Source organism: Trachemys scripta, chromosome 2, assembly GCF_013100865.1.
Source record: "Trachemys scripta elegans isolate TJP31775 chromosome 2, CAS_Tse_1.0, whole genome shotgun sequence".
Taxonomy (NCBI): Eukaryota; Metazoa; Chordata; order Testudines; family Emydidae; genus Trachemys; species Trachemys scripta.
The window spans coordinates 262,598,979-262,716,244 of NC_048299.1; the positions used below are offsets into that span (position 1 = coordinate 262,598,979).

The 117,266-nt window shown below is 42.1% G+C and overlaps 2 protein-coding genes across 2 annotated transcripts; both read left to right on the forward strand.

Annotated features, from left to right (window-relative positions):
- Positions 1–13,368: 13,368 nt before the first annotated feature.
- Positions 13,369–90,666, forward strand: LOC117873809 (E3 SUMO-protein ligase NSE2-like). The gene is made up of 4 exons (XM_034763611.1): positions 13,369–13,579; positions 83,508–83,611; positions 84,504–84,610; positions 90,292–90,666. The coding sequence occupies exons 1-4, from the start codon at positions 13,384–13,386 to the stop codon at positions 90,404–90,406; spliced, it is 522 nt and encodes a 173-aa protein (XP_034619502.1). The 5' UTR covers positions 13,369–13,383; the 3' UTR covers positions 90,407–90,666.
- A 13,771-nt stretch (positions 90,667–104,437) lies between these two features.
- Positions 104,438–111,720, forward strand: TRIB1 (tribbles pseudokinase 1). The gene is made up of 3 exons (XM_034763613.1): positions 104,438–105,247; positions 106,733–107,025; positions 109,440–111,720. The coding sequence occupies exons 1-3, from the start codon at positions 104,912–104,914 to the stop codon at positions 109,906–109,908; spliced, it is 1,098 nt and encodes a 365-aa protein (XP_034619504.1). The 5' UTR covers positions 104,438–104,911; the 3' UTR covers positions 109,909–111,720.
- Positions 111,721–117,266: the final 5,546 nt, after the last annotated feature.

Here is a 117,266-nt window from a genome sequence, read left to right on the forward strand (position 1 = left end):
GGGGGGGGGTTTGGGGGGGGGGGGGGGGGGGGGGGGGGGGGGGGGGGGGGGGTTGGGGGCGGGGCCGGGGCCCCGTGGAGTGTCCTCTTTTTGGACACTCAAAATATGGTAACCCTAGTTTTGGACTAGTTGGTCTATCATGGGAGGTAGAGTAAGGTTGGCTCAAGTGAAATGTTGTGTCTCTCCCTTCCACTTTTAGATATGGAACCTTTTGGTCTGTCTATCCCTGTTTGCGATTGGCTGGGGCAATAATCACACGGCACAGTGTTAAAAAATGAAAGAAAAAAATCGAAGTCTCTCTTTTTGGATTCTCAAAATGCTTTTCCTATGGTTGGGACAGTGTGCCTCTCACTCCTCATACAAAAAAGAAGAACAGGAGTACTTGTGGCACCTTAGAGACTAACAAATTTATTAGAGCATAAGCTTTCGTGGACTACAGCCCACTTCTTCGGATGCATACGCCACTGTGACAATGTGGTTCTGGTGGAATCCAACTGAGAGTGCCAACTCAGGACAAATTGCTCAAACAGGGCAGTTACAGCCCAAGGCTGGGGTTTTTTCCACCTCTAAGGCAAACCAAACCAGCCAGACTAGGAGGACTTCGGTCTCACCCCCTGGCTAACCGCAAGTCTCACAAGCAATCTCCTTAGACACCCCAGTTTCCCAGTATTACCACCAGTGCCACTCGTTATGGGGACAAATGGTTATGAAAACCAATACCCCAGTAAAAGAAAAAGGTTCTCCTGATCCCAAAGGACCAAGCCCCAGACCCAGGTCAATATACAAATCAGATCTTACCCACAAATCACGCTGCTGCCAATTCTTTAGAATCTAAAATCTAAAGGTTTATTCATAAAAGGAAAAAGATAGAGATGAGAGTTAGAATTGGTTAAATGGAATCAATTACATACAGTAATGGCAAAGTTCTTGGTTCAGGCTTGCAGCAGCGATGGAATAAACTGCAGGTTCAAATCAAGTCTCTGGAATACATCCCCCGCTGGGATGGGTCCTCAGTCCTTTGTTCAAAGCTTCAGCTTGTAGCAAAGTTCCTCCAGACGTATGAAGCAGGATTGAAGACCAGATGGAGATGAGGCATCAGCCTTATATAGTCTTTTCCAGGTGTAAGAACACCTTTGTTCTTACCGTGGAAAATTACAGCAAAATGGAGTCTGGAGTCACATGGGCCAGTCCCTGCATACTTTGCTGAGTTACAAGGCGTATCTGCCTTCTCTCAATGGGTCCATTGTATAGCTGATGGTCCTTAATGGGCCAACAAGCAGGCTAGGCAGAGCTCACACCATGTTGTCTGGGATGTCACCCAGCAGTATAGCCTAAGTTTGAAATGCAGATAGTATAGAGCCAATATTCCTAACTTCAACTACAAAATTGATACATACATATAGATAGCATAATTATAACCAGCAAACCATAACCTTGTCTTAGACACCCCATTTGACCCCCTTTACACAAGATCTGGGTGCCACTACAGGACCTTGGTTGCAACAATGATCTATATGGTCCCAGAGTATATCAATAACGTCACACCCCCAACGCAAAATTGATGCAGGAAGGGATGTCACAAACATCACTGACTGCATCCTAAGAGCTCTCCACTCTGGACAATGCATCAGCTACAATATTTTCCTTTCCCCTTATGTGGACTATATCCATTTCATACTCCTGAAGGGCTAAACTCCAATGCAGCAACCTGGAGTTGTTGCCCTTGGCCCTGTGCAGCCAGACCAGAGGGGCATGATCACTCAACACAGTGAATTTTTTATTGTACAAATAGGGCTTAAGTTGCTTGACAGCCCAGACAATGGCATAACATTCCTTTTCAATGGTAGCGTAATTTTGCTCAGTGGGGGACAATTTCTTACTTAGATATGCCACGGGATGTCTCTTCCCTCCTTCCCCCTCTTGCATTAGCACTGCCCCCAGCCCAATATTGGAAGCATCTGTACATAATAAAAAGGGCTTTTCAAAATCTGGGCTGGCCAAAACAGGCTCTTTGGCCAAAGCGCTCTTTATGCTTTGAAAACCCTGCTCACAGGCCTCCATCCATAGCACCCGGTCTTGTTTTTCCTTTTTCGTCAGGTCTGTGATGGGAGCAACAATGTCGCTGAATCCCTGCACAAATCTCCTGTAATAGTTGGCCAGACCAATGAAGGATTGGACCTGCTTTTTAGTTCTAGGGGTTGGCCAGTTTTTAATGGCCTCTACCTTTACAGGCTCTGGGCGCAGTTGCCCATTGCCCACCCTGTGCCCCAGGTAGGTCACCTCAGCAGCTCCCATTCTGCATTTAGAAACCTTAACCGTTAGATTGGCCTCCCTAGTCCACGAAAGCTTATGCTCTAATAAATCTGTTAGTCTCTAAGGTGCCACAAGTACTCCTGTTCTTCTTTTTGCGGATACAGACTAACACGGCTGCTACTCTGAAACTCCTCATACCGTGAGTTCCCTCACTTGAAGCCTCCAAAATTCTCTTCTTCCATCATGCCACATGCAAATACTCTGAAGGGTAAAGATCACGACTCTTTGCCAGCCTGCAAAGCACATTGTTCACTGTTGGTGCTATGCAAATAAATAAGAAGCTGTGTTTCCTTATATATTCGTTTTTTGTATTATTTTATTTGGTACTGTGCCTATTCATGATTGCAAGCTCCTCAGCAGAGCTGGTTGGAAAATGCTAGGAAAACATAGACAAAAATTTTCATGAAATTTCATCTCCATTTTTTGTAGAAATTTCATTGTTTGGGAAATTTTCCAGCCAGCTCTTTGGGGACAGGGACTTATTCTTTGGTGAATTTCACATATCTTAAGTCTGGCCTAGTGGATAGAACACTGGATTGGGGCTCAGGAGACCTGGTTATATTCCTGATTTTGGCTTACTCAGAGACTTTGGGGAAATCCCTTCACCTCTGTTTCTCAAATTCCCAATCTGTAAAGTGGTGATAATGGTACTTACCTCATTTGTAAAATGCTATATAAGAGCTAGATAGTAATAGTAGTAAGGTGTGTTTGCACGCAACATTACCCTGGGTGCCATTAAAAACTTTACACTTAGAGTTGTTTAGTATGAGATATGCAGTTTTCTCTATTCTGAGTAGAGGGAATGCTGTCTGTACAACAGCACAGGTAAATGTCTCTGTGCATTCATTGTCTAGATTTTAATGGTGACCATTGGATATATAAATAATTGCCATGGGGTTATGGTTCCAGATTGTTATAGTCTTTGGTTTAATGGGAGACTGGAGAAGATCTCGTTAAATTCATATTATTGCACCTACTCTCTTTGCTTTGGGTTGGGGGACTATGTTATAGCGAGTAACAAAGTTGCATTTATTTTTCTTTTCAGATAAAACGAGACAAACCAGAAAATATACCAGATCTAAAAGATTTAGTAAAAAAAAAATTCACTGCATTGGAAAGCAAAAACGATGACTCAGATTTGAAAAGAAATGAAAAATATATACATTTTATGGAACAGCTTAAAAGAATGAGAAAACAGTGTAAGTCTTCATTTTTTAAAATAATGGTTTCCTGGAAATATAATATGGTTCTATATACGTATATTATATGTTGGTTTATTACTAAAATGTTTTAAAATACAAACCAGCCACAGAGCGCTTAAACGGGGGAGGGATAGCTTAGTGGTTTGAGCATTGGCCTGCTAAACCCAGGGTTGTGAGTTCAATCTTTGAGGGGGCCACTTAGGGATCTGGGGCAAAAATCAGTACTTGGTCCTGCTAGTGAAGACAGGGGGCTGGACTTGATGACCTTTTGAGGTCCCCCAGTTCTATGAGATAGGTATAGCTCCATATATTATTTATGTGCATTCCTCATACAGGACTTATTTAAATTTATCATTCACATAGTTAAGTAAACAGCACAGTAAGTAACAATCTTATGATTTTATTTAATCTGTCATAGTGCTTGTCTTATTTGCATACATATGCAATATAAAGCTTCTTTCATATCCCTTTTTTTGGTTTGAAGATTTTTTTTTCTTTTAGAGATACTCTTTTCTCTTAATTGGTAGGATCTCCCAAAAGGAGATCCTAGGTAAGCTGTTTTCATTTGTCGTTTTAACAAATTGCCCCTATTTCACAACTTAGGATATGTTGCAACCCTAAAAAGACCTTTGCTTTAATCGTAGAACTATATTGCTGGAAAATGCTTACTGTGTGTGTTCTCAGGTTTACTGCTTCTACACACGCACTGTGTAACTGTGTAGCTTATTAAAATCTGTCTGGCTTAATTCATGTTGATTCACCAAGTGGTAAAATTGTAAGTTATTGTTCTCGAGCTGTCAGAGAAGTTAGGAAGTTAGCAGTTCTATGTTTATACAAGACAACAAAATTGTGTGTTTGTTTTTTTTATTGCACAGTGACTGTAATAGCTATTAAAAAATCATTCTGAGCAGCTATGCTGGGAAAATTCATGGGTCCTAAAATCATATGTATTGTTCTCACCCTGTCCAATCATGATTACACTTTAGAATCACATTGTTCCGCTTTCCATCCCTTGACCCCTGTCCCTGTGTCATTCTCCCACAACACACACACATTTGGATTTCAACATAAACTGATAGCTCATGTATTGCGGGAATCATAGATTAATGATTTACACAATTGGAAGCTGAAATGCTGGGTGCTTTCATAAAGCAGTGTTTTTTTACTTGCAATCTTGGTCGCTGATCCAAAGCCCGCTGAAATCAGTGGAAAGACTCTCCTATTGACTTCTATGGGCTTTGGGTCAGTCCTCTAGAAAGACTCCTGGAGTGAGAGGATAATGATACTGATTTTTAGGTCTGATGCCTCAAGACTTGTCAGTAGAGATGAATGCTGTGCATCATTTGAAAATTGAGAACCCAAGTTCTCCAGTGGTGTGTGGCATTTGTTTCCCATCCTTTATGGTTTACAAGATACTGAGCTTCAGAATGATCATTGGTCTATCAGCCTAACTGTGTTCTTGGGACTGAATATAGCAAGATGAAGACCACAACCAGTATAACCTTCAGTTCCTGCATAGTCATAAAATTATTGCTGCCAATCATTATGTTGTAATTCCAGATTTCTAGGTGTTCGTTTCTGAATTACAAAGAGCTTGATAACAGAAACTGGATTTGTTTCCCACCCTGTACTTGGCTGTAGATTGCCTGCCCTAAATATATTTTATCTATGGCCAAGTGACCAAGTATTAACCAGTAGAATTATTAAACATCACCCAAATTAATCAAGCATAATAGGAATGACTGGGGTTTTTTTTATAGGAGGGGAGTATTTTATTGTTGCTGATGCCTGAAACCCAGCTGATATTGCTCTTAATAGCCATTAGGATTTTTGTTTTGGTTGTTCCCTGAAGACAAATTGAGAGGGTGCCAGCAGAATGCGGATGGTGATGTTGGATGGACCAGTATGCTCTGTACATGGACTATTGATCAGTTGTGCTAGTTTGGGAGCAGTCACACACATGTTTTTGATCCGGTGTTCCATCACGTTTGAGCCTATCACAATGCTTAGAATAATCCGAAAGGTTGAACGGAAAAACATTAGATGAACTTTACAAGCAAACTTGAGTACACTCTAATAATCCTACATTAAAATAAACACACTGGAACCTCTCTCTTGCTTGCGCGCTCTCTCTCTCTCTCTGTTATCAAAAGGAAAACGAAATGCCTCTTTATGGCTGAGAATATAAATGTATCAGAGATGGGAAATGCAAGTTATACTCCACAAAGCAACCACAACTCTGCTGCCTTGTGCACTTGTCCATACCATGCATATATCCATGCCATCTCTTGTTCATGAACACCCTCCCTGAAATGAACTGTAAAGCCAATATTCCTTCTTGCTTCAGTGTCTCCTTTAGAACCACTTTTACCATGAAGCCTACAGGACGTTGCCAAATGATAATGGTTAGGTAGAGAGCTACCAGGGATTGTTCATATTCAATTGATATATAGAATGTATATAATTTAATTTAATAATGATTTGGAACCATCAAACTGTGCACTAGCTAACTGTGTAGCCATGCAATCTTATTCCTGATACCCTTGTCCTTCACACTCCTTCTCTTCTATTGTTTGTTAGCCTCACATGTCACTTATCTTAACCCTCCCTCCCCCCCAAAAAAACCCCTGAATCTGCAAGCACATGAGTTGAACTCATTGAGACTACTCATGTGCTTAAAGTTACGCACATGTCTAGGTTTTTGTAGGGTCAGAGGCTAAAAGTGTAAGCTCTTTGAGGCAGAGACTGTGTTTGCCTATGTGTTTGTACAGTACCTAGCACAATCAGGTCTTGATCCTGATAGGGCCTCTGGGCACGACTGGATTATAATCAATAAATGTTAATAGTATGCTAAGACATAAGATTGAACACTTATAGAATAGTATCAGAATCTACCTAAGTGAAGGTACCTGTGCACTGGTACCTAAGCCAGTGTGTCTAGAGAAGGAATGAGCAGAGGGATGGGAGTCAAGAAATTCTGTAAAAACAACGAGGAGTCCTTGTGGCACCTTAGAGACTAACAAATGTATTTGGGCATAAGCTTTCGTGGGCTAAAACCCACTTCATCAGATGCATGGAGTGGAAAATACAGTAGAGAGGTATAAATACACAGCATATAAAAAGATGGGAGTTGCCTTACCAAGTGGGGGGTCAGTGCTAACGAGTCAATTCAATCAAGGTGGAAATGGGTTATATAATCCCAGCTCTGCTGCCCATTTGGGGCCTAATTCAAAAATCACTGAATTGAGTGGCAACACTCCCATTGATTTCACTAGGACGTTAGATCAGGCCCATTGAGCACCATGGACATATTAAGTATTGTTGTTAGAATTCTTTGAGGGGGTCAACAAGCATGTGGACAAGGGGGATCCAGTGTATATAGTGTACTTAGATTTTCAGAAACCCTTTGACAAGGTTCTTCACCAAAGGCTCTTAAGCAAAGTAAGCTTCATGGGATAAGAGGGAAGGTCCTTTCATAGATTGGTAACTGGTTAAAAGATAGGAAATGGTAAGAATAAATAGTCAGTTTTCAGAATGGAGCGAGGCAAATAGTGGTGTCCCCCCTCAAGGATCTGTACGGGGACCAGTCCTATTCAACATATTCATAAATGATCTGGAAAAAGGAGGTGGCAAAATTTGCAGATGATACAAAACTACTCAAGCTCAGACTGCGAAGAGCTACAAAAGGATCCCTCAAAACTGGGTGACTAGGCAACCAAATGGCAGATGAAATTCAATGTTGATAAATGCAAAGTAATGCACATTGGAAAACATAATGCCAACTATACATATTGTGACAGACCCAGACCAGTGGGGTACAGGAGTCTGGAAGAGGGCAAATATACTGGTCACTGGATGAGTAGTTTTCTGTTCCCTGAGTGACCAGAGAAGGGGCTGCACTAGAGTAATCAGGAACCTGCTAGAATCAGTTAAGGCAGGCAGGCTAATTAGGACACCTGGAGCCAATTAAGAAGAAGCTTCTAGAATCAATTAAGGCAGGCTAATCAGGGCACCTGGGTTTTAAAAGGAGCTCACTTTAGTCTGTGGTGCAAGAGTGAGGAGCTGGGAACAAGAGGCGCAAGGAGCTGAGGGAGAGGGTGTGCTGCTGGAGGACTGAGGAGCATAAGCGTTATCAGACACCAGGAGGAAGGTCCTGTGGTGAGAATAAGGAAGGTGTTTGGAGGAGGCCATGGGGAAGTAGCCCAGGGAGTTGCAGCTGTTACAGGAGGCACTATAGACAGCTGCAGTCCACAGGGCCCTGGGCTGGAACCTGGAGTAGAGGGTGGGCCCGGGTTCCCCCCAAACCTCCCAATTGACTTGGACTGTGGGTTCTTCCAGAGGGGAAGGTCTCTGGGCTGTTCTCCAACCCATATGGTGAATCTCTGAGGCAAGAAAATCCGCCAATAAGCGCAGGACCCACCAAGATAGAAGAGGAACTTTGTCACAATATAAAATGATTGGGTCTAAATTAGCTGTTATCACTTAAGAAAGATCTTTGAGTCATTGTGGATAGTTCTCTGAAAACATTCACTCAATGTGCAGCGGCAGTCAAAATTTTTGGCTTCATTAAGAAAGGGATAGATAGTAAGACAGAAAATATCATATTGCCTCTATATAAATCCATGGTACACCCACATCTTGAATACAGCATGCAGATGTGGTTGCCCCATCTCAAAAAAGATATATTGGAATTGGAAAACGTTCAGAAAAGGGCAACAAAAATGATTAGGGGTATGGAATGGCTGCTACATGAGGAGAGATTAATAAGACTGGGACTTTTCAGCTTGGAAAAGAGACAAATAAGGGGAGATATGATAGAGGTCTATAAAATCATAACTAGTGTGGAGAAAGTAAATAAGGAAGTATTATTTATTCCTTCTCAAAACACAAGAACTAGGGGTCACCAAATGAAATTAATAGGCAGCAGGTTTAAAACAAACAGAAGGAAGTATTTCTTCACACAACGCACAGTCAACCTGTGGAACTCTTTGCCAGAGGATGCCGTGAAGGCCAAGACTATAATAGGGTTCAAAAAAGAACTAAATAAATTCATGGAGGATAGGTCCATCAGTGGCTATTAGCCAGGATTGGAGGAATGGTGTCCCTAGCCTCTATTTGCCAGAAGCTGGGAATGAGCAAGAGGGAATAGATCAAGTATCAGAGGGGTAGCCGTGTTAGTCTGGATCTGTAAAAAGCAACAGAGAGTCCTGTGGCACCTTTAAGACTAACAGCTGTATTGGAGCATAAGCTTTCGTGGGTGAATGCCCACTTCGTCGGATGCATGTAATGGAAATTTCCAGGGGCAGGTATAAATATGCTGGCAAGAATCAGTCTGGAGATAACGAGGATCACTTGATGAGTACCTGTTCTGTTCATTCCCTCTGGGGCACCTCACTTTGGCCACTGTCGGAAGACAGGATACTGGGCTAGATGGACCTTTGGTCTGACCAGGTATGGCCATTCTTATGCTTTTATGTTAATTTAGCTACAAAATAGAAGATCTGGTGAATTCTCTCTTGTTCTAAGGTATGATCTGATACTGAATCTGTAGTACAATGTGTAAGCATTCTTTAACGTGTACTTGTAATATAAATGACTACAAATGACTTTGCATTTGCAAAAGGGTAGTGTTAAGGTTGTACATGCATCCTGAACTGCAGCTTCACTGCTGATTGCTTAGCCATGCAACTTGTTCAACACTTTCAATACAGCTTTTGGTATGGAATTTCCTGGATTATAAAAAAGAAAGAAAGAAGAAAGCAAGAAAAGCATAAAAAGGAGATAATTTCTGTTGGGTTTTCAAAAACTCCAGAACTATTTGGCTAGGCATCACTGGACCACAATGTACCATGCACTTCAGAAAATTCTGCAAGAAAGAGACCCTCTCCTGTGAACCTTTGGAGCTGATCAGATGGGTAAAACATAATACACCCCTCACAGCAGCAGAGGTGATAGGATGCCCCAGAGCAGGGTTCCTTCCTGCATATCTTTCAGACTGCAGGTATTCTCCCTCAACCCCTTGTTCAGCACTGTGCAGCTAAGTTAGGCGTGATGAACAGGTGCACAAGGATGCATTCCGTAGCTGCACGTTGCATAAGCTTAATGAAAAAACTGTGCAAAATATACTGTGCATGCATGACAAGTGATTTTCAAAGACACCTAAGTCCCATTTTCAAAATTGACTTAGATTCTTAAGAGAGACAAAGGTAGATATGGACCACCTTCTGATGGTTTAAGGAATAAACTTTTGAGCTACACCGAGCTCTTCCTTAGGTCCCTTAGATTCTTAAGTCACTCAATCATGACTTAGTCTCCTAAGTCACTTATGCATTTTTGAAAAATGCACCTGAAGTTAAATCCAAATCAATTGTAATTGGAGCACTGCTAAGCACTTCCATCACTGAAGACTATTTTGTCTTTCTATTCATAGCTGCTTAGGTTGTTGAGCAGTTTAAGAAGTGCAATTATTTCTTGTATTATGGCAAAATTACATTTTTTACTATTCCCTCCTCTTCCCCCCCCCCCCCCCCCGCCGCTCTCAAAAATGGCTGAGCTGTCAGTGATCAAATGTTTAAAAGAAGTCACTTTTTGGACACAGATGAATTGTGGAAAATGTACTAATAAAGTGTGGAAATTTCAGGAGGTTCTAAATGACTGCAAATGGGGTTAGAAAGGAAACTGCTCTACAACCTTAACTATAGATATGGCTGACACTCCCACTATAATGCATAAGGGTCTCAGTTCTTCAAAGTGCTGAGTGGGTGATCTGTCCCTGATTCAGTGAAATGCTTAAGCACATGCTTAACTTTAAGCACACGAGTAGACACCTTGAAATAAATGGGATTACGCATGTGCTTAAATGTTTTGCTTGTTTGTGATGTGAGCTCAGCAGGATTGAGCCCAAGGAGGTTATGTCATGGTTACTTTGGAATCATAACTTTGCATTTTATGTCTCTTGTATGTTCTTAAAATCTCAACTGCTGTATAATATTGCACTAAAAAAGCCTTTTCATTTGATGCCAGTGTATATCAAAGGCACCCTCTGGAATGCTATATGCGATTTTACCTTCCTTTAAGGAAGATAAAAATGAAGACCTTATTTAATTGAGAGGGTTAGTGTAATTCTGATAGTTCCTAGAAGGGCTAATCAGGAGGTACAATCTCTACCTCTGTGACCTATGTTACTCGTGTTATTAACTTTTATCGATCTAAGGTTATTTAGTGTGCCATTTAATGTTCAAAACAGGGCCGGCTCTATGCACCAGCAAAGCAAGCAGGTGCTTGCGGTGGCATATTTGCAGGGGCGGCTTTCAGGCCATCCTTTTTTTGTTGGTTTTTTTGTTTGTTTGTTTGGGGGCCGGCCCTGCGGGCGCTCACCCAGATAGATCCTGTTCCGGCCTCCAAGCTGACGTCGAAGTCCAGGTGGAAGAGCTGCAGCGGGTGGCCAAAGCTGGCTCTGAGACTAGGGTCCAGCAGCAGCAGCAGCGCGTCGCGCGCGGGAGGTGTCCTGGGGCTGCTGTGGTTTGTGCTGCTGGGCTGGGCGGGCCATCCAGCGGGCTCCGACACGTGAAGCATGGGACACTTGGGCTGGGGGCCGCCCCGTGGGGCACACGGAGCCACCTGCAAGTGCCGCAGGGCGGCCGCCCCCCAGCACTACAGCTGGGGCTGGGCGAAGCAGCCTGAGCTGCCCAGGGGCTGCGGCAGGGCGGTCAGGAGCAGCAGTGGGGCGATAGAGGGCACTGCCATGCAGGGCCCACTTCCTGCTCTCCAGGGCGCTGTTCCCCACTGGCCACTCCCTCTGAGGCTGCCCTGCCCCGGCTCCTCAGCCCTCTGCCAGGGCGGTCCCCCCGGCTCTGCCCTCCCAATTCCCGGCCAGTCCTGGAGGCAGGAGTCCCGGCTGGAGGGACCCTGGGCTGAGGCGTGTCCCGGGAGCCCCGCTGCTTACCCCGACCCTGCCGGTGCCAGACCGGCTGGAGGCGAGGGGGGAGCGGGCGGAGTCAGAGCCCCCCTGGGCACCAGGAAGGAGTCGGGCGGATGCAGCCTCTGCCCCTGCTAGTGTCATGAGCGGGATGCTGATGACCCGCCCTGGGAGAGAGTTACCAGTGACCCAGGGCTGGGGCAGCAGGAGGGTGCAGGTGCGGGGGAGAGCCCAGGGCTGGAGTGGCAGGGGGTGCGGATGGGGTGAGTGAGAGCCCAGGGCTGGGGCGGCAGAGGGATGCGGGGGGGGGGGAGGGCACTGGTGGGGTGGAACCCAGAGCTGGGGCAGCAGGGGGCACGGGTGTGGGGGGAAGAGCCCAGGACTGGGGCAGCAGGAGGGTGCAGGGGGAAGCCCAGGGCTGGGGTGGGGGGCAGCCAAAATTTTTTTTTGCTTGGGGCAGCAAAAAACCTAGAGCTGGCCCTGGTTCAAAAGATGCCAAGTTTCATAGGTGTTTTATAGTAGCTGGTAGCATGCACTTTGGAATTCTAGCCACAACATTTCACACTCGCACAAAACAAAAACAAAACTTCCGTACTCATTTTGTAGAAAACATTAAGACTGAAGTGAATGACAAAATACTGCTGGAGCTGCCAGCCAATTTAAGGAGTGCATTTGGAAGGATGGGAGAGATAAAATGTTGTTGATAGGGTAACAAATCATTTTTAGATACACTATTGGTTTTGGCATTCTTTTCTCCTAGCAAAATAAGCAATGGGATATAGTCTGGAATGCAGCAACATAGCATTTGTAATGAACCTCCCTGCCCTCTCCACAGGCAGAAATCTGCTTCGGAAGCTTTGGAAGGAAAGAGTTGATATCAGAGTTGACATTTTGCTAAGATAGACTCATGACCAATATAAACAAGGAGGCATTTAGTTTTAATTGTAGCTGTTCAAATAAAGTTGCCAAGAAATAAAGTTGTCTGATGTTCTTATTTCCAAATCCTGCATTTAGCAGGATTTGTAATTTAAATTTTTTTCTTTTAAATTCAATTTTGGATAGTAAAATAATGCTATGTACGGAACTCCCTTTAGATTAATAAAACAGGAAGTAAATGGATTTGCCTCTCATCTGATAAGGAAACAAGCACTAACATGATATACTGCAGATTGACAAATATCGTCTAAATAATCCTCACAACACTCTAGTGGGATAGGTAGATAACTATTATTATCTCAATGTAGCCAATGAGAGACTTGAAGCACATGGGTGAAGCTGCTTGCCCAAAGCCATACAACTCCTCACTGGCAGACCTGGGATTGCATTTTGGCAGTTCTTAACTTCCAGACCTGTGCTTATTTCTCTTCTTTTTAGTCTCAGCCATCTTGGCATTAAAGCGGTTCAAAAAGAAGGTTGCAATCTTTTTTTAAAAAAAATGTTTATTCTTATAATGGGGAAAGTATCATTTTAATTAATTACACGGAGACCAATTATGGGAAGTTTCAGCTCAAAAGGTGAAAGTTATGAGTGGTTGAAAATGGGCTTAGAATGGATACTGCTATGACAGTCAGTACTGTATGTGACCTGAGTTTTTGGTCTCAGTAAAATTCCTAGTGGCAGGTCATCATAATATATCAAAGAGAGAAAGAATGGTGTAGTGGTTAGAGAGCTAGCCTGAGACACCCAGATTCAATTGCTTGCTCTGCCACAGACCTCTTGTATGACTTCGGGTAAGTCATTTAGTCTTTCAGTGCCTCAGTTCCCCATCTGTAAAATGGGGATAATAGTACTTCTTACCTCACAGGGTTGTTGTTGGGGTAAATACATTAAAGATTATGAGATGCTCAGATACTATAGTAACAGGGGCATGGAGATATCTAAGATACCTGAATCACAAAATTATCATCATAGTTGGCAATCTCAGCTGAAAGGCCAAAGACAGAATAAACTATGGACTCTGAACTCTCCTGCTACCCTCTGAGGTGGTCCTTCCAGGTCACAGCTGAAGTACATTGGCAGGATATCTCAGGAAAGCTTTCAGTGAGTTTACCCATACTCTGCATACTTGGTGGATTAACAGAAAACTTCAGTCTCAGGATTGTCAAACCAGCACTGAATACATATGAAGAGGAAAAAGAGCATTTGAGTGAGTAGGTGTTTTGTACTGAGAATAAATGGTTCAGCCTTAAATGTAAAATAAAAATGTCATGTTTATGAAGTTCTTGGAAGCTTTTCTGTCCTTTGTGGGCCTTAGCTTTTCTTTAGAAGTTAGGTAACTGCTGGTGACCATCGTGGCATTAAACCAGGGGTGGGCAAACTTTTTGGCCCAAGGGCCACATCTGGGAATTAGAAAATGTATGACAGGGCATGAATGCTCACAAAATAGGGATTGTGGGCTCTGGTTGGGGGTGCAGGCTCCAGGGTGGGTCCAGAAATGAGTTCAGGGTGTGGGAGGGGGCTCTGGGCTGGGGCATGGGAGTGGGGTGAGGGGAAGGGCTTCAGCTGGGGGTGTGGGCTCTGGGGTGGGGCTGGAGATGAGGAGTTTGGGGTGTAGGAGGGTGCTCTGGGCTGGGATTGAGGGGTTCGGAGGGCGGGAGGGGGATTGGGGCAGGGGGTTGGGGTGTGGGAAGGGGTGCGGGCTCTGGGATGGGGCTGGGGATGAGCGGTTTGGGGTGCATGAGGGTGCTCCGGGCTGGGATCAAGGGGTTCAGAGGGCGGGATCAGGGCTGGGGCAGGGAGTTGGAGCGTGGGGAAGGCTCAGGGACGCAGACTCCAGGCGGCGCTTACCTCAATCGGCTCCTGGAAGCAGCGGCATGTCCCTTCTCTAGCTCCTATGTGGAGGCATGGCTAGGTGGCTCTACACACTGCCCCGTACACAGGCACCGCCCCTGCAGCTCCCATTGGAGCTCCAGAGGGGCCATTGGAGCAGGGCCATAGGAGTGCATAGGAGCTGGAGGGAGGCCATGCCACGGCTCCCAGGAGCTGCGTGGAGCGGCCCTAGGGTGACCAGATGTCCTGATTTTATAGGGACAGTCCCGATTTTTGGGTCTTTTTCTTATATAGGTTCCTATTTCCCCCGTCCCGATTTTTCACATTTGCTGTCTGCTCACCCTAAGCAGCTCCCGACCCTACTCCCCGGTTGGAGCACCGGAACAGGGCAAGCCTCAGACCCCATTCCCCAGCGGGAGCTTGAGGGCTGGCTTAAAAGGCCGGCGGGCTGAATGTGGCCTGCGGCCCATAGTTTGCTCACCCCTGCATTAAACAGTATTTTTGCTCATCATTTCGATCTGTTCTCCTATTTCTTGACGATACAGTAATCCATGTAAGCAACTCATAGAATTACAAAAATCACATCATTTCTTATAAATTTCAGATAAGTAATATACATAGAAATGATCACTGCAGTTTACATCTAAATTTTTGAAAACTTTAGGACATTGCAAAGACTGACCATTTGGGTAATATCATGTTTCACATAAAGCACAAGGAACATGTGATTTCTGGTCCTCAAAAGCATGACAAACTATATCAAAAAGATTTTCTGTTCACTCTTGAGGTGTTTGGGGGTTTTTTACTCTTTTTCTGGAGAATTAAACATTTTCATTTTGATCAAATTCAAAGTCGTTGATGAAAATATTTTGGCCCTTTCTGCCTAATCAGTATAATTTTGTATTCCAATCTCAAAGGCAGAGAGAAAGAGAAATGGGGGGCCTTGATGATAGCAAAGGGAGAGAGAGGTTGAGATGCACAGAGGTAAAAAAAAAGAAGAGAAAATAGTAGAAGGGAGAGAAAACGAGAGAAGAGGAGAAGTGAGTGACTGATAGAAATAACCAGTTTAATATTAATTATTTTGTAGCGCTCAAAAGTGTGCTAGAGGCTTCACAGCAAATTTAGAATGATGCATTCCCTACCTAAAGAACTTACAGTCTAAATTTTAGACATGATGAAATGTACATGGGTGACAAACTGTAAGGAGAGAATGGGCCAGAGAAGAATAGCGACACAATACCCCAGTCATGTTTTACTCAGTTTAGATGTGCACTTCTTAGCAGTTCAGATAAGGGACTAAAGAAGTTGACGACGATGGTGGAAAATCAGGAAAACATCCATGCAGCTGTAGGGTTAATGAACTTTTATTTATTTATTTCATTTCTTTGGCTGCTTGGAGAGATGCCTCTCTTCCCGGAAGGGGTCTTGGCTTTCTTTTTACCCCTCTTATGGCTGTGTGATCACTTTGACACCTTACGTTTTGGGGCTCTCTGCTCCCAATCTGGCAAGGGAGTGTGAAGAAGATGCAGGAGCTCCATTGCAGCCAAGCATTTGTGTTGAGCATCAAGACCCAGGTTTTATCAGCCAGAACGGGGAAGTGAATCTAAGGCCAAGCAGAGCAAACGATGATCCATCGGCATGTGTCAGCAGCACTCCCTGTGGCAATTTCACAGAAACTGAGTTTACTGAAAGGAAAATATGTATATACTTACGGTACATTAAACATACACTCTGGTCTATAAGGAAGATACTATCTTTCAGAACAATTCCAAGCTGTTCAGCCAATGCACGTTGGGCCCGATGCTCAGCTAGTGTAAATTGGTGTAGTTCCACTGAAGTCACTGGAACTTCACTGATTTACGCCAGCTAAAGATCTGGCCCACTATATTTAGAACACACCGTAAGCTTAATAAATGTCCTTTAATTCCTTATGAGAAATAGTTACCCTGCATTTGCATTGGCCATTTAATGCCGTTCTTAATATTTCAGTGGTTTCATTTCCTTCTTGAAAGTGTCAGAAATGAGTAAAATATAGTAAAGAATGCTTTCTTTCCAACTTAATATTTTATCAAGGGTGAAATGCATCTAAGCTCAGTGAAGTTATTTTTCTTTGCTATAATTTGGTTAGTTTTTTTCTCTTAATATATGATTAAATATGCCTCTCCTTCCCCAAACTCACAATCTGAGGCTTTATAGACCTAATCCAGAACACACTGAAGTCAACAGGAGTCTTTCCATTGACTTCAGTAGGGTTGTGATCAGACCCTATATGCCAAGTTCTGGTAAAAAGTAAATTTTTGTACTGATTTAAATCAAACAAGAAACTAGGAAAAGAATTCCCTGTGTGTCTGCATACCACATGTGTGCCAGGCTTCAGGGACAGAAAGAGGAGCTTTTCACTGAGGGAAGACCAATGCCAGACTGATTGCTTTATCAGACTCAACCCATCAAATAATAATTGCTATAGCTGAAGTCTAATGAATAAAGCACTGTATTAAAAGGCAAAACAAGAAGGTTTTTCAAGACACAGTCTAGGTAATTGTTCAGCAACTCCGTTATTACTGTTGGCAAAGTAAACTATCTGCCTACCTTACGGTTTTCTGTAGCACCCATCACTACAGTTCTTGCTTATCCCTGCAACTCAGATAAAACCTCCCCTCCACCCATCCAAACAAGCTTTTAGTGTGATATGTTCTATCATATAAGTCCCATACAGCTGGGCTCAGATCCTGCAAACACTGACTGAGTAATGTCATGCATGTGAGTAGTCCTACTGAAGTTACTCACCTTCGTAAGTGTAGTATCTGGGCTGTGGTTTGTGAAGACATTTTCCAGACCCTGTGTACTCCCTTTACCACTTCCCTCATTTTACCCACCTGCTCCCCAGTCTGAATCAGCATCCTTCCTGGTCTCTCTACAGCTGCTTTTCCTTTTCAGATGACCAGCCCGCCTCCTAATCTTCTCTTCAGCTTTCTCTCTGGTAGCCCCTCCTTAGGGAAAACTTATGCCATAGAATATATGTTACCTGTGACAGATGTATTTAGTCTCATCCAGTGAGTCCTTCTTGGCAATCCTTGCTCTGTACTGAAAAGACGGCATTATTGAAGGCAAATACATAACACAGTTGTCTGGGTCTGAAGTGATATATTTTTTATTAAATTTCACTTGCTTTTTGGTGCAGAATCATTGATGTGACAGTAAGCTAGGCAGGTCTGATTATTACACGTAGGAAGAGCAGCAATCTGGAAGAAAGTAGTAGTTATACAAGACTAACAGTATTTTAATGGTGCTGTAAAAAGTACTGTTAGTGGTATGCTGGCTATTGCTTTACATTTTTGCTAGAGATGGAAAAACTAGTAGCTGAGTGAGTCATGACACCCAATGTTTCAAACTTCAGTTGTAAATGAAAGAGGAGCTTTTCCATATAATTTATTTGGCTTAATTCTTGTGCCTAATGGCTGCATATATACCATAAACATTGTGAAGGAGCAACCATGGAAACACTTGTTTTCTTGCGTTGCTAAATTTACTCTGGGTTGAATATTAACACAGTGCCTGGCAGTACTTTAAAAGCAAAAATAGCTTAAGCGTGACTCACTATGAGTCATTTACTGCTAGCCCTGCTATATTGCCTAGAGCTTGACATTGAACAAGTTGGCAGCCTGCATTGCTAAATTTTTTTTCTAGGAACTCTGAACACATTTCATTCTTGTGAATTCTCTTGTGCAACAATATTAAATACAGAAATGTGTTTGTTTTCCTTTCAAAGTCAAATGAATCAGAAGATGGTGAAACAAAAGAGTATTTTTCTTGGCGATTCTCGAAAAGTTGGATTCTGAGAATTATCCTTTAGCTACAAGAACAAAATGATTGCGTGTATGTTAAAGGTTAATATCACTTTGCCCAGGTTATGTGTAACATATACTTTCAACATTTTTAACATCTGTTGAAGGTACTGTCCAAACTATGCTTTTTTTTTTTTCCCCCGGAATATTTTTTTGAGACTTGAGTAACTGTGTAGCTTAAGAACCTCTTTTCTTTTGCTGGCAAAGGTTTTATAATGGGAAGTTTGTCAACTCTAAGAGGCTGACAAAACCAGTCAATAGTATTCCTATTGGCCTCTGTATTTCATAGGCACACCCTAAGTAGGACAGTTGGTATCTGACAGCAGGAAAGTGAATAGCTTGCTCCCTAACTGTGGGAAAGCCTACAAACGATCAGCTGATGTCAGTCAGATGGGTAGGGGTGATGATTGCTGGCTGAAAGCAAAAGAAACTTTGCTGAGGCAACGATGACACGATATCCTGAAACATACTGGAAAAGCCAAATTCTGCTCTCAGTTACACCAGATTTAGGTGCTTTAAAGGTCATTTTACATGGAAATGGATAATAAAATGTCAAACTAATGAATAATTTTTACAAAGCAAGTTCTTAAACACATTACTGGGTTTTGATTTTTTTTTTTTTTGGTGGGAGGGAATTTCCTCATGGAAAAATCACTTCTTGTTATTGTCACATAATCCTTTGCAACTTTTTAAAGTAGACACCAGAAACCATGTTAAAATAGAAATAAAGTCCTATTAGGGTACAAAAGTAAGGGCATGTCTACATTACAGATTTAATCGACCTATGTTAGGCGGACTTACAGCCACCACAGTGGCTGATGTGCACACTACCCTCCTTCTGCCGGTGGTGCGTGTCGTCACCAGGTGCACTTCCACCCACTGAAGGGGGAAACGCTGGGGGCTAAGAACCAGGGCTCTCAGCTCTGCACCGCTCCCCGCCGGGAGCCCAGCTGCCCTCTGGGCTTTCGGCTCCCTCCTGCCAGTAGAGAGTGGGGGCAGCTGCCCAGGCTTCTTGCCTCCTCATTCCCTCTGGGCAGGGGTGAAAATAACTTAAAGGACTTACCGGTACTCTGGAATCCTGAGCAGGGGGCGTAGGCTCAATCAGAAGAGGTGGGACCTTTAAATACCCGGGGCTTTTAAATCAAGATTTAAAGGCCCAGGGGCTCAGGCTGCAGCTGGAAGCCCCGGGGCCTTTAAATCACCCCCCGGAGCAGAGGCAGCTGGGAGCCCTGGGGCTCAGGGGCAATTTAAAGGGCCCGTGGCTCCGGCTGCTGCTACCGCAACTGAGCTCCGGGCCCTTTAAATTGCCGATGGAGCCCTGCCGCCGCTACCCTGGGACTCTGGCAGTTAGGCTCGGGCAGCGATTTAAAGGGCCCTGGGCTCTGGCCGCAGCAGGGAGCCCTGGGCCATTTAAATCACCACCCGAGCCCGGCTGTCGAAGCTCCGGGTTAGTGGCGGCAGGGCTCCAGTGGTGATTTAAAGGGCCAGGGGCTCTGGCTGCTGCGGTGAGCCCGGGGCCCTTTAAATCGCCAGCCTGGGGAAGCTGGTCCAGTCTGGCACGGCGTACTGGCTCTTGCTGGAATGCCATGCCGTACTGTACTAGCTTACTTTCACCTCTGCCTCTGGGAGTGGGGGCAGCTGCCTGGGCTTCTCGACTCCCTGAGTGGGGAGCAGGGAGCTGAGCGGGCACAGCCTGCTTGGGAGCCGGGGGCACCTGGGCTCTAGCTGCCCAGCTTTCAGCCAACAGCTGATGTAGGTAACCCAGTGTTTACACAGACACTGTGTCACCCTAACTACGCTGACCATGATTTCTGTTGAAAGTATTTCCCCTTAGAAATCTCTCAGAGTGAATCAGAAGACGGAGATAGAAAAGGCCTTTAAAACTTAACCGAGACATCATAACCAGTGTCTTGATAAAAATGTGTTGTTATGCAGTAGATTTACCATACAAATACTACATTATAAATACTCGCCTCACGTAACAGTGCTGGAGGGTCTCTGTAAACTTGCTTAAAACTTATCATAGAATCAGAGAAATGTAGGGTGGGACCTTGAGACTTCATCTCGCCAAACTGAGGCAGGACCAAGTATACCTAGATGACCTCTGATAGGTGTTTGTCCACGTTGTTCTTAGCAACCTCCAATAATGATGCTTCCACTACCTGCCTTGCTAACGTATTCCAGGACTTAATTATCCTTAACTTGTAGTATAACTTTACAAATGGTGGTGCAGTGGATTCAACTGAAATCCATACAGAGCCTGTTTCCAAGGCCGTGATTAGCTATAGCAGTCTACAGTATTTCCCTATCTCTAAAATAAGAAACAATTGTGGTGTCTCAGGTAGTGTGGAGTGGGCACTGCAAATGTTAATGGCAAAATGGTGACCACTGAAGTTTTCGTAGTTACTCACATTGCATGCTCTTTAGCAATCTTTTCAAAGTTAATGTATATACTGTACCCCAGTCACACCTCCAGACTCATGCAGAATACAGAAATGTGCTAATTCATATTAAGGACGAGATGTGGCTTTTAAGACCCAGCTATATGTAGGAGGCAGTGCAAAGCCTTGCAGCTCTGAGAGGATCCCCAGAAGGATTGGGCCTTCCTGAGAAATGGACTCTCCATACACATGGTACATTCAGTTGGAGCAGATTGCTTCCACACACAGTAAGGAGTGGGACAGGATCAGGGAGTCCTGCTCCCCAGGGGGAAGCAGACGTGAGCACACCAGATCACAGGATGAGTAGGGACTCTTGTGGTGTACGCCCCTTGTGCAGAGGCACAAAAAGCTGTGTGTTTACCAATCTATCCCTTGGCAGCCAAACACAAGTTACATTGTCTGGCACTAAATGTGAACCCAGTGACAAAGCTTTTCCATAAATACTTAAGGAATACGTTGTTGAACATAAACCAGCACTTACAGGTACATGTATATTTTAACATTACAAAGGGAAACCTTTCCCAATCAAAACATTATAAAATTAGTCCCTTCGCTTACTTGACCAGTCTTGAATCCAGATGTGGATTTTTTTTTTTTAAACACATAAGGCAAAGCAGGAAAGCCACATATACAGTGATCAAAGTAGTAGTATAAATCAAACCAATGTTTTGCAATGTAAGAACCAATAAAGTCAGGGTTGTGGCACATTGGTGGACTTATGGTACCTTCTTGCTGATTAAAGACTTGAACCTGCAAGCCTTTAATCACACAAGTAGTCCCTGTTCATTAGGGTTTGCTTGAAGTCAATGGTACTGCTTACATGAGCAAAGATTTACAGCATTGAGTAGCATAATTGTTGGAATGAGTGTTGATCACTTTCCCTACCGTGAGACATTGAAAGTAAGGAGAGAACATGTCCAAATTGCTGGTTCCTGGGTGGTTGTCAGTTTCTTTTTTCTGTTCAGGAGCTAAGCCACCCTGTTACCTTACCAGGTTGCCCTCCTCCTTGTATGCTGGTACACTCTAACCTGTGGAAGGCCTTCTGTATTTTTAGTCAGAGGCCTCTTTGTAAGGGAAGACTTGGCAGACAAATCCATCTGGGACAGATATTTCTCAGAGACCAGAGATTGGTCATAAAAATTAGAGATGGAAAAGACCTACCATATCGTGAAGTCCTTCCCTTTTGAGAGGAAGAGATTTGGAGCTTTCATATAACTTGATCACAAGAGTATTGAAAAAAAATGTGCTATTAAGTACACATTTTAAGCTACTAGATAGAAACCTTGGGTCTTTTTGGCAAATGAACTGTGAGAATGCTGCTATTTTGAAAAATGTGTGCTCTCAAGTATAGGTAGCTGATTCGCTACCTGCTGATATTGAAGAAGTTAAAAAGGAGTGAAAATAAGAGATTTCAAATGGAAGAGCTCGTTCAAGACTGGAGATTTTCATCCTATAGTTTGGGCTTATCTACACTTAAAATACTACTGCGGCACAGCTGCGCAGCGGAAGTGCTTCAGTGTAGACACTACCTACACTGATAGGAGGTATTCTCCCATCAGCATAGTAATCCACCTCCCCAAGAGGCAGTAGCTAGGTTAATGGAAGAATTCTTCCCTCGACCTAGCACTGTCTACACGTGGAGTTAGGTCGGTAAAACTATGTCTTTTGGGTGTGGATTTTTTGTACCCCTGAGAGATGTAGCTCTACTGCTGTAAATTCGTAGTGTAGGCCAGACCTTAGGCACTAATGCCCTGGTGAGGTACTTAAATACAAGGCCTGGCTTCTAAAGAATTGTCATCGATGACTATTAGGTGGACACTTATTTTTAGTACCTAAATAAGGACTTAGGAGCCCAAATCTTGGTTCCCATTGTTGAAAATCTTGGCTATAGTGTTGTAATGTCACTCACGGAATAACAGGGTAAATCTGTAGCTCATTTCTCCGGATTCCAGGGACTGGTTTGTTCTAATTACATTTTTCAGTGTTTGAGACAATGTGCTCTTTCCTGTGCTTATATATGCATTAATTTGCTTCTGTTGCTTCTTGCTGATTTGAAGTCAAGCTTCTGTGTGAGACATGGATATAATTAACATTACGTCTGATATTCAAAACAGCATCATTACTGTACTTTCAGGTAGAAAATAAGCAGCAAAAATTGACAACTCTTAAGAAACAAAGAACCTATAAATATGTTAAGCTTCTTTGCGATCATGAACAAAGGTCAAAAATAGAAAATGTGATCTACGTAGGATGTTCAAGGGTTATTACAAAATTGCTTAAAGAGAATATTTTAAAGGAAAATTAATGATTTGTCATCAGTTCAAGCATAGTTCTTTAGTGTAGAAATGTACTACAGTATGTGAATCAGTTGATTTTTATCAGCGGCTAGCAGGTAAACAAGAGATTTATTTCCCAATGGCTTTTTCATATGATGGTGACAAACTGCATTGCACAACAATGGTCACATTCCAAAGTTGCAACCAGGTTCTGAAAGGCTTAATTTCACAATTGCTTAATATGCCATATTGTAGTACAGTGACCTTTTAGTGAAGAAGGGAGAAGATTGCTTTTTAAACTTAAAGTTGGATGTCACTAGTGTAATGCCTGAGTTTTAAATAACAAAATTCTTGTCTTTGGTTGGTGTGTCTGAGAACCTTTAGATGATTAAAACTTTTACTACAAGCATGTCAGGAAACTTAAAAATATTAATATTGTTTCAGGAGTGTAAGTCATAATGTTAACATATTGTCAGCTTTTAAAAAAAAATCTGGCAACCTATTCATGAGACTAGAACTCACCTTGGGAACAGTGTTAACAATGTAGGTTTAAAGGCTTTTATTTGTATCAACTTATTTTGTTTGTCTTTTTTAGCTAACTCCCTTCATGAAACATGAGAAATTTATCTTATGTAGAAATAGGTTTTCTATCTTTCATTTATCTTAGTAGATACTGATCTACTGATGATATGTGTTTACAGTGGCAATACAGGAAAGTAACTTTGGTAACATCTTGGATGTAGACATTTTAAAAATAAAAACAATATTCTTTCTTAATTTTAAATTTTAGATAGCATTTTTCTGGCACAATGTTAGAACAAATGTTATACATTGCCCAGGTTATGTGTTGGGATTTCTAGTTTTCATTTCAAGCAGAAAGCATTTTTGCATCAATAGTATTTTTTTAAAAAATAATTGTTTTTTAAGAAATAAATACAAATTAAAAAAGAAAATGGTAATATTCCTTTAAAGAGACTTCCAAGTACTAGATACTTCCTGTCCATTATAAATCATGTCCTAGTCACACTGCCTACTATACAATAACTTATTTTCTGATCAGAAATTTTAGTAATTTGGGAAGCACTGCATGAAGCATGCTGTTTACCTGCGTGTGTGCAAAAACAGCTAGATACTGTTCAGAACAGCCTGGTTGAAAAAATTAATCTAACACTACCATATTACAGCAGTAGCAAACAATCCTGGGGGAAAAGATGAGTACCTGCAACTGAGAATATTCTGTCACTGACTCTGTAAAGATGAGTTCAAGGCACCAATAAAAAAAACGTCCCAATGGAATATCAGAAGGGAGATGGTTTTTTGGTCCCAGCAACCTAGGGCTTTAAAGATGATCGCTACTGCATTCATAACTGATCAGTTATTACATGGCTAGGACTAAGACTTATCCAATGCCTGCTGAAGCCAACAGGAGTCTTTCCACTGAATTCAGCAGGTATTAGATTGGGTCCATAGTGCTCACAGTGAGAGCTGTGTGAATAACTGATTTTTCAGTACTCTAGCAATGCTGAAAAATTGACAAAAAAAATCTGTTTGGTCAAACTGAAACTGAGTATTTTCAGAATTTTGAATGAATTGAAAGAATTTGAACAATTTTGTTTCTCATTTTTAACTGTTTTTAGTAAATGTGAAAGTAATGAAGGGCTAAAGCAGGGATAGGCAACCTATGGCACGTGTGCCAAAGGCAGCACGCGAGCTGATTTTCAGTGGCACTCACATTGCCCGGGTCCTGGCCACCAGTCCAGGGGGCTCTGCATTTTAATTTAATTTTAAATGAAGCTTCTTAAACAATTTAAAAACCTTATTTACTTTACATACAACAGTAGTTTAGATATATATTATAGACTTATAGAAAGAGACCTACTAAAAACATTAAAATGCATGACTGGCACGCGAAACCTTAAATTAGAATGAATAAATGAAGACTCAGCACAGCACTTCTGAAAGGTTGCCGACCCCTGGCCTAAAGTAACAAAATGGTGGTGGTGCTGCCACTACTGCTTTTATACCCAGTAGCTCAATGCTTAGGGCATGCCCCTATGATTTGGGAGACCCAGGTTTAAATCTCTATTCTGAAGCACAGATTTGAGGAGAGCACCCTAGCCACTGGGCTATAAGTTATTCTGTGGTGAGACTCTCTCAATCTCTGTTGTTAAAACTGGTCCACTTTGTATAAATAACTAAATATTCATTGAAGACTTTGGACAGGACTCGGGGTCAAAGTGTCCACAAAATGCCAAATTTACAGTCGTTGTGCTCCCTTGTCTTCTACACTCATTCGAGACCTTTCCCTTTTATCGTCGCCATATCCAAAAACTTAATTGCCTGCAACAATGCCACCTAAGCAGCATAATGGGAATCAAATGCTCTGACAAAATCACGAACAATGAAGTCCTATGGCCGGCGGCCATGCTAAGCCTGGAAGCCATGCTGGTGCGGAGGCAAATGACCTGGGTCGGCCACCTCTGTATGGATAACGATCGACTGCCTAAGAGAGTTCTGTACAGTGAATTTTAAAAAGGCAGTAGGAAGGTTGGCTGTCCCAAACTCTGCTACAAGAGTTGCATGAAGCGGCACATAGAGTCTGTGGGCAGGACTTAACGACCTGGGAGGATATGGCCCATGACAGGCGAGCTTGGCATTCTGCTACGAAGGAAGCAGAACGTGCAACCGAATATTGTTGCGCCACCTCGGCAGACAGTAGGAGGGAACATAGACACCAACGTGCCCTGGCACATTTCCTGAGCCCTACATGTGGAAACTGATTTCCAGTCGGAGTCCTACTTGAATCCGAGTGACAGTCATTATTATTACTATTATATAGTATTATTATTATAAAATCACAGAAGCAGGGTCTGGAACCAGCATGCCCTGTCCCCACACACTCCCCTCTAGGTGAATGCCCTAACCACCCGAAAAAATTTCTTTTTTCCATTCAACTGAAACAATTTGCTAAAATCTACACTTCTCCAAATGTTTAAGTTGATCTGAATTTGTATTTTTCAATGAAAAAATGTTTTGGCCAAAATTTTGTACCCAACTCTGCTCATAGTAACACATTCCATTTGGAAGGGGGGCTGCTGCATTCTGTACCAGCTGACGTCTCCAGCGGCGCCCAGAGCTATAGTGAGGTCCCTAGCTGAGAGGAAAGCTTAGTTGCAGAGGGAGGTGGTGCCATGGGTCACCACTGCTATGCCCACACTTGAGGGAAGCATTCTGAATCCTTCTATGGTACCAGTTAGACTGTCCTCAATATAAGTGATTATCCCAAAAGAGCATGAAAACTCCAAAGCAAGAAACACAATTGTTTAAGACATTCTGGATTTTTCAGCCTGTTCATAAGCTGAATAATTCCCCTGGAGGAAACCTGGTAAATGCTAAATACAATTTTCTTAGCCTCCATCAGAGCAATGGCATAGGGACACAAAAAGTATTCACATTGCATCTGATGAGATTACTGCTTTCATGCTCCATCCTTTCCTGCATTGTCATTCTCAGACCATCTGTATGCCATGTTGAGCTGTGTGTGGATGATGCATTGAGAAGGTGTAATTGTGAGCCAGTCTGTTGACGATTGTGGATACGAGTGTAGGAACGTTTCTCATTAAACATTAGAAGAGTGGTCCAATGACTGAGTAATACAGCCCTCACAGATGTTTGTCTGGGCCCAGAGAGTGGACCATCCAAACATGTGATGAAACATTTGGTATTTACTTCACAATGTAATGGAACCAGGGGTGACCTAAATGGAAATGGAAAGAATATACAGGTATTTTTAATGTAAAATATTGTTGTAATTTTAGTTGATATTCTCTATTTTGGCATGTTTTCTCTCTCCTTTTCATTATAACAAAAATATTCATGACATTTGGTTTGTCACAGGTAGTAAGATGAATTCTAGGTGTTTAATACTGTTGGGAAAATAAAAACGGGGCATCGGTGTATTTAAATGAACTCTTTGTTGTAATAACTACAAAAATCTCTGTTATAGCTAATGGAGCTTACATTTTGTTCTGGAAATTATGGTAAAAGACAGCAGTTTTGATTATACACACTTTTCCAGACAGTACCAGGAATGTAGTGTGTTAGATTTAAAGTAACGATACATATCTTTGGGGGGAAATCATTCAGGTTACACACTGTTTAAAAAAACGGGCACTTACCTAACAAAAAGGCAAACTGAATTACTGTAGTTCCTTCTGCTTTGTTAATCATAGAATATCAGGATTGGAAGGGACCTCAGGAAGTCATCTAGTCCAACCCCCTGCTCAAAGCAGGACCAACACCAACTAAATCATCCCAGCCAGGGCTTTGTCAAGCCTTACCTTAAAAACCTCTAAGGAAGAAGATTCCACCACCTCCCTAGGTAACCCATTCCAGTGCTTCACCACTCTCCTAGTGAAAAAGTTTTTCCTAATATCCAACCTAAACCTCCCCCACTGCAACTTGAGACCATTACTCCTTGTTCTGTCAAGGAGTTCTCAGACATTTATATTTAAACCAGTGGTGCTTTGAGATCCTTGCACTAGTGATTAATATTATAAATTAAACATAGGACTAGAGTTCAAATGACAAAGAATTTAAATTCACATAGGGTAGAACAAGCCCCAGGGCAGGGACCTATTATAGAAACTAGGTGCCACATAAGGCATTTAACGCTGGGATTAAGTGGTGCATAGTGTCACAGTTTCAGGGTAACTGCACCTGTATTCCCTCTCTGTGATCAACCTAGGGCACTCACTTTAGACTCCCAGCTCTTAGCTGTCACATCTCTTGGGCAATGTCCTGTGTCTGTCTCCTTCCAGACCAGGGTTTTAAGGGTACACAGCTCCCTGGATTACATTGCAATATCCCCAGCAAGCCAGACTGCCTAAACAGGCCAGTGCCTGTGCTTCCTTTTCTCTTTGAGGGCTATAACCAGTGTATTGCCTGCAGTGATAAGTTACCACACAGCTCCTTCTAAGCAAGCACATTTATTCTTAAGCAGTACAGAAAAAACATATGCAAACAATAAAAGTTGCTGCACACCTGCTAAAAAATTTACCAGCTATCACCCATCAGTTTTATGGAGTCCTAGTAGGTCAAACCTTCCAACCCTTCCACAAGGATTGGGCCCCCCTTGAACAGAAGGTCCCATCCATTTGCTGTATCAGAAAGCAAGCCCTGACTCAGTTTAAACTGAGGCTATTTATCCAAAAGTACTTTCTTTGTCTATTGATATCTGGAGACTCTAGTTTGAACCAGTACATGTGAACCTCTTGCAGGGGAGGGGTTACAGCCTGGCTGATTTGCCATAGGGTAGGTCTATACTTAAAACGCTGCACTGGTGCAGCTGTGCCTCTGTAGCTCTTCAGTGAAGATGCTACTACACCAACAGAGAACTTCTCCCGTCAGCATAGTCAATCCACCTGCACAAAAGGCGGTAGCTATGTCAATGGGAGAAGCGTTGTCTTATACTTGGGGTTAGGTCAGTATAACTGCATCACTCAAGGGTGTGGATGTTTCACACCCCTGAGTGACATAGTTATAGCGATGTAAATTTATATTGTAGACCTGGCCTTAATCACCACCCACCAGAGGACTATGATAGCTTTCCTCCATGGAGTAGAACACAATTATACATAAACCATTCATATAAAACAATGGACTCTTAAAGATATGGTGTGGTTTGCAACATCTGTCACATTGCCCTCTTAGAGAGGTTACATACACATAAACTTAATACATTATGTTCTTTCAAGGATTTTGCAGAAAATTGCCATATCTGTCACACATAGATCCTTATGCAGGCCCTCTGCACTGAGGTAAATTTCACCCCTACTGAATAGTAGAATTATTTCAATGGCTATGTTGCACAAAAAGTTAGGCTTATTTAGACATTGTTTTACCCAACTCTACTCATAGGAACACATTCCATTTGGAAAGGGAACTGCTGCGTTCTGTACCAGCTGACGTCTCCAGCGGCACCCATAGCTGTAGTGAAGTCCCTAGCTGAGAGGAAAGCTCGGTTTCAGAGGGAAATGGTGCTATGGGTCATCACTGCTATGTCCACAACAGAGGGAAGCATTCAAAATCCTTCTATGGTGCCAGCTAGACTGTCTTCAATATAAATGATTATCCCAAAATAGCATGGAAACTTGGTACATTCTTTCTGAAGTGAACATCTTCCAACTCGGTGATTGAACATCTGAGGATAAAATCATATTTCCCTTCCAGGCCAGTTGTGACCATCAATAGTTGTTCAGGATGTGTGGGCTTAGAATTGAACTTTACTTCAAAAAGCTTTACTGGGAGCTTCCTTGCCCTGTTACTAGAAACATTGCAGTGTTGTGGGTAGAGGTTAGCGAGTAAATGAAAAATTTGCTGGTTCTTAGAATGCTTCATTGGAGGTTTGAATTTTTAAATTTAGAAAAAGTTATTTTAAACAGACATCAAAGAAAATGCATTCATGGTAGACACTCTATAAAGGAATCTTAACCTTTAGGGTTAGATTGGATTACAGTGACACTGAATCTGCATTTTTTTGCCCCCCACCCACCTCCAAGAAAAAGAAGAAAAAGAAAAGAAAAAAGGGTTTGGTAGAAAACCTTTGCCCAGCTCTACCTGGAAAATCAATTGCAGGGATCAGTCCTGCACAGAGAAGGACTAGAAAATGGCCTAGAACAACTTTAAGAGATAGCAGGGAGTGCACTAGTGTAGATGCTCATTGGTAGCCTGTCTATGCACAACCTAGCACAGCTAATGGCTGTCAGGGCATGGCTCACGCACATTAAACTTAACGGGATCAAAAAGCCATTAAAAATAAACAATGACGGGGAAAGGGATTTTATATAATACACCTCTACCCTGATATAACGCTGTCCTCGGGAACCAAAAAATCTTACCGCGTTATAGGTGAAACCGCGTTATATCGAACTTGTTTTGATCCGCTGGAGTGCACAGCCCCGCCCCCTATCCCCCCCAGAGCTCTGCTTTACCGCGTTATATCCGAATTCATGTTATATCGGGTCACGTTGTATTGGAGTAGAGGTGTACATACTCCCGCTAGGAAAATAGTTTTCTCTAATTTTGTTCTTGATTTACTACCATAATTACCTTTTCTAAGTGTTTATTTAATGAGTCCTTTGGAACCCTTCTCCCTTGTCCTGCACACTATAGCCAATGTACAAAGACATACTTTCAAAACAGTCTGAGGTCCAGTGACCAGCTTTTTTAATTCACTTCCCATTACGCAAACTAAGCTGGGAGCGTTAAATGGATCCCAGTGTAGGTATTATAACAGAAAGAGAACACTAATAATAACAAGGGGGCACAGCGCACTGCTGGAAGGTCAGCTGGACTCATGTAAGGCAGCTGGAAATTGTTATACCCCCACAGCCCATCTATCATCACCAGCCCAGCTGCAGAACTTGGCATGAAGCTGGGCTCATATAAAGTTGTACTATTATATATAGCTAGAGGGGTGGACGTATATACATATATGCACATTGTAACCTGTACAGTGTATTTTAAAAGTGTTAGATAGACTTATATTAATCAAATTAAAACCTTATAAAAGAACCACAAACATAACATTTAAAAAGGAAATTATACCATATCTGAGCTCCCATATTTCCCATTCTTAAACGTCTCTGGATGGACTCTGAATTAATAGGTATTATAGTCCAGTGGAACACATGCCTTCATGCCCTTAATCCAATCTAACACTGAAGGTTAAGATTCCTTTATAAAGTGTCTACCATGAGTGCTTTTTTGGACACTACAGCTCCAGTGCATTTTCTTTGATGTCTGTTTAAAATAGCTTTTTCTACATTTAAAAATTCAAACTTCCAATGAAGCAATTTAAGAACCAGCAAATTTTGCATTTACTCGCTAACCAATAGTCCATCTAGTCTAGTATCTGTCTCTGGCTGAGGCCACAACCAACCAAATGCACCTGAGGAAGGTACAAGAACTTCAGCATGGACAATTACGAAATAACCTGCTCATAGGAGGAGTTTCTTCCTAACATCCTCATTTAGTGGGTGGCTTATGCTCTGAAGCATGGGGTTTTATTTTCTATTCACCAGTTCCTGTAAAGGAATATGTTTGTTGTGTTAACATAATTCTACCATAAGTCTTCTAGTCCTTTTTAAGTCCCTTCTTTGGCTCTTCTTTTCATCCTCCTTCCTTCCGACAATGTTGCCATTCTCGATTGCTCATTTCTCCCACAAGTGCCTTCATGCTTTCTGCCATGGCACTTCTCAGGCATAGGAACAGCTCCAAAACAAAGTTCCTAAAACTACCACCTTATTGTCCTCCAAGTCTCTCCTAAAACTGCCGTAATGCCTACAGAGCACTGCAAGCTAATAATGCCTAGGCAGGTACTGAGTTGTGCTTACTGCTCCTGATTGGCTAAGAATTATATACATCCTATTATTTATGTTACCCTGTCTTTGCCAATACCCCCAAAACCAACCCACCCCAGTTTGACTCATCTACCACAGACAAAAAGCGGATATCCACAAATTTGCAGGGCTCTACTCATTTTCTGTGCTTGTAAAACACTATTACAGTGGAGCCCCAGTCTGGTTTGCTTCTAGGTTCTACTGAAATATAACTATAATTGTAATAATACTTTTGCAGACATTTAACAAATATTTTAAATATAAAAAGCCTTATTCTTCTCCAAAACAAATCACATGAAAATATTTTGTGGTCTTAGCTGTGGGCAAAAGCTTATATCACATACATCCAACTGAGTTACTTTGACAGTCTCCTTGTGACAAGAGCCAGTATTTTATTAATGTAATTTAATCAATGAACTGTGTTTAAACCACTGAATTTTATTCAGTCTAAACAAATGAAGACTTTCTCCTGACAAATGCTTAATCCTTCAAGATTGCATAACTGGAGGATTTAGGGATTAGTTAGCTTTGAAAATAGGTCAGGGAAAACATCTATATTTGGTTAAAAGCTAATCAGGTGAGGAAATAAGTAAAGTAGTATAAAAGCTTTTCAGAAAGGCTTTTGCAAATGAGTTTTATGTAATGGTATGAAGAATATTTTCTATTGATATAACAGACAGAGGGTATAAATTGAGAGCAACTGCACAGAAGTCACACTTGTAAAAATGGTGCAAGTGAGAGGAGAATCAAGAGCACTGTGTGTGTGCGTATGCACATGTACACATATGTATTTGTTTCATACCTAGCCTGTGATGGGCACTTACATAAACTTTATGATTTTATAAAAACTTCAGAATAACAATTAGGACCAATGTCCTAAAGCTAAGACTCTCCCACGCCAACTAAAACTAAACTCAAGTTTCCAATCTCCTACTCACCCCTCCTCCCTATCCCTAAAACAGCCTCTGTCTGTTGTCCAAGGCTATCTGTCTAGCTTCTTATAATGACATACTTTGCACACAAAATCTCAGTGCCTGAGTTCACAAATTTGTGCTCTGGCACACTACTGGGGGAAGCAAATTCCACAAATGCCCTCCACTTAATCTGTCCCAATTAAATCAGTGTCTGTTCAGCTTATCAGCTATTCTCCACTACTACGGTATCACAGAAAAAGAGAGTCTATCTCTGTGGGTAACTCATTTAAGGCTTCATAAAATTATACCTTAAACTGCACCTGGAAAAAAAAAACCCACAACAATAACATTCAGTGCAGATCACAGATCAAATTGTGTTCCCAGCAGCAAGCAGCCCTTAACAAATGGGCATCCACATTCAGCACTAGTTGAAATTTCTGGGAGATCCACTGAGCATGTTGCAATCTATCCTCAAGGGAGCTAGGGATGGATTTCAGTGGCTAGGTCCACATCTGATAAAAAAGGGCACAACCTTGTGGTTGAGAGCAGATGATAACAAGTGCTCTTGACCAGTGCAGTTATCCCGGTATCAGAGCCTAGATTAGGAATCCAACAGGATTCACGACTGACAGAGAACATGAGTAAAGTCAGGCAGCCCCCTCAGCCTGTGTGCCAATGTTATGTATTTATTTTTCTTTCCTTTTTTTATTGACAGCTTAGAGCTTGCAGAGGTAGGTGACATTTGCCCAGGAAATCCTCTTTTTTCCCATAATATGCAGCAAGGGCAGTGTGTGTCTATGAAGATGATGACAGTATGAATATGCTCAATCTTATTTATAGATTTGTATTAAAATTTAAATGGTGTTTCTATTCGTGTAGATCCAAATCCGGCAGCCCTTACTGAGGCAAAACACTTATTTGTTCTGAATGAGGACTGCAGATTTTGTCCTATAGATAGTTTTGGAAAATTGTAAAAGTTCCTGGATCCAGGGCTGCCTGAGTGCAACTAACCAGTTATCTCTCAACTTTAACATTTACCCTTCGGATGCAGCTGGAGTTTTATCTTCTTTCTGAAGAAGAGTTTTCAATAGGTGATCATTTATACTGTAGACATATCACTTCCAGACAGCCATTCTAATATGGGAACGTGCTAACAACTTGCCTGACCTGTGCATTTTGGACTTACCTAACTTAATAATGAAACTGCATTGGCTTGGGAAAATGAGAATGAGAGATACCACACCAATTAATCATTAACTTTGGTCCAGAAATCAACACCCAAGCCTGAAGATAATGGTACAGAACCAAAGGTTCTGTTCTGTAGCCTCTATTGTGTGGAGCAGACTTCCTCATCACTCTTCATTTGTTTTCCAATCTCATCTTAAAAGTTGTTATTTCTCTAGCCTATGATGTTTCAGTTCTCTCCCTCTCTTGTTAGGCATATGACTGAATGCTTTAGTTTAATAAATACTATCTGTTGTCATGTCTCATTTAACTATAGAGAATATTGAAAATACGGTCAGATTCTTCACTGTGGTGAATAAGCACTGATAGCAGCTGAGAAGGGGGGTAGGAAAAGCAAGTTATTTGTAAATCTCCAATCCTGGACTCAATTCTGCACAGCCCAGATCCTCTGAGTCCGCTCTAAACTATACCAGTTGCTGACTATCCCCAGAGCCCATTCCAGCAACCACGAATCATTGGAGTGCAATGGTGATCCTAACCCTCCCTGCTCCCATTCCTGCTTCTCATGATGGGGTCTGGGAAGGGAATTTCCCCATACCCAGTGAGATCTTCAGCTGGATGGCTCTGCTGTAGAAAAGATGCACTGCTAAAAGGAGTGGCATTGTAGCTAAGTTAACAATAAAAAAAAGAGCACCAGAGAGTCTTCCTGAATTGAACTCCTTGAAAAAACCTACATAATTGTTTGTTTATTTAACTCAGCTTAAGGTACAGTGTTGATAGTTAAACTTTCTTGGGTTCATAAAGCCCACAATCTTGCTCACAATGTAGTTGATAGGTCGTCTCCTACTGAGCATATCCAGACCCATGGGGCAGTTTGTAGGACATTCTGCTGAGCCCTGTGAGAGTTGATAGGATTTATGTGAAATTACAGGATATTGCTGGAGCATGGAAAGGTTTGTATAAAATTTCATTTTCCTTTCTCCACACAGCTAGCATCCAACTGATCTGTCATGGTGGCAAAGTACCGTTCCTGGTTTTTAGGTTTTGCTCTGTAATAAAGCCAAACCAAATATTGAAGTTTGAGGAACTCAAATGGGGAGTTGTAGTGTTCTGTGCTCCAATCTTCATTCCTATATCTTCATTTCCAGGAGTTCATCTGTAAACCACTGTGCTCTCTAAGAACATTTCACCAGGTTAAGTCTCTGAAGGCCAAAAATTGCAAGGCCAAGAAGAGTCTGTTATAGTTATTCACCGAGCCACCACTAGCTTCATGCAGTTGCGTGGTAGATTGGTTCATTACTAGAATGAGAGTGGCTTAGAAGACAAAACTCAAATCTTAGAGATTGTATTGAGAGAGAGTTCATGGGTCAGCACAATCTCAAATTGCCCATGTTACATGAGCAATCCTAAGCCCTTCCAAATTTAGATTCATTCAAAGACTAGATCCAACCTGTAAAACCCCCTTATCTACATTCACTCTATCTAACTGTATAAATAAAAGTTATGTGCACCATATAGCATCAGGGAGATTGTGACATTTGGAACCTGCCCTTCAAAACAATTCTTGCAAAAGCTGCTTGTTGACACTATGACCTAGATATGTATCGGACTCCACTTTCAAGGAGTACTAAACGTACCAGCTTCGATGAGTAAAGAATGCTCTATTTTATATTATATGATAATATTCCATCCTTTTAATATTGACCTTTATTTTTAATTTAACAATTCAGAAGCCAGATTTTTGTTTGTTGGTTTTCAATTGCTTAGTAGCTCACTGTATTCTTGATGTGCTGCACAACACAGAAGCATATCTGTAGTACAAATAGGGGCGGGGAGGGAGGGGACAAGAAAAATTGTTTTTAAAAAAAGTTTTTATTCTGAGGAGAAACAAAGCAACACAAATATGTCCGTCTCAGTTTACTGATACATATTGGAAAGAACTATGATAACTTTAACTACTTGAGTTACTATACTACAGCAAAGAAGCTGTAAGCACAGCTGTTATGCAAAGCAGATACTAGCTTTTTATTGTCCTTTGTCAAATATGGGAACATTATCAGAATGACAGGTCAGTCATAACTAAATGCCATCCAAAACATATAGTCATGTTACAGTAAACTTTTTATATTTGTTGCGTCACAAAGATTTATTGAAGAGATAAAAATGGTTATGGAAAACACTGTGCAGTATCTATGGCAACAGTTATTTGATCTCACAATAATTAGCTAAGCATTTGGTTGCACAATACTTTCACAATACCTCCATGGTTAGTTCATTAAACAAAATTAGCTTTTGTTTGAAATTTCATCATTCGTTGTTCTTAGCTTGGTTTTAAGTTCAAAAGGATTGGAAAATGTTTTTTCAAAGTGCTGTTATACGTGGAATATAACATACATTGTTAATGAATTTGTTACATTTATTAGTCAGCAATGCTGAATACATTGAGTAGTTTTGAAAAATGTATTTGTTTTAACTCTAAATTACTTCTCAGTGTGTATATATGCCTGTACAGAAAATACTGTATGAGTGTGTATGTGTATAACAGGGGTGGGCAAACTATTTGGCCGGAGGGCCACATTGGGGTTGCAAAACTGGATGGAGGGCCGGGTAGGGAAGGCTGTGCCTCCCCAAACAGCCTGGCCCCTCCCCCCTATCCGCCCCCTCCCACTTCCCACCCCCNGACAGTCCTGCAGGCCGGATGTGGCCCATGGGCCATAGTTTGCCCACGTCTGGTGTATAATATATATGCACACACCAAAACTACATTAAAAGAACATTATTAAGGTTGCAAAGTCAAGCACTCACAAGTTAGGAAATGCCATTATTATGGTTGCTTTGTAAACTTAATTTGTCCCCTTGTGTGTATGTATTAAGATACAATCTTTATTTACATGATCACATACTATTTTTTTCACAAAACTCCTGCTTCATTCAGTGCATAGAATAGACAGTGCTAATTTAATAAGAAGCTATTTAATATTTTGCTTTATCTTCATTGTTCAGTGTGTGGCCACGGGCCTCATTTACTGAACACCATTTAAACCTTTTTCTTAAGAGAATATTATTAATTTCCTCCTTGCCTTTTTTATGGCACTTATCACGATAGTATCCAAGTGCTTCATAAACATGAATTAATTTGTTTTCATAACACCCCTGTGAGATGAGTAGATTTTATCCTCATTTTATAGATGGCAAACTGAGGCACAGATAAAGTCAGATATATCCATGAATTTTAGATGTTGGATTTGAGACACCTAGGACCTGATTATTTAGAGTCCTTAGCATTATATAACACTTTCTATGTTCAAAGCACAGCTCCCATTAACCTCAGTTGCACCTATGAGTGCTTGGCACTTCTGCAAATCAGACCCCAGGGTCAAGTCAAGCACCCAGAAAATGAACACACCATTAGTGATCACCTGTGGTTTAAGTTTTGTTCATTTGCCTAGCATCACTTAGGAATTCTGTGGCAGAGGCAGAGATAGAATCCAGTTCCCCTGTTAGCATTCAACTGCTTTAACCATGAGAGCATCCTTTCTCATTTTGCAATCCCCTGTCCTATTTACTACCTACCTTTCAAATGCATGGATCCTACAGGCAACAGTCTCATTTACTACACAGCCCTGATTCATCCTCAGAGCCCGGTCGTCTTGTGTGTATGTGTGTGTAATTTCCTGTTTTAAAAAAAGCAAACTGAAGACACAGAGCTTCCATCATGAGACATCCTACTGACACCTACATGGTTCATCATCAGGGTTGGAACCTTGAGATCCACTACACAGACCTCTGCCACTTGAGCTAACAGAGTACCTGATAGCAGTAGTAGGTTGTCATCCTCTATGTGGACTGGCACTAAAGGGGGATGAGATACTTTGCCAGTGGGTTTCACAGATATTTGCTGACAGCAGAGGAATGACAAGACTTGGGAATCTTGGCTTTCATTCAGGTTCTGGAGGGATGTCTTCTAGTGAACACAGACTCTTCTGCCCATTTCCCCTCAAGCATGATCTTGTTTTCCCCTTCTCCTCCATCCAACCTGTCCTTGTCCCAATCCTGTCCCTTCCCCATACCTGACTCCTCATGCCAGTCCCATTCTCCTCACCTAACCAATCCCAGTCTCCACACCTCAGGCTTCTCATCCCATTTCCAGTCTTCTTGCCCAAAACATCCTAGGCTCATCCCTCCAGATTCCCTGCCTCAGTCTCTTACTGACTCCCAGTCGTCATTCCCAACCCCTACCCATCCCCCAGCTCTTTGCTGAGCCATTCCCAGACCCACCCCCAGTTCTTTGTCCCAATTTCTTTGCCCAGCCAGTCTCAGTTCTCCCCCCAGCATTTGGGCTCTCCTCATCACATTTCTCCCCCCTCACCTCCTTCCCCGCCACCCTATGGGGTCTCAGTCTCCTTACCCAGCCAGTCCCAGTCTCCCCCAAACTGCTGGCTTCCATTACCCTCTCCTATTTCCCTTTCCACTCCCAGTCTCCACTGCCCAGCCAGTCCCAGTCTACCCTGCCCCTCCTGTAATTCCAGGTCCCAATTTCCTCCACCATCACAATCACCATCACCAGCAGCCTCTAATCCCAGTTTCCTCCCCCCAAGCTCCTTGTCCCAATCTATTTCCCCCCACAGGTTCAACTCCTTCCCCCCCTGCATTCTTATCAGGCAGCTTCCTCCTCCACTCTGCCTGTGCCCAGCAGGAGATCAGTGAGAGCAGTCTTTCTGCTCTCAGTTCAGGCACTCAGCACAACATGCAGCAGCACAGAAGCTGCAATTGCAAGGAAAATCCTGCTCAGTCCTGGGCCAGAGCATGCCCAATGCAGACAGAATCTTTGGGGAATTTAGGTGCTAAAGAGCACGTGCAAACTGCAGTTTTTCAGAGGCTTATAACTTGGCCAAATTGTGGTAGATTTTCACAGAGACAGCAAAAAGCACATCCCCGACACAAAGGCCAAATCAAGTCCCTGCTTCAAAGTGCTGCTTCGGAGTGCTGGAGTTGTTCAAAGAAAAGGTCATCAGAATTTAATATATATATTAATAAGGCTAGCAATATATTTTTGCTAGCCTTTTCTCAAAAACCGTTGAACTGTTTTGACTACATTTTTTTCAAAGTATTCAGCCTCAGGCAGACACCCGGGATGGAAAATTTCAGGCCAAACAGTTACAGTTTGGCTAAGTTACAAGCAGCTGAAAACAGGATCTTATAAGGGGAAGTGTCAAGGAACCTTAATAACAGGTGGTGCTACCTGCCTTACCTATAGTAGAGTATATGCACTGGTTTTATATGCAGTAAATATAAACTTTTTATTAAGCACAAAACATCTGCTAAATTAATTGAGCAGAACATAACATAGCTATACATTTTCAGTAGCTCCCAGTCTGGATATGTTAGATAGATTTAGTTTTCCTGAAGCACCGTTCTTAAACTTTCATGATTAAGAACTCTGGGAATAGAATAATGGGTGAGTTATATATATAGTGCTTTTCATAATTCTAGGTACTAAAGTGCTTCACAATATTTAAGTTTTTTCACTATCTTAATCTACTCTTAGGTATTTACCTGGCCCACGTTACTGTAGTGTCTGAGCACTTCATAATCTTTAATGTATTTCTCCTCACAATGCTCCTGTGTATCTCCATTTTGCAGATGAAGTACAGACTAAATGACTTGCACATCACACAAGAATTCTGTGGTGGAGTAAGGAATTCTTTTCTCTCAATTTCCAGCTTAGCGCCCTAATCACTAGATCATCCTTCTCTAAACTACTGTCTGACTGCAACTGCTGAGTAGATAGGAGCGGCTGGTTGAACCTCAGCAGAGGTAACGCAGGTGGGACAGGAGAAATACAAGAGGATTTCCCTTGCTCACTGGTGGTGACCTTATTTGTTGATAGGATATGCTCAAAGTGACTGACAGGTTTGCTTTAAGGGTTCTGTTTTGATTACAAGTCGAACACAGAATCAGGTTTTAACAGTGATGACTGGCATTTTATCCCCAAATATTCAGAAATCAGAGCCTTTTCTTCCAGACCCTTATAATACAGTGCTCCATGGCTTGTGACCTCAAAGGCTGACTTGGCCTGTGTTGAGTTTGTGCTGGGAGTGAGAGGTGACAAAATGAACAGAGTTTGGCAGAAAATTTGTTTGCCACTTGCCTAACTAATGCCAGATTAGATTGAAATGTAAGCATGATTTTAAGGAGGAATTTGATGGGGAGTTTGGCCCATACAAAGGGGCAGCATGGCTGAAAGCATGGAGGTGCTTTGGGGCTGATAGAGGGGGAGACTAAATATGAAGGGTGTTAAAAGTGATGGGGAGAGTATTAGTGGGAATTGAGGGTACTTGGAACCTCTTGAGAGGCGCTCAGCTCGTTGCAGGATTGGGGCCTAGGAACCCAGTCCTTCTACCATGCATTTTTCTATGAGTAACTTTCTATGCATGCTCTGTCCACTACCTAAACTCACTCACATACGTGTTTGTCATATTGGGGCTTACATTGGAAACCCTCGAAGGCAGCCATGTTGTCTTTTTCTATATTATTTGCAGAGCAGTGTGTGTGTGCACCACTATAAATTAAAACAACTGAAAAAAACTGTATTCTGCAAAATGTAGGTTCCCATAATAAATTTTACTAAACAACAGCTGAATATTTTTCAGAGCATAACAAAGTTTTTTATATAAAAAAATTATTATTATATTTATGGTAAATTGTTTGAAATTTTATTGTTTGTGTCAGGGATGGGAATTAAAAAAAAGTGGCGTACAGCAGTACATCTTGTACCTCCATCTGTGCTAACTATCTAGGGCTCAGATAAGTCTGAACTCACCATGTGCACAGATTCACATTGAGTAAAGTATTTATCACCAAAATAGCTCTAGACAGAGTAGAATGCACTTTCAGGTTAGCTATTTTTTAAAAATGCATTTGCACACAACAGCACTGGCCCAAATCCTTGGAGGAAAGCTGTATATATGGCATTAACTTGAGTGACGTAACTACATATATTGGAGTTGAGAGCATTCATGACTTTCAGGGGGTGCTCAGATTTGAGTCCAACTCTGATCAGTGGTACAACAATTCTGGCACAGAAACATCAGACAGAAGATGAAATGCTAGATTTCCTTGAGAAAGGAGGAGGAGAGGGAGTAATGCTTAGTGCTCCAGGAGTGGGAGGTCTGTCTTCCCATAAATTAGAATTGAATCTGATCTGCTGAGACTAAATCAGTGTGGAGACTCTAACTTGCATCAGGAGCTGATTTCACAAGAAGCAATAATGGGTTTACGTGCACATCAAAGAGCTATCTCTATCCCTACTCTTGATACATACTATTTTAGCTTCTTAGCAAGGTCAGAAGAACATATCTGTGCCCAGGACACATTGCAATTTGAATTTTTAGTTGCCTTTGTGTTCTGGAAGTTGAGGTAATTAATGTATGAAGAGGGGCCAATGATTTATAGTTCAGAGGTCTTAAGCAGAATGCAGCATTTTCTTGCAGAAAGGGACAAAATTTCAGAATTGTGTGTATGAAGGTTTTTTCGGTTCCTCTTTCTTTTTAAAATTACATTTCAAAAGTACTGAAATGAGGTAAATGACACTTTCCTTTTGATTGACCACCTCTTTATTTTCATCGTGGGAGAGTCAGAGTGGTTGGCAAAATGGCGAAACAAGAAAGACAGAAAAGAGAGCAATTTTTTTTATCCACAATGGTGAATTTTTCAAATAAGCCAAGAGTTTGAGGATGCTGAAGGATTTTATTGGCATTTTGTTGAATTTTAGGGGTGTAGGTGCTTTTTTTCATCTTGCCCTTCTAAGAAGAAATTTAGACTAAAATTCAACAAAATGTATACATGATCCTCCAGTGACTGGATGCATAGAAGCCTATAAACAGACATCTTATTATACAAATTACTGGGCTGAGAAATATTTTCACATGTTGCTCATTGCAGAAGTATTTAACCGTGATTTTAAAGTTGTAGGGCAAGGGCAGTATATCTGAGAGCTATAGTAGGTGTTGTGCAGTTCATACAGCTGTAGTACAAGGGAAATGGCATCAGTATATCTTGTAGAGAAGAGACATTGGGCCTTACTGTCCTTTCACTTACACCAATGTAAATCAGGAACAGACTTATGGAGAAAGTGAAATTGGTATCAAGCCAAATAAGTCAGTGTCATGGGATTGAAGATTTCTTACTTGTCCTTTTCACTGAAAACTTAGGAGAAATATGATTGAATCTACTCTTTGCAAATAGTAAAATAAGGAAAAGAAATCCTTAGCCAGATAGTCATCTTATCTATGGCTCCATTTGTGTACATAGTACTTTACGGACTAGTTAAAAATGACAGGTCCCTGTTCCAAGCAGCTTACAGTTTTAATACTTGTTGGAATGTGGTGTGCTAGAGAACATTCACATTGCTTGTTAATGCTGGAATATTCTCTTTGGTGCATTTATATACGATAGTTATGGCTTCAATATCCACACATCTTTAGACTGATGTATTAAGCTGTGCATAAGTCTGTTATTTGAAGCAATAAAACATAATTTAATTTTCTATCAAATGGATTTTTTTTTACAGCTTTTTCTTTGATTCTGAGCTCTGCAGGCAGGGATTATGTGAAAATCTGTGGAAAGCACTTTGCACACAGTCAGTGCTACCAGAATACAAATAAATGAGGATGATAACAACTAGTAAAACTACTCACTCCTTTCCAGTTGCACCAAACAGGTGGAAAATATTTCAGCTCATAAACGTTCCAGTGGGAAATGTTATCTTTCTGTAACCAAAATAACCCCGGGTTTGAAGTCCAGCAGTTGACAGGATAATAGAATGTTCAACACATCAAGTTGTCAGTGTTCTCCACGCTTATTTTAAATCCTTTAAGTCTCATATTTATTAACTGAACAAAACTAAATAGATTATTGATATAAATAGCAAAGCTGAATGTCTATCTGTTGAGTAATAGAGGAAGTATTTTTATTGCACTGTAAAACCTGGAGTTTGGTAGGTGAATCAAGGTTATGAACTTACTGTGCCACTCTCTCTGGGTTGTTGATACTTTATATAATATAATATTTTAGACTATCAAGCCTATTTTTTGCTATACAAAGTCTGTGGGTGTCCAGGGCTAAGCGGCTGTTGGGCGGGTACACTCTATTCTAAGGAAGTAGCATACCCTTAAAGTGCTGTTAATGTTGATTTCAGTATTGCTTTACTGTTGCTTTCCAGGGTTGGAGTCCCAGGTTCTATTAATCCCGATTACCATATGAAAATGGCATACAATGAGGATGCCAAGTGCATCCGTGAAGTAATATCCTGATGGTGGATTCTTCCCTTGCTAAAAGCATGTTTCTTGAGCAAAAAACTGTAAAATATTTGGATGGCCTGAAGCATGTTTCTCACTAACAGCTGTCAAATGAGGAGCCCTGCAAAACTAAAGGGCTGGAAAAGTGGAAGCAATGATATGGGGAATCTCCCCACCTAGAATAGGGGAGCTTCTTCATGTGTAGGTAGGTCATTCCTCCAGGGAGCTACTGTACTCTTACATGTCCTGAATAGAGACGATTACTGGTGATCTGAAGATTGCTTTGTCATGCTCAACTGTTGTCACAGGTTTCCAGGGCCACCAGCATACTTGATATTAGGATTCCTGACAGTTAAACACCTACAGTGAAATCCTGGCCCCATTTAAGTCAATGGAGTTTTCCCATTGACTTTGGTGGAGCCAGGATTTCAACCATTGTCTCTAACCTTCCCTTTTTGGGGCAGGAGATGGGGAACATTTTGGTTTTTCAGTTCCTTGTGCGCTTGGACAGCAATGCCATTCTGGAAAGGTTACAGCCCAAATCCTGACTTTCCTTTTGTTTTGATCCCACATGTATTAAGGTCACACATTTATTTATTTTACTTTTAGATCTAGGTCTGCTAGCCACTGTGGATATGCTGCACATCTAAAAAAAAGTATTTGACCGTAAGATTATTGCTTTGGCGAATAAGGGTCACTGCTGCTGTGTCAAGAATTGCTGCTTAGTGGTAGTAGTCATTCCTGAGAAATGGCTCATTAGGTGATGACAGACAGTTTGTGTCATCAGCAAAGGTTTTGAAACGCAGCAACCCTTGAGGCTCTATTCTGTCTCCCATGTTGCTCAATATGATGCCTCTTGGAGACATCGCTTCTGAACATGGAAGAGAGCCTCATCAGTAGGCTGGTGATATACATCAGTGTCTCTGTGCTCAGGAGAACCTGCAAGTTCAGCATCTACCATGAAGAAATGCTGGGATGCTATTGCCCGCTGGCTGAGTTGGAGCTTCCTTCTTCTTGATCCTAGGGAAATTGAGGTATTACTGCTGGAGTAAAGGTTTACTTAGGAGGTTTGCTTCATATTTATCTCCCTGTTTATTAAGGGGATTTGTCCATAGGTAATGAAGCTATGTTAAGAGTTTTATCATCTCTTTCAATCATGCCCTTCTCACAGAAAACCCCATGTGTTGATGTGTTATGAAATATTTTTCCTAGTTGCTCAGTTTGTATACCTATCCTCTTATTTATCCTGCGATCACATCAAAGTAACAGAATATTCCTCATAACCACAAGGCTTGATTATTGTAATTTCCTCTTATCAGTGCTCACAGGAGGACTTTTCCATTGCTTGCAGTATGTTCAGAATCCAGCAACACAGCTGTTCACTGGTTTGAGCACACCTATGAGCATATTACTCCGACTCTTTACAGTAGGCGTGTATGAAGATTGACTGTAAGATTACACTGTTGATTTCTAAAAGGCTGTAATGAAGTTGACATTGTCTGTATTTTTATCTCTCTTTGTCTTTTGTACTGATGCTTATGATCAGTGTCTGAACACCTAAATACCTGAGACCATTTTTAGCTTTATCCTAGAGGTATGCATTCATGCACCACCTGCTAATTAGCGTTCCTACTGTGATGGGTTGCCCCCCTTTCGGGGTGCCACCTGGTGTATTGGGGTACCACTGCGCCCGCCTGAAAAAACATTCCTAATTACATGACAGTGGTGATTATTGAGGTGTCAGGGTGTCACACCTACTATGACATCTTAAATTGTCAAATGATCACAATTTTACTATTTTGGGACAATTAGCATGAAATACATTAAACTAACAGTTTTATAAGGGAAACAAGAGATGCAAGTTAGAATGCTAAAAATCCATGATGAAAATGGGGGTTACAGTATCGCAAACTGTCGCTCTTAATTTGCTGCTTTTGAAGATCGATTACATCCTAATTACTTTATAGCTTTGAAGCCTTAAAATTCCAACCATCCTGCAGGATATTTGACAGCATGCAGAGTAAATTCCATTGTATGTTGTTGAGCTTCCAAATAATACATATATATATATTAGGGTTGTCGATTAATCGCAGTTAACTGACGCAATTAATTCAAAAAAATTAATCGGATTTAAAAAATTAATCATGATTAATCGCAGTTTTCATTGTATGGTTAAACAATAGAATACCAATTGAAATTTATTAAATATTTTTGGATGTTTTTCTACATTTTCAAATATATTGATTACAATTACAACACAGTTTACAAAGTGTCAAGTGCTTACTTTATATTATTTTTTATTACAAATATTTGCACTGTAAAAATGATAAACAAAAGAACCAGTATTTTTCCATTCACCTCATACAGGTACCGTAGTGCAATCTCTTTATCGTGAAAGTGCAACTTACAAATGTAGATTTTTTTTTATTACATAACCGCACTCAAAAACAAAACAGTGTAAAACTTTAGAGCCTACATGCCCACTCAGTCCTACTTCTTGTTCAGCCAATTGCTAAGACAAACAAGTTTGCTTATCTTTATGGGAGATAATGCTGCCCTGTTCTTATTTACAATGTCACCAGAAAGTGACTTTCGTTAAAAAAAAAAAAAAAAAAGTGTTAATTAAATTTGTGACTGATCTCCTTGGAAGAGAATTGTATATTTCCTGCTGTTTTACCCACATTCTGTTATATATTTCATGTTTTAGCAGTCTCGGATGCTGCCCCAGCACATGTTGTTCGTTTTAAGAACACTTTCACTGCAGATTTGATAAAACACAAAGAAGGTACCAATGTGAGATTTCTAAAGATAGCTAGAGCACTCGACCCAAGGTTTAAGAATCTGAAGTGCCTTCCAAAATCTGAAAGTGACGAGGTGTGGAACATGCTTTCAGAAGTCTTAAAAGAGCAACACTCCGATGCAGAAACTACAGAACCCGAATCACTCGGCTTCACTTCTCTGTGAGATTCTAGGAAGTAAGAGCAGAATAAATTCACACATCTCAGTCAGTGATGAAGTGTGGAACAGATACTAAAAATAAAGGAAACGTGACTCATAAGTTAATTCTGCATTGTGCTGAAGCTACTGTATGGAAGTGTAGACCCAACTGGATTAGATCAATAGCTTCCAAATAATGTTCATGTATACAATTTTATTTTTCTGTTCAATTATCAATAAATATTTACTATAAATAGCCAGCACAGCAAGCTGTTGGAAAGACTTAGTGTAATTTTGACTGCATGCCTGCTGGAAAGGGGAGTTTCAATGGGAGCAGCAGGAAGTATAATAAATCAAATGTGTTTGGAATTTAATGACAGTAATATTCTGGCAGAAAATCTTTGATTCTGTTTCAAATGGAAAAATGCTGCTTATCTCTGTTAATCTTTGAGAGGGATGCCATGCTAATATTCCCTTGTTGGTCATCTTTTTATTTTTCCTGTATCAGCAATACCACCAAGTTTAAAACTACTCCGGGGTCATATTAACTCATGATAATTAGTCTGTCATAGAAACAGTGAATCAATGAGACAATATGCAGAGGTTGTTTAGGGAGAAAGTCCAGATATTGGGGCTGGTATGTCTTCCCTAGGTCATTTTTCTATGCCTAATTTCCCCTAAAACCAGTGCTTATCTGTTTAAGGTACTTATATGTCCCCCATCACCATCCTAACTGAGCCCCTCACAACCTTTACTGTATTTATCCTCGTAACATGCCTGTGAAGTAGGGCAGTGCTATTATTCCTATTTTACAGATGGTTAACTGAGACACAAAGAGACTAAGCAACTTGCCTAGGGTCTTTCAGGAAATCTGTGGCAAAACAGGGAATTAAACCTACATCTCCAGAGTCCTAGGCTAGTGCCCTAATCACTGAACCATCCTTCTTCTTTACGTACCTTATCCTTTTTTCCCTGGGCAGTCTATGACCTGATGTCCCGGGAGACAGGCAAACATATCTAGACCCAGATTCTGCCATCCTCACTCATGCTGAGTAGCACATTAGTCCATGGGTAACCCCTTTAAAATCAATCTTTCTCCTCAAATAAGGCTGAATATGGCCTTCAATGAATAGAGATTTCATCCCTTCTTCATTTGGATTCCTAAAAATTAGATTGTTGGCACCTTGGCAGACATTTCAGAGTGGAGCCTTTAAAATGTTTCTCTTCAGGAAGTGAATATCTTAGATGCTGTTGAATATTACAAATAAGAGGGTGTTTTCAATAGACATACTGAGTAAATATGGAATTAATTTATTTTCTTGTCACAAAATCTGATATTACAAAGATCCAGTCAGAAAAAGTGCTTACTATCTTTATTAATGATTTGGTGGGAATTGGAAAGATAAACAGAACATAAGAAATTATTTAGGATAAGCAAGACTAGAGAAGACAAGGAACAGCACTAAGCAGCTGGGTAGCATCGTGGCAGATTAAATTCAATATACAGTAGTTAAGTGCGGGCTGATGCATATTGGAAGGACCAATTTGATATACATGTTACTGGGTTCAAAGTTAACTACTTGAGGGGGTCAGATTGAAGGGGTGTCAGCATGCACAGTGCACGCAGAACTGAAATGAAAGCGTATAGAGAGGCTTGCTGATTTATTTTCAACCAGCGTAATATAAACTTCAAAACAAGGTCTTCATTTTATGGCTGTTTAGTCAAATAGAGTCTACAATCCAAAGGATTAAATCAAACTACACTCACATTCCTGAAAAATCCCTCTTAGTGAGTGGAGAACTGATTTTTCCAGAAGCTGTCTGTAGTCCCATACAGGCTGTCTTATATAAGGCTCTGCTAACTGGATACAATTTTTTTTCCCCTTGGGCACCTGAGAGGCTTTCCTGAGGTTTAAGGTTCCCCCTGCTAGCTAAAGGTTGCCTCACTTTGCTAGCGAAACTGAGCGGGGATAACCAAGATGAGATCCCCTTTATGGATCCCAGCACACAGGGCCGGCTCCAGCATTTCTGCCGCCCCAAGCAAAAAAAAAAAAAAAAAGCCGCGATCGGCGGCGGCAGTTCAGCGGCAGGTCCTTCGCTCCTAGAGGGAGTGAGGGACCTGCTGCCCCCGAATTGCCGCAGGTGCTGCCCCTCTCCCTTGGCCGCCCCAAGCACCTGCTTGTTAAGCTGGTGCCTGGAGCCGGCCCTGCCAGCACAGCCTTTGAAGAAAAAATAAACAAGATGTTAGACTGTATTGAGAAATGAATAAAGCAAGAATAATAAACAAATGGTACATCCTTATTGCATCCTCAGCTTCAGAAGAATATAGCCATAATGGAGAGGGTCCAGGGAAGGGCAACAAAAATTATTAGAGACATATGAGGAGAAATTAAGATTAGGGCCATATAGTTTAGGAAGAAGATGACATAAGAGAGAGCTGTGAAATAATGAACTGTGTAGAGAATGTAAATTGGGCACTCCTGCTTGTGCTTACTCATAATAATTCTAGGACAATTAAGTTAAAGAACATTACAATTAAAATTGATGCAAATAAATACCCCCTTTTCCCTTCAAAAATTTGTTACCAGATGATTTTGAGGCCAAAAGTAAACTTGAGAAATGTACTTTAAATTCCTCCTACTCAAGTAAAAAATGATAAACAGATGACAGAAACCTGTGCAATTAAGTGGGGAAACAGAAAAAAATGTTTAAAAAATTGAAACAAGTCCTTTTAAAAAAAAAAAGAGCCTGAAGAGGAAGAAGTTTGTGAGCCAGATTTTCAGAAGTGACTAGTGGTTTTGGATGTCTCATTTTTGCATGTCCAACTTGAAACACCTTATGTGCCCTGATTCTCAGAGCAAGAATGCTCAGCATTGCATCTGAAGATCAGGCCCCCTTAAAGAGTTTCAGGTTTGGCACCCAAGAATGGAGGCACTAGTGATGTTGGGTCATTTGTGAAAATCTTGACCTGTGAGAGTTATATAAAAAAAATTAAAAATCAGAAATTAGTCAAAAAAGTGTTTGGAGGAGCTTCACGTAATATACAAGGCATATTACAGCAAACATCAGAACTATTGATAATGATTTTTAAAATATGAGTAGGAGATAAAGGACGAGAGAGCGCAGTGTTTTAGAGCAGATAGGTGCTTTGTGTTTTGGGGGGAGGCCGGAGATGAGAACAGGGTAATGATCACTTCCAATTCAGTGATGGCTTTTCCATGGGTGACAGAAAGTAAGCTAGAGAGTGTACAGTTAAGACTTGGTTATGAAAGGGTTAGATGCACTTAAAGTACACAGAGTAATTGGTTGAAATGACATGCTGAGTCACAAGTTTTAAAGGAAATTAGCATAGAAATAAGTGAACCTTTAACTGACATTTTTAAAACTTCACTACATTATGGGAGACTTTGGGGGATTGAAAGTGGGAAATGTTAACATTTAATATGTTGTTTTTTAAAGGCTTATGAGTGAAGCTTTTTAAACTATACACTCAAGAAAATTATTCAGCATCCTAAGTTTTATTTTCAAATTTGGAAACAATATAAAAGCTTTGGGATTTAGAAATAATCCTAGTCATGCTGTCAGTATTGTATACTTCAGTACTCTGGCTAATATCTGTATTCTTAAAACCCCCAAACCTATAGTTTTCTGACAAACCCTTAATATTGTTTTCAGTATTTTTTGCTGTGTGATTATGTTGCTGTTCTTACTATGTCTTTTGTCAAGTTCCTTTCCCCTTCAGATATGCAGTTACAATTGCAGTATTCTTATTTTCATATGTGTTCTGGTAGTACCGGGAGACTTCAACCCAGACTGGAGTCCCATCATGCTGGGCTATGCACATGCATGTAGTAAGAGACAGTCCCTGACCCAAGATGCTTACAGTCTAAATAAAGAAGTTAAAGGGTGTTATCCCAATTTTACAGATAGGGAACTGAGGTACAGAGAGCTTAAGTGACTTCCCAAAGGTCACATGAAGTCTGTGGCTGAGACCAGATCTCCCAATCCAGAGCCTTAACCATAACACAACAGTTTGCTTTAGTGTTTCTCCTGGTGAAATGGGTGACACTGTGTACTTCTCCTCTTCCCATCCTTCTTTTGGTTGTTTGAAGGTTGGAAAAGAAAAAGAATGGGAAAAAATGAATAACCTGTTGTTCATTTGCCTGAAGGAATCAACTTCGACTTGATATTACATACTTCATTAAAATGGGCCTTGATTCATAAAGTGAGTGTAGTTACATATGTGCTTAAAGTTCACATATGTTTAAGTATCTGCCTGAATCAGGACCATACAGATTAAGTGTTAGTTTGATGCAATGTTTTGGATTTAGTAAAAAAAAAAATGGTGACTGGAAGATCCAGATCTACAGCTTATCGAGCAAAAAGCAGATTGTATGTTCTGTAGGTAAATACACTCAACCGTGAATATAATTTCTCAGTTTATTTATTAGATTCACAAGATTTGATGAAAATAGAGAAGCCAAGTGCTATTATGTTCCATTTACTCATTTTCAACAGTTTCATTAAACTCACAGCACAATCTCATTTCACAAATACTTTCAAGTGGAGTTTCACGTCCTTTCTGTGTTCTCAGTACGCACTCGAAATGGTTTGTGGCTAAGTGACTTTTAAGTAGGGATCTAGAAAATCTTGTCAGCATTCTGGGACAATACTCGTATTTTTAGCTACTTAAAGTAAATTGGTTTTCTTCGGAATCAATCTGATGTGTTTTTTCCCCCACACAGACACACACACCCCGTTCGGCAGTGGTGGGCAACCTGCAGCCCGCGCCGCCTCCCGCAGCTCCCATTGGCCGGGAATGGAGAACCGCAGCCACTGGGAGCTGCAGGTGGCCATGCAAATGTAAACAAACTGGCTGGCGGCCGGACAGCCGATTACCCTGACGGGCCGCAGGTTGCCCACCACTGCCGTACGGGCTCTTTGTTACTAAGCTAAAATATCCTAGCAGTCCGCATAACGCTTTTGTCACTTTGGCCATACAGGAACTTTTAGCACCACAGATACATTTTTGAATAGAAAAGATTAACTCAGGCACTTGCTACAGACTTTTAAGGGAAATATCTAGAAAGTCTTCAATGACTTTACTACCAGCCATGTTCTTTTGTATACCATTAGCATAATCTTACTCCATCTGTAATCCCATTGACATCAATGAGACTACTGGGACAGCACTGTAGTCTTCAACAGGCATAATGGTGGTAGAATCTGCTCCTTAATTTGCTGGTTGATGTGCTCTGTCTGTTTGATTTTTTTCATATTATTAGTTTTGATATTAGTTTTTGCTGTCTATTGATTGTATGTGTCAACTCCATTAAGTATATTTCATATATTTTGGAATTTCTGCTTATGTTTTTTAAATAATCTGCAATACATTATGTTTTTTTTGCGGGAAAGGGAAAAATAAAAGTAGTCCACCCCCATTTAGTGCACAGGTTGGATGATGTGCTAAGGCAATAAATCAGGGTGTATAATGAAGGAGGCTGTTGTAGGGTCCCTATCTCATTTGTTGCAGAAATTGGAATGTGTGCGGGGACTGAGACAGGGGATTCAAGGTTAAGGCATTGAATATCGTCCTGGAGAACTGAATTCTCTCCCCACCTCTGCTTCAGATCTCCTGTGTGATACTTAACCTAAACTTTTCACAGGTGGCCAGTGAGCGTTCTCCTCATTTGCCGGTTGCCCAATTTGAGATTGCCAGGGCCAGATTTGCACAAGTGCTAAGCCAGGGGTGGGCAAACTTTTTGGCCCGAGGGCCACATCTGGGTATGGAAATTGTATAGTGGGCCATGAATGCTCATGAAATTGGGAGTTGGGGTGCAGGAGAGGGCTCCGGCCTGGGGCAAGGGTGCGGGGAGGGGGCTGAGGACTCTGGCTGGGGGTGTGAGCTCTGGGGTGCAGGAGGGTGGGACCGAGGGGTTCAGAGGCCAGGAGGGGAATCAGGGCTGGGGCAAGGGGTTGGGGCATGGGAGGGGGTCAGAGATGCAGGCTCCGGGCGATGCTTACCTCAAGCAACTCCCGGTAGCTGTGGCATGTCCCCCCTCTGGCTCCTTGGCGGAGTCATGGCCAGGCGGCTCTGCACGCTGCCCCATCTGCAGGTGCCACCTGGGGGGCGGCACTTGGGGCTGGGGCAGCATGCAGAGCCCCCTGGCTGCCCGTACGAGTAGGAGCCGGAGGGGAGGACATGCTGCTGCTTCTGGGAGCCGCACAAAGCAAGCCCCCAACCTTGCTCCCCTGCAGGAGCTTGAGGGCCAGATTAAAACGTCTGAAAGACTGGATGTGGCCCCCGGGCTGTAGTTTGCCCACCCTTGTGCTAAGCACACACAGCTGCAACTGTAGTCAGTGGGAGTTATGCTTTGAATATATAAAGTATTGTAAAAATACTAAGCACTCTGAAAATTCAGGCGCGCACAGGTGTCTCAAGTTGGACACCCAAAATTAGTGGACACTTAACAATTTGGTCTTAATCTCTATGCCTCAATTCCATGTATTTAAAAAGGGGATGATAGTAATAGCATTTTATCTCAGATGGGTGTTGCTAAGATATATTCATTACTGTATGGAGAGAGATTGAAAATAAATTATTAGAAGAATATTTTGTGAAGGATATTAATCGGGTACAAATACAAAAGGTCAAAGACTTCTTTAAATAGCAGCAGGGATGTAAAAGTATGTGTGACAGCCATTCTTCAAACCTTCCTCCTTTTTATAAGTTAATGACGAAGCCGATAAACCTCAGTTTAAATGTTGTAAATATAATGATAAAATCAACAGAAATTTTCTTCTTTCATAACATTAAAGGAGTCTATTTTGTACTGATTATTTTTTATGGTTTCTGCTGAGAGAAGATTATAGAAAAAAGTGCATTTACAGGGAGAACAACACAGAAAAAAGTTTTCTGAGAACATATGTAAAAAAAAAAAAATGGCCAAGAAAAGGTAACTGAAAATGAGGCTGAGAAGTTAAAAGAAAGATGAAAAACAGTGTTACAGTAAAGCTTGTATGGGCAGATTAGAAAGAATGATATACAAAAATTTATATAAGAATATTCAAAGAAAAGTTACGGAACGAAAATAGAAAATAATGATCAAACAACTAATTTATCAAGTTATGATGGTCAAAAATATTAAATATAATTATTTAAAAAGTAAACTGTTCAATAAAAACATAAGAATAAACTCGTCAAAGTTAAATAGGTATCCCATTTATTTATTTAAAACTATTGTGAAATACTCGGAGAGGCAAGGGATACATTATGTCTCTAGTGAGTCTGACTTCTTGGAGGACTCTCACATGGAGAACACAGTGAAACTGTATTAGGTGATTTATTTGGGGCTCTGCAGCATACAGTTGTTCTCTTCAAGAATATTGTAATCTTATGGGATTTTTTTTAGTGTGTTTGGATTCCAAAATTTGTGGAAGTGTGATACATTGTATTCATATGCTTACAGTGCACGATGATGGAACTCCTACGCTGGTGACAAACATGTACAGGTGGAGAAAGTTTCCATTGGTTGCACCAAGGTTGAATTAATGGCATTGCTAGTGAACATATGGTGGCATTTAAAGAATATTTGGAAGGTTTATGGGAACTTGTTTTTAAAAATTGCTTTTGAGGAGAATGATGACCATTAGGTATCCTCAAAGAGTACTTTATTTTAGCAGGTGACAGACATACACTTGTGATGTTTTAGAATGAAATTGCAGTTTCAGTAGCTGAAAACAGAAATATTTAATGACACTTGCTGTTGTGAAAGCCTTTTCTACCAAAGTCGAGTATATAGAGATGTATAAATATAAACTGACAGATATTTGGACCAGGTTAATCAACTATGGTGGTGTTACACATGATGATATCTGAAGTAATGTTTATGTTACTGTTGAGTTGAAAAGATAACAGTGAACAAAAGTACTGACCTCTATGATTCTGTCTGCATGAGTAGACATTATACACATTTACACAGCTTAACTTACCATTTCCCTGCTTTTCTGGTTTTGTGTTCCCTGAAATATGTAGAGCAAACTAAACTGATATACAAATATACCAAATATATTTTAAAGAATGTAGATACAATTGCATGAAACTTCATTTGTCACCATGTTTTCATAAAAATAAAATTGTTTTCTAACTCTGAAAACAATTCTGCCTGGCCCTCACTGATGTCCTACTTTGTGCCTAGTACTTTAAATGTATGGATCTGGTCATTTTATTTTATTTATTTTTGTATATACACCTCATTTCATAATAATAACACTAAGAAACTTCTGTAAATACGAGATGCCTTTGTTACTGACTTCTGGTACTGGTGCTATGTACAGTATAAGCTGCTGAAGTTTTGTCTTTGTGGTTAATTTGGCCAGCAGAAACCCAAATAAAAATATATCCTTACATCATACTGCTATAGTTTATAATTGGTATGTATTGTGCAATCCTAACAAAGGGAATTTCCCTTTCTTTCCTGTAAACTGTAATGTTTCATGTAAGCAACATTTAGACACTCTTCTGTAAACCCGAGGCTTATCAGAATTATTCAGGGTTTCTCTCAAGTTTTCTACAAGAATTAAGCGGTGGCTGGCAGCAATGGTTCCATTGTTTTAACCAGCAAAGGGAAACATTTTGAAACATTAAAAAGAAGCCTTAGTTCTGATGTTTAAAAGTCAAACAAAGGTAACTAAGTTTCACTGTCAGAAAATGAATCATTGAAATGAAATGAAAAATCATTGGCATGTCACAGAAATAACCTTATGAAACATTTAAAGAAATATATAAAGTATTATGGTTGCCCCCTCCCTCCTCTTCACCCCTGGTGTGCCATCAGTCCAGGAACCCTAACAGGGTCATCCATTATAGAGGGCAAAAACACTAATATGATTAGTTTATTTGATCTGGAGGATTCTGTTTTTTACCCAGTTACTACAGGGCAAGGGAATGCACTGTTGGTCCCATGCTCAATACAATATTTAAAATAGCTGAGTAATAAACACTGAACCCATACAGAGCACACAATTCTCTGATTTACAGTGTCATTGTCAAGTCAAAAAGAACTACTCAGGGAGCTTGCGGAAATTGACACGCTTGTTTAAATAAAATCTGAACTCCCATTTGGCTTTCTCTGGCAGGCATCCACACTTGGCAAAGGAACAGTATTCCATGGCCCTGTTGAGGTTAGTCAGAAAAATTTGGCTGAATGCAGAAAGCAGATTCTTTGAGGAAGAATCAGTAAGAATAATTAATGTCTAATTTATATTACAAGCAAAAATATTTAAAAGCTAAGAAGAAACTCAAACATTTTTTAACTAAGCTTTTGAAAGTATAGCAAAAATACATTTTCCTTTCCAATTCTTCATCTAACTTTGGGCCTGATCTAAAACCCATTGAAAGCAGTGGCAGTCTTTCCAGGGACTTTAGTGGGCTTTGGATAAAAGCTTCTTTTCCTTAATTAATGTCAGATTCCCTTCTCTCTTCAAAAGCAGTCAGTCTTATTTTCTCTTAGAGCTTTTATTTGTTATATTGTCGCTGATTCTGGAATCATAGGCATCAGAGACAAAAATGTCCTACGTGTGTGTGTGTCCACACATAGGACTTTTTTGTCTCTGGTGTCTATGATTTTATATATCACACACATTACACACACACACACATTATATATATATATATATATATATATATATATATATATATATATATATATATATATATATAATCCAATACATCTCCTTGTTAATGCAGAGCTACTTCTCTTACTACTATTACCATCAATGCTTCTCTCCAAGTGCTCACAACAACCTGTGAGGTTGGGAAGTATTGTGATTCCCAGTCACAGATATAAAATGGAGTCCAAGAGAGATTAATTGACTTGTCCAAGGACACAAAGGAAATATCTGGCACTGTTTAGAACAGAAACCAGTACTTGCCCAGATGTTGCAGTCTAATTCTCAAGGTTGGTGTCTACATAAATTAGGTTCAGTGTAAGGAGTAGAATGTAAGTTATGGTACAATATGGTTTTTAGCCCAGAAAAGATATGAGATCCAGATTTAACTGGTCAGCATCTCCAATCTTTTGGAATGAGAAAGGATAAACATTGAGGACTTGTCTTTTAAATTGTCTTTAAGCTACATACTTAATAGAAAACCACTCTCAAAGGAAGACAGAGAAGGATTGTGGGATTTTACTTGAGACCACATGGCAGAAAAGCTCTCTTGGAGTCAACAACTAGCTACGTGTGCTTGGTTTGAAACTCACAGTTATCTGCAGAATTTGGAGGTCAAGTTTACATTTTCCAGTGGAGACAAAGTCACATAACCAGCCAGAGAGCAGAATGCCTGTGTTAACCTCAAACATATTACCTCAGAGGATTCTGAAGAAGATTCACTAACTAAACTTAGATGACATGTGACTTCATAATGTTTGAAGAGGGTACTGCTATTTTGAGTGTTTATTTTTTGCCATGACCGCCTTTTAAAAACATTCAGCACAAAGGGATTTGTATTGTCCCTGTAAAAATGTGGTGATTTGTGAAAGTAGAAAGATGTGTTTGATAATAGGCTTTCTGGGCATGTGTGTGCAGTAAATGATACTGCTTCGGTTGGCAAGTTCCTTGGGATGTTGGGAAGGTAGTATTCTGGTACGATATTTTTTAGAGTATGGTGAACTAGTGTTTTAATTTGATTAACAGTTTTAACATGAGCTCCTGGCTGCAGTGCCTCTCAGGTTAGCTGCTGCCTCAGTTTCCACTCACCCAGGATGGATTTCTGAGCCTTCCTAGGAAGGACTTACTGCTACACCCAAGACTCCTTCCAGGCAGTTTTATTCTTCAAGAATAAAACTTAGGCAAAACATCAAACACACAAACAGTTCCACAGCCCACCCTGAGCTACAGCTCCCAGAGGCTTTTTGTCCTTTGCCTCCCTCACTCCCTCCTATGTCAGGGCCTACTGTAGGAGCCCAGGTTCTTCCTGCAGCTCCTCCACCTGAGCTCTCTCAGCCCTTTATAGAAAACACCTGATCTCTTCCCAGCTGGGTCTGATAAATTGTTTCAGGACCCTTGGGTCTTAAAGGGGCAGGCCATCCTGTTACACTCCCATTCAATAGATTAGGTAATTGGTAAGGCCATTTCTTAGCAGAGATGCAGATTCACTACAGTGACATTCACTGGCTCCTAAACCGATGTTTAACCACCTGATTTTTGGAAATGCTGTGCACCCAGAGATCCCAAGACAATGGAATTTGTGGGTGCTTGGCACTCAGAGAATCAGACCAATTTTTTTACACTCCTAAACCAATATTTAGGCAGTTAACTTTAGGCAGACAGATTTTTAAATGATGGCCTTAGTTCCATAGTTTTGTTTCTGAACTATCACATCTCACTTTGTTTTGCTTGCCTGCTGACTTTATCTTCCATATACGCTTGCTGGACAGTGTCTCTCACCCTTATTTCTCTCTCCCCATTAATTTTGTCATTGGCTGAGCTCAAAGGTCAACTGAGAGGGAGGAGTCAAAAAGTACAGCCAGATTATAGGCCTGAATGACAGCACGTTGGCCTTGTCAACAGTGACAGAGAATGGAAGGAGTGAGAACATTTGAAAAGAATGATAAGGGACCAGATCCTTGCTACCACTCTAGTGGCACAAAGCAGCCATAAAAGCCAAAGGGTTCAGGGCCCTCAGGATCTCCCTGCATAAGGGATCCCTTGGGTAGTGTTGTAACCCACCTCCCTCCCAGATCCAGAGTGCACATGGCTGAGGAATCCCTTTGCTTTGTCCATACCCAGCTGTTTGGAATAGTCCCTGGGAACACGGGAAGCCAGGTGTAAGACGGAGCAGCCTTTTGGCTTTTCTAACTTTTGCCTGGCACCTGACTAGCCCCAAGATAGGGAGAATATAAAGGTGGCTTAAAGCCTTCTTTGTCGCCTTACTCTTCCCTTCTGCTGTGCACAACTTGGCCAGACTAGAGAATCTGGCACAGAGAATCCAATTTTGGCCATATTAAGTTTATGTTAATGGTGAGCTGTCTGGGACATAGAGGTATCAGCTAGAAAAATAGGCTGAGACAGAGATTGAATGAAGAGAACCAGATCAAAAGTAAAAAGGAAGATTTGCAAGTCAAAGGCATACAGAAGCCATGTGGGTGATTGAGGTCACCAGAGAAAGAGGGCAAGAAGACAGAAGAGAAGATATGAATTGTACCTGTGATATTAGTTGATTCTTAATTAATAGTGTTCTATAGATAGCTTTGTAAAAGTTGTATGTCTCTCAAGCTACCTCCAAAGTGGCTATTTGTGTGCTAATGAAGCACTCTCAAAAGGATTGAAGATTGTGCCTTTTGTGAACCACTTGACAATATACTCGTTGCATACTTACATCAAAAAATACCCTTAAAGTAAGGCAACACATTTTATTATGTGCTTACCAGTATCCATGTAATCATGAAACAGGAAAGGAGATAAGAATTTTCTAATGTAGTCAATTCAAAGAAGGCCATCACTGTAGCTAAATTTTGGGTGCTTTCCACAATGAGCTACTAAGCAAGCAGTTTTGATAATTAGCTTTTTTCATGCTTTTCTCTGTTTCTGTTATCTGTCTGTAAAATCTGCTTTTCCTGTAAAACCTGCTAAAAATACACAAATAAAATAAATCCAACCCTGTCCCAAGAAGAATTTTTACCCCCAAAGGGGAAGTGCCAGAAATTCCATGAAATCCACTAAGGACATAGTTATTGATTTCAATTTTACATGCCAGCTACTCAGATTTGATGGTGATGGACAGCAAAATAAACCCTAAGACAGATAGGCAGAAGATGTGTATCTTCTTAACTGGATACAGTCACTAATGGGCACCTCAGAGAGAAACTAACTCTGACGACCGAGCAAAATCCAAATATTTGGTTCAGTTTATAAAAATATATGATACTGGCAATCAGGACACACCTCCAATTAACAATTAGGATTTGATGTCCACAGCAAAGACCATTCCAGCTTCCCCTGTACCTAGACTTACCATCACTTCTGTACTAACCTCCCTCCCTCCCTACAGAGAAACACTCCAGGAAAGAGCCCCAGGTTGTGATCTGTGTCCCCAAAAAGAGCCAACATCACTGATGAATTAGCAGAACCTTGTAAATTGTATTGGATGATAGACCTTGTACTGTACATTGATTGCAGCAAAAAGTGATTATAGGTCATGCTTGAAGCCAAACTTTCATAAAACTGAATGAAAAGTCTGATTCATCTCATAAGGATCCACCCACCCATTCAGCCATTGAAATTGATTTATTTTTTTAGTTTCAAAGGGAAAATTAAAAGCCCTGAATGTAAGACCTGCCTGAACATATTCCTTTTTAGTATTTCATTCTAACTTGTAAAGTAATGTTTTGATTATAAGGTTTCTAAATGTAATTTTCCGAATGCTAATAACTCTATATTTCCACACATCTCCTTGTGTCATAATCACCACCACAGGCACAGCTCATTATGTCTGATGTTGATCTGGCCACAGATAAAGTGGGTTTTATCATTTCAAATAATATTTTGGTTTGTTTAAATTGCTAGTTGCAATTAGTTCAGCAGCATTGCTTGGGATATTTTGTATTCATAGTTAGAGTCCTGTGTCGTCTCTTAGTTTCCCTGCAGTGGGACTGTGTGATATTTTCAGTGCTAACTAGGATTTTGTTTAAAAATTGCCTTTTGCAATGTTATAATGTTGATAACTCAGTTTAAAGTTATGAACAGCAAATGTCCTGATCCTGCAAGTTTCCCTGTGTGGGCTGTGGTCCACCCATGTTGAGCCTTGCAGGACTAATGCTTGAATGTGGTGGTGTTTTTAGTGTTACAGGTTCATACCTAACTTAATACATTGTCACTATCTGATTCCTGTTCACAACTGCCTTAAAGTCTATCTGTCTCTATCTACCTTTCCTTGGGGTTCTGTATTGGTGCCTATCAGTACAGCCTGAGCACGATAGTATTTACTCTGGGATTCCATAAACATACCCTCCATGAAAGTCACCCACCATTTTGAAGGTACTACATTAGCCAATCCCACAACAATATTAGTTGATTTTTAGTTGAGGTGAGTTAATAATTGATTGTTTTGTTTTTGGTCAACCCGAACTGAAAATGTTTTAGTTTTTCTTGCTGAAATGACCCCCCCCCCCCCAAAAAAAGTCTTTTGGGTTTCATCTGACCCTGAAATTTTTTTTTTCATTTTTTCATTTCATTTTGAGTCTTTTTTATTTTCTTTAAAATAATCTAGCTAAACTTCAAAATGAAACATCATTTTGAAATGAAAAGTTGAAATGTTTCACATCAGAACAAAACATTTCAACTTCAGAAAAGAAATGTATTAGAGGGTTTTGTTTGGCTGGAATGCATATTTTGGTGAATAAACTATTTCTCAAAAAAAAAATTCATTCAGCTCTGATTCTTGGTGCACAGATGGGCCTTCTCTAGGTAGATATTCCTGAAATCCTATTTGTCTGAATTTCTTTCAGATCAACAGACTAGACAAAATTTCTGTCATGTAGGAACCATGAAAGCAGCACATGCAAACATAGGCTTCCATCCTGCAGCAAGCTCTTTGTCCGTGTGGAGACCCTTTAAATGCAACAATCCACATGGTCACATAGGTCAACCCATGAGTAACTCCTTGCAGGATCAAGGCCGTAAATTGCATTAAAATTCCCCAACGAAGAAAAAATGGGCATTCCTTTTCTGATTTTATTGGCAGAGAAGCAACCATTTCATCAGAACCTCAGCAGAAATACAGGGAAAAAGCAAGCTTGTTTACACCCAATCACAGTTGTCAAAACATGAAATACTGAGTTGTCAGATAAAGAATGATGTAAGAACTACTGCTGTGTCAGTACATCAGCTACAGGGCATTTAACAATATATATAATGCAACACAGATTTACCCAATGTTGCCTCAGTTTACCAACTCCTAATGAGCAAACTCCCAGTTAGCCAAAGATGTCTCCAGGGTTGCACTTAACTAAAGCCCTACTCCTATGGAGCCTTTAGGACTGAAGCTCCTACGTGGCCCCTTTCTGGTGGGGTCTAGTTAGGGATAGGCTGATTATCTAAATTCACAGGTTTACAAAGGTTTTAGATATTCCCGGAGGTGTTGGTTAAATCGGAGTTCCACTGAACTGTGCAGTCTGCACTAAAGGTCACCTCTGTTAGGGAACTTTTATTTTAAGCAACCACTTTATATTAACCCCAAGATTTCCAGTAATTATTATTCTTATAAAGAACCCCTCTCCCAGACAAACTCTATTTGATGGTTGCCCAAGAGGTCTCACTTCATCTACTGCGTAAATATTAGTGATAACTTATATATTTCCATAAAATTATACAACTCTTTACAGATATAAAGACAGACGCATTCCCTGTCCCAAAGTCCTTACAATCTAAGATAGACAAAACAATGGGACATATGTTTATGCAAAGGAAGGTATGGAGAGATTATGTGTGAAAAAAACAAAATCGATAGGATTCCCAGAAGAGTTAGTTCCAGGGAGGAATTATCCTCTAGGCCCTTCAGAGTTTTGCCCCACCGTCTCTATTCATTGCATCATCAGCTGCCCCCTGCACTCCGGCAATGCTGCATGCCTTAATTATCTGCTGGTCTGCTTCACCCATTAGCACTTTCTTCTGTGCTGCCCCTTATGTGAGGAATGCCCTTCTGGGAGAAAAAAAAATTGTAAAGTCACTCCCCCTCTCCTTCTCCAAATCCTTCCTTAATTCACTTCTGCCATAGCAGCTATAGAACATCCCAGCCAATAAAGACTGGGCAGGTAATGAACGGAACTGCTTATTAATGAAAAACAAAAAAAAACCTCTATAGCTACAAATCATGCAGATAGCTAGTCTGTGAAAGAACATATTCCCTCTCCCTCCCCCCTTCTGTTTTTAATTCACCTATCTTTACGTCTTGAATAAAGTTTGTAAGCTCTTTGGGACTGAGATGATCTATCTATCGCGACCTGGTTGGGGCTATAGTAATACAAATAATAAGGAACGAAGAAGAGATCTTTGACAGAGAAGTGAGATATTCTTCCAAATATCAGGATCTGCATAATGGAAGGCCTGAAGCCAAACGTAGAAGGTTGATTTGAAGGGAAGATTAAGGAGAGAGGACTGAGAGGAGCGTAGGGATCAAAGATGTGGGAAGAAGATGAAATTATGTAGGGCCTTGAAGAAGAGGATTTTACACTGATATTGTAAAACACAGAGAGCCAGTGAATTCCAGAAGGGTGAGAAATTATCAGAGCAGCAGAAGAGGAAGATACTAATAAGGGTATTTTGGATCGCACGGAAGGGAAATATCATGAAAACTAAGGGTTTGTATCTGTTACCCTTACTTACACTGAGTAGTACCACTTGAAATCAATGACCACTCAAGAGTAGGTACTACTCAACATGAGAAATAGTGACAGAATCAGACCCTAAAGTAGGATGAGGAATATTAAATGTGTAAGGCCTTCGGGCTGTGAGAAAAGAATTAGGTAAAATAGAAAGAAGAGCAAGGAGGGTGCTAACATGTAAGTGGATTGCAAGGACAGGTAACATGAGTGTGAGGAATAGTGAGGTGGATCAGCAGCCTAAGTGTTGAAATCATGCCTGGTAATGAAGGTTGGGCATCCAGGAAATGATTCAAATAAAGCAGTTCTGAAAAGCGTGTAAAGTAATGATAAAATTAAAAAAAAAAAAAAAAGATGTCATCTGAGGAGAATTTGTGATAGATGATAAATGCACTCAGATCTGTGAAGGAAGTGGGATGTCAGGTGAATAGTACGTTTGCTTTCATCTGCTCATTTGTGATATATTGAATTGTTTTTGTCCTTGAAGCCTAGTTACAGAAAACCTATTTTTGGGCAGTGAAGTAGAAGATATCTTTTCTTTTCCCTTCATTCCCTACCTATTTTACAATGCAAGTGCCTCATTTTTTTCCAAACTGTATAGTTAAGCATTTCTGGCTGAGAGGGAAGCAAACAACAGTCAAGGCCCAGTACGCTCTGCTGGAAGCAGGGCCGAAATTCTGTGGCAAAGTATCCGTGACTCTCAGGTGCAAGAAACTGAAAATACCGCAGCAGATTCGCAGGAATTTAAAAGCCATGCAAAGCTCAGGGCCATATTCTCAAGTGCTCAGCATCCACATCTGGAGCCAGATTTTCAAAAGTGCTTGGTATCCAGTGACTCCCATGGTGACACTTATGGCCATATTTTCAAAAGAGGTCAGCAATAAATGTGCTGAGCTCCTCACTCTCTCTGTGCCTCAGTTCCTCATCTGTAAAAATGGGGATAGTAATACTTCCTTTGTCTGTCCTCTTTATTTAGACTAGCTCTTGAAGGTAGGGACTGTCTTTTCCGAGTGCCTAGGGCAGTGGTGCCTGATCTCACTTAAGGCCTTTAGACACTATCATAATAGTAATAACAACCAGTGACATATCTCAGAACAGAAGAAACGTATAAAGTGCAATCTCTCAAATCTAGTGAGGAGGGATGATGTGGGGATCCTGCCCTGGAAATGAATATAACCTTGGCAGCATCGTAATGTCAGAAGACAATTTCTTCTTCCACTTTTGTCTTGGTATGTGAACTGTTTCCAATATTTACTTCAACTCTGGTAATTTGATTCTATCTGGTCACTTCCTAATGCATCAGTTAGCTTGTGTTGGTGCAACAACCCCTGCCTACGAATGACAGAGAGCCTGTTTCTGGTAGGATGGAACTGCTCTATCTTATTTATTGCTTCTGTCTCTGCCCTTTCTCTTCTTTTCCCAGTTTTCTCTTTTTTGAGTACTCGTCACTTTTTTTCTAGTTCTAGTTCTCTTTTTCTCTTTCCTTTATTCCTGTTTCTCTATTCTCCACTTGACCCTGTTATGTCTGCCCCCTTATCAGCTGTGTCCTGCACTCATTCTCACTCTGCCTCTCTCCTTGCATCCTTCCATGAAGGCCCTCCTCCGGCTACATCACACACACACAAATCTGCCCATGCGATCCTCTCTCTAGTTCCCAACACCAGCTCAGATTGCTAGTGCTGCTTGCATTTCTCCCACACTGCTTGGCATGTTCTTACAACACCTCTGAATGATGTAATACTCCCTGCTGGCAGAGGTCTGGAGTTCCTCTACAGAAAAAAAATTTTTTTTTTTCCTTCCCTAGATCAGCTACAACTCATTCCTGAAATTCCCGATCACCATTATCAGTGATAATCAAGCTCTCAATTTCAAGCTCTATGCTACGCAATCCAGAAGCCAAGTGTAGTAACCCAGGAATGCATAACTGAAGATGGTGCAACTTCATAGGGAACTCTTATTTGTAAATGATTCTCCTTTGTGTTTCTTCACATCTTTAGGTGTGGGTAATGGCAGAGAGTGTGTGTCCCTGTCAGCCATTTGGTAGGACAGCACCTTGGCAGGAGGAAATCTTAAACTGAAAATTTTTCCAAATATATAAAACTGACACATGACTTAATCTCATTTTACAGACCCACCCATTCTCTCCCACTGGAATTTTTTATTCTTCTTCAAGTGATTGCACATGTCTATTCCACTGTAGGTGTATGCCTGCCTTGTGCACGGTTGTGGGAGATTTTTCTTCAGTAGTACCTGTCTGGGCAGCGTGAGGGCCCGCTGATGCCTTATGCCACTGCACACAGATATAAAGGGCTGCATTGCTCCCAACCTCTCTCAGTTCCTTCCTACCACCAGTGATGGCTGGTGGAGCTCCAATTTTTGTATCTGCAAGTCTTCCCTCTTTTAGTGTATGTAATACCCCTAGAGTTAGTTTTTAGTCTAGTGTAGTGTGTTTGTACATATTTAGATAAAAGGATAAATTTAGGATAGTAAATTTGTAGAGTGGGGTTCCTAGTTGGGTACTGGGCTCAGTACTGGATTAATGACTCATTCTTCTGGCTTCAAGGCCTGTTGCTCATGTAACAAGTCTATGCCGGTGAGCGATCCATATCCCAGCTGCCTTAAGTGTCTGGTACAGGTGCACATGAGTGACAGATGTCACATTTGTAGAGGGTTCAAACTCCAATTGAAAAAGGACAGGTCTGCCAGACTCAAGTACTTGCCTATGGAGTCTGTGCTTTGCCCACCAATGGAACAGGTACCAAGCATATCCGAGTCAAGTTAGGAGTGCTATCCCTGTTCTGACTGAGTCCAGAGGCAGATCCTCATCGCCGGTACCTAGGAAGAGACAATGTAGGTCTCCAAAGGACTCAGTACCGGAGCCTTTGAAGTCTATGGTGAAGCCGCTGAGCGGAGGCAAGAACTTGGAGGTGCTCTCAAAGAAGAGGAAGCCCCAGACACAGTCCGTAAACCAGGAGAGACTGCTGACACCAGAGCCGAAGAAGGGTCCATTGATACTGGTCCCTCAAGGACTGGTGAACCTTTTGGTACTGTAGTCTCAGGAGCCTTTCCAGTGCCATCTACATCCAAGGCTTTTGAGGCAGCCATAGAGTTGCTTACCCTGTTGGTGCCAGCTTCCCCTACTGTTCATGAATCTTGCCTGGTACCGAGATTGGAAATTCATGCTCCCATGGTCCCAGCATCAGTCCCAGAGCACCATTTGGTACTAGTGCGGCTTGCCATCTCCAGACTCAGAAAGGTCTCCCTGGTACTGATGGGATCTGCTCCACCATGGGTTTGAGGAAGTGGACTCCTCATCAGATTCCAAGATCAGATCAGATGTCTCTTCACGCCAACTCTGTGGGTGCTCCATGGCTGAAGCACCCATGGAAAAAAAAATGGGTGCTGAGCACCCCCTGGCAGCACCGCCGATCAGCTCCTTCCTCTCCACCTCAGCACTTCCAGCTCACCGGTGGACCCCACTGATCAGCTCCTCCCCCTCCCTCCCAGTGCCTTCCACCCACCAGGATCAGCTGTTCAGCCGCAATCAGGAGGCGCTGTGGGGGAGAGGGAGGAGCGGGAGTAGGAAGAGGTGGGGGAAGGGTGCAAAATGGGGCAGAGCAGGGGGCAGGAAGAGGTAGGATGGGAGCTTGGGAGAAGGGGTGGAGTGGGGGCGGGACATGGGGCAGAGTGGGAGTCAAGCACCCCCTGGGAACTGGGGAAGTCGGCACCTCTGGTATGTAAGACACGGAAAGTTTGGCTCTATTCGACACTGGTGAGGCCTCAGCAGGAGTACTGTATCCAGTTTTGCGCGCCACACTTTAAAAAAGATGTGGACAAATTTGTTGCTCTCCTGTGGAAAGTCTCCAAAAATGATAAAAGGTTGATAAAAACGCACCTATGAAGAAAGGTTAAAAAAACTGGGTACATTTAATCTTGCGCAAAGAAGACTGAGTGGGGTGGGGAATCTGATAACGGTCTTCAAATATGTTAAGGGCTATTATAAAGAGGACTGTGATCAATTGTTGTCCATGTCCACTGCAAGTAGCTTGAGAAGTAATCAGCTTAAATCTGCAGCAAGGAAAATTTAGGTTAGAAATTAGAAAAAACTTTCTAACTATATGGATAGTTAAGCACTGGAATTACCTGTGTGGTTAGCTCAGCTTCATTCAGTATCATCCTTAGGGACACCCCCGCCCCCCATATGTAGTGCATCTTTAATTTGTAGCTTTATCCCCACACATTTAGCATTAGCTCTTCATCGATCACATACCAAATGGATGAATCTAAGTTACCTGTACAAACCAGGGAGGCCCAGTGACACTGACCCCTGATTGACCTAGCCTCAATACTGGGTTGTAAGGCTTTATTTTGGTGCCTGGGTTACTGATTTGGAAGGAGTGTTGACAAGCCAGTCATGCCTCACTTGATATCAGCACTGGGCCACCTGTTGTGAAATGCTGATACCTTGGAGGGTGTGGTCTTTTGCTTTCCTTTTTTTTTTTTTTTTTTTAGTTCACTCTAAAAAGCTACTCTTGCACAATACAGAAGTTAGAGTAAAATGGGAGCACATCGCTAACTGGCTTATTGGCATGATTGGAACTGCTCAAAATCCCAGGGGTTTTTAGCAATGTGTTCCCCTCTTTGGTTTTAATTCTATTACTAGGCAGGAGTAACTGCAGCTGATTTCTGATTAATGCAGCATTAGCTTCCCCTGCACCCCTTTCTTGCTCATCAGTTGGTGGCTGTGCTCATATGCACACACAATGCTCTGCACCTGTGCTGTGAAGGATCAAGCTCTTTCTCCACCCATTACTCTACCTTTTTAATCCTGCAGTATGGAGAGTAAGAGAACTGGTATATGAGGGCCTTGAGATTTTGGAAGACTAGGCCTAGTATTGAACCTTACTTGAGCCAAATCATAGCCTCCACAGAAACACTCAAGCACAATCAATTTGCACTGCACCTGCAGAGACTTGTAGGGCTAAGACAAAAATGGCAGTGTTGCAATGTACGTGGCAACTGTAGAAATATTAACATTTTACTGAACCACTGGGGAGGGAGAATGTGCAGTCTAAGAAAAAGAGAGCGATCTTAAATAAGTTGTTTCAATCAGATTTAAAGTTAACCATCAGAATCAGCAGGTTACTGCAATAATAGTCTCTGCACATTTATAACTCTGGGTTTTAGCTATAGAGTTTTCTACCTACTGTCACTCCGGGTGCCTAATCTGTCTTGTGATGTAAGGCAAGGTTAAAAAAACAGTACTGTACATTCAGCTGTTCCTAAGTGGTGCTGATATGTTTCTCTGCACAGCCCCTGTGACATTGTTGTGAAGGTCACTATATAAATTGGTGAGAGTGCTGGTTTGTATTTCTTTCTGGAAACAGCCTAATAAAGATGACTATAGTGAAGGGTTTGTTATATTAAGCTTGTGCAAACTGAACCACAGTGCAGTATTACACAGATAGAAGCAGAATCACAGCTCTGGTCTTAACCTAAATGAAAAGTTTGCAGTTTTAAGATTGAGCAATGCCATGTCTTAAAACTGCTATGTTCCTCTTTTTTTTTTTTTTTTTTTTTTGAATGAGCCAGAAGGTTTATTTCCTAACTTGTTTCAATATGACATTAAGTGAATATTTCTTTCCATTTCCCATACATTTTAGCACCATTTAAAAAAAAAACTGCCTAAAGAAGAAAAATTGCGTGTTCTTCAAGGTATTACAATCCATGAAATTTTCATGAAAGAGGGAACTGGCTATTATGCTATTACAAAAACACACTAGTTTCCCTCTTGCATCAGTTTCTTTTGGCCTGGAATCGATGCATATGCTAAGAGTTTTTTTGAAAATACTGGTGACTATGTGGGGAGTCAGTGTGGTTAGTGGATAGGGCACTTGAATGGAACTCCCATGCTCTAGGTTCTATTCCTGGCTCTCCTGCTGGTTTGCTTGATGACCTTGGATAAGTCATTACCCCTCCCTGGGCCCCAGTTTCCCCATCCACAAAATGGGGGTTAATAAAACTGACATCACCACCCCTTGTAAAGTGGTAAAAGGGCTAGGTATTATTATTATTTCTATAAATGGTAATTGATATTTATACAGGCACTCAGGTATTACAGAGGTGAGGGCTATGTAAGTACCCAACTAGACAGAGAACTATAGTACCCCAGGCATGGAAGACTAATGCAGCCCCACACCAGACTAGCAGGGGAGAGACACTCTGGTAGGGGAGGGGTCAGAGATAGGCTGGGCTTAGACAGGTATTTCTCTTCCCCATCTTCTGTTTAGCCTTATGAAACTTGTGAGGGACCCTATTGGTTAAGTCATTTTGAAGCCTGTGAGGGCTCCTATTGGCCAATTCCATCTTTCTATCAAAGGAGGCGGGATTAAAAGTGTCTTCCTGGGCAAAGGCAATGCCCAGTTACAGGAGGGCTGTGAGGAGGAGCATGGTTAGACCACAGGCTGGTGGACAAAGATGAAAATGGAGTTGGAGTCATGGTCACAGCCTGGCTGTAGTGCCAGTCATGGCAGTGGCCGTAGCCGCCGGGGCACCGGCAGCTCCTGGAGCATTGGCCGCATTGGCAGCAACGGCGGCAGCAGCAGCCGCAACAAGGACCCAGGTGGTGCCTGGAGCAGTGGGAATGGCAGTGGGAATGGCTGGGCCATCTGGTTACCCTGTTCTGGTCTCAGATGGGCCCAGGGAGGCCTGGCTGGAGGCTCTTAGGGCAGTGCCATTTCAGGCTTTGCAGCTGACCACAGGGAAGATGTTGAACCTCCTGTTGGAGGTCGCACCCCTTTCAGGGCCTGCTTTGACCAGGCTGCTCCCACGGCTGCCTGTGACAACTGGTGGAGAGGCCCAAGAAGAGGGGAGTGAAACATCCTCTGATCTAGGAGTGAGAAGTGAAGAAGAGGGGTGTGCTGAAAGCAAGAGGGCCATTATGTGGGTACCCCCACCGCAACTGGCTGGTGAGTTTTGCTGGGGCCCTTTCCCATTAAGTGACCCTGCTGTAGTGAATGGGGTCTCCTAGGATAGTGTGGGGATATTGCCTTTTTCTGGGGGTGAGGGCTTCCTCAGCATCCTTTGGCTGAAAGGGAAGAGGGGGTTGATTCCTCCGTTGCAGTGGGTAGCCCAGTGTTTTGTCCAAGTGGGGCACCTCCTCTTCCTACCACCCTTTAACCTATATCCGTATGCTGCATGTTGCTGAGTCATTGACATTTAAACAATCACAGCATCAACAAAGGACAACAGAAATTATGAGGGGTATGGAACAGCTTCCATATAAGGAGAGATCAAAAAGACTGGGCCTGTTCAGTTTGGAAAAGAGACGACTAAGGGGGAATATGATAGAGGTCTATAAAATGATGAATGCTGTGGAGCAACTGAACAAGGAAGTAACAGAGAGTCCTGTGGCACCTTAAAGACGAACAGATGTATTGGAGCATAAGCTTTCGTGGGTGAATGCCCACCCCCTTCACATAACACAAGAACCAGGGGTCACCTGATGAAATGAATAGGCAACAGGTTTAAAAGAAACAAAAGGAAGTACTTCTTCACACAACACACATTCAACCTGTGGAACCCATTGCCAGGGAACGTTGTGAAAGCCAAAAGTATAACTGGGTTCAAAAAAGAATTAACCAAGATGGTCAGGAATGCAACCCCATGCTCTGGATGCCCCTAAGCCTCTGACTACCAGATGCTGGGACTGGACAACAGGGGATGAATCATTCGATAATTGCCTTTGAAGCATCTAGCACTGGCCACTGTTGGAAGACAGGATACTGGGTTAGATGGAACATTGGTCTGACCCCGTGTAGCCATTCTTGTGTTCAAGATCTTAACATTTAGAAAATAAAGAGTTAAGGTCTCACACCTTCCATCCTATCCTCCTCCATGCCAAACTCCCTCATTACATGTGAAATCATCTAGCCTATATCTGAAATCACAATATACCCCCACAACTCAAAACACTCATGCATTTAACCACTATCTCGACACTGAGCCTGGCAGTATTATCTCAGACTACTTTTTTGGAGTAGAGCTGCCCAGAAAAGAGAATTTCCATTTAGGGGAAAATTCTGGATTGTTACTGATTCATTTTATTCTACATCAGAATGGAATATCAACATCCCAGAATTTCTGGTGAAACAGAACAATTTGTTTCAGGGCCTGCCAGCCAGGATGTGTCTTAGGCTCTCAAGCAGCCTGTCTACTAGGCCTACTTGCTGGGGAGCTGGGCTTGTTTCCTGTCAGCCCATCCATCAGTCAGCTTCCTGCCTGGTCTCAATCTAAAGTTTTGATGGACTCCATGCATTCCCAGGGAACATTTTCATTCTGTTGAAACAGGATTTTTCCGACACAAACTCTGGTTGGAAAACTTTTGGCCAGCTCTAGTTTTGAGACAAGTGTAGACTACAAGGGTCCAGTGATAGTACGTTGAAGGTGGAGAAGTGATTTTTGGTTCTATTAGTTCCAACATTTATAAAGTATTTTTGTTGAGGTTGGGCAAGGTTTTATATTTGTGAGCTCCTTATTCAAAATGTATATGTTTGGACTAGTTTTTGGGGGGGGGGGTAGTCAGACTTACAGCTGTAGGGTGGCTTGAACAATAGGAGTGGAGCAAAGTACTAAGGATCCATTTCTCAGATTATTGGTAGTGTAGTTTCTTGGGCTTGTGTTAGTTTTTCTCCTCACATGAACTTTCCAATCTTTGTGTTCCTTTGTCCTTTCTGTGGCATATCTGAGACTTCTACTCTGTAGTCATGTAATTGTTGCAGTTTCATGTAGACCTACTGTTTCCAGTTAAATGGTCTGGATTGTAATTATCAGTAAGGTTTATTTTCCACGGGCCTGTTTGTTTGAATTTGTTTGGTAATTAAAATGGAGGAATCTGATCTCCTCAGATTTTCCATGAAGTGTGATTCCTGTGTGTTTAGTCAGCAGCTTCGTAGGTAAGCCCTACATCCTCTGAGAGAGACTTCTCAATCCAAAGAGTCCAGAATTTATTGAATAGTGAATTATTGTTTGCCATGCCCTCCCACAGATTTTTGAAGTGCTCACTTCTCACACTTGCTTTTGTAGGCCATGACAGTGTGCTAGAGCAAGGGACCTGTCTGTCAGTATTGGCTTGCCGGGCTAGTAGAATTGTAATCATGGACAATGATCTTCATTTCTGAGGAGACTGTATAAAGACCATGGAAATTTTCCAGAAAATGAGAGACAAAGATTATCAGATCTTATAACTCACTCTGAATAGTATATACATTAATGTTTTGGTAGAAATTACCATAGGTCATGCATGGATTTTTTTTTATTATTTTACTAATAGATACAAATTACTGATTAAACAAACTTCAAGGGTCTTCGTGTCACTTTCACTTGTATTTGCATCAGGTCCTGGCAATGCATCCTAAAGGGCCTGTGGCTAGGTGGTTTCAAAGCCTTGTTAAACATGCGCTGTCACTTTTTGTGGATTTAATTATATTTAAATGCAACTTTAGAGGCAGCCACTGATGTAGAGCATTCTTCTTCTCCTCCCCATTCCTATGTAAAGTGGTTTAGCAGCTTATCAGTTTGTACCTCCACCTTCCCTCTCTCCCAGAGAAAAACCTAGATGGTTTATGCTCCAGACCAGTGGTTCTCAACCTGTGGCCCATGGGCCACTTGTGGCCCAATCAGCACAGTGCTGCGGCCCATGTGACATCCTCAGGGCCATACAGGTAGTATTGGATGCGGCCCACATAACACGTTCTGGGCCTCATATGCATCCCACAATAGTAAATAGGTTGAGAACCACTGCTCCAGACATTTCAAGTTTTAAAAAGCAATCACTTCTGTGTGTCTATACTTCTTATGCAAACATTTTAAAAATTGCAAATCAGTCCTTGACTTACATGTTAACAAATTAACAACGAATTGCTTGGTTTTGGCAGCAGCACTAAATTTGCAATTGCAGGCTGTAACAACATATTACAGACCACTTTCTTCAAATCAGAGTATGTTTTGCAACACAAGAAAGTACTGGAATTGTAGCGTATTTTGCTACACAGCCTACTTTGGCTTGGTTGGCAAATTAAGTTATCACTTACCTTGTGGCAAAAGTCAAAAGCATTTGAACTATCTGCTGCAGCTAACTGACAGACTTCGTTCTCCCTCTTAAAAAATCAAACCAAACTGTCCTGCAGCAGCTGCCAGTAAACATGCAAGAAAAGTTAAACTCTTGCTAGCCTCTCTGGCAAAGATAACTGGCTCTTCAGCACCTGACTGTAGCTGAAGAAAAGTCCAGGCCCAAACCTCTCCAGGCACCACAGAAATGTACTTGTGTGACTGACCTCAACGGGACTTCTTCTAGTGTTGCCAACCCTCCAGGATTGGCCTGGAGTCTCCAGGAATTAAAGATTAATCTTTAATTAAAAAATTGTCATGTAATGAAATCTCCAGAAATACATCTAACCAAAATTGGCAACCCTAGCCTCTTCCCTCCCCTCTGACTGCTGGCTCAGATCTTTTGCCCTGCTCTGGCTTTTCTCCCCCTGCCCCAGAAGCTCTCTTTTGTACCTTGCTCACTCAGCCAAATCCTGCTCTCTGACTAGAGGCTGCTGTGCCTGATGTCACTCAACCTACCCCCATCTTCCACTGTTCTTTGTCCAGCAGGCAGAAAAAGCTGATAATTCAATTTGTACAGATACCACTTCTTGTCTCAGACTTCTCAGTGACAGGATTTTTTCCAGACAGTACCGTTGGCTGCTATTTCTATAGAGCCAACAGTACACTTGGTCAGTTTTTTCTAAGGCCCACCTGTGGAGCTGAAATAGGCCCTGTGGCCCACTATTGACATTTCTTGAGGAAAATTATTTAATTTTCATTATTACATACATATAAACTATAACTCTGTAAATAAAGAATGTACGTTTCCTTTTCATTTTCATGTAAACAGTTGTAATGACAGAAATCCCTAGCCGTAGGCACTCTAAGAAATGCTTCAAGATCTTTGAAACCAAACAGTTTTAGTAAAACTACACTTTTTAAAAAAAATTATGTTGAGAACAAAATGTGGTAGTCAAACAGCGAAAACACAGTTTTGTATTAAACTGAACAATAAGCAGCATAATGTTAACAAAATTGTTAAACACGTGTTTGATTTTAAAACAAAATAGCGATTGAATTTTGAACACTATATTGTTTTTCAGTTTTTTTAGTGTAAAATCTGAATTTTTGCGCTGTGTAAGTAAAGACCTAACCCTATTCTCTACTAATTAGAACAGAATTAAATATTGTAAATAAAAATATAAAAATAACTTACAGATTTGGGGTCGTCTTAATGGGATAAATGTGCCTGCTTCTCCTCGCACAGTTTTTCTAGATGGGGACATATATTAGTGAGGCTCAACCTGATCTCATCTTCAATTTTCACCCTTTCAGCCAGCTCAGGGTGCAGGCAGGGGATAGCTAGGGGCTATGTGCAGGCAGCGGAGGGTGGGGGGAGCCAGCAGAGGAGTAGCTAGGGGCTGGGTGCAGGCGGGGGGTAGCTCAGGGAATAGCTAGGGGCTGCATGCCAGGAGGGGGTTAGCTCACACTGTGGGGAGGGGCTGTCTCCAAGGGAGCGCTGCTGCTGCAGGACCCAGCCATGCACTCAGTCCCTGGCGGGAGGAGGGGGGGTTGAGCAGTGATGCCAAGCACTCTGGGCATCCAGGTCAGTTTCCCCATGTGGGCTGTGCTGTGAGGCATCAGAAGCTGCTCTCCTGTCCTCCCCTTACCCAGCCCATATGGGGAAACTGATCTGGATGCAGAGTGCACTTGGTGTCCCCGCTCATCCCGCCCCCACCCCAAACTCCGCCCCCGGCAACTGTCCACCTCGGACTGTGCTGCGGTCCACAGTTTGGGAACCCCATGCACTATGCCCTTTGTAGCCAAGTACTCAGAGAAGGTCCCTGCTCTAAAAAGCTTACATCCTAAGGCCCAGATCCTGCAAAGACTTGCACACACGCTTAATTTTACCCATTGACGTCTAGGATGGGAGTCAGAATAGACAGGGATGGGGAAAGGATGCAAGAGAAATCAAAGAGCATTGTAAACTTCGCCACAAATTGTACCTAGGGCTGGATTAAGGCTAACTGGGGACCAAGGCACGCAGTGGCATAGGTCCTCTCATGGCATCACCCCCAGGCAATAGCAGGGGGAACCTCATTTCCACTGTTGAAAGCAGGGGTGATGGTAAGGGACCCTCTGTCCTCCTGGGAGCAGGGCCAACCTCCTAAGTGTTGGAGAAAAACTGCTTCCACATAAGAGTGACAGGAGCAGCAGCAGGAAAATCCCCTCTGACAGAATTGGGCAGCAGCATGGGGGACCTTTTCCCCCTAGGAGAATGAGCAGGTGCCCCTTTCCTCTTGGAGAGGCAGAAGTGGCTGCAAGGGGCCCTCAATTATGTAGTCCCACAGTTAGGGTGCATCTGCTTAGGTGGGGAACTGGCACACCGCTCTCTCTTCCTCCTGCTGCGCGCAGCCCTTTCTATTTGGGCAGCAGTAGAGTTAACATCCCATTGAGATAACCATTGCAGGTCACACCTCTAGAGCTATTGTTTCACTCCACCTGTAAAGGCAGTCATCACTCCATTGGTTACACTTGGGTCACATTTTTAAGTTCCCTTCACAACCATAAAGGCTAGAAACTTGCTGTTTGTTTTTTTTCTTTTTTGGGGTGCTGCTTTTTAAGCATGGATTCTGATGTACTCGTATGACTGCGGGAGCTGGGGCCCCTGGCATAGACCTGTGTGCCTATGTCTTAATCTAACCCTGCTTGTACTTTTAAAAAAAAATACACACCTTTATGCATTTATATTACATGATGTAATTTATGCTAATGACTGGGATAGACTCATTGGAAATTACTGAATTTTACAAATTAGCATATAAGTGAACAAACACAAAAAATAAACAAGGATATTGCACCACAAACTATATGCTTGCTACTTGATTTGACAAATGTGATTTATTTTGGTGTCTGTCTAAATTAGGGTTTTCTAGAGCACGCATCTCTCTGATATGTGAGCACTAATTTCCTAGTAAATGTTCTGTAATGTGTCAAAATAATGAAGTCTTATGAGACATTACTGCAGCACTCTTCTGTTGTACCTTCTCAGAATAGGTGGAATATGTGAATAATAAGGGTAGGGGCAAAGGGTAAATAATTGATATTGAAAACTCTGTGTGTGTGTGTGTGTGTGTGTGTGTGTGTGTGTGTGTGTGTGTGTGTGTGTGTGTGTGTGTGTGAGAGAGAGAGAGAAAGAGAGAGAGAGAGAGAGAGAGAGAAAATGGTCTGTACTGTGAAAAAATAACTTTTGACAATATCTAATTCTATTTATTAACAATCTGATCCAATGTTAGGGCAGACATTGGGGTGTTTTTTCTGCCCTTGGGTACTATCTATGCCTAATATAGATGTTAACTGATATGCCCAAGGTTCTGTGCCTCAGTTTCCCCATGTGTAAAAATTACTATAACACTTTCCCACCTCTCAATAAAGTTGTGTAAAGCTTAGTTGGCTAATATTTGCTAACTACTGCTTGATCCTGAGATAAAATGAGAAATTGAAATATAAAATGTCAGCTTTGAATGAAAATTGAGTAAATCAAAAACAGATGTGCAGTGGCAAAATTCATTATAGCGTGTTACCAAAAACAGTTACCTTAGGGTGTGATGGGAACACATCTTTAATACAATAGTGGGCACTAATTAGCTGACGATAACAAGGTATTATGTGTATTACAAATGAGAGACTCCTAACAGATTTTAGTAGTGATGAGAGCCAGGATGTGAAAAAGTTTAACCTCAGAAAGATTCTTAAATGCAATAACTCAGAGCACAAAAAGTAAAATATATGTATATGTTTTAGTTGCTTCTGTCAACATTTGAAGTTCAGCAACAATAGGCAAAGATTAGATGAAATGACTACTTGCTGTAACAGTGGCTCTTTGAGATGTGATGCTGACAAGTATTCCACTTAAGTGTGTGTGCATGCCCAGCACATCAGAGCCAGAGAAATTTGCCTAGCTGTACCCATGGAGGGATGGTACTCGGACCTCCTGGCAATACCCTCTTCCTCCCCCCAGCTACATATTGCAACACCGCCCTGTCCCTCCTTCAGTTCCTTCCCACTGTACCTGAGTAGGTGCAGCTGTGTCTTCCACTTAGGTGACTCACAAGCAGTACCCCCCAAGAGGCAGGGCTTGGAGTCTACATAAACAAGGACTGCAGGACCGTTCTACCGAAGCTTGCATCTGCCATGGAAGATGGAGTTATGGCATAATGGTTCAGGAACATATGTATTGGCGACCATATAGCAGCCCTGCAGATATCCAACATGGAAATGTCACTATGGATGTGGCTTGCACCCTCGTAGAATGAGGTCAGGGCCTGCTGAGGGGGTGCAGCTGAAGCTATTTCATATGCCATCTTGATGCAGGATGTTCTTCATTTGGAGATCATCTGCAAAGAGACCGTTTGACCCTGCGTGCAGTGTGCATATGACACAAACAAACGACGCAAAGCATGAAACGGTTTAGTCCTGTCCAGATAAAAGGTCTGACGTTGCCTGACATCTAAGGTATGGAGATGCTGCTGAAGGTCCAGAGCAGCAAACCAGTCATTCTGAGACAACATGGGGAGGATAGTCGAGAGTGAGGATTTGGAACTTCATGTACCTGATATATTTATTGAGGCTGTGAAGGTCGAGGATGAATCTTACCTCACTTGGATTTGGGTACCAGGAATAGAAGTTATGACCGGTGTTCTGGCGGAACCGCCTCCTCCACTCCCAAAGCAGTATCTCATGAGAGGGGTCCCTGAAGAGGGATGGGGGTGGTGGGGGAGAGAGGAACCGGATGGCATAACATGATCTGACCATGCTTAGGATCCAGCTGTCTGTAGTGACTGAGACCCAAGCATTGTGAAAGCAGGCCAGCCTGTTCCCAAAGCAGGGGGATGAGGAGAGAGGAGCAACGACTGGAACAGTGCTGTGGACCAAGGAGTCAGAATGGGTACTTGAAAGGTGCTGGGGGAGGGTGCATGGATTGGCTGAACCCCAAGCCCGCCTGCTTTCTCCTGTAGGATCGATCAGTCTTTCTGGGGCAGCCCCATTGCCTCGGAGGAAGGAAAGGCTGGCCAAATGTGCACTACAGACGATGGTGCTGCTGCTGGATGCTATAGTGGTGCTTCTGCGCTGCTGGCATGTATGCCCCCACCGACCGCAGGGTAGCCCTTGAGCCCTTGAAGGAATGCAGGGTTGAAGAGCAAATACTCAATGGCTTGTTGGACATTGGTACACTATCCAAATTCTGGAGCAAGGATGCTCTCCCCTTGGTGACCACAGAGGCCACCACACTGATCGAGGTGTCGATATCAAGCGCAGACTGCAAGGACGTCTTAGCTAACAAGCAGCCTTCAGGGACAAATGCCGAAAATTCCTCCCAAGAGGCCCCGGGCAGCTGGTCTGCGAACTTTGACATAGCTGTCCAATTAACAATATCGTACTTGGATAGCAAGACTTGTTGGTTAGAAGTTCACATCTGTACAACTGTTAGCAGTTCACATCAGAGGAGGTGTAAAACTTGCTGACCATGAGGTCCCTATCCTTGGGCTGGACTTAAACATTTCTGCTGGACTTTATCATTCAGTTACGACTAGGGAATTCGGGATCAGATGGGAGTAAAATCCCTCAAATCCCTGCATGGGAACAAAATAGTGCTTCTCCATGTGCTTAGCCGCACAGTGTGAGGGAAGTGTGCTCCAGAGGCTTTGACCGGTTCAAGGAGCGCATTGTTGATAGGGAGGATGACTCTCCCAGGGGAAGATAGCTGTAAAATGTCCACCAATTTGTGGGTATTCCCAAGGGAAGAAGCTACATGCCGCAAAAGGTCTTGGTATGCCTTAAAATCCTCCGGTACCGAAGGAGAGAATGAGCCAGGCTGCACAGCATTGTCCGGAGATGAAGACGAGGCTTTTAACTGAGCCAAAGCTGAATCCTGGTCCAGGGTTGATGGATCTGGACGGGCTGACTATGGAGGCTCCGCAGGGAGAATGACCGCCTGTGCCTGGGCCTGTAACAGATAGACGGTACCACCGCAGACCTGGCCAGTTATCTCACCTTTGAGCGAGATGAAGAGCGGGACCATCACAACTTAGGAGCATTCCACAGACTCCATGGAGCCCACTGTCATGGATAAGGCATTGGTGGCTAGAAGGTGCTGGGCTAGGGACCTCTGTCCCAACCATGAGGCACACACGCCAATCCAGTATCTGTAACAGTCCATCAGCAGCCCTCAGTGCTGGTCGGATGATGGAGAACAGGATAATGACAACCCCGACTGAGATGCAGAGGAGCCTCGGGATCCCGAAGATAAGGGTGGAGCGAGACCAGAAGGAGCGAGCAGGCGGTCTGAGTTGTCCATCGCCTAGAACAAGGCAGGACGCGGCACTGCCGAGGGAAGTGGTACCGTCGGTACTGAGCATGCCGATGCCAGAATCTGTCTCGGTCCTGAAGTGAACAGCAGTACGGGGGTGTCTGATGGTACTGACATCAAGGGTGGCAAAAGCCGCCACGGAAGCATTTGTGGTTCTGACTGTAGTGGTGCCGAGTAGGTTCCCGGTACCAGCCCTACATCCGCAACCTGTGGAAGGGAAATATTGGGGTGCAGTGCCAACTGATCTGAGTGTTCACCAGCTCATTCAGTCAAAGGGGCTATAGTTGACACAGCCCTGGCAAAGTCCTGGTCCAAAGGAGAGGTTGGGACCAAAAGGTAGAGGAGGTCTGTAGCTGCCTGGCACGCCACCAATGTGGAAACACTCAGTACTGGCATCTCCCTCATCGATACAGAACTCAATGTATGCCTCGAGGCTGGAACTAGAGTCAACCGTGGAGGTTTTCTAACGGGGGAGAGTTAGAAATACCCGTGCCGTCCCAGGCACCAGCACCCAATCTGGCAAATGGCTCCTCCGTTTCTTCGGAGAGGCGCCCGCTCTGGAATCTGAAGCGGCTGTGCTCTTGGAACCCAAGGACGATCTCCAACCCGATGAGGTTCTTGGCACCAAAGCAGGCCACATGGCCAGTTTGAGCAGGTGCCGGCAGCTTCAGGTGAAAGTCTCAAGCCACTTGAGTCCATTTCTTAAACAATCTGCACATCGCATAACGCTCCTTGACGTGGGCCTTGCCGAGACAGAGCAAGCACCATGTGTGGGGATTGCTGTTGGGGATCACTCCCCACACAAAGGACCACGTTTAAACCCCGGTGAGGGCATCACTGAGGGAAACAAACTACTAAACTTACACTACTCTAGCTAACCCTAAGGGTACTACTAACTATACACAAGAGAAAAAACTGAACCAGTTGTGAGGTTGAGACTACGCAGAGCTCTAACTCCAGGCACAGGCAGTAAGACGAACTGAAGGAGGGTTGGGCAGTGCTGCCTCATGTATCCAGGGGAGGGGCTATGGCTATTAGGAACAAGTATCGTCCCTCTATGGGTAGTACTAGGCAAATTTCTCTGGCTCCAGTGCACCATGCACGCACACACCTATGTGGAACACACTGCTGCATATATTAGAACAATCAGTATTTTATTCGTGTAGTACTAATTCATGAGGAAAAAATGTAATATGGTTAACTGAAGTATGCATGGCCCAGCATTTTTATTCCTTCTTCACATAGAAAACTCAAATTTATTAGCATAGGCCTTGATCTTACAAACTTTTATTCACATTGCACTTAGTAACATGAGGAATCCCTTGATGTGAAAGAAAGGGTTCATGTTAGTAAGAATTTGCAGGATTAGGTCTGTAGTTTAAAACGTCTGCCTTAGGGCGTGGTACTAATTCAAAGTGTGTGTGTGACTGAGACCACAAAGACTTATGTGCCTATTCTCCTATGTAATCTCTACAGGGCATACTGTAACTGGAAAAACTGTACTTTCCCTCTCCAGCTCCATAATCCAAAGCATCAAGCAGCAGCAACAAATCTGTGGGTGTTTTTTCCAAAGTATGCTAAATTTCTATTGGTTGTGGGGTTTTTTTTAGGTGCTGTTTATTTACCCCCACTCTTACAATATCTCTTAATAATATTAATTGCATGTGGGGAGATACACCTCCAGAAACTATTATAAATAGTTCTTTATTATCATTATTTGTATTACAATAGCACTTAGAGGCCTGCGCCCTGTTGTGCTAGGTAGCATAAAAACTTAATAAAGGGACAGTCCAAGTTCAGGGGGAGGGATAGCTCAGTGGTTTGAGCATTGGCCTGCTAAACCCAAGGTTGTGAGCTCAATCCTTGAGGGGGCCATTTAGGGATCTGGGGCAAAAATCTGCCTGGGGATTGGTCCTGCTTTTAGCAGGGGGTTGGACTAGATGACCTCCTGAAGTCCCTTCCAACCCTGATATTCTATGATTCTAAGCCCAAAAGAACTTAGATTCATAGATTCTAGGACTGGAAGGGACCTCGAGAGGTCATCGAATCCAGTCCCCTGCCCGCATGGCAGGACCAAATACTGTCTAGACCATCCCTGATAGACATTTATCTAACCTACTCTTAAATATCTCCAGAGATGGAGATTCCACAACCTCCCCAGGCAATTTATTCCAGTGTTTAACCACCCTGACAGTTAGGAACTTTTTCCTAATGTCCAACCTAGACCTCCCTTGCTGCAGTTTAAACCCATTGCTTCTTGTTCTATCCTTAGAGGCTAAGGTGAACAAGTTTTCTTCCTCCTCCTTATGACACCCTTTTAGATACCTGAAAACTGCTATCATCTCAGTCTTCTCTTTTCCAAACTAAACAAACACAATTCTTTCAGCCTTCCTTCATAGGTCATGTTCTCAAGACCTTTAATCATTCTTGTTGCTCTTCTCTGGACCCTTTCCAATTTCTCCACATCTTTTTTAAAATGCGGTGCCCAGAACTGGACACAATACTCCCGCTGAGGCCTAACCAGCGCAGAGTAGAGTGGAAGAATGACTTCTCGTGTCTTGCTCACAACACACCTGTTAATACATCCCAGAATCACGTTTGCTTTTTTTGCAACAGCATCACACTGTTGACTCATATTTAGCTTGTGGTCCACTATAACCCCTAGATCCCTTTCTGCTGTACTCCTTCCTAGACAGTCTCTTCCCATTCTGTATGTGTGAAACTGATTGTTCCTTCCTAAGTGGAGCACTTTGCATTTGTCTTTGTTAAACTTCATCCTGTTTACCTCAGACCATTTCTCCAATTTGTCCAGATGATTTTGAATTATGACCCCGTCCTCCAAAGTAGTTGCAATCCCTCCCAGTTTGGTATCATCCGCAAACCTAATAAGCGTACTTTCTATGCCAATATCTAAGTCGTTAATGAAGATATTGAACAGAGCCGGTCCCAAAACAGACCCCTGCGGAACCCCACTTGTTATGTTAGGTCAGGCTCAAAGTAGGAGCAAGGTTTAAAACACTTGAATCCATGAAAAACTGCAGATCCAATTATAGCACTGGAATTTAGGCTGGCATTTTCAAACCTGGATGCCTAAATTTAGCTCCTAAATACAAGCAGCCTGGCTTTCAAAACTGATGAGCTCCCATCGATCTCACTGAACTCAATGGCAGTTAAAGGTGCTCAGTGTCACTTTTACTTAAGTGCCGAATTTTAAACAACTAGATTTGAAAATATTGGCCAAAGGTTTGTATATGTGCCACATTTAAAAGAACGGTTTGGTTTAAAATTGCATCTATACATTTCAAGCTTTAAAGCCTACTACTTTGGTGTCCAAACATCACCAGCATTGGTAACAGACGTAGACCACCTCAATCGTTTAGCCTAGAACTTATCTGTAGCTGCCACATTCTTTCAGACATAAAGCACTGGAACATGTACTAGGCTCCTGAACTGGAACAAAATGCAGTCTACAAAAGTGTAACTCTCCAGATGTTTTCAGCAGGAAATATCAAAGCTACAAAGTGCCAATATTTAAAGATTCTGTAAATTTATGGAAAATCTGTACCCGTTGTGCTTTATTGGCCTTGCTTGTAAGAAAAGAATTCATATGGTATTCAGAGAAAGCATTCCATATTGCAGCCTGCTAAGTCATAATTTCCATGTTGTTTTGTATGGCAAAAACCTTGGGTTTTTTTCTACTGGTTTTCATAAGACGGTTTGTATTTCACACGAAATTCAGTGTATTTATGATACATTGAAGATTACATGTGTGTATTTCCAAGAGGAGATTAAGAAAAAAGGCCCATAAAATGGTGCATAATGCAGATAATTGGTCCTTGCTTTCTTTATAGTACCTGTTTCTGTATTTACAGAAAACTAAATTGTGTCCCCTTCAGTCTTTTTTTCTTCAGACTTGCCAATGGCCCTATTGAAGGGCCTGTTTTGCAAATAAAACTCATCAAGCTTTGTTGGTACGTCTCAATCTTGTTTGCTGCTTTTCCAGGATTTAAGTGAGTGAGGCCTTCTTAACAAAGATGTTCTCCAAAAATAGACCTGTACTGGTTACTAGCCTGATGGCTGGCATACTCACGTCGGAATCATCCCACAGCCATTTTGACACTTCTTTGTGGATTGGCTGTTAGAAGGGGGAGGGAGGTGGGAAATTTGGGCAGGGAAAGAGGAAGAAGGAAATGTATAAAAACAAAATATAACCAGTAGCAAGAGGTGGAATGATGAAAGGGGCCACCACCACCTGCAGCAACAGCAGGAGTTCTATACCCAGCCTGCTCCTATGGTTAAGTATCTGGACTACAGTCTGGGCTCTATGAAGGGTGGATGCTGCCTGAGAACAGATGTCCTTTGTTACCACTTGGGAAAGTAGTGACACCAGAGGTGCATGCTGCATGGGCCACAGGGTCACTAAAGCCCCCAAGTGACGAAAAAATGGGAGGATGGTGGTGCTTCCCCTCTCCTCTGGCACTGCTGCAAGGATGTGATTTTTTGTTTGTTTGTTTTATAGGTCTGCTCATCTCATATGTGGGTCAGGGACTATACATGGTAAATAAAAGGGCCTGCCTAGACACAAGTCAGCTTATGTGCAAGTACATATGGTAGCTGTTCAGATTGAACTTTGAAAATGGGCTTTTCTTCACATACCTTAGTAGAGGTTCTTTGTCACTGATACAGGGTTAAATAAAATGGTTGGTGTTTTTTTTTAATAGTTTTGTAAGGATTGTTTTGGCTCATGGGAAAAAACCTAGACCGTATTCTACTTTCATTTACACCAGTGAAAACCAGCAGATCTCCACTAAAGTCAGCAGTGTTATTCTGGATTTACTTTGGGGCAAGAACAGAATTTGTGTTTCTGATTTGGTAAATGCATAGATTTTTTAATAGAAGTAACAAATCCCACCACCATGTAGGATTTTGCTGAATCAGGCTTCCATTTCCCTCTCTTGGTATTATATAAAAATCATGTCTATAGTGGTCACCATTTAAAAATCAACATTTCCTAGCAGATACCCCACAGTTATTACAATTGTTTCCTATTTAGGGGGAAACTGTGACATCTCAATTACCACTGTAACTGACACATGCTGATTTTTTTTAATGGTGACTGGATATTAAAAGCTGGATGAAAATCAATAATTTGTCTTTTCTCATTGTAGTTGGTCCCCGGTCAGATACTGATGCAAATGAGTCCATTGAACAAATAGATGAAGATATAGCAGTGACTCAAAGTCAGATGAACTTTATTTGTCCTATCACACAGGTATGCTATTACTATTACTGTAGTAGATAAATATTTCCCATCTTCAATTACTTCACTGCAACTTCATAGCCATTATAATCCTATTCACATTCCTACCTATATAACATACTTGTTAGCTATATATGTATATTGATTTTTAGAAACCAGACAATGGTCATGTTGCTGAAATAAAACCTTGCAGGAATAATGCAGTCTACCACGTGGGGTCTGATCCTGTAATTTGAGTAGTACAGCATATGGACCCCAGAGACTTCCTGCCGCTTTAAGCAAGAGACTCTCATGTGTGGGGCTTGGAGTTTAATTATATTTTGTTGCCAGGGGACAGTACTTTCTGCCACAAGATAATACCTTCCTAACATATGGGGGCCTGGATAGTTGTGAAAGTCAAAGTTGATTGTAATAATAGCTAGAGAGAAAGAAGGGTGATACCTACAAACTGTATTCTATACAGGGGCGCAAGATAGTTGGGGATTTTCTGTCAGAATGATTTTCTGTTTGAAAAATGCTCTTTTTGCAAAATCCAAAATTTTCCATTGGGAAAATCAAAATGACAGCTGCCCATCCAGAAGGTCCTTGCCAATTTCATTTTCAGACAGAAAATGAAACTGACACAAGCCTTCAAGGCAGTAAGGAGCAATCCAAAAAATTCCACGTTGATTCTTCCAATGCAGAATTTTTCTGGAAATCCGTTACCACCAAAAATATTGTGTTTTTTGTCCTGTCTTGGGATGATTTCCCCCCCACCCCAAAAAATGAGGGGTTTTTTTCCATGTAGTTGATTTCCATTTACCAGTCATCTCTAACTGGGGCTGTTAGCAACATCCCACGGCAGATCTGAGAATGTTTTCAAGGTCATCATTAGTTCTGTTAAGTACAGTCATATTGATTGCAGATGGAAATGCAGAAACCAGTTCGAAATAAAGTCTGTGGCCATACCTATGAAGAAGAAGCCATTCTAAAAATTATACAGCGTCGAGAAAATCAAAAGAAAAAGGCATGGTAAGTTAGCAAAAATGGGGGGGGGGGGCGGAAATACTTGGCTTGCTATGTATGTGGAATCATATTCCACTTGTTCTATGAAATTTATTTGTGTTGGCAAGGCTGAAGGAAGTAATATTTAAATGTCTGCCCCAAATCAGTCTCCTCATTAATACTGTGCACATGGAGGATACCTCTTGTTTTTATTTAAAAATATATATATATATTTAAGGAAACATTCAGCAAGTGTATGGGGAAGTAACAGCCATTCCCAACAAAATAACAGAGATCTAGTACAGTCCTTAACAATACAGAGAAATTTTAACATCTTAAAGTTGCTAGTTCATTTTTTTTTCTTACCGTGTGTTTTTTAAAACTGTCAAAGTTGGTGTAAAAAATAATATAACTCCTTTGCAAATGGAAGGGAAAAGATAGTGCTTTTATAGCTGATAGATGGTACTACAATAAGAAAAAGGAACTAATACAGACAATTATAAACCGCTAGATGAAGGGAAGACTGTTCAGCCAGAAAAATAAGCTGTACAGTCCCTTCCTAATTCAGGAAAACACTTTTTACCATAGATAATGCTGGTAGTACTGCCTATGGTTAAGGTTGCTTGACACGTTCCATAAAAAGACCCTATTTTCAGCTGCTTATAACTTTGTTAAATTTAGGGCATATATTTTTCCATGCTGGGTGTCTAGCTCAGGCGGCTGCTGGTGCTGTTATTATTGTTGTTTAATTTCAGCAAAAAAGGTTTCAGCCATTTGAGAATGAGATCAGGGAAAATATGGGTGAGTTTGCCTATGTTGAAAACATATATTCTCTGTCTTATGGTGAGAAGCAGGGCCCTGATATTTGGCAGTGGGGTCACCGTGGTGTCGGTAAGAGACTGATTTTCACCAAGCAGCGTATGTTTGGCCATGTTATAAGCCTCTGAAAAATCTGCAGTTTTGCACATGCTCAGGAGAGGTTTGTAAGAGGTTGATGGTATTATTCTCCAAAGATTCTATCGGCACTGAACATACGTAAGCTGCACACAGCTCCCGTGCGATGACTGGCTGCTCCTGCCCCATCCCCACAGTGACTGTGCATGCACCATCACAGGACTGCAAAAGCTGAGTAGGACTTTCCCTGAAATTGTTCTTCCTGACTTCAGGAAAGTTGCTGTTGTGCTAGCCACTCAAATGGATAACAGGGAGAAAGCAATCTGACTAGAATGCAAATGAGTGAAGGGAGATAGGCGCTCTGGGAACAATAGGAGGCAGAGGGGACAGGGAGGCAGAGGCACAGAAGCTGGGTTGGGAGATAGGACAAAGTGGGACAGCAGTTGGGAGGTGGAAAGGAGCCAAAAGAGGTAGCAACAGGAGCCAAAGGGTGGGAACAAAAGGGAACAGGCTGTGGGGACAAGGGCAGAACAGCCTATAACCACTAGACACACTCCTCTCCAGAACCTGGAGTTGAACAAAGTAGTACCAAGTCTCAACGTTCTTCTGCTGTCAGTAATCAGCAGTGAAAGCCACTAGCAAAATGAGTCTCTTCCTCCTCCAGAGGATGGTCCACGTGGACAATAACAGCCCTGCTACTCAGATAGCTCAAGTCACAGAGGTTGTTGCTGTGAATCTAAAGGTTCTAATCTTGCTGATGACCCACATGGGAGTCAGTATGCTTCCACATGATAGAATCTGTTTTTTCCGCTTACTTTTTAAGAAACTAAGGAAATTACATGGAAACACACATCCCTATATTAAGGTTGCCAAGTCAAGCACTTAAAATTTAGAAAATGCCAGAATTCAAATTGCACTTCTGGCATTTCCTAACTTTTTGAACTTTTTGTTAAGGCAAAGTTAAAATAAAACGTTAACATACTACATTGTACCTTACTTATTCAGTATCAGATTACTATTTAAAGAACATGGCTACAGATTCTGGCTTGCCGGCTAGGGAGCCCTCTTCCTCTGAGTACACTAGAAAGAGTGACCAAATTTCTGAATACCTATCTTCTTTTTGGCACTTCTTGTGTATGTATTTGGTATGAAAGCTTTTCCATTACAAGAACAGTCCATATTTTATTGTACCCCGTTCCATAGGAGATGGGTCACATTTTTCCAATACTGTGCAATACAGAGTCTAGCTGTTAGAACAATACATTAATTTATTTGTATTGCTGTTTAAAATGCAGATCCTTTGCTGAAGCATTAAGTAAGCAGGTCAGGGGATCTCTTGGAAGCCAGCATTTTGTCATAAGATGAATCTCTTTAATAATTTCTTCTAAAAAAACAACTAATTTCTGGACACCACTACCACATGATCAAGTATGTTCCCCTTTTCCGGCCAACCCTCCAATGGAATGCCTCCTTACTAGCAAAAATATGATGGATCTTAACTAGAGTCAAATGCTATCTATACAGTAATTTATACATTTTTCTTTGAGCTCCACAAATTGAAGATGTATATCCCCTTTCCCATAGAGAGCCCTAATCATCAAGGTCAATTTCTTTGTCCAAATCCCTCAACAGCTTTTTCAATCAAAATTGTGTATATCTTATCAATTTAAACCTTCTGTTTCCAGCTTTCTCCTGGGTCAACTCCTCAAATGTGGTTAAAGGTCTCGAGAGTCTCCTCATGTCCAGATTTCACAATAAAATGTTTGACTTGTAAATACTGAAAACACGGGACCTTTGTATTTACATTATTACCTACCTCTTGGTGTGACTTCAGATCAGGACCCAGAAACAGCTGTCTGAATTGAGAAATCTGAGCGCCTACCCACAATGAATGGTCCCTTTGATATTTCCTAGGGATAAATTCCTGATAGGAAATGCTACATTAATTAACAAACTTTTGAGTGCTGCACCTGCAACCTTAACATTGTTTAATGTAGGGGTATTTTTGATGTAATCATATGGTATGTTAGACGTGCACATGACAGCAATAACAGGGGTTTGCTCTAATTACATTTAGAAAGATCAGTTAGGCATGCTACATGTAACTCTAAGTTCTGCGTATATCTGTCTGTTAAAATGAGCTGAGTTGCTGTGTAATTAACATTTGTTCTGGAAATACAGAATCGGCTTTTGAAATGCCACAACCTGGTAGGTCTATAGAAACCATTCAAAAGCAACAGAGGGTCCTGTGGCACATTTGAGACTAAAAGAAGTATTGGGAGCATAAGCTATCGTGGGTAAGAACCTCACTTCTTCAGATGCAAGTAATGGAAATCTCCAGAGGCAGGTATAAATCAGTATGGAGATAACGAGGTTAGTTCAATCAGGGAGGGTGAGGTGCTCTGCTAGCAGTTGAGGTGTGAACACCAAGGGAGGAGAAACTGCTTCTGTAGTTGGATAGCCATTCACAGTCTTTGTTTAATCCTGATCTGATGGTGTCAAATTTGCAAATGAACTGGAGCTCAGCAGTTTCTCTTTGGAGTCTGGTCCTGAAGTTTTTTGGTGTAAGATGGCTACCTTTACATCTGCTATTGTGTGGCCAGGGAGGTTGAAGTGTTCTCCTACAGGTTTTTGTATATTGCCATTCCTGATATCTGACCTGTGTCCATTTATCCTCTTGCGTAGTGACTGTCCAGTTTGGCCAATGTACATAGCAGAGGGGGATTGCTGGCATATGATGGCATATAGAACATTGGTGGACGTGCAGGTGAATGAGCCGGTGATGTTGTAGCTGATCTGGTTAGGTCCTGCGATGGTGTTGCTGGTGTAGATATGTGGGCAGAGTTGGCATCGAGGTTTGTTGCATGGGTTGGTTCCTGAGTTAGAGTTGTTATGGTGCGGTGCGTGGTTGCTGGTGAGAATATGCTTAAGGTTGGCAGGTTGTCTGTGGGCGAGGACTGGCCTGCCTCCCAAGGTCTGTGAAAGTGAGGGATCATTGTCCAGGATGGGTTGTAGATCACTGATGATGTGTTGGAGAGGTTTAAGCTGAGGACTGTGGGTGATGGCCAGTGGAATTCTGTTGGTTTCTCTTCTGGGCCTGTCTTGTAGCAGGAGGCTTCTGGGTACACGTCTGGCTCTGTTGATTTGTTTCTTTATTTCCTTGTGTGTGTATCGTAGTTTTGAGAATGCTTGGTGAAGATCTTGTAGGTGTTGGTCTCTGTCTTATGCTCCCAATACTTCTGTTAGTCTCAAAGGTGCCACAGGACCCTCTGTTGCTTTTTACAGATTCAGACTAACCCGGCTACCCCTCTGATACTAGAAACCATTCAGTCCTACTTTCTCAAGCTCCCAGGTGGAGTAAACCATTTTCTATGGTGCTGCTACATGATTGCATTCTTCACAACGGTGTTCCAGTGGGAGCAAACATTCCTAATGTGGTTTAAAGGCAAAACCTGATCTGTCGGGCAAAGCCCAAGTTAATGCACTTTGTCAGGGAGATCAATAAGTAGCTGAGGGAAACAGGGTGAGGAACGGAATCCTCTCCCCATCCTCATCCTAGAGCTACAGCCACTGCTATAGGCAAAGCAGTGTAGTACTGGCTACAGCAAGCTGCATGCTCTTCTTTCCTCAAGGCCTGTGGAGTTGATGGGTGTACTTCACAGACCATTGGCTGTCTCTCAGCCATTTCACCTGGCCTGCCCGCAGCCTCCACCTTCTGTGCTCCCACAAAGAAACCTGCTATGCAGCTCAGCTCCACTGCAGCTTAAGGGACTGCTGCATACTGCTGGGTGGCTTTCCCAACACCTTGCAAAGTGCCTTCCACAGCCTGGGAAAATTTCATGCACTGGTCACAGTAGTGCTAATACTTACAGGAAGTGTTTTATATGAGACTTTCAAGGCACTTGACAAATCTTAATTAAGCCTTGCAACACGTCTATCAGACAGATAATTATTATTCTAACCAGTTTGTAGATTGAAAAACTGAGGCACAGCATGATTAAGTGATTTGCCCAAGGCAGACACAGCAAGCCAGTGACAAAGCCTGGAATAGAAGGGATGAGAGCTGACTCTATATTCCAAGTCCTAGACAAAATTCCTTCCCAAAAAAAAACTAGGTTCCAAAAAAAGTGAGTCCTCAAATGTTTTAACTGTGGGCATTATCCATATACATCTGGCTCCACTAGCAATGGAAAAAGATACCCCATCCCTGAATATCTTTCACTGCAGAAGTAATCTGACTTTACCTGACTACCTGCAGCTAAATATCAAACTCTGTATTTGTTCTGCTTTTAGAGATCACTAATATGACACACAATCCTCTCCCCCTCCGTTCTTGTGAGGACTCATCACTTTTCATAACCCTAGCTCTTCCACTGAGTCACTCTGTGGCTCTGGGCAAGTCACTTAACCTCTTTAATCTGTTTCCCTATCTATATAACAAGGCTAATACTTATTCACCACAGATTGGTGGGGGGAGAATACAGTGCTTTGAAGATGTAAAGCAATATACAATTATTACAGTAAGTAACTGTATTATTAGTAACACTAGCAACTCTCGTTGGATTTAAGACAGTGATCAACAGGTGAAAGTCTTTATATCTCATTACTCATTCCCTTGAGACATCAACTCCCACCTATTAAGATAATTAGACTTTTTTTCCCAACAGAGATTTATTATCCATCAAGGAAAAGCTGCAGCAAGTCACTGACAAAGTTACTCTGAGGGGAGGGCGGGAATAAAATATAAAACAGCAAATGCTACATTCAGATGACTAATATAATTCTTCTGATTTATTTATTTTTCTTTTTAACAGCTGCCCTAAAATTGGCTGTAGCCATTTAGATGTTAAGAGATCAGATCTTGTGCCAGATGAAGCACTTAAAAGAGCGATTGACAGTCAGAATAAACAAGCCCGATCAATGCCGTAGAAGTCAGCTGGACACACTGTTACCACAAAGAAAATTTGTTATTGGAGGTCTTGTGAGATAAGCTGCTGATTGTAAGCAGGTTGTGTAACTGATTGTTATTTGAAGTGTTTCATTTGAAGGCAAAGTTGAAGGTGTCAGCTATAACTGAAAGCATTTCTTAAACTGCCAAGTGTGAAGCATTCCAGTTTAACTTGTTTGTTTTTCTTCCTAAACCTCTAAAATGTTGCGTTTTATAAATAAAATGTATGTGAAAAATGTAACCTCCTTTGTCAGTAGTGTGCTCATTTTCAAAGCATTCTAAAGATATCAATTTAGGTCCAAGCCTGCAAAATGCTTGCTACTGGGTGCACTGTTTCCTACTGTGAGCCATCCCAGTGAGATGTCTCTGTTGTTGCTGGGGCTACTCATGGTAGGAGGCACCGTGGCCAAGATTTTCAAAGGGACGTGATCTGGGGGTGCCTTATTTTTGGATGCCCAGCACAAGACCTCTTAAGGGAGCCTGATTTTCAGAAAGTGCTGAGCATCTGAATCTCATATTTGGGAATGCAAAATCATTAGTCACTTTTATTAACCGCAGGTCCTGGCCCTTAATCATACTGTACTTCTTATATTCAAAATCTTTTATTTCAGACTTTATGTATTTGGAATTCCCAAGGGGGTTCACATTGATATTTTATGTGAGAAGAATTGGCTTATTTGTAAACCTCTTCAGTTCATTAACCTTATGTATAATAACAATAAAAATATTATAGGATACCTACATACCTTGAGTTGCAAAGACTATATCATGTAATAATAACAGGTTTCATACATGCATGCATTGTTTCTGTTGCTATAAGCGTTACTTCATTAGACCTTTATTAACCCAAATTATACTTGGAGTATAGGCCACATTAAACTAAACATGCAGTTTTGTAATTGTTAAACTATAGTTTTAGTTTTTAAAACATGGGGAGGAGGATGTCCTGAATTGCCAAACGTTTTTCCTTTCACCTTCGAGTCTGCTTAGATTTACTCCAGCACTTTGAAATAAAACCCCCAAACCTTTGAGAAACACTGTTGGAAAAAATCTCTAGCAACTTTTGGTTCAGTTGCACTAATAATGCACTTCCTGGACCAAATTTTAACCGTGAGCTTAATCAGGCCTCTGCGGGTAAGTCTACCCAGCAATTAAATACCCGTGGCTAGCCTGTGTCAGCTGACTCGGGCTGTGGGGCTGTAAAATTGGTGTGTAGATGTTTGGGCTTAAGTTGGAGCCTGAGCTCTGGGACGCTGCATGTGGGGGGGGAGGGTCCCAGAGCCCACGCTTCAGCCCAAGCCCGAACATCTACACAGCAATTTTTGGCCCCACAGTCTGAGCTCCGAAAGCCTCTGTCAGCTGATCTGGGTCAGCCGCATCAGTATTGTGGGTCTTTTATTCCAGTGTAGGTGTACTCTGTCAGTATGTCCACACTGCGAAACACATCCTGAGGCAGCAAATCTCAGAGCCCAGGTCAACTGACTTGGGCTCACGTTACGGGGCTACAAGTAGCAATGCAGATGATCCCACTCGGGCTGGAGCCCAGGCTTTGAAACCCAGGGAGAGGGGAGGGTCTCAAAGGCTGGAAGGTTTACACTACTAGTTTTAGCCCCGTAGTGCAAGCCCTGTGAGCCCAAGTAGGTTGACCTGGGATCTGAGACTCACTGCTGTGGGTTTTTGCAGTGTTTTCAGCTGCAAAATTGTGGGACCAGTAATTTTGATCACTAAGATGTCAGGGTGCTTGAATGTGTCAGCAAATAAGGGATTTGGACATATAAGGGAGATAAATACAGGTGCAAAATTGTATGCAGCGTGATTTGTACCTGCAAAATGGAAGACAGTTACTAGACTGGACTAGCCCTATTGTGCTCTGCAGTCTGATCCAGTTTGCTATAGTGTGGTGTTCATATTAATATATTCTCAGATAGCTACATGTGGATATTCCTGAAGTTCATTATCCTTGCGTTCCTATGAGTGATGCTAGACTAGAGATTGCTCTCTTGGATATGTTTGTTTACCAGATTTTAAGAGTTAGGGCTTGATCCTGAGATCAAGTTGGAGGGTTTTAATTGGAGGTACAGGTGCTCAGCATATCTCTGAATCGGGCACTTTGCATATATGTACCCAGTCTCTAGTATTTAAAGTGCCTGGATAAGGCAGTGAAGATATGAGAAATACCAGGCAAACCTGAAGTGCAATATTATAAGGGAAAGGAAAGCAAGTAGGTCAGCACCCATATCACTTATGCAATAAGTGGAAAGTATTCTTTGAATGTTCACATTCCTGTCTCACAATAAATGATTTTTCCTTCCTTTCTTCCCTAGCCTGGGTTAGGCAATGTCTATGAAGTCATGAAACTTGAATAGCAAGTTCAGCCTATAAACTCTGAGATCCTTTTACTCTTTGAAGGAAAGAAATTTAACAGTTTGGCAGACGATACCTGCCTTACTTTAATAGCAATTACATATGATGTCTGAAGCAGTATTTGTATTTAAATTGAGGTTGGTTTCTTTTATAATCTGAGAGATCTTTTTTGAGAATGCCCAGGACTTGCCCTATAAAGCCATGACTTAAATAATTATGGAATCCTTTCAGATACATTAGAATATTTTTGATAATACTCAGAAATCACTGATATATTGCATATGATTTTCAATTGCCTACAGCAGATTAACTGCATTGATTGCAGTCCTTGAACAAACTCTATTCTCTGATCTGTTTTGGAGGAACAGCTCAGTGGTTTGAGCGTTGGCCTGCTAAACCCAGGGTTGTGAGTTCAATCCTTAAGGGAGCCATTTGGGGATTTAGTTGGGGATTGGCTCTGCTTTGAGCAGGGGGTTGGACTAGATGACCTTCTGAGGTCCCTTCCAACCCTGATAATATCTATGATAATCTTGATTCATTTCATTACATGCATGGAACAGCTATTAGCCTCAGTGTTCCGCTGAGCAGGGCCAAGAGTAGACCTTTGCCCTTTTTGCGATAGAACGGGGATGGCTCTTTGTTGATAAGTTTTACTAGAAATGATTTACCAATTGATACTGAAATATTGAGGGTCAGATCCTCAGCTGCCATTGCTGTGCACTTGACACACTGGGTGGGGTGTGTGGAGTGCCTTTTGCACTGTCCCGATCTGGGGGTTTTATGCAGTGGGTTGGTGCCCAACACAGGTGTTCTAACATACACCAGCTGCCAACAGCTCCAACGGCCTGTTACAACTATGTGAGGAAGGGAAAGCCCCAGTCATGCCCCCTCAGGCTGAGAGCCAAGGAAGCATAGGAGTCCCTACAGCAGTTCCTGTACTGTCTCAGAATCCCCCTACACAGGGAATATCCTCTGGGAAGCCAGGCCCACAAGGTTTAGAGTTGCTCGGCACTGGTGGAGCAATGGAAAGTGGCTGGAGCATGGGGTGGAATTGAGGCCTAGGAGTTCACAAGGAACCCAATGTTGTTTATTCTTGGTAGTGGGTGTTTATTGTACATTTGCAAAAAGCTTTCTTGAGCATTGGTTTTGTCTATGCAGTGCTGAACAGGGGAGAAGAGACAACCTCCCTATTCAGAGTGGTCCATGTTATGCAGAAACCCAGCTCTGGAAGAAGAAAACTTCAAGGAAATAAAGCACAGAAATGAAGTATTGGCAATGAATAAACTGATCACTGTGATTCATGGAAGTGGACCCTTAAACACAGTTTGTTTCAACTCATCATGTGTTTTTGCTATAAACTATCATATGGAAGCATGCATACATTAAAGAATCAAAGAGTATATTTTATCTCACTGTTTGACGTCAAGTAATTTTGCAACAAGATTATAGGAAGAAGAATCAGGATTTAGCATGTTTCTGTAAAGAGATGCCCTAAAAAAAGTAAGAAAAGTCACGCATACCTAAATCTGGTTCAGGAAGGAAGCAGGAGGTATACAAATCAATGGCCTGTTCCTAAGAGATACTGAGATCACCTGTCACTCCCTCTAAAATTAAGGATCCTTTTGGGGTCAGGCCATAAGTGATTAAAAGTGTAGCTGGTTGAAAGAACAGGCAAAAGAATCCATGCAGCCCTACCCTAGAGCTTTCAATAGTGCCCTAGAGTGGGTGCCATTTGAAAAGTTCTCTCACTTGGAAAGGTTCTTCTGAATTAATAGAATTCCCTATTTCAAAGTTAGGGAATATCTGACATTTCCAGATTGGTGTAATCAATGAAGTGTGCCCACAGTGTGATTAGGAAAGTAATTATACCAGGATTTCTTGGAAGAACAAAACAGCACCATAAATTTATGCTGATAAGAACGTGCATCTGACTCAAAGATATGTTCATCATTACTACTCCTGAGCTGTGAGCTCAACCAGTCTGGAAGAATGCTTGCTACTTGCTGTCTGGTCACCCTATTGCTGAGGAGATGTCAAACAGAGGTTCTGACTACCTGGAGTCACTAATATTCCATGTCACTTTGTTCAAGAGTAGAGGGTTTAAAACTTGGTATCATGGCCTAAGCTCTAACTTGAGAATTTAGTGACTCCCTGTCTAAATTCCACTCAAGCTTTAACTAGATGTTCATCACCTCTTTGATTAAACATCTGTGCATACTGATCTCGGGTTGTATGTTGTGCTGTACTATGTTCTATACTGGGTAGCTGCATTTCAATAATAGGTAAAATGCAGTAATTTAGAGGGAAGTACCTTAGAGCTGAGGTCCTTCTGAATGAAAAGTGCTATGTAATTGTAAGTAACTTCCTACTTTCTTCTCTTTACAGTCAGTAGCTTTAAATAGAAGGCACCCCATTGCAAATACAGATTTAGTCTGCAAAGGAATCAAATACCATGTCTGTTGATATAAATTCTGTGATTGCAAGTAAGATGGCAAATGCTTGCATGGATAACAAGTTATTTTTCCGGCAATGAAATACTAATTGTAGTGGGAGGAAAGCTTTTTAATGGTATAATCAATGGAGTAAATATTGCCAAATTAATTCTCATAGGAAAATCACATGCCTAGATGGGAAATTCTGCTACCTAACTCTGAGTCGCTAATCAATAAATATCAGGTGAAAAGTAATTGATCATTAAGCAGCCAAAATACAATGCATGTGCTTAACTTTATACAGTCTGAGAAGCCTCAATGATTTCAATGGGAGTACTCCTGGGATGAAATCTTGGCTGCACTGGATTTTGCCACTGACTTGAGTGAGGCCAGGATTTCACCCATAGTGTACAAACTTAAGCTTCTGCCTAAGTCTTCCCAGGATCAGGGCCTAAATAGGCAGTTTGTGTTAAGAGATTATGTTGATTTTATTCCAATCCATTAAACTAGGGTGACCAGATGTCCTGATTTTATAGGGACAGTCACGATATTTGGGGCTTTGTCTTATATAGACGCCTATTACTCCCCACCCCGTGTCCCGATTTTTCACACTTGCTGTCTGGTCACCCTACATGAAACAGAGGTTGAAAACATGCGTGTGAACCGAATGGTGCAGGGAGTTTATCAAAGGAACGGTCTGCTTGTAAACTCAGTATGAATAATATCATCTTGACCAGAAGGGAAATGGAAAGACACTCTCTCATTGTTCTAACTTATGCAATCAACTTCTGGAGCAAAACGATGATGTGAGGTTTAAAATCTGAACCTCCAATGTGAGAATTTCAAAGAGACCTCAAATAACAGAAGAAGCTTTCATGCTCCCTAGATCGGAAAGGCGCAAAGTCAGAAGATGCTGTTCATGAGACTCCGCATTGTTGTGATTTGGTCCCCAAAGGGGACTGTTTATATTTCCTGCCAATGCCATCTCTAACAACATTTCCAGATAGGCTATAAATCAGTGGTTCTCACACTTTTGTATTGATGACCCCTTTCACACAGCAAGCCTCTGAGGGCGACCCCCGTCCCCTTATAAATTAAAATCAGGGATTTTAAATTTAAATTAATTTAAATGTAATGTGGGCATGGGGCTGACGGCCCGAGCCCCACCAGGCATGGGGCTGACAGCTTGTGATCCCCAGGTAATAACCTCATGACCCCCTGAGGGGTTGCGACCCCCAGCTTGAGAACGCCTGCATAAATCAAGGCAGTACATAAGAATGTCATTACATTTAAGTTTGTTGATTTCACTTTGTTTTTCTGTTGTGTGTATTAAATCTTGTTCTAGAATAAAATCTGTTGTTAAATTCTAGTACAGGGGTGGCCAACCTGAGCCTGAGAAGGAGCCAGAATTTACCAATGTACATTGCCAAAGAGCCACAGTAATACATCAGCAGCCCCCAATCACCTCCTCAACCCCCCACCCACATCCAGCAGCAGCCCCATCGATCAACGCCTCCCCCTCCCTCCTCGCACCTCCCAATCAGCTGTTTCCTGGTGTGCAGGAGGCTGGGGGGAAGGAGGGAGGAGCGAGGGCATGGCAGGCTCAGGGGAGGGGGCAGGAAGGGGTGGAGTGGGGGCAGGGCCTGTGGCAGAGCCAGGGGTTGAGCAGTGAGCATCCCCCGGCACATTGGAAAGTTGGCACCTGTCGTTCCAGCCCCGGAGTCGGTGCCTATACAAGGAGCCGCATATTAACTTCTGAAGAGCCGCATGTGGCTCCAGAGCCACCGGTTGGCCACCCCCGCTCTAGTATCTATAATTCTAGTATGTTTGTGATTTCCATGGCAGAAAACATGACTTATAGTGTCTTTTTCCTCTTTTGTAAGAAGTCATGGTCTTTATCACTGTGAATAAACCAACCTTGCATTGTTACAAATGTGGCTCTGTATATGACCAGCTTAGTAGCATATGGAGATTTTGCTATTACAGTACTAATTGAAATATCATTAATGGCTTGGGACAATTTCTGGTGTAAAATAAGATATTTGACTTTTCATATTTTGAATGGCAATTTAATATTAGCTAAAATAATTGCGTGCCACGGCTTTTTTAGCTGATCACTAAAATTATTACTTCATTTTTTGCCATGACAGTCACTTTAATTGTAAGTGACCTGTCTAATTTACATTTACTCTGTCCATCACATGAGACACATCATTGAATGAAACATGTCTGTCCCAAGCATTTGAGAAGGGAGACATGATTGGTCATGCAATAGTCATTTTGTTGTCTCAAGCAATACTACTTAAAGATAAGGGGGCTGGAAATTTAATTTGCTGAGACAATTTCTGAGTTTAAGGAAACATGACTGATCCATAGTGATGAATGGGAGAGGGCAGACCAAGAGTAAGTGCTACAAAGGACTGCCCACAGAAGTTACTGTAAATAAATAAAATAGCAAATCAAGGTAAGAGAATTTTAGGGCTTGTCTTCACTAGCCCAGATCGGTGGGTAGAAATTGATCTCTCGGGGATCGATTTATCGCGTCTCATCGGGATGCGATAATCGATCCCCGAATCGACGCGCATACTCCACCAGCCCAGGTAGGAGTAATCGCCATCGACGGGGGAGCCGCGGTGGTCAATTTGCCGCAATTCTCACAGCGGGGTAAGTCGGATCAGATACGTCGAATTCAGCTATGCTATTCCAGTAGCTGAATTTGCGTATCTGAAATCAATCCCCCCCATAGTGTAGACATAGCCCTAGACAGAGCACTACCCACCAGAGAAATCTCTCTCTGCTTTTTAAGAGTGTGAATCTTAGCAGATCCAGGAAATGTAGCCAGAAAAGCCAAGCAAGAATAGTGAAGAATATCTATTTCAGTTAAAAATACATGTTGGTGTGTTCACGGAAGGAAAAGAGTGGAGCCTTTCACCCGTGCCCTGAACTTTCTGCATTCTACTAGATCTTTTCTAGCATTCAGAACGCATATGCCACGGTCAGCAGAAAGTACTAGTTGAGGTGTAGGGTGCTTCTTCTCCAAAGAGCTTCAGCATGAATGCCATAGCACATTACCACGGCTGCAAGTGAATAATCCTGTCCTCGCAGTCAGGATTCCAGTAGCAGAGGACACAGCAGGCAGCGTGCTTTCTTTTATCACCTAGGGGGGAGGGATAGCTCAGTGGTTTGAGCATTGGCCTACTAAACCCAGGGTTGTGAGTTCAATCCTTGAGGGGGCCACTTAGGGATCTGGGGAAAAAATCAATACTTGGTCCTGCTAGTGAAGGCAGGGGGCTGGACTTGATGACCTTTTAAGGTCCCTTCCAGTTCTAGGAGATAGGATATCTCCATTTAGTCTTTACAGCCAGGTTTTGTCACGTCCTCAGACTGTGAGCTCCTTGGAGCTGGTACCTTAGGCAGTTTCCAAACACTTATCACACAGTGGGTGCTTCCACAAATAAATGATAAAATGATGTGCATTTACAAAGGGCATGCATGCCAAGTTAGGTGCACAAATGTGGGTATGTGCAAGGATGGTGCACCCTTTTGAGGATTTGGCTCATAATGTTTAATTCCTATGGTTTGTGAACAGTAAAAGTAGTCTACAAATTGAATATTTCTTCCTGGCATCAGTGCATTCAGTTTGTAAATTCTCTTTTGCACTGACGTATGTTTTACAGCATTACCCACCTGGATGCTCACAGGATTAAATAAATCCCCTGGGAATGTTCATAGATGCATTTGGAGTGAAATTCATCCCAGTGCAAGCACACGGGTCAGATGCATCCTTAGCCTAGTTGGGCATTGCCAGGGGCCAATTTGGCAGACTAGAGCAGTCTCACCGACTACGCTCATTTTGTGCCGCTATGACACTGAAGTGGCGCAGAGGGGCACCTATGCCTACCCTGTCTACACCTGACCCATCCTGTCATGCCCCAATGCCAGGGCTTTCTGTAGGGCCTCGTGGGCCAAACTGGGCTTGTAGCTATTTTGTTGCTGCATTAGCCTGCACAAAGGGTCCATGACACAGGGGTAAATAGCCCAAAGGCCTGTGCACCTCCTAAGTCCTCAAATAGCTCTTAAGTGCCACCTAGGCAGAATGCTGGCCCGCTGAGCAAGAGTGAATTTCACCTTTGGTGTTTACTAAGCAGGTAAAAATCTATTTGCTGTAGTATTCTGAGCTGACTAAGGAGAATGTAGGGAGAGGAAGTAGAACTCTTGTTAATGTCTTCTGATTTTTAAAGCAAGGGAACATGACCTAATGATTAAAAACATGTCACATGATGTCTACAGATCAATCACAAAAGCTAAAGGAAAGGCCGTATTATGAAAAACCTGTTGGCCCCACATTCTGCAAATGCGTAACACTCAAACGTTGCATGTAGTTCTTCACGCGTCTTTTATTTGAATTCCTCTTATGCTTAGTCATCTGATCAGACCCCCTCTGTCAGGCACGCATCCTACCTATCAAGTCCATTGCTAAGTAGGGCAAACTGTCACCCACTGCACACTCGCCTGCTATGGCTGAAAAACACGTTGCTAGGCAGGTTCAGTAAATAGCAAGGATTTGCATACATTTTTTCAGGCATTTCTTGAATCGAAACAGCACAAATGTACAAAAATCATTTCCAGTTTTACAGTGCAGCATGTGGAAGAAACATTATGGGTCAAAATATAGACTCTGACAACTCTACGACACCCAACACGTATGACTCATACTGCTACTGATGGGTTTTTTTAAATGGGTTTATTAATGTCTGTCCTCTTACGGCTACTGTATGCTTGTTAATAATATTATAGTTTGAGTGCCCAAACCTATGCTAGGTAGATCACAGAAACAAGGAAAGATACATTCCCTGCCCTGAACACTTTACAGATCTAAAACCCTGAGTCTGAAAAGACCCTTCCATATGCATTAACTTTTACACAGCATTGAGTAATCTCATTGACTATTTGGGGTAGACAGAGTGCCAGACTGGGAGGCAGGAATTGGTTCTGTTTGCAGTTCTTCTGTGCTTCAGTTTCCTCTCACACCCTTTATCTGTCTATCTAGACTGTAGAGAGACAAGGTGGGTGAGGTAATATCTTTCATTGGACCAACTGCTGTTGAGGAGAGAGACACAGAGCTTACACAGAGCTCTTCTTCAGGTCTGGAAAGGTTCTTTCAGCGTCAAAGCTAAATGCAAGCTGGAACAGATTGTTTAGTATAAGTAGCTAACACCAATTCTAAGGGACCATTCAAGGTGACTATAAACTCTGGGATAGGGATTGTCTCTTACTGTGTGTTTGCATAGTGATCAGCACAATGGGGCCTCTTGGCACTACTGGAACACAAATCAACTATGATAATAATCACAGCGCATAAAGTCCGGCACACACATAAGTCTTTGCAGGATCAGGACCTAAGCCTCCAATCCTGCAAGCAAAACTGGGCTGTCTGCAGGACTCTGGTCTAACTTGAGATCTCATGCAGCAAGTATGGGTCACAAGAAGCTACAAATAGGTAGGGGAGAGGCAGGATAAGAGATCTAATAATGAGATCAAATGGTTGCTCAATGAGGCACTTCTCCTTAAAAGGGATATTGAGCACAGTATTACTCTGTGCAGGCATAAAGGGGCCATATGGGTGGATCCCTTTGCAGGCTTGGGACTGAAGGCAAGTACACATCTTGTACACATGGCTGCATAGTTAGGGTTTTAATTAAAAGCTTTAATCCACTTTTTGTAGGTGATACAGTAATTTCTTTCACTGAGTAGTAAGTAGAATAAACGGTATATATAGAAAAGGAGCTACTGGTCTTGTGCAGAGTGTCCATACATATTACAACCCAGCCCCAAAAAACTATTCTAAAACAACACTATTTCAGATGTAGAAAATAACCTCCTATTTGTTTAAGCTAAATCCTACAAGCCAAATGAAACTTGCGAAGTTCCCAGAATTACAAAAGACAAAGGTCAGATTTTCACTTAGGAATATTTCATCTACGAGAGAGAACATAAAATAGCATGTTTTGTGAGATGAAGAGAACTGCTTCAGAAACAATCTGCAGACCTTTAACAGAACCGTATTTCTGAAAAGAGAGAAAATGCAGCCCCTGGGAAATCCTTTTTTGACATATGCTTCTTATGTTCAAACACATTAATGGGCCTGCTATGCTATGAGTCATTCAGCACAAGAGTTACACATGTTTCTTTAAATACACTGAAAGTAGCTGAAGGCATATATGAAGCTGCAGAGTGGTTATCTATTAAGAATCGCCACAAATACCTGCCTTCATTGAATTGCAGACTTTCCTGATGGAAAAGACCTCATCTAGTTTGTGTGCATCATTTTGTTAAAATCGATTAGCAGAGTAGAATCTGGACTGTTACACTAATTGAACATACAGTTTAGTAGACGAGAGGCCCATTGTGCTGCTATCCAAGTCTCAGTGCTGTATTACAGAGAATTTGTGTGTATGCAAATAGCACATTTTAGTTTCTCTTCCTCCTGAAGAATTCTGTCAAAACTAGAGCTGGCTGAATTATCTGTAGGGAACATTTGTTGGCTATGTTGCTCTTTTTTTCCATTTGCAAATAATCTGTGAGCTCCTCCTGCTTTCTGACAATCGATTTGTTATTAATTTGGAGCCACCATTTTCAGCCGCCAGGTGGTTTGCAAGCTGTTCAGTTTGACTCTGCAATTCACAGGGTATGATCGATCACCTAAGTCACAAGGTACTATTTCTTCTACCCGGCAGGATCAACTTTTTTAAATAGAAGCATGACAAATAGGGAATATTTTTGGTCCTACGCAAAGACACATGTTCACATGTAAATTCTGGTAAACATATGAAACACCCATTCTACAATAAGATCAAATGAATATTTGCAAACAGTGAATAACAAAGGCAGGGGACACTAATATAGTTACAATGAATAGAGAGGGACATGTATTACACCATAGTATGTATAGCTGTGATCACAGATCCATACTGGCTGGGTTAGCCTTTTTTTACTATCCCACCTATGCACTAATTCACAGTGTTGTGCAGCTGGGTTATCAAATGCAAAAAAAAATCAAAATCAAAATCCTTACCTCCGATATATTGAATGGGTGGAGAAAGCCATTAATGGGGAAAAAGAAAACAGAGGTAGCTGAGGGAGGCATGGGCTGCAGAAGGAAAAAGTGACAATTCTCTACTGCCTGCATGGGTCTCCATCCTTGGTGAAGCTTATCACGGGGCTATTTGTGTCTGTTGTGGAGAGGGTATTTGTGTGTGTCCTGTCCGTCTCTTGTGCATCCACTCTGAGCAGGAACTCAGCTGTGTCCATTGGTCCATTTTTAGGGAAATCTCTGTATATCTTTTATTTTGTTAGAGCAGTTTTAGGAGAGTTAGACTTTGGGGGGATGTCTTGCTGCTTTGTGGGCCCACTAGGCCTTTCTTTCCTTTAAGTTCTGTTCAGCCTCATCCACTTTGTTGCAGGACCCCGTCTTTCATTGTGCTTCAGGATAGCACAAACTAAATCCACCAGCATCAAGCTATGTCCCTCCTGTCATGTTATGTCTGCAGTAGACAAACCCACTCAGCACCTGTTCTGCCCCAGGGAGAAAGGCCCTGAGGGTCGGGCTTTCTCCAAATAAACATGATCTCAAGAAAGCTGTTTCAAACGCCACCTGTTGGAGGCAGAGATGCAGGTCTCATCTCCCAGTAGCAAGTGGCCAAGGACTGAGTAACAGCAAGGTCTCAGTTCTAGTCCACCAAGTCCAGCACTACCAGCCAAGTGAGTTGCATGTCTGCTGAAGTTTGGATATGTAAGAACAAAATGATGATTGATGGCCACTGCATAAGCCTTTGAAATTTCTGGAAGTTTCCCAGCTGCATAAACTGCTGGTAGAAAAAAATGTTAATGCCACTTTTAGGGACACGTTTTCAAAAAGAGTGGTCTCCATGCAACTTTTTAACACATGATCCAGTTTTGCCTCCATATCTAGCTATGGGTGCCACTAACTACCAGACTTGGACTCATAATCAGGTAGTATGGGGTACAAGTATTTAGACTTGCGCTTACACATTCATTGTGTGGGCACAATTTTTGTATGTAAAAATTGAACCTTTAAAAAATGGAAGATCAGGTCTCAGTTTGTATCAAAAGTTCTCTAATCGACTTGTTGCTGCATTCTGAACTTTGGCATGAAAAGTATCTGCTGCACGGAATGCCACAGTGATGTGAGAAAACAATACTGTAATCCCTATTTAATGCATTGCCATAGATATCGCCACCACTTTAAGTGCCTAGCTGCCCGCATTGTAGGAATGTGACAAGAAAGCCATGTCCAACTACATGCCTTACTGCTAGATTATATCTGAACTGCATGCAAAGCTGCATTGCATACACCGTTGCTAGGTAACACAGCAGAATCCTGTGCAATGCAGCTGTGTGCAGTGCTGGGGCTTTACACATGCAACGTTAGTTTGTGCAGGGAAGGTGTCATGCAAGGGGTGATTCCAAGGTGTGGATGGTCTTATGCTAAGGGCAGTGTCCAATGATTTAGGAGATCTGGATTCAGTTCACAGTTCCCTTGCCTACAGCCTTTCTGCTTGTGTTTGGGCAAGTCACTTGACCTCTCGGTACATACCCCATTAAAACGGGATTAATAACATTGTCCTGCCTCACCGGAGTTTTGTGAAGATAAATCCATTAATGTTTGAAACGCTCTCAGATAGGTGGGGGGCTTGGACACACAATTATATGCAGTACTGGAGTGTGACAGCTCAGAGCCTCTCGCAATGCCCAGCTGCATGCACTGCTGGGGTCTGACAAGGAATTGCATTCACTGCTGGAGTGGGACACCACAGAGCTGCATGCATCCCTGCACACACACTGCATGCACTGCTGGAAGGTAACACATCGCTGCACACACCACCCCCACCCCCGACTGCATGCACTGCTGGAGGGTGACACAGAGCTGTAAGCACACCTCCCCGCCCCCCCGCGCCTACATTGCTGGAGTTTGACACACCAGAGCTGCACCCCCCGTTGCATGCACGCTGTGTGATACACGAGAGCCGCTTTGGCCCATCCCAGTCTTCCCCAGTCATCCCTTGTGTTCTGAATGAGGTGGGAGCACCAATGAGAGCGGGCCTCGCTCCTCTGGCCCCTGCCCACTTCCCCTTGCGTCAAGGGAACTTATAAGATCTCCAACTCCGGCCTTTGGCAGCGGCTGTGGAAAAAGCTCCAGGCTGCCGCTGCTGCGCGGCGCGCTGGGTGCTGGAGGCAGGCGCGGGGGGAGACCGGGCGAAGGGAGGGGGGGGGGATGTGCCATCCTCGCCGTTGCACAACCCTGCCCTGTTGACAGATAACCTGCGCGTGAGTGTGCGGGGTGAGTCACGCCGGGAGGGCACAGCCCGGGCTGGCTGCGCTGCGCTGCGCTCGCTGCACACACTCGCCGAGCCGGAGGCGAGAGGCGCCGACCTGCCCGCAGCTCTGCCCCGCTCGACTCTGGGGGACGCGCCGCGGAGCCCTTCGCTGCAGCAGCTCCCGCCGCCTGCCGCGGGGACCTGCCGCGGGAGCCCCCCTACCTTATATGTGCCCGGGGCGCGCCCCAGGCCGGGGACAGCCCGCTGGGAAGCCGCTCGCCTGGCCGCTCTCCGCCGTGTGCCGCCGCCCTCTGCCCGCCCGGCTGGGAGCGCCCCCCGCCTCTCCGTCTCCATGAGCCGCAAGACGCAGCCCCGCAGCCCGGGACTCCTGCTGCCGGCCGCCCGATGCCGGAGCGCCCCCTCCAAGCGGCTGCTGCTGCAGGACGGCTCCAGCGAGGACGCCCCAGCGGCCAAGTGCCCCCGGCTCTCCGAGTGCCCCAGCAGCCCCCAGGACTGTCTCAGCGCGCCGGGCTCGCCGTGCGCCCCCGCCTCGCCGGGCAGCGGCCCCACGCCGGGCAGCGCCCAGAGCCCCAGCCTCATTGCCGGCTACCTGCTGCTGCCCCTGGCCGACAGGGAGCATGTGTCCCGGGCGCTCAACATCCACACGGGCCAGGAGCTGCGCTGCAAGGTAAGCGCCAGGCGCCCGCTGCCCCGGGGGGCTCCGCCTGCTGGGGAAGGGGGTTTGGAGACCAGCTACTGTTCCCTCGCCCAGCCCGGACACTGCAGGCTTTGGGCTCCCCCATAGGTGCTGGAGCTCGGGGTGCGGGGGTGCTGCTTGAAGGGGGTTGTATCAGATACAGGGTTTGCAGTTTGGTTCAGTGGCTCTCAGCGCCCCCACTATACACAGTGTTCTGCCGCCACCGCCCTCCCCTTGATCTGTGCCAGCCGCGGAGCTCGGGGATGGGCAGCCCGGTGGGATGGGGAGGCGGTGGCAGCCAGGGACTGGCCCAGCCGAGCGCTTAGGTCTGGAAAAGCGGTGCCAGGCTGGGGTGCAGGGTGGAGTTCTGGTGAGTTTCGAGCCGGGCTTCGCCGATGAGAAAAGTTCGATCTGCTCTCTTAAGTGGAGCTGCCTACACTGCCTAGATCCGCACTTAGGCGATATCGGGCTCCCCACTCAGATCTCATTGGGTTACAGGAACTGTCGCTATAGTTAGGAGATGTGGAGAGGACTGTGGCTTGTAAGGTGAGAAATAAAAAGATCAGAAGCAGACACAGATTCAGGCGAAACAAACAGTCTTCCAGGCAAATGCTGTAGATTAAAAGAGAGGGCCAAATGGAGCCCCATCAGCACTGCTCCCTCCCTCTGTCCCCTGACAATGACACACAGCAGAATTGTTCCTGACTAACCCTGCTTGCAGAGTTTTCCATGAGAGGTCAGCAGGGCTTTTAAAGAACACACTATGCTTGTCTGTTCTCTTGGACCTATTTCTGAATGGGCTAGTTGCTGACTCTTGAGTTTACTGCTGCCACCTGCTGCCTGGCTCGAATGATGATCAGGAGCGTTTTCTAATCCTTCCTTGGCAGATGGGCCTAAAGGCATCTTTGGGACAAGGGGGGAGGTTTTAATGACTGTAATATTGGGTAACAAAGGAAGAGGAGTGGGAATTGTAAGTTGTGTATCCAAGTTTCTCCATGGAGATATCAAATGAATAGAAATGATGACATTCCATGTGTATCACTGATTCCAGTCAGGCCTAGGATGTGAGTAACTTTTAAACAAGCTTAGCACATCATCAAGAGAACACTGTCAGATCCTTACAAAACATCTGCCTGCCTGCCATTCCCTGAATTAAACATCCGTGGGTTTAATCCTTTAGCCTATTGCAGTTTGCATACTAGGACTTTACAGTGTAACCATGATCTCCCTTGTGTGAAACCTCAGAGTAACTGAAAGGCAAAAACATCAGTTGTTCTTAAAGTTTTCTTCTCCTTCAGATTAACAATATCTGAATATTTTTGGAAGGTATCTCAGTAGCGGCTTTTAACATAGTTGATATTGAGGGCTGGCTCCCATCAAGTTGTCTCAGCATTGTCCATGGAAATTTGTTGTATGGTAGACCAGCTTTAGCACTCCTGGTAATGGAGATCCTTTTTTTAAATTTCGTCTTTACAGGTGTTCCCTCTCAAACACTACCAGGACAAAATTCGACTTTATGTTCAGCTGCCATCTCATAAAAATATCACTGGGGTAGTGGAAGTGATTCTGGGGGACACCAAGGCCTATGTCTTCCTTGAGAAGGACTTTGGGGACATGCACTCCTATGTGAGGAGCTGTAAAAGGCTGCGAGAAGAGGAGGCTGCCAAGCTGTTCAAGCAGATCGTCTCAGCTGTAGCTCACTGCCACCAATCGGCCATTGTGCTGGGTGACCTCAAGCTCAGGAAATTTGTCTTTTCTACTGAAGAAAGGTAAGCAATGCTCACTGAGTGGCCTTTGTGGAGGTGGCGGGGAGGAATAGCTTCTAGAGGAGAACTCTATCCAAGTGAATCAAAGTTCTGCAAAACCTTCTGAGCGGACTAGAGGAAAGGCAGCTTCTTTGGGGGGAAAACACTGTAGAGAAGTGAAATAGGGTTCTAAACCAGCTGTCCTCTGCAAATTGTCCTGTGCACCACTTGGTGTGCGGGGAAGGGCGGGGGGTGCATGTGCACGCCTAACATGTCATGACTCTGATTTGTAAATATTTATTTTTCCTTCGAGTTTGACTGTGTACAACTTACCTCGCATAGGTTCCTGTCTGATTCAGCAGCTGCTCAGATTAAACTGTTTGGTGTACAAACAGATAATGATTTGAGAACTTATTAGCTCCAGATGTCAAAATAAATTGCATTTGAACATCAGATTCAAAGTGAAATGAGAAAAAGGCACAGACAGTAAATGAAACGAGGCTGGGGCATTATAAAACAAAGGGAAAACAACTTTGACTTAAAAACAAAGGTATAAAAAATCTAGGCTGCAGTACTGTAATTGGATCTTTGCAGATGGACTCTTGTTCCTTTACAAAGCCCCACTGAAATCAGAGCAAGGATCTACCAGCACAGATCTCATAGCAGGATAAGGGCCTCAGTTTTCAATTTCTTTTGCAGAAGGGATCTGTAAAATCGCATTTCTGTCACTCTTGTTAGTATAGTTGGAGTCGATCTACTCCAAGTTATACTTACAGTGAAAGTAGAAGCTTTTATCTCTTCTCTACAGAGGACAGGCTCCCTATTTTAAGACCTAAGTGCCACATAATGTGGTGTACTTTGCATGTGGTAACCCCCTTCCCCCCCCCCCCCCCCACACACACACAAAGAAAGAAATGAAGGGTTTAAAATGGGGTAAATAATGTTGCATCTTGAAGGAGGTTTACATCTTATGTTGAGAACCCAAATGTTAAATGAGCTCGTTGTAGAACGTATGGCTTAAAGAGACACTGTCTAGTCAAATTTAGCCCAAAGTATAGGCTTTGTAAAAACTAGATTTATAAAATATAGGTTGGTAGAACTATTTCTATTTTTTTTTTTTTATTATTCAGATAGGAAAAAGATGTTTAAGCAAACATTTCTGTGCAGTGTCTGCTGCCCTGGCATTGCCACATGGCTCAATGCAAAACTGAAAGGAACTAGTTTTATTCTAGTGAAAACTGCAGTGAGTAAACAACATTAACTATGAGAAGAACATTTTTAAAATTCTTTCACTAGTAATAACTAAGGTCCCAATAAAACATAAGAAAATTTACTTTTTAAAATAATTTGAACTTGACTAGTATCTGTTAAGTTTTAATTTATTAATGCACAAAGCAAGATAGCAGTTCCAACACTGCCTCTTTTGTTTTAAAGCAGGAAATATATATGTTAACCTACAAAATAGTAACACCCTTGAAGGAAACTGTTGCAGCTTTTCCCACCTATGATAAGATAAAACCCTTGCTGAAATGTTAGATTGCACACAGTCTTTCTAATTTGGAAATAAGCATTGCACAGGCTAATGTCATATGCGTCAAATTTGGTAACAAGAGGGTTAAGCAATGTAAGGAGACTCTCTTAGTCTAAGAAGCACAGGTGCAGTGTTTTAGTGCTACAGCAGCCAATCGGAGGCCAACAGCAGAGGCTGAGTCATATTTTCCGTTTACAGAACCAATGGGTATTTTACATTACGATAGGAAGTCACATTGAGGACACACTGCAGTTAATGCATTTACGCACCATTAAACTGTAAGGCAGAACAAAGCCATTCAAGAGCAAAGGAATGGCCGCTCAGCTAATGTAAAATCTTTCTACTTAACCTGTGCAGTTAGGAACTAGGATGAGCCTATACCTGCAGAAGAGATGGCCATTGAAGCATGACATGTGATGTCATCTGGAAAAAAATATAAATGAGCAGGAGGATTAATCACCATTGTGTGTGCAAAAGGGTTCTGGACTTTGAGATTTAAAAAAGCGTGCTGCTGTATGGTGCATTCTCATGGTTAAACTGGAAATAGTAATAACACTGTAGTAAATTAACCAAGCACAGTTACAGTACAACCTAGGTAGAATGGCACTCAGTGGTATTCCTCAACTGTGGAATTTTAACAATAGAGAGGCTATGAATAACATATTTTCCCCACAGTATGCGGTATTGTATGACATTGATACTCTAGCTGTATCTTTCTTGCACCTGGGTCAGGTCTAGCCTAGCACTCTGAGTTTCTCTGCTTCATTTTCACAGCTAAGTTTTTCTCCCTTTGGTCACAGGACTGCGGTAGGGATTGTAACAGCAGACAGCCTTGTGTGTTAAATTATCTCTGTGCTCATTATTAAAACAGTTTTGTAACCCATACATCTGTTTCTCTCTTCCTCAGGACTCAGCTGAGACTAGAAAGCCTAGAAGACACTCACATCATCAAGGGGGAAGATGATGCTCTGTCAGATAAACATGGCTGCCCAGCATATGTCAGCCCTGAGATCTTAAACACGACAGGGACCTACTCTGGAAAATCAGCTGACGTTTGGAGTTTAGGAGTAATGCTGTATACCCTCCTAGTAGGACGCTATCCCTTCCATGACTCAGACCCTAGTACTCTGTTTTCTAAAATCCGCCGTGGACAGTTCTGTATTCCTGATCATGTCTCTCCCAAAGCCAGATGCCTCATTCGTAGCCTGCTGAGACGGGAACCCTCAGAAAGACTCACTGCTCCAGAGATCTTGCTTCATCCTTGGTTTGAAGCAGTTTTGGAACCTGGATATGTAGACCAGGATATAGGAACTTCTGATCAAATTGTTCCAGAGCATCATGGAGACAGTGATGATATAAGTTCCTTCTTCTGTTAGTCCTGAAATCTCCAAAAACCTCATACAGTTCTCACACATGGCATCTTTTTAGGGTTTCATTTTCCACATTATAAATGCACAGCATTCTAAAGTGTCATTATAATCAGAAAAGTGACTGTGTTTAAAAAACAAGTAAATAAACAAGGCAGGCAACTACTTACTCAGCGGATCCAGAGTCATAGCTGCTTACTTAGCTGGCGAGTGCTTATTAGCACGGCAGGGCCAGTACAGCTGTGGAAGAGCCAGCTGGAATCTATTCTGCCTCGTGCATCATCATCAACCACCCAACTGCCGGGTGATCTTTGATTGCAGAATCTTATTATTGGTGATGTAAGAGACAGACAAAAAGAAGCTAGGCCTCCCATTTTCCCCCATAGGTATTAAGTGGAATGTGTAGCCCTGATGGTGAAAATACTAAATGGGGGAAGACCAAATCTGACATGGAAATTAATGAGAGGAATCAGTAAGGAGCACCTTGTTGCCAGTTTTACAGAGTAATTTTCTGACGATAAGTGCACTTTAATGGTGGAGGGAGGTCTTGACCCACCAAGTCCAACAACCTGCTCACTTGTCAGGTAGATTCTGCTATTAGCAGGTATATTATATGAAGCTATTAAAGATCCATCCATAATTAAATATACACTGTTGTCTTCCTCTACTGCTTTTGGCAGATTAGTCCAGTAACCCTTTAAGGAGGAGAAGATATCTGGCCTCTCAGTTGGATTTCATATAATACCTTCTCCCTGAACATAAAATGCATTTTTAATTTATTTAAGCCTAACTGTGACAAAGAATATATAATTCTATGCCCTTGTAAGCTCAGGGTGCCAGCACATATCCGTGTACCAAAACACAACATCATAGGTTGGAGCACCTTGTCTTGGAAAAGAGAGAGAAAGGTCTTGTACAGTATATGTGAACCCTTCTGTTTTCCTGTTGGCTCAGTTCTACAAAGCACTGTCTCTTAGGTTTAAAATCCTGTACAAAAACTTGGTTGGTCTTGAAACTTAAATTCTCCAGACATCCGTCTTGACTATTCAGGTGTATCATCTGCCTCTGGCTACATTTGTTTTTCTTAATTTTTTTTTTGCATGATTATTCATAATATTTCAAATGTATGTGGATAATGAATACATCTAAATAATCATTACTTTCCTGGGTCAGGGATAAGTAAAGCCTAGTCCGGACTAAGATTTCTGCTTTGTTTCATGTGTGTGCCTGGTTGATGATGTACAGAAATATCAACTTGTATTAAAAGTGGTTCACTATGATGACATATACACAGTTCCTAATATGAATTTGTTAAACGGGTAAATGACTATGCTGTACATTGACAGAATGGCACTATAATGATGCAATTATTTTAAGGACTAACCCCTGGCAAGCTACAGTACCACCATGCATTGTGAGAATGCTATGTATACCTCATGTACTGTGTACCTTGTACATAAATCTTACTGTTTTGAGGGGGGAGGGAGTTGCTGTTGTTTGTGTGTCCTAATAACCGAGGTGTCGAAGAGCAGTTTAATGTGAATTATTGTTGGCAATACTAACTTGACAGAATCATGAGCATTAGAGAAGGGTGAAGTAACTCTATTGCACTAAATCTCTCATGATTGCTTGACATTTGTATCTGTGATACAGTTTAAACCTAAAAAAAGTAAATCTGTATATATTGGTGGAAAAGCTGCCACAAAAGCTAAAAACACTATGTCCAACCTGTACATATGTATATATGTGGAAACCTAGATGATAAAGTCTGACTTGTAGAAAAGTTTTAATAAACCTGGTTTCATAAATGTTTGTTCTCAATTTTATGTTTTATATGTCTTGAGGTTAAGTTTATCTACTTATTTAGACTTATATTAATCTAAAGTATATTTTGGTCTTGAAGATACTTTGTTAACCTACAGTTGTGTGGCTGTTTGGTCACACGGGAGATAATGCTTTCCACTTAGTGCCAAATCCAGCAGTCATCACTCAAGCAAATTTCCCTAGTGTAAGCTGTGCCTGAGGAAGGACTGCGGAATATGGCTCGTACCACCTTTCTCCAAGGATTTCAAAGGCCTTTGGGGAAACAGTAATTCAGTATATCTCACAAGAGCCCTGTGAAATAGGTTAAGTGGTATTAGACCTATTCTTCAGATGGAGAAACTGAGGCACAGAAAGGTTTAAGGCTCAGATTTTTCAAAAGCAGCTTCTAATTTGGATGTGTGCGTGTTTGGATACCCATCTGGAGAAACAAGGATCTGAATGCCATTACTTTGCACTTTGAATGGCTATTTGCATCTGCACTGCGGGTGTAAAGCACCACCATGTCAGGAAGCTGTAATTTTTGCACAGGTGGACATGGCTATATGAGGTGCAAGCCACTAGAAAATCAGATCTGAGCAGCTGAAAGTAGGACCTGATTTTTGAAAATGTAATGTTTAATCATGTGCCCAAAGGCACATACCAAGTCAGTTGTGAATTAAACCTGGGAATCTTGCTTCTACTTCCACTAGTCAATGCAGAAGATGGTTTGTGTGCCTATTAAAATGAAATGAAAATACCGATAGATGTGTTTCTTGGACACACGAGGATGAGGAATATAAATAGAACTATCTCAAAGCTATGGAATGCACCTTCCTTAGAGAGAGCTGTCCTTGTGACCCACCCAGGAATGGTGAGGTCGTCATTATCAAGTATAGAGGAAGAAGGCATTCTTAGTTTTTATTTATACCTTTCCCCATTGTTAATGTTGTCCTTGGAGTTTAAATCTGTTTACCAGTGCAGCCACTCTATGCAAAATCTTTGCCTGTGTCAAACTATACCTTCTAGATCTCCCTTTTAAAGAGTGAATTGAAGGGGAGAAGAGGTGAAGTAATTGGTCAATACAAAGGAAAGTGTCTTTACCTTCATTGCTCCTACTCTCCCATTCCGAGAGTCCCTATGCCACATACTTATATATGCAGTCAGCATATTTTCCATGTTCTTGCTGAGTGTACGTCAGGCACCAAAATATCTCAAGTTACTTTGCTAAAGTTATCCTCATAAGACGTGTATAAATATACACACTACCTAGGTAGTCTGATTAAATTACCCACAACCCTACCATGAGTTGTATCTTGGACAGAAGCCCTGATGCATCTTTATCAAATAATTGCAGGAGGTTTGGGCTTTGATAAATGCTGGAAAGCTTTCAAAACATCTTTTTCTCCTACAATTAAATCACCCTGATTAGGCCAGTGTCTGGGCTGCCCCGTGACTTTTTCTCACATGCATTGCACTGTTGAGCAATTAGAATAAGCGCAAATGGTAGCAACGTCTGCAAACAACCTGAGTGTTGCTTTAAGGATTATAACATAACATCCATTCCTACAGCAGAATAAATTGTTGTTGCTTTGTAACCTCATAGTTCATGAATTACTGTTCATGAAATTTCAGAGCATGTTGAAAGACAATTCATATTAAGTAACTAAAACTTTCATGGTGGGTGTGAGAAACTTTTATTTAGATGAGGCATGAAGTATTTTTTTTTAAGAGCGCCACAATTCATGCATTTCCCAATGTGACCTTTTGGGCAAGGACTGGATGAGTCTCTTTTTCTTAGCTAGTCATCGCATTCACCCTGAACCTGCAAAATGATGAGTGCCTCCTAGGTTGTGCTGAAGTATTAGTATCCCCAATAATGTGACAGCTAAGCTGGTGGCTGAACTTTGTGACTTTGTCCTCACCCACAACTATTTCACATTTGGGGACAATATATACCTTCAAGTCAGCGGCACTGCTATGGGTACCCACATGGCCCCACAGTATGCCAACATTTTTATGGCTGACTTAGAACAATGCTTCCTTAGCTCTCGTCCCCTAACGCCCCTACTCTACTTGCGCTACATTGATGACATCTTCATCATCTGGACCCATGGAAAAGAAGCCCTTGAGGAATTTCACCATGATTTCAATAATTTCCATCCCACCATCAACCTCAGCCTAGATCAATCCACACAAGCGGTCCATTTCCTGGACACTACTGTGCTAATAAGCGATGGTCACATAAATACCACCCTATACCAGAAACCTACTGACCGTTACACTTACCTACATGCCTCCAGCTTCCATCCAGGACATAATACTCAAAAACCAGTGGGAGAACACTTTAATCTGTCTGGTTATTCAATGACAGACCTGCGGGTGGCTATTTTACAACAGAAAAACTTCAAAAACAGACTCCAACGAGAGACTGCTGAGCTGGAATTGATATGCAAACTAGATACAATCAATTTAGGATTGAATAAGGACTGGAAATGGCTGAGCCATTACAAACATTGAATCTATCTCCCCTTGTAAGTATTCTCACACTTCTTATCAAACTGTCGGTACTGGGCTAGCTTGATTATAACTTCAAAAGTTTTTTTTCTCTTACTTAATTGGCCTCTCAGAGTTGGTAAGACAACTCCCACCTGTTCATGCTCTCTGTATGTGTGTATATAGATCTCCTCAATATATGTTCCATTCTATATGCATCCGAAGAAGTGGGCTGTAGCCCACAAAAGCTTATGCTCTAATAAATTTGTTAGTCTCTAAGGTGCCACAAGTACTCCTGTTCTTTTTGCAAATACAGACTAACACGGCTGCTACTCTGAAACCTAGGTTGTGCTGAGAGCCTTCAATTGCTATTGATTTTCCACAGAGTACAAGTGGAGGTGAGATTGCTCAGAAGCTCGTAATATTGGCAACGAAAGCATTGTTCCCATTGAGTTTGCCAATAGACAGATCTTTAAACAGATTATTCTTATTTTCAGATCTAAATTGATCTTCAATTTTAACTTATTTGTAATTAAAAAAAAATAAATAATGGCAAAGAAGTGTAAATTAGAATAATCTAAGTGCTTTGACTAAAACCGGCAAAGAGCGGCAAACACAGAGTTAAGGGTAAAATTGCTTATCCCAGCCACCTGTTCCTGGATCTTTGTACAGCAGGTGATATTTCTCAGGCTATACATAGACATAGTTGGACATATTAAAACATTTTCAGTTTTATCTGTTTAAAAAAAAGAGCTGATTTTTTTAGGCGAGAGCCTTAGTGCTCATTAAATATATTTTTGCCCGAATTTGTTGTCAATGAAAAGAATGGTGTTATTTCATAAAGATGCACAAGTTTCAAATTAATTCCACTTGACTGAATACGAAAGCTGTGTAATTGTGCTCTTTTATAGTTCTGCTTTAGCGGATTAAGTCCGTGACTGAGAGAGAATTTTAAAAATACGTATTTCAATCAGTATTTTATGACGCAAGTTTCTATTCAGATTCTCTTTTTATACAAGAATATATTTGTCAACTTCTTTGTTTATGCTGTTAGGTTCCATCAGAAAAAATATTGCTTAACACGGCACAGCATACATACAGTACTGTGTAAATGTGCTATGCAAATACTTTTTTAAACGAATATCATGTCACACACATGCAAAATATCTTGACTATTTAAATTCTTTTTGCTAGTTACCTTATAAGGTCACATTCTGATTAATCTGTGGCCAAAGTTCGTTGTTAAATGAAAACTCTTTTTGACCTATTGATGGTAAAAGTGCTGCAAACTTTGCAACATTTTTTTATAATACGTTCCTAACTTACAAAATATTTGCTCTCAGAGTGAAGTCCCTATGCCACATTTCAGCCTAGGTCAAATTGTTACCACAAAATTCGAATCCTTCAGGATTAGAGTTTATAGCAAGAAAAACATAATGGAACCATCTCTTTAAAAAATGCCTTAATGAAAACTGGATAGTTTTCTCTACTCTGTATGTATTTATTTACAGTATTTCACCAGATAACCAAGCTGATGTGCAGCACTCCACTTCCAAATTTGGCTTTGAAGCAGGAGCAGCAGAGGTATCAATTACATACAAACATAAACATAACTGTATGAAGCAATCATGTTTCTAACAACAGTAAGCAGTGCACAGAAGACTAAAATAAATAAAATTCACAGAACAAGAGGTAACACTTTTCTTTACACTAAAGGTATGGGCCAAAGGGGTGCAAATGCACTTTCAGCTCAAGGGACTTTTACTCGTCTTGCCTGATTATACAGAGACAAATGGAGTTTGTCTTCTCACACTGAAATGTGGATGATTAATATCTTTGCTGAACACCAAGGGCATAGTCTCATCACACTGGGTGTGGATTTCTGCATGCAACTCCTATTATTATTAATGGGTAATTAATGTGTAATTTGCAGAAGGAGATGAGACTATACTGTAGTAACTTGTTGTGAGCATGTATGTGGGTTTATCATTCAAGGAACCATCAGGGTGATATGGAGTGCGGGTGATGGAAACACACCATGAATCAGCTACCCTCTGTTTATTTTACAGTTCTGTTGCAGGAAAACATTCACCTCCGCTAACCAGAGCCAACAACAAAAGTTGAGTTTGATAAATTATTAGTGGAGATGTTCTCAGTGGCTTTGCTTAGATTTGACTCCTCTTGCGCAAATTGCAGATTAGGAAAGGATTAAGTAACAACAGCGTGGCTAAAGTATTACACATAACACTGGCTATTAGCCAAGGAATGTAGCATGCAAAAGCTGACATTGCCTAACAAATCCAATATAGCTCTGGTCATCATAGAAAATGACTCTGGCCATCGCCTAAGGGAGCAGGTCCGTTTCTACTTGGTTACTCAGTGTCTTGCTGCAGCGAAGTGTTCGCTAAAGAGATTTTTTTTTTTTTACTTCTAAGTAGTGACAAATCCGTAAACATGTAGATGAGTCACAGAAACCATAAATGTAACCGAGTGTAAAATCATTGTTGGGCCTTACAACAATATTCTTGTCAAGTCTCAACATGTCAGGTTTGTAGAGCTGCCGCTGTTTAAATGTGAAAAGGTTTCACGGTGCAACCAGGCAGTAGAAAAAAAAAAAAATCAAAATAGCTCGGGGCCCAATCCTGCTCGCCTAACTCCTGTCAAAGGGCCTGCTTTTGCAAGTAGTTAGTGGGACTATTCCTGTGAGTAAATGCTATTCGTTGGGATCACGGTTGCAGAATAAGGCTCAGAGCCCCAGATTCTCAATGGATTTCAATGGAAGTTAGGAGCTTAAATACTTTTGAGGAAGTAGTAGGTCAGAGAGAGACCGTGTGTGGATAAGGCAAACAGGATTTGGTGCTCAGTTTCCAGATGAAAGTTTAGGGTATAATCTAGGGTCAAGTTTGATGCTAAATGCAAACTGTAGGCTGTAAAACATGGAGGGTGAAATCTTGGTCCCACTGAAGTCCATGTCAAAACTCAGTGGGACCAGGATTTCACCCAGAAAAATTATGGATAGAAAGCAAACTGTAATTAAATCACATTCACTATCAGAAGACAAGGTGGCCTGA

Coding starts and splice junctions, on each gene's coding strand:
- LOC117873809 (XM_034763611.1), top strand. CDS start 13,384: ATGGACTCTGAACTCTCCTGCTACCCTCTGAGGTGGTCCTTCCAGGTC. Junction 13,580..83,507: donor AGAGGAAAAAGAGCATTTGA/GTGAGTAGGTGT, acceptor TTCTCATTGTAG/TTGGTCCCCGGTCAGATACT. Junction 84,611..90,291: donor AATCAAAAGAAAAAGGCATG/GTAAGTTAGCAA, acceptor TCTTTTTAACAG/CTGCCCTAAAATTGGCTGTA.
- TRIB1 (XM_034763613.1), top strand. CDS start 104,912: ATGAGCCGCAAGACGCAGCCCCGCAGCCCGGGACTCCTGCTGCCGGCC. Junction 105,248..106,732: donor GCCAGGAGCTGCGCTGCAAG/GTAAGCGCCAGG, acceptor TCGTCTTTACAG/GTGTTCCCTCTCAAACACTA. Junction 107,026..109,439: donor GTCTTTTCTACTGAAGAAAG/GTAAGCAATGCT, acceptor TCTCTTCCTCAG/GACTCAGCTGAGACTAGAAA.